The sequence below is a fragment of the Cyprinus carpio genome, chromosome A3, assembly GCF_018340385.1.
Source record: "Cyprinus carpio isolate SPL01 chromosome A3, ASM1834038v1, whole genome shotgun sequence".
Taxonomy (NCBI): Eukaryota; Metazoa; Chordata; class Actinopteri; order Cypriniformes; family Cyprinidae; genus Cyprinus; species Cyprinus carpio.
The window spans coordinates 30,851,973-30,974,472 of NC_056574.1; the positions used below are offsets into that span (position 1 = coordinate 30,851,973).

Genomic DNA, 122,500 nt, shown 5'->3' on the forward strand with positions numbered 1-122,500 from the left:
TGTAAATGCAGCTGTTACCATCTTGTGTCTCAAAATCTTATCGCTTTCTCCAAGTTCATTTTCAATACAGTCCATAAGCACTGTATTGAAAATGAACTTGGAGAAACCGATAAGATTTTAAAACGGCTACCGCTCAAATCAATGTTTCATGTCAATGTAGTTATTTATTTGGTGAAAACCTGTGTAATGATTGGTTTGACTGTGCATTACCACTTAAAAGATTCATCTTGTTTGAATCTATTTGCTGGGAACTTTTTTTTTTTTTTTTTGGCACAAGCATTGAGCTAATACAATCAATTTTTTTGTGTCCATTTAATTATCTATGTGGCAAGTCACCTAGTAATAAGTGAAATAATACACATTAAGCCAGTTGTTATTGCAGAATAAACCCCTGAAACGGTGATCAGGACCCTGACGCGAAGCCTTATATATTTATTTATACTGAAGGCACCTATTGCCCTAGCAATACACCAATATTCACCTTCTCCAATCATACAACTGCATTGAAATGTAGTTTTCTATTTTCTTTTGTTTATTATATTGTTTATGATTAATTTCCCTTTTTATTGCATTCAGTCCAGGGTAACCCAATGGCAACCCCAGCGTATGTGAGGGAGCTGCAGCAGACCTCCCAGCCTCAGGGAGGCGGTGTGACACCCACATCAGGCCAGGCTTCCACCGTGACGGCAGCTCCCCAACAATTCCTGGCTGAACTTCAGACTACAGGGGCCACGCCTTCAGCGGCCCCACCCACCGGCCAGACCACGCCCCCTCCCTCGCAAACACAGAAGAGCCAGGCAATTGCCCAGGCACCGCCCGCACAAGCCCCGCCCACTCAGACTCAATATGTCACAGCTGAGATTCAGAGCTCACCTACGCAGTCCAGCAGTCAGAATACTCCACAGTACATTGTTGTCACAGTTACAGGTAAGAGTCAATAAAGATCCTGCCTCATCATAAGAATGAATGACATGTTATAGTCTCTGCTCAGAAAAAAGTTACATATTATTCCTGTAGCTCAAACAGAAGAGCATGACGCTAGCATATGATCAAAGGTAAAAAAAAAAAAAAGCATAAACTTAATAAAATGTGTACCTTGAATGTAATGTAGATCACGTTGGATAAAACATCTGTCAAATTTTAATATACTTCTTTTTCTCCATTTTACGCCCTCTGCTCCTTCCTGTAGAGGGTTCTCTTCATTCCAGTGACTCTGTGTCAGATTCTAGTCCTCCTGCTGCTGTAGTCCAAACTGGAGTTCCCACACAGGTGGTGCAGCAGGTGCAGACCGCCCAACAGGTGACACTAACCCTAAACCCTAAAGCTGTGCGCCCAAACACACAGTAAAGCCACATGCACCACCACTCACCTAAACATCTTTGGAGTGCAGTGCAGTGCAACACCATCAAGGGTTAAATCAAGAAAGGATTGAACATTTAGACTTCTGTTGTATTCAGCATGGATGCAGTGAACTGATCAAAAGTGACTGCATAATTCAGCTTTGCTCTCATGTGTATAAATCTTTTTTTTCTTTAACATGGTCTTATTAAATTAGATTTCATCAGATCAGAAGAAGTGTTGTTGAAGCTTAGAAAACTGGGCGAGGATTTTTAAACACCTGGCCCTCAGTCAGTCCACAGATGGAGGAAATTCAGTTTTGCTTGTTGTTTGAGCTTGTTTGAATTTTGTAGAACAGCAGTTCTTAGAAAAAGGCTTGCCCGCAGTCCTCAAACGAATGAAACATGACGATTTAGGGATTTTGCTGTTGTCTACCATCACTAAAACCCTGAACAACACTAGAGTTAATTGGAGGTCACCACAGAGAAAACCACTGCTCTCAAAAAACATAGTACATTATAAATGTGTTAAAGGCAAATTGTTACTTTCACAGTTTTGCTGGAATGTCCCAAAGATTCTGGTAAATATACACAGAGCTAAATAACTAGTGTTCGACCGATATTGTTTTTTTGACAGCCGATGCCGATATCTTGGAAAGCAGTGTGGCCGATATAAAGCCGATATCATTTTATTTAATATTTAAGAATTTTGAAATCATTTCACAATGGATTAAAAAATAAATGTGTAAAATAAACATGCTTATACTTTAAATTTACAATGTATTTTTCACAAATAAATATTTAATACAAATATAATTAAAAAGGAAGTAAACACTGTAACCAACAGGGCAAAGTTTGTGTGCACTGAGAATCACATTTCTTTTCAAATAAAGCCAAGGTAACACTTATTTTACATACAGCACACAGTGAAAATGACATGAATATGACAGTGGGCAAAAGCATGAAGTGCAGCATAATTTGAAATCATGAGTTTAAAGTTTGTCGATCGTGCGTTTCAATGAAGCTGAACTCTCCTCCTGTCCATATATTCCATATATCCTCCGGTCACACGGACCAACCGTTACACAGAGCACACGCGATCGTGCAGAATACAAATGCAGACTTCATAAGATCTCACAGCTGGATTCGACTAAGTTTGCAAGGTTGTTAAAATGAGATGTTCATTAGTCATTCAAAGATTTGTTTAAATTATATAAATGCATATTTGCTGAATGCTGACGGCAAACGAGAAAGTATTATAATGCTTGCCTTTGTATTGCTAACAATATAAAAGCAATCGTTATAATACTCTCTGTATACAGTTTAATTCCTTTGTTTAACAGTTCAATCTGATTATTAGACAGACTTCTGTCCGTTGAGTGGACAGAACTGTTAACGATGACAGCGAACAAGAGGGAGCACTGTGTACTCAGACGCTGCCGCTCTCAGTGCTGTCTAAATAAAAGTCCTGCCACGACTGCATCGGCAAAACAGAAAAACTTATTGGCCGATGCCAATATTTGAAAAATGCCAAAAATCAGCCGATATAACGGCCTTGGCAATATATCGGCCGACCACTACTTATCGGCCGATGCAGATATTTGAAAAATGCCAAATATCGGCCGATATATCGGTCAACCACTATAGATAACCTTTTCTGCAGGTTAACAACTGTATATCCACAGGGAGCAACTCTATGTCCAAGTGTACTGATGCAGACCTTGTAATGATCCACATCACACAAAGCCATATAAGGTTTATTTTTCTTAGATTTAGAAGAAAAGAAATGAAAAGAAATGATTTTTTTCAGTAAGGATGCATTAAATTGATTAACAAAATAAAAAATATATAATATTATAAAAGATTTCTATTTCAAATAAATGCAGTTGTTTTGAACTTTCTATTCATCAAAGAATCTTGAAGAAAATTCATTACATTTTTCACAAAAATGGAACTGAAAAAGTAGTTTGTCATCACAGGAATAAATTACATTTTAATAAACAATAAAAGAGAAAAAAAAATATTGCAATTTTTACTGTATTTTTGCTCAAATAAATGCATTTTTGGTGAGCATAAGAGACTTAAAAACATAAAAACACTTATTAACTGTGATTTTATTTTAATTGTTAGTGCACCTAAAACATACTTCAAGGTTCATTTAGTATTATTGTGTTTGTGTCTTGGCAAGGAGGTTTATGCTTACCAGTAGCATTACAGAAATGCCCTATTCACAGTAAGGTGTGGTTTATTTATCCTTAAGGAGAAGGTTCTGAAAACAGGAGGGTTACTGAGATAAAGGGAGTAGTATTCGGTTTAACATGATCTCAACATCTCTGTCCCAAATAAGTTTTATTAGGCCACTGATATGACTGGAGTCTTTTATTTTAAACACAAGTGCTATTCATTTCTTCATACTAAGTTGAGTGTCTGAGAAGCTTCGTTCTGTAACTTCCTTAATTCTGTGAAAATATAGCTATAAACCATGGCCCAGTTTAGACAATTAGATTGTGGTTTGCCATTCTCAGTCGTTTGTGCAGCAAGCTAATGTTTTCCATTTTCCCCTGTGATCTATTAACAGAGGTCAGTAGTTCAAGCTACATCTCAGACAACGAAAACAGAGCCGGGCACCCAGCTGAATGTCACCAGCCTACAATCTGTACACCTGACACAGGAGGTGAGCTCTCTCACTTATATAAATGTGTGTTATTATGTCAGTAAAGACTGGCTTTGCAGTTAAATTGATGCCTATGATGTCCAAGTTCTTTCTCTCTAAAATGCATTTTATGTGACTCACGTTTTATTTCCTATTCTTCACAATCATGTCGTCATGACTGTATTACATTAAAGGAATAGTAAATGCAGAAATGTGGCTGAACTATTCCTTTAATGCCGAATTCATTAAGCAGACAGCTGTCTAACCCTCTGACGGTTGCTTTCAGAACCCTTTTCTCACACAGAGAGGAAGTGATGCACAGAGAGAGAGTGAAGTGAAGAGAAAGAGACAGATAGAAGACTGGTTGGAGCATAGGGCAGCAGTAGTTCTACTAGAAAAAAGCACTTACCCGTTTGGAGACAGTTTATCTTATGCATCTATTAATGGAGGTTTGCTGGATTGCTCATCCTGTTTCGCCCCATCTCTACCTGTCGCCTTTTCACCCGTCACCTTCTCAGTACCCGTCATGTCAGTGGGCTGGGAGAGAGACAGGGTCTCCTACACCTCTGCTCCTGTGCCAGATGTGCAGTCTTACCTCTATGAGATGCCCTCTGCCCATAGCGTAGGTGACTTTAGTTAAAACACAGTGTTGTAGGTAAAGCTTTGGTTAGTCAGTGAGAGTGAGTTGATTGTGTTAGATCATTTAATGCAGTGATTTCCAACCAAGGGTCTGTGGGGAGTCTATATTAAAAACAGTGAATATATAATATACACAAACTTGTTTTTTTAAAGTCTCTTTATGCTTATCAAGGCTGCATTTATTTGATTAAAAATCCAGTAAAACAGTAATATTGTGAAAAAATTATTTCAACTGAAAAATAACTGTTTTCTATTTTAATATATTTTAAAATATAAATGATTTCAGCATCATTACTCCATTAACCTCTTAATAAATTCTTAGCTGTTTTCATCCTATCAAAAATATCCCATCTCAACTGAACCTGTTGTTTTTAGTTAAAAGCTATTTTCCATTATATTAATAATAATGATAAATTCTATACAGTGTAATGTGAGTTAAAAGGATGTATTTTTTTTATAGTGTGCATAAGACTAAAAGGTTGGGAAACACTGATTTAGTGTACTGAATGTTGGCTGCAGTCATGTTTTTTTATAAAAAAAAAATAAATATATATATATATATATATATATATATATATATATATATATATATATATATATATATATATATATTGCAAATTACGTTTGTTGCAGAACTGTGATCATGTCAATTTTGCCTTCTTAATTTGTGTATGGGTGTATGTGCGCTACAGGTACAGCAGCAGCTCCAACAGGTGCCAGTCCAGCATGTGTATACTAACCAGGTGCAGTATGTGGAAGGAGCAGATGCTAACTACACCAGCACCATGTGAGTATTTACTGGAACCAACACTCAGCCCAGGCACTGTGCACATGTCCTGGATCTGCCACAAGGTTTTTCATGCTATACATACTTCCTGAATTAACAGGTAGCTCTTTTTTCTTTTTTTTTTTCTTAAACCACTGTTAACCATGGGTTAAACAAAGCTGCACACTTGTATTTTAAGAAAGGATTAGCACTGCTTTTTACTGTAGAATATGAATATCCACTGTGGTACCAAAGATACACAGTGTGAAACAATGTTTTGCTTGTTTAGAAACAGACAGCTAAACATAAACTGTGATTAAATAAATACATTTCAAATAAATTGAAATGAAATAAATTAATAAAACAAATAAATAAATGCATATTGTTAATTTAAAAAAATAAATACAAATAAAGTAAAATTCAAACAAATGCTCCTCTACATTTTCCTAATTTATTATTGCACACTACTGTTTAAAAGCCTGGGTCAGTATGATTCTTTAAAAGAAATTAATACTTTTCAGCAAGGGTGCATTAAACTGATTAAAAGTGAGAGTTGCAAATGATTTCAAATCTCAAATAAATGCTGTTCATTTGAAATTTCTATTTATCAAAGGATCCTGAAAAAAATGTATGACAGTTTCTACAAAAAACGTATCCAACACCCCATTTTTTCAACATTGATAATGATAAGAAATATTTATAGAGCAGCAAATCAGCATATTAATATGATTTGACACTGAAGACTGGAGTAATGATGCTGAACATTCAGCTTTGACATAAAAGGGATAAATTACGTTTTAATATATAACGAACAGGTATTATAAATTGTAAGAATATTTCTCAGTATTACTGTTTTACTGTATTTTTGGTCAAATATTATAAATCCAGCCTTGCTGAGCATGAGAGTCTTCTCACATTAACTAATCTTCCTGACGCCATACCTTTGAACATGTGTTTTTTGTTTTTGTAGTATGCTTCAGAAGACCTAAAACAATATAAAATATCAAGTTATTTATTATTAATTTAAAAAATATTAAGATATTCAATTTTATACTGGTTTTACCAATGTACAATTTGAAATCTCAGAACTTCTAATTACTAACCCAAGGTTAAATATCAACATGGAACAAGAGCAAAGTTTAAAATCCCAAGGTAGTAAAAGTTGTTATATTTGATAACAATTCAAATTCCTAACCCTTTTGATATTCTCCCAGTCGTTCCAGCAGTTTCCCGTACACAGAGGCCCCTCTGTATACCCAGACCACTGCAGGACAGTACTATGAGACCACCCCTGCCTCTGGTTCTGAGGCCACGTCCCCCGGCACCCCTCTCACCGTCTCCGTGACCACAGGATCCCCTGGGGTGTCCATGTTTGTGGCGGGGACGGGGCAGATCGTGGCCAATCCTACGACGGTGGCAGGGGGCGGAGTCACAGCTGTAGTGGCCACCACTGGGACGGCGGCGAATGGTTCTGGAGACTCCGGAGGCGAGGCCAACGGTAGCAGCGGGAGCTACGTGATTCAGGGCGGCTACATGCTGGCCGGTAGTGGGACCGGCAGCAGCGGAAACGGTCACGGTTATCCGCACCCCACCCGTGCCTCTCCAGCCACCGTGAGTATAAACGAAGGCGAGGACAATAGCGTGCCGTCGGCAGACAAAAAGGTATGAGGACAGCAGGGGCGGGGCTTAATCGTCACTCATCGCCACCCCTCTTCCCGCCCCCCAAATGAATATAAACGCATGGTGATCTCATTGCTCTGTTCCACATTTCAGAGAGCACAGTGATACTTCCAAGTCCAAATCATTTCCAGTTTTATTCTATGAAGAGAAAAAGGCGGCATTCCGTTTTGATGACGACACATGTCCAGTTGACATGTAGCTTGTCAGTGGTGCTTGCTAAAGCTTTCACTGTGCTGTCGTATTCATTGCTGAAGACATTAAAATTCAGTCATAACCATACTCATAATATCCATGAGAGACAGATGGCCTTGTGTTCAACATGGTCTTATGTGCAGCAGCCTTCAAGTTTTGCTGCACATTCTATTTCAAAATTCTTTTAGTTAAGGATTGAGGCATTTTGTTTAATATTTCATTGCATACTCGTCTTGTATGCCACGGCACGCAGGAACAGCTGTTGAGATGCATACAGAGCTGTGAAAAAGAGCTGATTTATCTGTATTTTTGCAGATTTATGACAAAAACGTCATGTAAAATTAAAATGTCTGTAAAATTAAAATGTATATGTTTATGTTATTTTATTTTGAACTTTCTAATGTAGCCTTGCTAAGATAATATACTTCTTTCAAAAACATGGTACATGGTTTTCTGCCAAAAAACTAAACAAACAGAAAAAACCCACTTTGTTTTCCCCGATGCCTACTGAGCAGTTCTGCTTTTGATTCATCTGTCGGCATACTTCTTCACACATTAATTATTGCATAACTGAAACCTTGAACTCCGAAGAACTGCAAGACTGCCAGAAACTTTTCATTTTACCACTAGAATATACGCTAACACAATCTACATACAATATTAAAAAAGACCTGTTCACAGCATTGTATGTTTTCTGAGCTGTCAGAATAACAATATTCATGTGTACACATTGCTTAATAATGACATTTTTTTGCAAATTTGAGTACACAATTTCACATTTAAAGTCAACGTGAATTTAAAATCCACTGCAAACACGCATTTCAGGTCCAAAACAACTACTACATATCCAATCAATTCATGATAATAAAATCAAGCCCGTCCAAAATTGTTTTCCACTTCAAAATGAACTAAAATGGATTAGTGAATGTAGTTTGCTGTTGACTTTAAATGATTTACACCATGCAAGAGTGTATAATAACAGTGTCTGCATGCAAAAGCATATGCATGGGTCTGCATTTGGGTGTTTGCGTGTTGTCTATCTTAGGGCATCTTTTAGCTTGGACTCTCTGTCTGAGTGTGTGTGTGTGGCTGTGTGTGTGTCTTATCCCGGCAGCTGTCCTCTGGCCCTCAGGTGCAGTGGTTGTTGGATAATTATGAGACAGCGGAAGGGGTGAGTTTGCCCCGATCTACACTCTACTGCCACTACCTGCTGCACTGTCAGGAGCAAAAGCTGGAGCCCGTCAACGCGGCATCCTTCGGAAAACTCATCCGTTCGGTGTTCATGGGGTTGAGGACCAGACGCCTGGGCACACGGTGAGAGAAATCAGGTCACATGACATGTTCTTTCTAACTGGGAGTGCCCAGTTTATTTTAATGAGTCAATTCATTCAGAAAAGAAATGTATTTAAGCACTATTTTTGTCCAAGTTAAATAGATTGTCAGATGTTTCATTGATTATATGTTCAAAACAGATCGACTGAATCATTTAAAAAGTGTTGGTTCATTAGAATAGTTCACTCACAAACATCAAGTGACAGTAAATTAAAATGGCATACATTACCATTCAAAAGTTTGGGTTCAGGAAGGCTTTTCCTTAAAAGAAATTGATACTTTTATTAAGCAAGGATGCATTAAATTGATCAAAAGTGACATTTATAAAACATTTCTGTCTTTTTTTTTTAAATAAACAAAAATCCTAAAAAGTATCATGGTTTCCACAAAAATATTAAACAACAATAATACCTTCCAAAATAATATTGTTTCTTGAGCAGCATATTACCATATTAAAATGATTTCTGTGTGACATGTGACTTTGTACTGGAGTAATGATGCTGAAAATTCAGCTTTACATCACAGGAACTGATAATATATTTTACTATATTACTGTATTTTAAGTGTAGTTTTTGATCAAATAAATGCAACCTTGGTGAGCATAAGAAACAAAAAACTAGTCCAAACTTTTGAATGGTAATGTGTTTGAGAGTCATATACATGCATATGTGGTTAGATGCCTCTATGATCCTCTGGTTCAGGTCACGCAGGTGCATTAAAGCTTTTGTGTGTTTGTTCCAGAGGGAATTCCAAATATCACTACTATGGACTGCGGATCAAAGCGAGCTCATCTCTGCTCCGTCTGATGGAGGACCAGCAACACCTGGCCATGAGGCAGCAGCCCTTCTCCCAGAAACAGAGGTGGACACAAACGCTCTCTTTCTTATCTTTCTCTGTCAGTCACTCTGGTTCCTGTGTTTCTCAGTCTGTCTGGTTCTGTCTCCCTGCAGGCTGAAGCCAGTACAGAAGGTGGAGGGAATCACTAACGGAATGTCGTCAGGATCTGGACAACAACAGCAGCAGCAGCAGAGCTCGGGTCTGTCGGACATCAGCACCCAGGTCCAGCAGTACCAGCAGTTTCTAGGTGAGTCGTGACATCAGTGTGAACCTTTAATGTCAGAAGTGTAACCTGAAATGCATGTTCTAAAGGAAACGCTGATGTGCTCCATTCAAGTGCGCTGAATGCATCTGATTGGTTGTTGGTTACTAAGCATCTAGCCATAACATTCTAACACCAAATCATTTCACACTGCGTAAGTTTGGCACCACAATGCGGGTTTAACATATATAGTTTCTGTTCATTGATCTTTAGATGCGTCCCGAGCTCTTCCGGAATTCCCTGATGTTGACCTGCAGGATAGAGCTTTACCAGAGGGCATTGAGCTTGAACATCTTAAAAGCTTTCAGTTGCTGTACAGAGAACACTGCGAAGTGAGTCTTCTCTCTTCTTCCTGTTAGAAACCAGAGATAGACTGTCAGCATCACAATGAATATCTGTGTAGAAGCTAAATATCTTTACAGGTTAATTTTTTAATGGTCTTGTGTTTTTCTGCAGGCCATTCTGGATGTGATGGTCAACCTTCAGTTCCCTTTGGTGGAGACTCTTTGGAAAACATTTTGGAGGTTCAGTGAAAGTCAGGCAGGAGACTCAACAACACTAGCTGTGTATGTTTGCTTCTCAGCGCAACAAACTCCTTTAGACCAGCACTACATATCAAGGTTTTCACAGTTTCGTGCTTTCAGGAGGATTTTATCAAGATGGTTCTCGGTTGTTTCTACTGAGCAAAGGCGGTATAGAGCATTACGTTAACCTGTAAAGCCTGACATATGAAATAACTGACCTATATATATATATATATATGAAAATTTAAGAAATCTAAAAAAGGTGTTTTTTGTTGAGCATCATAACTGATGCATATGGCTCATATAGTATGATTTAGGAGAATATGGAGCTCATATTCAAGAAGGGGGAAAAACATTTTGGTACAGTTGCTGATATTTATATGGCTGAGAGCTTTATAACAGTACAGCAGACTTTTTACATAAAATGCATATCAATATCAGTTGTCACTCTTGATCTCCCTTAGTAAGATGATATTTAAAGGGGCCATGACATGTTTTTTATTTTTTATTTTATTATGTTCCCTGAGGTGTAATTATAATATTACTGTTAAGTTTTTTGGATGAAAAATATTCAAATTTGAGAGATTTATGACCTTTTTCAACCCTGTTGCTCATCCTCTGACTGAAACAGTGGGTTTTGGGGTGTTTTCCCTTTAAGAGGTCAGTGATCTTTGAGCAAAAGTATTTTGACAAAGCCAGCATCATACATACTGCAATTTGTTCTCAAGACAGTCAATGGTGAAATGTACTGAACACACGTAAATTAGCACTGACGGGACTGGGACGGGGAATGAAAATAAACAGAATCCATTTTTCTCTGACGTCGGGATGCTTTGGCAGCATCTACAAACATGTTGTTTTTCCACATCCAGGAACGGCACATCGTCTGCGTGGCATCAGAATCTTATTGTAAACAACTACTCCTTCAGACCCACTCGCAGCACGTCGACTGAACACCTGTGGGCATGACAACGATGCGATGATTCTAAAATAGGCATAGTTGTCTTCCTGTGTAGTCATATGCAAATGACTGCTCCCGCGTGACATCACCCTGCACCTCGGATCCAAACGAGCTGTTTTCTGAGGGTTATTACATAAATGCTTTTTTATTGATGATGAGGACATTTTAAGTTATGAAACTTGCAGGATGTATAAGCATGCAAAGACCTCTTATATCACAAAATGAAAAACAAAAATTACTTATATAATTACAAAAAAACCATCCACAAAATCCAATACCAAATCACACTAACTTTTAAACAGGGGGCAAAACATATAATGCAATGGATTATATTCTCACACTGTAAAGGCCCGTTCACACCAAGGACAATAACTATAAAGATAACGATAAAGGTATAGTTCTAAAAATCGTTCTCAATATTAAAGAATAGCAGAGTCCACACCACAACTATAACGATAAAGGCACAGAGAAACGATATCGTTGGAATCTCTTTCAAAAAAAATTTCCAGCTGATGAACGATAAAAATATTGACAGCCAATCAGAATCCATCCTTGCCATCAAGAGCTCATTTTTATTTTCTAAAAATATCTATGATGACAGGCTTGTAAAAGATTGTGTACAACCGTTTTTTCATCAATGTTTTGATCATGTTGATAATTTAGAGGCCTTATAAATTTGGGGGTTAATGAAGCGTTAATGAATAATAAGACAACACTCTTGATCTGTTTTCTTTGGCTATCTTAGGCATGATGAATCGGAGAAGAGGCTGCCCAAGTCATGTTTGGTACTGCTCTGTAAATATGATCCAGTGCTTCGCTGGAGTCGTGACTGCGACAACACTCTGTACCAGGGCCTGGTGGAGATGCTCATCCCAGACGTTCTGAGACCTATTCCCAGTAAGTTCTCTCAGTACAGATTTATTACTATGCAGCAGTATGTGTCAGAGATCACTGGTGGTGATCCATCAGGTGAGTCACATTTTAGTGGCCTATTTTTACTCACGTTCACATTCTCCTTGCCAATATGAATGTGGGTCAACATTCAGGCTGCTGGGGTGAATCTTCCATATATTTTACTGAAGGATCTTAATTGTTTCTCCAGGTGCCTTAACACAAGCCATCCGAAACTTTGCGAAAAGTCTTGAGAGCTGGTTGACTAACGCCATGATGAACATTCCTGAAGAGATGGTTCGTGTGAAGGTCAGTGATCGCACAGATTATTAACGTTTAGTAACGAATAGTTCACCCAAAAATTTAAGTTTGCTGAAAATGTACTCACCTTCAGGCCATCCAAGATGTAGATGAGTTCCAGAAATGTAGCGTTACATCACTTGCCCACAAATGGATCCTCTGCAGTGAATGGGTGCCGTCAGAACAATAATTCACAACACAACAGCTTCCACAGAAATATTAAGCAGCTCAGCTGTTTCTTGAGCAGCAAATCGACGTATTAGAGGAAGGATCATGTGACACTAAACACCATCACAGGAATAAATTACAGTGTAAAAATAATAAAATTATTATTATTTTTATATATATATATATATATATATATATATATATATATATATATATATATAATCGTACTACTTTAAACTTTTCAATGGTAGTGTACGCCTCATTTGTTTTCATTAAATTTTTTTTTTTTTTGTACAATATATTACAGTATATCAGCCACCTTTCATTCTGGTTATCTGCATCAGCCATGGAATTTTTTTTTTACATTACTCAACCACTACAGTCAATACCACAAAACTTCTGTTTAATGAATGACTAATGAAAGCTAAAATAGTGTACTTGTGACATACAGTCAGGCGTGCAGTACTAAACTAGGGGAGTTAAAAAGTGTTTACAGACTTAAAAACTTTCCCTAAAAAATTTAGTTTGGGAAAATGCAAAGGTCACATCATCTGCATTAAGAAAGTTCCTTTTTACTCTTTTAAAATAATTTTTAATAGCAACACAAAATCCCTAGTTAAAAACATCTTAGAATATTAACGATTTAAATATTTCATCTGTTTCTAATTGCCTCCTTTCTCTGTGAACTGGTCTTTGTTTAGGTGACGTCTGCGAGTGCGTTTGCTCAGACCCTGCGCAGGTACACCTCTCTAAACCACCTGGCCCAGGCAGCTCGTGCTGTACTGCAGAACACGGCACAGATCAACCAGATGCTCAGCGACCTCAACAGAGTGGATTTTGCCAATGTGCAGGTGTGTGTGTGTGATTGGACAAATCCCTCACGTTCCAGTCAGATTTGAGGCTGAACACTGTATTTACGAGGGCTGATCTAGAGCTTTCATATGTCACCATCTGAGATGAACTCACTTTTTAGCATGCATGTAGGTGTTTGTGGTCTGGGTAACTGTCAGGGAAACGGAAAAACAAGTAAGTGTTTAGCATAACCTGCGATTTGTTTCCTTGAAAGTCATTTGAAAAGGGTTTATGCTGAGTGTGTCAGTAGTCATTTAGTAGACGATAAAGGGATAGTCCATCCAAAAATGAAAATTATTTTCATCATTTACTCACCCTCATGTTGTTCAGACTTTTTACAAATGCAATGAAAGTCAATGGGAACTGAAACTTTTCGGTTACCAGCATTCATTTACAATATATTTTTTCATGTTCCACACAAAAAAGTAAGTTATACACACGTTTGGAACAACATGGGGGTGAGTAAATAATGCAAAAAAAAAAAAAAAAACCTTTACCTTTTTATAAGGTAACAATCCTAAAAAAAATTCTGAGAGGGATATTGTTGTAAATGGTGGCCCTTGCTAAAGGGAAGTGAGCCATATCTACAGGCCAGAATATCATAAAGATATGGAAGTAATGTAAAAGTCTAGTTTATTTTACTGGTTATTAACCTTCATGTTGTCTTCCAGTCAGATGATTTTTTTTTTTCCAAAAAATTCTAGTTAATGTTATTGCATTGGTCTAAAACTTACTGACTTTGCTCACACAGGGTATAACAACTTCCCCCAAAAAATTGGATAAGTTTTGTACTTAGCAGATTTTTTTCCCAACTTGCTACACTTGTGGCTGGTCTACAAAAAATTTTGCTCATTGTGGTATATTAATACCTCATAGATCATAGATTATGCACCTCAGTTTTTTGAGTGAACATTGCCTCTTTTATGAGGTGCATAAGCTCAATGAGGCCTACGACCAATCATTTCCAAAAAGAAATACAAAACCTGTGCTAATTAAAAGATAACAAGTTAACAAAAGATTGAATCCAAGATTTGATAATAATGAAGCACAAGCGATTTTTAAAAGGCTAATTAGGTAAAGGATTCTAGCACAGCACACAGGTTAATGGATATTTCGTTTAGTGCTGGTTTTTGAATCCCCATGTGCTTTGACTTTAGGAACAGGCCTCCTGGGTGTGCCGGTGTGAGGATCGGGTGGTGCAGCGGCTGGAGCAGGACTTCAAACTGACCCTCCAGCAGCAGAACTCTCTGGAGCAGTGGGCAGCCTGGCTGGATGGTGTGGTCTCGCAGGTCTTAAAGCCGTACCAGTCTAGCACTGCCTTTCCTAAAGCAGCTAAACTCTTCCTGCTGAAATGGAGTTTTTACAGGTGAGCCTCGAAAGGTTGTACTAACATTAGGTTTGTGGACATCACAGGGGATTTGTTCTTTGGGAAGGACAAGAACATGATGTGACACAGCAGTTCTGTTCTGAATCCTATTCATCTACTATCTACAGCTGATTCCAGTAGAGTCTGAGCTTAGCATGTTGCTAAGCTAACAACATGATGCATTGCACAATGTTGAGTGTTCAGTTAATTACAATATAGTTAAAAATGTGAGGTTGGGCATTAATTTTTTTGCCTTATGTTGACAAGGCTGCAATTATTTGATGAAAAATACAGTTTAAAACTTTATTGTGAAATATTATTATAACTGTTTTCTAATTTAATATAGTTTAAAATGTGATTTATTCAAGAAACGTTTCTTGTTGAAAATAGCTGTGCTGCTTAATATTTTTGTGGAAATTGTGATTTTTTTTCTAGATACTTTGATGAATAGAAATTTCAAAAGAACAGCATTTATTTGAAATAGAAAGTCTTTACTCTCCCTTTTGAGCAACTGAATATATATATTTATAATAAGTTCTAGTTTAATAATTTTCATATGATTTTAAATGATATAAAAGTGGATGGGTTCTCTTTTTTTAAATCACAATTTCTTTAGAAAGATTTTTGTGCTGAATAAAATATACATCTACCTAATGTCCTCTGAGTCTGTTGGCCAAATAGAAAAAGTTGCAGTGTATTCTGGGATTATTGTATCAATGACAGCTCCTTAGATTTATCTAAAACAATGAATCATCTAAGGCAGCATCATTTTGCTGTTTGTAACAGTCTTCACATTGCGTGCGAGGTTTTAGAACAGTTGTAATGACTGTTGGAGCCAGGAACTGTAATGTCAAATATGTTTCCCTCTTTTAGTCATCCTTTTATGTGTCTTACCCGCCCCACTGCTCTCTTCGTTCTTACACTTCCTGTATCTTTTCTTTGTTCTCTCTTTAGCTCTATGGTGATCAGAGACCTGACTCTCCGCAGTGCTGCAAGCTTCGGCTCATTTCACCTAATCCGCCTGCTTTATGATGAGTACATGTACTATCTGATAGAGCACAGAGTTGCCCAGGCCAAGGGCGAAACTCCCATTGCCGTCATGGGAGAGGTACAAACACACTCAGACACAGAATTCTTTACCTAATCTCAGACGCACTTCTCCTTTTAGTGAATGATACAAACAAAAGTGCATCACTCTTCTTATAACAGGATGTTAAACTGAGGAACTGTGAAAGAAAGATTCTGACTGTAGTGTTTTAAATGTCATAATTCTCTCTTTTGCTCTTTGTTTGCAAGTCTTGGTCGAAGTTTGAACCCACTTGATCCTGATAAAGGTAAGACGGTTTACACACAAACACTAAACACATAATAAACAAGTCACAGACTTGTAATTGTTTCTTCTTCATTTACTAAATTCAGGTTTTAGTGAAAAAAATCCATCAACTTCCCAAGGCACCCTAGCAACCCACATAGCAATGCACTAAAAACAAAGAAAACCACATAGCAACAGACAAGCACAATAACCACAATTTAACCAACCAATTAAAAAATAAAAATATAAAACCTACATTGAATTTATAATAACAAAAATAATAATTACAGTATAATAATAATAATTTTAAATAACTTTAAAAGAAATAAAATTAGAAGATGGATTATCAAAATATAAAAACATTGATTTTTTTTAATAATAAAATGTACAAGTATTTAAAATTAAATAATACATTTTTATCAATATTTTTAAAGAAGATTAAAAAATATATAAAATACATTTAATTCATAATAAAAATTCTGTGTATTTAAAATTTAATAAATAATAAAGTTAATATTATTTACAGAAATTTATAATTAAAGTAAAATTTTGATGTAATAATAAAAAATATCAACTGTATTATCAATATTTAAAAAATATATATTACAAATAAAAATATAAAAATACATTGATTTGGTAATAATAAAAATGTATATGTATTAAACATGAAGTAATTATTATTTTCACTTATGTATAATGTGATTTAAAGTTTATTGTAATTTTAAAATAATCAAAAACTCTCACATGGATTATAAATGTTTTTTCACTACTAAAAAAAATCTGTATTTTTATAACCGGCAATCTCTGTGTGTCTTTGTGTCTCGGAAGACGAAGAGGAGGAGGAAGAAGACAGCGACGATGAGTGTCAGGAGTTGTCTCTGCAGTCTGATGGGGGCGCTATTGGGGACGAATCTCTAGAACCGCCCGCGAAGCTGGCTCGAACCGACCAGAGGGTGCTGTTCACCACAGGAAGCATGGATAACTAAGAACTTAAATACACACATGCACATAAACACACACAATTTGCAACTACAAGCACACACTCCACATAATACTCATCTATCATTCATGCACTTAAACCAACACATGCATCTAAAAAACAAATGCTGCAGCTTACATATTTACACAACATTTCAGATGTTCGTATGTACATTTCTAAGCCTGTCGACGTCTCAAATGCACATATACACAAGTGCTCACTGAAACCCAGAGACACAAATAGCGCCGCCCTCGCCCTCACACAATCATAACATGAACACAATCACCGATAAACGCATCATATCAAGATCTTAGACAGGGTGTAGAGGTCACTAAGAATAGCTCTCGGATCTAAACCTGATTCTGTCTCTAATAGCTGTTAAGATGCAGGAACACAAATGAAACCTGCTGCAACTGGATCCTAAGAGTCGTTCGCGATGGACTGAACTCTGATTGGCTACTGAAACAGGAATGAAACTATCAGTCAAGCTTTTATTTTTTAACCTGAAAGGGTTGTTAGTGAGAAAAGATGGACTGTAAGTGTGCGTGTTGTGTGTTGATGTATACTTTCTGCCTATCCGTGTGTTGTTCGTGTGATTGTGAGTGACCCGGGACCTTAGCGTTTTTATCGGCTAGCGTGAACGTGTGTGTTTTGTGCATGTGCGAATGACCGTCCGTGGTTCTCAATAAGTGTTGATAGTTGTTTTCGTCAGTGGTACCTTTTTTAGTTCTTGATGCCTTCAGTGACTGCCATGTCATTAATTGTTTTAAGCATATTACAGCCCGGCTCTTTAAAACTCAGTTTCCCATGAGTCTGAGTATTTATGATTTTTAGGGCCAGTCTATACATACCTCTGTGAATGACAGCAGTTTGCCAGATATGAGAGGAGTTTTTTTTCCCAGTATGTTTTTCCTCTCTCTCTTTTTTTAAATGGTTTTCTAACATTTTTTGTCTTATTTCGTTGCACTTTTTCTTCTTGCCAAACATCGTCCTGAGCTTGGTACCAGACATTAAATGTTTCTGTGTTTACATACTTTTTTCTATGGTCACAAAGTGACAATCTTGATGTGTACAGCGTTGTCTAACACTGTTTAGTGCATATTTGATGGTTTGCTGTGTATTTGAGATTTGGGTCAAGATGTTTTACTAGAACCCTTCAGACAAACTTGACACCACTGCCCATAGTAGCTAGCAAATGTAAAAGTAGAGAGCGAGACGAACTTTCAGCCAAGACTCTTTCGTTTAATTCATTTCTTGTGTTGTGACGTATTTAATGATCAATTTGAGAGACCTACAGTACATTAAAACTCTATTATATCATCTCATTCAACATATGTAAACTATGATTATATCTGACGGAGTACTGAGCAGCGCACAAGATGCTGACTGATCTCAAACCAGCATGATGATTTTCTTTCCCTCTGATTCTCTTGACAGAACCACAGGAAACATATCAGAAGATCTGGAGATCCTCTCTGTATGACAGCCATTTTCATAACAAAATGAATTTCCCTTTTCACTTTTTTGAAATGGTTTGCATTTCCTGCTCAAAAAAAAAAAAAAAAAAAGGAAAACAAAAAACAACAAAGTGTGGCAGTGTTTTGAGTAATCTGAACCATGAATGGTTGTGCCTTTGCAGTTATCAAATAAAATCCAGATGTTTTTAATTTAAAATATGAATAAATTAATAATTTCTAAAATTGTGAATTGTTTCAGATATGTAGTTGTATCTAGTTGCATTTGTGTGTGTGTGTGTGTGTGTGTGTGTCAACTAACTCTTGAAACCTGTGGTGTTTTACACCTACGTTGTGATGAGCTGTCGGTGCCATACTAACTGCAAGTTTCTTAACCTCGGTGTGCGACATCCTGTTGAAAAACAGCAAACGTGACAAGGAGACATCGTATGTGGTAATAAGTGGGGGTTTATGCATTAACTTGCCAAGGTACTTTCCTGTCAGACTGTCACATTCTGAGAAAAGCAGCTCATCGATATCGAGAAAAAGCAAGGCAAAGCCAGCCACCCTTGATGATACAAAGAATAGACAGAACACAAAGTGACTTACTTCCTTTCAGAAATGAATTAAATGTATGTTTATATATATTTATGACTTATGTATTGCATTTATACAACCGTATACTACTACTACTACTCCAAAAGCACAAGTCTCTTGTGCTCATCAAGGCTGCATTTATTTGATTAAAATTACAGTAAAACTGTAATATTAGGAAGTAGTATCACAATTTAAAATAACTTTTCTATTTTAATATTTTTTAAAATGTAATTTATTTCTGTGATGGCAAAACTGAATTTTCAGCACCATTAATCTTCAGTGTCATATGATCCATCAGAAATCATTCTGATATGCTGATGTGGAGCTCAAGAAACATCATATTTTCAGTATTGAAAACAGTTGTGCTGCTTAATGTATTTATGGATACAATTGTTTTTTTTCAGGATTCATTGATGAATGGAAAGAACAAAGATGAAAAGAACAGCATTTATTTGCAATAGAGATCTCATCATCTTTATGTTTATAGCACTTTATACAACAGAATATTTTTAAAGCAGCTTGATAGTATTAAACAGGAAAGTAACAAAGATGCAACTCAGTTGCAATGCAAAGGGATTTGTTCCCTCTAGGTACCTTTGCGGTTAGCACTGCAGTTATGTTTACAGTAGAGAGGAGTTCAGAAGGTCAGATGGAAATTTTCAGTCAGAGCACAAAGGGCTTACTTTGAAAATCTGTAGTCTTCCAAATAGTTCTCACTGGCATTAGTGATTTCCTTTGCTGTTTGCTCGCCTGTAGATTTCCCAGGCCAGTCAACTTGAGTTTCTTCAGTTGTTAGGAGGAAGGTGTTCTGTAATAACTCAAAGAACTTAAAACTAAAAACTCATTTTTCATCCATACACGTTTAGCACAGGTACTCAGGGGAGCTTCCATGTGCCATCAATAGGGGGCAGAATAATACTGCTTTTTTTTTCTTTTCTTTTTTTTTCTCAATGTTGTTGGCACACACATCACAGAGTGGCAGGACATTATAATTAAACATCAAACACCACAGTAAGCTGGTGTATTTTATTTGAATTGTACACTCAAAGGTTCTTTATTTGCATCAATGAAGAACCTTCAACTCTTTCATTGCACAAAACATTCTTTATAGTGGTCTAAATATTTTTTTGTAATAGTCTTCACACTAAAGTTCCCAAATGAAGCACTATACACTATGCACTTATTCTGTACACTATATGTAATCAACCGTCTAGTGTATGAATCAAGCTACGACAGGTGAATGACTGAAGTGTCCAACATTTCCACACATTTTTTTTTTTTTTTTTTTTTCTGTTAATTTGGTGCATTATCCATGGACTTGAAGTGCAATTTTTCTTTTTGTAATTGTGGAATAGGGGAAAAAATTATTTTGGCTTAACTTGGTGCAAAGTGCAACTTCTTTGCATGAGCTTGCGTTTCAGGTCTCCTGCATTCGCATGCATATGAATGCAAGTCCCTGGAATGAAAAGTGTAGTGTGGCCAGCCCTTAAGAGTGTACACCAAGTTTAAAGAAGTGCACAAATTAAGTATCATCTGGTCTGGTACCATCAAACAGCTCCCGTGCTTGGCTGCAGCTGTTCGCACAGATGTTTAATAACATAACTGATTTCTATTCCTCACAACACTATAAAAAAGTTTTAACAACATAAAAAACACAACAACCAACAACAGACTCTGTCACAACACCTGCAGATAGTAGACGTTAATCATCTTGAAGTGAACAAAAGACTGATCAGTACATCAGACAGCTTCTGAACCAAAGTGTCTTTAATTATAGCTGTACTTCAGGGTTATTATCATTCACTTAGTTTAAGCTGAAGTACTAAAATAACTAAAACTTTAAATTAAAATGGAAACAAAAGTTATATATCTCAGTATATCAATGATGCTAAAATAACACTGCTGTACTTCTGAGAGTAAATGTGTTTCTTGCTTCCTAAATTAAACACTGGTCACTGTGGTATTAATTTTTATGCACCTGTTAACCTGGACGAAAAGTGATACTGTAGATGCAGCTCAACTAATGTCAAGTGGTGAGGCAAAACACACTTAACTCTGCTGCTATGATGAGGAAATTCAGGAAGAACAAAGATCAGTAGCACAATAGAGCAAGAGGGCATCGGAGAGAGGGACGGGCAGGTTTGAGGACGTAAGCTGAGCTGCTGTTGTTCAATACTCTGAGACTTCTGGCTATATTTGGACGTCTCCCCTGAGATCTGGTCCGTGCCAAGATGGGCCCTTCCCCCCTCCTTTTCTAATTTTCCATCAATCCCTGACTAATAATACCAACTTTTCCACATGATGAGGAAGAATGCGTACTTTACGTGTGAGGATTTCAAACGCACGTGCCAGCGCTGCCTCTTCTGTATCTCTCTCCTGTTGTTCCTGTAGGCCGTGTGAAACGCCTCGGCCAAGTCGTGGAGAGAGAGAGCATATGGCCATCTCTGCCTCTCTCTCTTTCTCTCATCCCGACATGTGTGTCCTCCTCCGCCCAGCGGCCACCTGCAAGTCTTGAAAAAAAATTTGCTCATTAAAAAAAACTGGGTGGTTTCTAAGCGTTGCAGGGTCTTAACATAAACCACCATTGACAATTAACGGGGTAGTGATTTGAAATGGACATTTTTTTTTTGGATATGTCTGCAAAATGCTTACAAGTCCAATATTAGACTTTGCCAGGACTCTATAGTAACAATCCTATAATGGAAAATAAATTCAGATTAGCAAATATAGTATTCTCTGTGGCCAGGTTTTAGCTTGTATTATTAGGACAGCAGAGAGAGTCAGGAGCGGTAATGAGACAGAGGGAAAGATGAGGACATGAGCCAGGCCTCAAAACTGGAACCCATGAACCAACAGATTGTACTGTCCACACTAACAGATGTGATTTTTCACATCTTTTAAAGGTCTTTTTAAACCTATAAATATAGTGTGACAAACAATGTGTATTGGCCATTTAGCCAATACTATATCCACTATATTTTTGACTGTCATGTCCCACTAAATGGTGTGGATTAATTGTGCGTTTCAGAGTTTTGTGATTGGTTCAAACTCTTTGACAGAAGGCAATTTCTGTCAAAGCGCCTTAATTTTGTACATCATGATGTTTGTTTACGTGACATCCAAGAACCAATGAGATTTGACCTTAGCTGATGTTTAGAATTTTTTGGATCAATTTCATGCTATCCTTCTGTCCTTTTCGGAGCTTGATTGTTTTGTACAACATTGACTTTCACAATAAAGACAAAAGCAGCTGAAACATTCTTCAGAATAACTCCTTTTGTGTTCCACAGAAGAAAATAAGTCATACAGGTTTTAAATGACACGTGGGTGAGTAAATATTGACAGAATTTTCATTTCTAAGTGAATTCTCCATTTAAAGAACAAATATGCACTCTTTAAGTGTAAATAAGTTATAAAGATGTACTTCCGAGGGTATTACAGCTTCAGCGATTCAGTTCAACAACTCAACAAATAAATTTTTTTACATTTGGATCCCAGGATGGCTGAATTAACCAATCAGCATCCAGGACCAGAATAATGCATGGATGAATGATATTTGCTTGTACTTGTGTGTGTGTTCACTTGCATGATTTAAACATGTACGATCTCTTCTGCCTCTCAACTGTTTGTTTAATACACCTTTTTCACCATTAAAAAAGTGAGTCCAACAAGATAAATCCACCTCCAGAGCTTTAGCACTGAGAGAAACTTCTATTAGGCTACAGCATTTGAGCTATTGGTAGTAAAACCTAACCTAAATGCTGTACACACAAGTATACGGTCATAAACAAGATTAAAAAGTAAAATAGATGGCAATGCCGAAAGTATGCAGTTGCATTCTCAGAGTATGAAATTGCTATCAATATTATGTCTGGACTTCAAAGAATGGGAGTAGAAATGCCTCACAATCACGGAAGCCATCTGTTTAAGAAGAGTTATTTAAAGAGAGAGAGAGAAGATGGTCTACTCTAGAGGAAGGGAGAAGGGAGGGAGGAGGGTTAGAGAGAGAGGGAGAGTTAGAATAAATCCTTACCACATAATGATTACAGCTCACAAGTCCTGCCTCTGATATGGAGTGCAGAAGGAGCCGGGATTACAACTACAGTAATCTGAGAACCGCAACTGCACTCCACAGCCACAGACCAACACATCAACTCCAACAAAACATCAGGGGTCAGGGAAACAGAAATGAGGAACGGGATATCGCTTTACAACTACAGGAGTCAAGAAAATAACTACAAACTCCAGGGAATAAGAAGTTAAAATATCTGTTGGCTAGCACTCAACAGCTGGCTAAAACAAGAAGCTCCTCCTATCGGCCTGTGCCACCTGTGTGCCCTTCGAACTGCAAGTTTTTGGAGTAATCCATGGTGTCTTTTACTGGAATGAGGACTACACTTGAAGAACATGTTGGAAACATGTTAACAAGGTAAACGAAATTTGTTCTTTGGACTGAAAAGAACTCGGAATACACCGAAAACTCCATTTCCTATTTGTTTGTTTTGACATGGAACAGCAGAACATTCAAAATTCTATTCCATTTCTGGTCTGATTTGGACGCAGATAAGACACTGAGATTTTGACCTGTCCAATGAGAATTGAGACACATGTGGCTGCCTAACCAGTGACCATCCTGGACAAGGAGCTCTATGCGTGTCTGTACCAGGACACTTGTGGACAGCCGTCTCCTGCCTCTCATTTCTCCTCTGGCATCCACTCTTCCTCCATCTCTCCACCCCCCCCTCCCTCCATCCGTCCCCCCCTCCCCTCACGAAAGATGATGTGACCTTCTGCCAAACTGCTAGAGACCATGCCACTGTCACAGTGGGCTGTTCTGTCTACACTGAAATAGAATCAAACAAGAGCCACGAGAGAGAGAGAGAGAAAGAAGGAGGGGGGACGAGGGGAAAAAAATAAGAAGAAAAAAATCAGGACGAGTCACGAAGGAGAAAATGTGCTGTCGGGCGTCCGGGCTGGATGTGGTTTGCCAAAGCAGGTAACTGATCACCTTCACTTCTGGCAGGGATGTTGCTGGCGCACACATACACTCAGATGCACTCTAAACAGGATTTTTGAAGTTGCGCACCTGTTAATTTGTGCTTTTAGTGAACTGGCAATTCCATTTATGATTTTGTGCAGTGTGAAATGAATGCTAAGTGTGTTTGGGTTATGAATCATCCTGAAAGTGCCTTACTGTGTTCGGACAGCGCTGCGAACTGTGTCTTCACAAACCAGTGCACCCACAGGTTGGATGCTTGTTGAAATAGTAAAGTTTTCATTCATGTCAGATCGACACCAGAAAACAAACCTGTAGGTTAATGCGTGTTGTTGCTGTAGTATGTCACTCTGTGGTTCCTGACTTGCAGGTACAACAAACATCAATCACTTTTCACAGCAGAAGGAGCACGTTTCCTGTTAAAGTCGTTGTCCTGGAATGTTAAAGCGGCAGAAATTGAATTCTGTTGAGAGGTGAACTGAGAAATCTTGGATAGGGAGCAATGACAGCTTTCAGTAATTACTGTTGGGAGCAGTTATTATGGAGCACACACTGACGCATTTGGGATCCGTCCCGCTGAAGCTGTGATAATGTGCCACTTTCGTAGTGAGAAGAGGGTGCTTCATAACAACAAGGTGGATAATGGAAAGAAGTATTTGGGATGGCTAGAAAGAGACAACTGCTAGATCCAATCACAAGTAATCTTGTGCAAAATGTTCAGGGAAAGTTATTATGAAATCACAGTGGTGGGTGACAGTTTCAAAATTAGAAAGAGCCCGGCTAAATATATGCTCCAGGGCAAATGGAGAAACATCATTACAATTATAATTATAACTCTTCAGTTTTCAGTCATATCAAGATGATTTTTGGGAGAAAATGAATAATTAGTAAAACAGGAGATGATTAGTAAAAATCAACTGTTGTTTTCAAATATATGTGTGGAATATAGATAGAAATGTCATTTATTAGCATTTATGTGAAAAACTGAAAAATTTTGTAGAATGACCTGATTGCCCTTGCGTCCTTGTTCTCATTCAGAGCAGTGCTTTAAGAGTAATATATATATATTTTTTTTTTTTAGAACAGTGTTTTATCAGATATGGCCTGATATGATTTTACTTTTAATAATAAGAATGAATTTTGCCCTAACAGGAATAATGTCTATATTTAAGCTCATTCGATGATGAATGTTGTATGTTGTAGTTATAAGCAAGTAGACATGATTTAGATGTCCCTGTTAGCATATTTGCTGAGAAATGTAAGGAAGATCTGTGTAGGGTTGGCACTGCATGTGTAGTGTGTACTATGAAGGACACAGTGTACGTTGTAGGCGTGTAAGACAGTTACGTCAAGTGGCCGGCTGTTACGTCAAGACTATGAGGTGTTCTCTCTTCACTCAAGACTAAATCGCAGGCTTTGTGTCACATTCAGTATGAGCCTGTGTAGATCAGTTGAGAAATCATGTCTAATTTTTCAGTTTGTCCTTCAACCAATTAAGAAGCACTTATAGGTTACCAGATTTCTCAAGGTTGACCTGTAACCTGGAAGAGAATTTTCCCAGTAACAAGCTAAAGATACAATTGTTCACATTTTTTCACACAGATGAGACAGGTAGAGAGTTTGCAATTTGCTCTTGCCGCAACAATGCTAGAGAGGTTTTTTTTTTATTGCTAGCTGGTTGCCAGGGTGTTCTTGGTGGTTACTAGGTGGTTGTTTACTGGTGAAGGTAAAAAAAAAAAAATCTCTCCCAAGTCTCTATGATATTTTGGATCCTAGATGTGGCTCAGTTTTCTCCTTAAGGTTTGGTGTTTGTTCAGTTGTCCAGCTATTTTAACTCTTTAAAGCCTGACATTTAAAATTAATTAGTAGTCAGAATTTTTTGAACCTTTAGATAAAATATTTTTTTAAAATCCAAAAAATTCACATGTCACTGTCATTTTTTTGAGTGTCATGTTTGATAAATCTGGCTTTTATGGCTCATATAGTATGATATCAATGAGCTCTTTATAATAGTATACCAGACCACTTACATAGAATACATACTAATATCAGCTGTCACTCTATCTCCCAATAATATACCTGATGATATTAAAATGCTTAGTTTTATCATTTTATTTATTAGTTTTAGCTCTGTAGTTTTTATTGTGGGGCAAACCATATAATAATACAAGCATATTAATCTGAGAAACAAACAAATAAACATTTCTCAAAAGCATCACTTTTGAACATGATTTTTCTAAAAAATGACATATGGATCATTTCAACTGGTTTAAATCTAATAACTGTTCATCTTGAAATGACTAACAATATAAAAGAACCACAACCTGGATTTTTTTAGAATGATACTAAAAGGCATTTTATTTGCTAAAAAAGGATAAACTATCAGTCATAATACAGAAGACAACTATTAAATTTTAAAAAAAAATATTATAAACAACAGCCTTTATAGTATTAAAAATAAGAGGCCTTGGAAATCTGTGTATCATATATGATACAGTAGGCTTCATAAGGGTTAAGTATCAGCAATAGTCACAGATACACACAGATACAAAATTCAATAAAAAGATACAAAATTGTTCTTTCCAAATATGAGTGATGATGATCAGAAGAAGAGATTGGGAAAGTTGAGCCAAGTCATGGAGAGGGTGAGCGTGTGCTGGTTCTCAAATGCCTGTGTGCTCTAAGTGTGTGTGTGTGTGTGTGTGTGTGTGTGTGTGTGTGTGTCCACCCTGTTGTGTGGTGGACAAGTCAGTGCAGTGTGGAGCCAGCAAACCCTGGGATCAATGCATCTGTTCTCTGCTTACACAGAACACAACCAGCAGAGCTCGCCTTGCCTTATCTGTCAACACTCAATACTCGCAACCCAACAATAATCACATCAGATTCTGTACGCAAAACAAGACTTCATCTAAACATTGATTATACGCTTTCTTACCAAGCTGTTTAATGAAACATACAGTATGCATGTCTGAGATATGCATTAAATGCACTGACGTGATAATGTGCAGCGGCTTTCAATCAGGGTTATTAGCTAAAGCCATAAAAAACTTGCATTAAAATGGCTTTAACTGAAATAGGGAGGGAACATTTTTCATTTTAATTTAGTGTAACTATGTACTAAACTAACTAAAACTAAAATAAAAACTAAAAAACAGACATAAAAAAACTGTTTTTAATAAACCATTACTAAAATAACCCTGCTTACACACTAGCATCAAGGTGGCAACGTTTGCATGAACAAGCACCACTTTTTGTCTTCATAAACTTTGTATTTCGGATGTACGATTTGTTTTCTGTGCAGCAGGGTGTCGACCAGTGCAAATGGGTCAAACAGACATTTCTAAACAGATGCTGTCTTAATCCATACTACAGCCGAACATGCACCACATATCCACACCAAACACACACGATATATTCCTCACATTAGATGTGCACAAAAAAGTGTTTATGTAATACAAACATGCAAGTCACACACACAAAGCCGGTAGTGCTACACCACAGGTGAAAAAACACAGTTCAGTGGGACTAAAACATATCAATGTGAGGAATTAGATTACATTCATTATGTTGTCTGAGATCACCCAGTGCCACAGAACGACGTTCAATCTTTGCACAGAGACACATGGAGTAAATGAATTACAGCGGAGCAGCAGTGCTGTTCTTGCTGGCAGTTTAATGAATAGACGTGGTTTTATGAAGAAGACGACGCTGAAAGCCATAATGACAGTGCAGTAAATTCAGTGATCGTTTGAAGTATGACTGTTCACCCAAAATTAAAGGCCTGTCCTCATTTACTCACTCTCATTTAGTTTTAAACTTTCTTTTGTGTAACTCAACAGGAGATGTTTTACAGAATGTTCACGCTGCTCTTGAGTCTACAGGACTATATTCCACATATTCCACAATAGCTTTGTGTGAAGAACCAACCAAAACTTTCCATATGAAATAATGGTGTTTTCAAAGTGTGGACAAAAAGTCATACAGGTTTGGAACGACATGAGGGTGAGTAAATGGTAATGTTTTATTTTTAGGTGAGCCGTTACTTTAAGACTGTTCTGTTGTCCAGTATTTTAGATGAGTGACTGGCACTGCTCACACAGCTTGATGAGATCTATCTCCCAGAAACAACATCCAGCGCATCATTACACCATACAGGACAATGCATCGTCAGCAAGTTGTGACATTACACGTTGCCCAGAGCTGATCAGTGTAATGAAATGTGTGAATGACTTTAAACTGACTCCATCAGTGAGGAGAACCTGATAACAACAACACACACTGAACAGATAGATAGATAGATAGATAGATAGATAGATAGATAGATAGATAGATAGATAGATAGATAGATAGATAGATAGATAGATAGATAGATAGATAGATAGATAGATAGATAGATAGATAGATAGATAGATAGATAGAAGGGACATGTTTATCATATTTTGAGAACTGAAATGAAAGTGATTGTAATATCTTTTTTTATATGAACAAGAGTTAAAGGGTAGAGAGGTTAGTGATGCATATGAGTTCAACCTAACAATTTTACAAGACAAGCGTGACACAGCCACTGTGGGACTGATGAAAGAGCAGAACTTGCAGGATTGCTCCAAGGTCATGTAGGGGAAATTGTACATTTTGTAAGCAACAAGCTCCCATGGCCACATAATCTGTCAGTCAGTGTAATTCCTTTGAGAAACGGGCAGGAAATGAACATTTCTCTTTTGACTGCAGGTGGAAATGTGAATACGCACGTGTCTCTCTCTCTCACACACACAAAGCTTAGTTAGTGGGGAACCTCCGTTGGCACGCTCAGGTGTTACTGTCAACAAAACACGTGTTTGTATTTGTATTCAGAATGCAATCCAAGTGCACCTTGATCACTATAATGTCCTCTGGCAAAGAAGAAATTAAAACGCTGTAGGATGCAAATAAAGCTACAGCAAACACCAAAGCATGTCTCTGCTAGCCTGCACTGCAGCATAAGACTCTTAATAGTAATATTACATCTCTAATATAAAATATTTTTCATTTTTACAAATGCATGCCTTTGCAAATGTATTTTTTAATTTTTAAGTGGTTTGTTTATTGTTCATACTTGGACAGACCCTAAGACAGACATGAATTTTGTAGCTTGTTGAGAATAGGTGTGCTATTACTTTTTAAAGTGATCAAACTTACGATATTCACCTGAAAAAAATAAAAATAAAATCTAGACTTAAAGATACTTAATTAATTTAGTGTTACCATATGAAACATTATTAGGTGAAAAATGTTTTGTAAGCAGTCATCTACCAACCATTTTGAACACCTTGGCAACGTCACATCAATGCCCTGGTTACCACCGACATGTATATTTTGACTTTGATGATTATTATGATAACGAAACTCAGGAAGTTCAAGCAATTCAACAATGCTGCTTTTTTTAAACTTTTTATTTATTTAATAATTAATTAATTTTGATTACTTACTAAGTACTTAAAGTGATATTTTAAGAAATTTCTGTCATCATTTTCTCACTGTCTTGTTGTTCCAAACCTGTGTGTGTTTCTTTCTTCTGAATATATTTTTAAGATATTTTGGAGAATGTTTTTGTCTATACGATGAAAGTCAGTTTTTTTTTTTTTATTCATTAGCATACACTATTTTTAATAGTTTTAGTATTCATTTTATTTTTAGCAACAATCTCAACACTAGTCAATACCATTGGATCCCAACGACTTTCACTTTACGGCCAAAACAGAAAAAAAACAGACACAATTTTTTTTCTTGTTCCATATAAGAAAGTCCCACAGGGTTGCATTTCCCAAATGCAACTAAGTTCTGTCATTACCAATACAGTTCATTGAAACTTGTGACGATAGTTGGCTATCAGTGCTTTTGGGAAATGCACCTTTCGTTTGTAGTGACATGAGTGTGAGTAAATCATTGCAGATGTTTCGCTTTTAGGCAAGCTACCACATTACGTATAGTCGTATAGAAGTATTTTTGTAAAATCAAGTATTTTTCACACTACAGATGTGACTAACACAGCTGCATCCCTTCCCTGTGCGGAAGGTCACTGAAAGTTACTATGTTTTCAACACATGTCAATCCACAAGCCAGATTACAAAACAAAGTGGTATGTTTATACGCAGATTACTCCGTGTGAGTGGGTTGGTGGCAGTGCAAGTTGGAAAAAAGTGAGTGTTGTGCATGAGTGGAGGGAAGCAGATACTCTGCTGTTAAAGCAGTGTAGTGACATCTGGATAAGGGTAAATTCCGTCTTATAATCAACAACCAATGTTCCCTCTAATTTTTTTTTTCTTGCTGAGCAAAACTTTTCTCTATTGGGCGGACATTTCGGCCATCTGTGCAAAAACATTATTTATACCAGACATGTACAGCGCGCACAAAAAAAAGTGTGTAACTTTTAACTTTAATGTGCTATTTGTATTTAATTTGACCCGTGACTAAATGATGTACATTTTAGATTACCTGAGAAAACTTTATACTATATTATATATATATATATATATATATATATATATATATATATATATATATATATATATATACAGTATAATACACTGCCATTCAAAAGTTTGGGGATCAATAATGTTTATTAAATAAGTTTCTTATGCTCATCAAGGGTGTATCTATTTGATAAAAATATTGAATATTATTTCACAAAATAATATTGTGAAATATTATTGCAATTTAAAAAATAAAAGTTTTCTATTTTAATATACTTTAAAATATAATTTATTCCTATGAAGCAAAGCAATTTTCAGAATCATTTCTCCAGTCTTCGGTGTCACATGATCCTTCACAAATCATTCTAATATGCTGATTTATAATCAATGTTGGAAACAGTTGTGCTGCATAATATTTTTTTGGGACTTGTGGTATTTTTTCGGGATTCTTTGATAAATAAAAAGTTAAAAAGGACAGTGTTTATTCAAAATAGAAATTTTGTATTACAATATACACTACTAAAATGTTTGTGGTCAATATTTTTTTTTTTTTCTTTTTTTAAAGAAATTAATACTTTTATTCAGCAAGAATGTGTTAAATGGATAAAAAGTGATAATAAAGACATATTTTTAGAAAAGATTACTATTTTGAATAAATGCTGTTCTTTTTAACTTTTTTATTAATCTAAGAATCAAAGAAAAAAGTTAAACGTTCAAAAAAAAAAAAAAGTAAAAATATTAAGCAGCACAACATATTCATCACTGATAATAAATTAGCAGATTAGAATGATTTCTGAAGGATAATATGACACTGAAGGCTGGAGTAATGATGCTGAAAATTCAGCTTTGCTCCACGGGAATAAATGATATTTTAAAGTATATTAAAACAGGAAAACCAATATTAGAAATTGCAATAATGTTTCACAATATTACTGTTTTTTTCTTCTGTATTTTCGATAAAACAAATACATCCTTGATGAGCAGAGACCCCATTAAAAAACAAGGTCAATTATTTATTAGGTTAATAATATAGGCCTAACATAATATAATATCAAAACAAACTGAAGCATTTAAACTGATAGAATAGAATAGAATAGAATAGAATAGAATAGAATAGAATAGAATAGAATAGAATAGAAACTGAAGCATTTAAACTGAGATCTGTAAGTTAAATATAAAAAAAAAAAAAAAACGTGAACGTCAATTCTTCTATAGCTATCTAAACATCCCTATGATGTACAGTTTGCACACTAAACCTGTGTGACTGTAAATGTCTCTGAGTTTTGTTACCGTTCTGTGCCCATCATCCGCTGTTTCCAGCACTTAATCAAGCCACTCTTCTTTAATACATGATGACGTTTTATTTCACATGTCATTGCGTTTGCGTCGGCTCTCGAGTTGAGCTATTTCGTAGGCTACGCAACCATTAAAATATTCGGTTTCAACAGCGACTCATTTGGCGCACATCATTCCCTTTCTATGAAACTGTAAACCGCATTCACCGGTTCTAACTCTTAACGTGATATCAACTCTACAGCGGTTTACCCGAGCATTGCAATTCATTCGCTTTCGCAAATATCTTTCCCAACTCATTTATGCGTGTGCGCGGGCACATTATTTCTTCTGCGCGGCAGCGGTGGAAGAAGTGCGCGGCCGCGCGCGCGCGCTATCATGATCCCGCACACCAGCCACAACCTCAGCTTAAGGCCGTCTTATCATGATCCCGCACTCCAAATAGCCCCCCCCCACACACATATATACATATCTATCCATACATGAAAACCCAGTGGGTGCTTTTGCTGTGCACCATAACCCAACATGCACTGGAGTTTAGCGTTGACAGTGATGCCATATAAGATATATGGAGTCTACAGCTACATGTGTCAAGTAAAATGTATCATTGCCCCTGCAACACATGTTCAATTCCAACGTAATCTGCTGTCTTTCAGATGTTATTACAGTTAAACAGCCTGGAAAAAAATCCTCACTCTCACGCAAAAACATAAAAAAAAATTAAAATAAAAAAATCGGCTTGTTGTGCTAAGAAGGTTGAGAGTGAGAAATGTGTTCTGGGGGCAGCGGGGGGGGGGGGGGGGGGTATCTTGATGGATGGACTCTTTGCATCCTTCTAGGGCTCTGCGTTAATAGAGATCTTTACAGAATGTCCCAGGTGCTGGTCCAGGACCAGATCCATGTCAAAATTAATGCTGATGAGAGAGAAGCCGTGTGAAGAAGGTTATTACCTTTGTTTCCTATATTGAGAGTTTAGGATAAAACATATGTATAAGGGGCAAGTGTTAATACAGAGACCTTGTTTTTTTTAAAGTTTTTTTAATATTCAAGATGACAACTTGATGTACTTTGATATATTAAACATATGTGATGAGGTAATTTAATTTAATTTAATTTAACAACGAATCATACTATTGGAAATATGCCTAATGTTTGAGTTACTGCTATATTTGAATATAAAATTATCAGCCAATATTAAAAAACAGCCAATAATTAATGTGCATCTCGTCAGTAAACCCGGTTCTCTAATCAGTGGTAACTAATGGAATTTACCGCTGATTAGAGAACTGGGTTTACTGACGAGATGTGCATTAATTATCGGCCGATATTTATCATGCACCCCTAATTTTAAATATATATACAGGCATCGTGTGCACATTTGAACCTTGACCTCTTACACCTTTTTGTAGGGATGCACCAATTTATCGGCCAATAATTGGTATCAGCCGATAAAAATAATTATTTGCACTGTTAGCCATCGGCTGATTGTTTTAAAACAGCTGATGATCAGGGCCAATTATTTCCTGTCAATCAAAAGGCAGCGAAAAAACATGTCAGACAGACATGCGTGAAAAAAACGCTTCTTGTGTTGAATTTAGGGGTGCCAGGTTAAAGCAATAATAATGCATTAACACAGCACCATTAACACGGGTTCTATTTGACCCTATGTACCACCCATAGCTCAAGTCAGGGTTGCCAGGTTCGAGATTTTCCCTTCACAAAACATTATTTGTAATGAAACTCCAATCCGATTACTTCAAAGAGCTTTGTGGTTTGGTCTGGTTTGGTTTGGTTTGGTTTGGTTCGGTCTGGAAAGGACATGTGGCCAAGTATGGTGTCCCATACTCATAATTTGAGAACTATAAAAATCTATGCATAATAATTAGAAAATGTTGTTCAGATGGAGTGTAGCATGTTAGACTGCTGGACACGTCTGTGTACCCATGTTTGAATGAACCAATGATTTATTATTTATTAGTGAATATCATGAATGTAATTAAAGGGAAATTGATAGCCTCTGTGTTTTTAGACATAAATGCCAAACTAAATGCTTAAGGTCGCTATTATGTCAGTGAATTTAAGTTAGTCAGACTGTAGCATTTAGAGATCTGAGCTAGTAACACCTTAAACTGAAGCACGTCCTGCCTGTTGTCATGTTTATGAGCCATCAAAATATGGATTTATATGATTTATGCTTTGCTTGCAATAAAACATATTAAACCATTCTGTTGAGTTACACTAAAGGAGGAACCAGAATGTCATAGAGACTTTTATGTGGGTCTCACCTTAGCAACCGCATAGCAACACCCTGGCAACTACCCACAACACATTGTGTCATCATGCACATGCAAACACCATTAAAATTTTGTTAAGATGATGTAAAAATGTAGTTGCAGTTACATTTGGTATCCGCCGATACAGATCCAGGTCAAACTTCTATTTTAAACTCATCAGGTTTCTATAAAATGAGAAAGATTGAAAGACTTTAATTTTTATGGATTCAAATGCAGTAAGATTTGGACATGGGGAAGTTCTAGAAGGCTGTATAATGTTAGAGCAGTCACCTTGTGAGGCGTTTATACCTGCAGCAGAATCAGTCAGTGTCATGTTAAGCCAGCACGACTGCTGCATGACTGTGCTTTAATGAGTCTTAATGGCCCTTTAATGGCTCGTTAAGCCACAGTCATGCAGCAGCTTTAATGAGCGCCTTATGAGCACGTGCACATGCTAAAATACACTGTCAAACACAATACCACAGAGAGAATCAGCACAACTCTCCAGGCCAGTCATGTGTCTTGAACAGGTTACCTTGCTCTGTGTTTCATTGTTTGTAATTTACCTTGGGTTATTAATTCACACATGGATCCTTGGGCACTACAATTTAGGTTTAGCACAGAAAAAGCTTCATATCCCAGGGTTTAAAGTAGCCTTAACCTTGTGTTAAGCATAGTGTGATAAGCTTATAAGAAGATGTAGGGCAACTAGAGAAACCCTTGATATTGAGAGCAAGGGTTGTTTGCTTTGATATTGTGGTTAATGGTTTTTGGATCTATCTATCTATCTATCTATCTATCTATCTATCTATCTATCTATCTATCTATCTATCTATCTATCTATCTATCTATCTATCTATCTATCTATCTATCTATCTATCTATCTATCTATCTATCTATCTATCTATCTGTCTGTCTACACACACACACACACACACATATAATATATATATATATATATATATATATATATATATATATATATACAGACAGTAGAGAGAGAGAGAGAGAGAAAGAAATAGAGAGAGAGAGAGAGAGAGAGAGAGAGAGAGAGAGAGAGAGAGAAAGAGATTCAACCCAAATGTGGGAAGAAAGGTCCTTCATTTTGATAAGCAGTGGTCATTAGAGATAACATTTTTTGTGGTTATAGCATGATATTTAACAAACATTTTAAAGTAAATTATTATTTTTAATATTTTTTTTACATTTTATTTTTATTATTGTCATCATCATCATCATCATCATCATCACCTAATTCCTTGCACAACACTTTATATTTTAAAATATTATGCTTCTTATTTTTGTCACAGCTGTTATTTAGTTCATATTTATTGCATTATTTTAGTGTGTTATGCTGATATATCTGTTGATACAGTACAGTACAGTCAGCTGCCTGTAGCCTGGAAGCACAATGTGGAGCGTGAGAATCATGATGAACGGCTGCAGGCGGAACAGAGAGAAAGTATATCTGCGTATTAATGTGACAGCTTGTTACTGATGTTTATCACGAGGCCATAATGACAGGCATCATGACAGACAACATGAGTAAAACTGAACCTGGAGCTTGTCAGGGCCGATGACAGACAGCCAGATGCTGAGTCACGATAGCTAAGAGGTGAAATCTGATGGCAGGCTGAATGAATGCTGCAGGTTAAACATCCGTCAGCGCCACAGTCATGAAGATTCAGATTAAAATGGAGCACTGACCTTGATCTGATGTGACAATAAACGCGCCTGTTTATTGACTCGACTGTTTGTCCAAAAATGAGATCAGTGAAGATGCGTCTGATTTAATACCTTTTCACATCCCCTACAAGTCCATGGGCATTTTATGGAATCAGTTTGCTAAGTTGTGCTGTTTAACCTTATTTTACACAAACACTTAAACAGTTTATTTTTTTTTTAGCTTATTCAAAGGATTTTTAATGTTTAAATATGGTAAAGCACCGTATTATTATTTATTTATTTATTTATTTATTTATTAATACTGTATGAATAATAAAAGAAATACATAATTTTTTGCATCACAGTAATGGCAATGAGGAAGTCTAGTGGAAGTCATTTATATTTACTTTATTCAAAGCATTTTAAATAAATTATAAATATTATATATATTTATATATAATATTATATATATTATAAATATTATAAAGTGTTTATTGTTATATTAAACTTATTTTTTTATGTATAAACTTTTTTACCATATTCAAAGCATTTTAAATAAGCCTTAACATGGTAGAGCACCATATTATTATTATGCTTATATTTTCTATGTATAAGTACTGTATAGATAATGTAAACAATATATACTTTTTTTGCATTACAGTAATGGCAGTGAGGAAGTAGAGTGGTTATTTGACATAAAAAAAATTATTGTCCCATATTATATTTACTATAATATATTATTTTAATATTATATATTATATTTACTTTTTAAATTTAAAGTAATCTACACTGTATATATAGAGATTATTACATGTACAGAAATACAGAGTCTTTTGGCTCTTGCATGTATTTTTGCCAGTATGCTGTAATTCGTGTGCAATATTTAATTTGATCTCATCTGATAGGTCAAGCACTGGAGGAGGAGCTTTTTTATTATGTTGGCCTAGTATTTCACTTTTTTTCTCTTGATATTACAATCAACTCCTGGTTATGTGCCTTTTAAGCAAGGGGTTATGGGAAGGATTGCATCTTTAAATGCCACTGTATCATTATGAGGAATTTGCCAGGGTCAGGGTGTGATGGAACTGGAGTTGGAATGTGATTCCCTTGACATATCAAAGGTTTGTAATGTTGTGAGTGAATGGGAAAATGAGCTCAGGGATGGATGGAAATACTTTCCAAAGAACTATACTAGGACTTTAATGGGGATTTTTAATGGGATTATTTTTAAATGTTTAACTTTCAGCGACAGTGACCTTGAGGTTTCCAGTTAGAACAATTTCCGAAAGTCTCCAGACTTATAAAACCAGACTTCGGCTCAGAAACGGGTTGAGTTTACAGTTATATTTTGGTACTCTTGTTAAAACTGATGTATGGTATCAATTGCAATCAATAAGTGCTTTGTGATTGTTGCTTTTTCTTCTCTCTTTCGTCCACTAGAGGGTGTTGAACACTTCTTTGAGGTTTGAAGCACTGTATTAAGTTCCTGCTGCTAGAGATTTGATCAGGCCTGCAGAATGCACCCTTAATCGCCAGATATTTTTTACTTAAGACATTGTACAATCAATAAAAATGTCCAAAAAAGAATGTTGGCAGATAAGGAGTGGAATATGGGAGGGAGACGGTGGGGTGCTTCATGCCAGGCTGGATCTGCAAGCGTTACTTTGATCTAATCTGGTCTGTGTTCTCAGAGGCAGCACTGATTTACACGGAGCCAAATTAGAGAGGTCACTAATCTGAGCAGACACACAAACTTTCTACTGATAGCAGCTCGGGACAGTCAAGGACAGTGACACATTTTATACCCACGCAGGGAGTGAGAGAATAAATAGCATGTGGGAGAGAGGAGGGGAAATGAAGTTTAAATTATAGACTTGTAGACTGGATTACAACTCTTAAAGATGAAGTGTTTTATTCCTGTGCCTCTAGAGTCACCAAAGGGAATTAGAAAAATAATGATGCTTGTTTATGGATTGGTTCCCCGGTGTGCCATTGGTTGGACAAACAGATTGTCCCGCCCACAAATTCATGTCATTGGTTGAGCAATGACTTCTTTTGGGATAGTTGGGTTACTCAAAGGAACAGTGTTTACATCTCTCAGGGAAAACAACCTACAGATTGCTTGTTTCTAGCTGAGCCTGGATATTAAGCTTAAAAAATGTTTTGCATTTTTAGCACCAAACTGCAGATTATAGGGATGCAGATGGCTCTCAAACATTTCAAGATTTACACTTATCCCACACATTTCACTTAAAAAAAATAAAATAAAAAAAAGAATAATAATAATAATAATAATAATAATAATAATAATAATATATATGCTATAATAAAAAAGAATATTTATTGGATTTCTAAAATTTTAATTAGTAATTGCTTTCTTATAAAAACAATTATCTATTTATTTCTACAAATCATTTAAATATGATATGATTTTATAAATATTATATAATTTAAACAAAAGATAATTTTTTGCATCACATTAAAGACATGAGAAAGTCGAGCAGTTATTTGTCATCAAAAAATAATCACTTATATTTACCTTATTCAAATCATTTTAAATAATCTTAAACATTATAAAGTACCATATTGTTATATAAATTTTTTTAATATAAGCTATTTCTACATTACTCAAAGCATTATAAATAAGTTTAGACATGCAAAAGCACTGTATTATTATTATTATAAACTTATTTTCTATTTATTTAATCATTTACTGTATAAATAGTGTATAAATAATATAAACTATATATTACCTTTTACATTAAAGGCACTTTTATTATATTATATTATATTATATTATATTATATTATATTATATTATATTATATTATATTATATTATATTATATTATATTATATTATATTATAATACATTTTTAAATAAATGTTTTTTTTTTTTTTTTGGTTATGGTGAAATGTGACATTCTTAAAAGGTTTCGTGAGAGTCAACCCAGATGTGGGAAAGACACTCCTTAATTTCGCATAAACATTAGTCAAGACGTGATTAAAAAACCGTTTGATTCTACAACCCTATTAACTCATGTACTTCACAATTCGCTGTTCGTATGGACTTATGAATTATGCACCACACCGTCTGCATTCACATCAGTTACAGTAGCAATTTATATTAATAAATTGCTGAACATTTCTCACAGCTGTTATAGCGAACAAGCAAACGTAATCAATCAACCGAACAGACAAGCTTATGCATGAATCGAAATGAGTGTGTAGCCAGTGTATTCCAGAGCTATTGGGAAAAATTAGATTTTGCCTGTTTACTTTTTGGTCCTCTTGATGGATATTTGTGTAAGGGTAACAAGGCCGTGCGGACTGTGTGTCGCACGTCTCTTTCCTCTGAGTAAGCATGCATGTGCAATCTGCCAACTGCTGTGTTGAAATCTGTCAGTGTCACTGTATAAAATGCTCCACGTTGCTTTAGCTCGCATTTACCAGTAATGTGCTTTAATCAAATTCCCCACATGTTTTAATATGGTTCATTTATCTGTTTGACATATACCTGAATTAAATGGCATTATCGACAAAAGAAATGCATTTGATTAGGTCACTGATGAGCCATTTGGCCAGTCTGTGGCATTTTGCACTTTGCCGTATAATTGTTCGTGCAGCAGAACTTGATTTATATCCCTCACATTTGGTACAGCAAATGGCTTTAAAGGGATAGTTTACCTAAAAACCTGAACGTTCTGTCATCATTCACAGAAGAAAGAAATTCATACAGGTTTGAAACAACATGACGGCGAGTAAATGATGACAGAATATTTGTTTTTGTGTCACTTTTAGATTAACACATAGTAAGAGGCCAATTTCAAGGTGATAACATCTGTGATCTGATTAACAGTTAACAGCTGTTCAGTTTTAGAATTACCTCTGTTCCTATGTCTAATGAATGATTCCTAAGTATATTTATAAAGCGGTTAGAGAAATATACACTACTGCTCAAAAGAGACTTCTTTTAAAAAAACATTTTTTGTTTGTTTTTTGAATGATAGTGTATATGTGAAACATGTAACATGTGAACCTGCCATACAAGGTCGGTTCAGGAATAGAGTCTTCTCTGCCACACGAGACCGTCAGATGAGGTGATACCATCAGGCCATGAAGCATGACATGCTAGGGGGGATTACGGAGGATTACATGGTGTCTGGCTCATGAGACACAGTAAATTTGTTCAGCATGTTAAAAGTGGCATCTCCTCAGCACTCGCCTGCATGCGGCCGGACAGCTAAAGCCATTCAAAGACCTGAATCCCTTTAAAAACAGTGCTGAGTCTGACGGATAACCCCACGTGTCGATACGGATCACCACTTTGATATTACTGGATCTGAGTTTCAAAGCGTGAAGGAAGATTGGGCGAGTTATAAATGGAAGATGATAAATTAAAGCTGAAATTAATCTTGTTTTATATTTTAGGTTTTTATATCCATACTGGCGGCTTACACCAACCTTTAAAAGCCAATAATATAACTTTAAGGTCAGAGTTTGCCTATTGACTTTTCATTTCAGGGATTATGTTAAACACCCTGCAAAAATAATTTAGGGGTCATAAATCCCCATGTTCTATATTTGTTGAGAAAAGGAGATTTTTTTAAATTTTATTTTTAATTTTATTTTTTTTACGGTGGCCACCATCTGTTGGATGTGGTTTGAGAGTGGCGGCGCTTAGGACAGCAGCTGGACAACCCACTGACTCCCGAGCTCTAACTCTAAACGTGCAATCTCTGCATGCAACTCTAATGGCCTTTAGGAATCAATACAAGAATAGCTCTAAATGGTTTGCTGTTAATGCTGACTGACAACAGAACGAGTCTGAAGTCTGGATTATGAAGTATTATGGCAATGTTGTGTCATGGATGAAACTGATCCGTTTACAATACCACACCTTTTTCTCTGTGTGCACAACAGCTAAATTCCATGTGTGTGAATTATACACTGTAAAAATCTAAAAATGAGTTATATCCATTGGAAATTTATTAGATCATGAAATGTATTAAAAGGTAGAATGAAGAGTAGAGACCGGATTCAGTCTAGGAAGTGTTCTTGTTTTAATAAATTATTTACAAAGACAAGCGTTTTGTCTTTGGAATTATGTGTAACAATGAATCATTCACAATTTTGATTTTCTTTTTTTATTTTTATTAAATAATATATTTTTAATATTTAACCAAAATGTTAATGTGTTATCTTTTGGCAACTGCAATAGCTGATTTTTAATTCCTCCATATTTTATCACAGTTTATAGAGGTAAATTTATGTACTGATTAACAAAGTTGCTATGGATCAATTCTATTATAAACATTGCCAGAGAAATCATTTTGAAGTCAAATCTCCCACATTTGAAACATTGTTTAAAAATGTTGATGAAACTCACAGTAGCTATGTTTACCTGCACACATTTTCAGCAATACGAATAAATCTAATCCAAATTCAGATTCAGAAATTTCTGTTTAAATGAACCCTAAACTTTGCAGTCCAATTCACATTTTCATTTATATGACCAGTTTGTAAGACATAAATAAACATGAATGTCTGTAAAACTAAAACATACTATATGTAAACAGATATCTTAATATAAAAGGTCTCAGGTAAACCTATGCATTACGGCACTGTGCATGGGTGTAAATATTTTTACATCCAATAAAAATAGCCATATCTTAGTGTTTACATGCTAAGATTTATCTTATTGAGCAGATTAAGTTAAAACGAATCAACATGAAGACTTTTCAATTTGACTGAACCACAATCCGATTGCTAATGGATTATTCCGGTGCATGTAAACGTAGTTAATGTTTACTACTTTAACTATTGTTTTGACTTCTTTTTGAGGCGTTAATTATGTGGGTCATCCACCCTTAAACTCCACCATCCCCTCTTATTGACCCCCCTTTGTGTTTCCTTTCATCCAGGCAGTAGGTGACTGAGATGGGCGTTCATCTAGGCTGTCTCAGCGACACACTGTGGCTGCCGTTGCTGCTGCTGCTGTCTGTCCTCTGTGCCCCTCGCTGCCAGTGCCGCCCGTTCGGGATGGTTGAGCCCACTGTGAACGTGGCAGTGGTGTTCAGTGGCTCCGCCTACCAGATGGAGATCAAGGGGCGACTGAGCCGGGAGAACTTCCTGGACCTACCGCTGGAGGTGAACCCCATCACTGTGCTGGTGAACAACACCAATCCGCGCTCTCTACTGACACGCATCTGCGACACGCTGGCTGCTAACAGGGTGCACGGGGTGGTCTTTGAAGATAACATTGGGTCCGAGGCCGTGGCGCAGATCCTAGACTTCATCTCCACGCAGACGGCCGTGCCCATAGTGGGCATCAGTGGGGGATCTGCCGTCGTCCTGCCTCACAAGGTCAGACTCAAACGCTGTGCCAGTTTCAAAAGTTGCTTGACCTGGATAGTTAAACTCTGATTTCTGGGTGTTCATGCTGAGATGAGATTCCTTCAGAGTTCTTTCACGGTTTGCATCAAAGATTTGTAAGGGATAATGTACACTCAGCAGCACAAATAAACCCTGGCAGGGTCATCCAGACCCTGATGTGAAGTGGAGAGGTCCTGAATCGCCCTGATGGGGTTTATTTTCGGTTGACTGTACATTATCTGGCTAATTATGCAGATGCCTACCAAATAAATAAATAAATGGACATGAAATATTGATTTGATATGAAATTATGTTTTTATTTGGAAATAAATAGAGTGCAAGGTGCTGTGAGAAACATGGAACTATTAAAGATATAGGAAACTAGTGACAGCGGTCTGATTTATGTTTGTAATTGATCTGATATACAACTGTAATTATACTAAAATATTTGAACCCGGAATGGAGACCCCCGGACCCCAACTAACCAAGCATTCACACTAGTATTCATTGTGGCATACACTTTAAAAAACACATCTGTAAAATAACAGAAGAGGTACTGGCAGCTCATTACACAGGACATTATCCATTCATTTTACAGACATTTCTGTAAACTCTAAAACACAGCTTAATCTAGTGAAAAATTCAAAATACTGGTGAAACACTTCAAATTAAAGGGTCATGCATTGAGAAATCAAAATTTCCTTGAAGTTTTGTAATGTAAGAGGTCATTGTACTATAAAAACATCCTTTGAGAGAGTTCAAAACCTCCCTGTTAGTCCAAAAACAGCTTTTATAATATAATACAGGATCACTAGACTAAAAATAACATTACCTTCCAAAGGATCCTAGATGCTGGATCCTATCCTAGGAAAGTGAATATTTATTTTTAACTGTGTGGATGTCTAAGTATAGCATTATTGTTTGTTCAGTAGTACATTTCACTGTGGATTCTTTGGTAAATCAGGCACAGTTTTGGTGCAGGCATTGCATACAGGCTTTTGTATCATTTATTTATTTATTTATTTTTTTGTATCTTACTTTTTACATTCCAGTAGTTCAAAACAGTAGAGCATGGTGCTAGCAACAGCAATGTCATGGGTTTAATTCCCACGGAACTTATAAAATTAAAACCCTGAATAATGTATGTTGCTAAAAAAGTTCATAAAATGCATAAATTGTACCTTTAGGCCCAAAAGTAGCTGTTGTGGACTAATGTATAGCTTGACTGCAATGTAAGTCACTTTGGAAAAACTATCTATCAGATGCATAAATGTAAAAGTTATTTATGGAAAAGTTATTTAATGAATATTACTGTGAACCTGGTTGTTTACATCTGTTGCTAGGTAACAACTTAATAAACCAAATTTACTGTTATTGAAATGTTGTTGCACACGACAAAAAACACTTTTGTGTCAACCTAACAAACCTTTCTCTTGATGTCAAACAGATTTGTGTCCACACCAAAAGCTCTAGTCTGACAGCAGTATTAATTGGGGAATCTGGTTGATTTAATTGGCCATTATGAATTTTCCTATTCCATAAAGTGACGTGACATACAGCCAAGTATGGTGACCCATACTCAGAATTCGTGCTCTGCATTTTACCCATCCAAAGTGCACACACACATCAGTGAACACACACACACCGTGAACACACACCCGGAGCAGTGAAAAAAAAGCTTTTTAAGTGGGGCTTTGTTAATACAATACTCATATGACTGAGCAGTATGAGTCCCCGATGAAAAGTAATGAAAAAGTCACATTAGGCACAAGCAGCAGTCTCTCAATGCTGAAATATCTTGGGACACAGCATTGAGTTCAGTGTTCATTTCCAGAAACCCTTGTATTTCGGCACAGCACTGGGGAAATAATGGCTAATTAAAGAATCATCATTCATCATTATTTACAAGCCTGAATATAGTTTACCATTGGGTTAGTTTTCCAAAGTTTTGATGTGCAGTAAACATCATTAAGCATTAGTTTGCATTATCTTTTGTGATGTTTAGGGGTGGATAAATAAGAAATTGGTAATACCGCAATGATTTTTTTCTGGCATGGACCTAACACATTTTAGACGAGGCAGATTGGAAATATAATTTTTTTAGTCAGCTTTTGCCATTTTTGTGTGTTTAAGAAGCATCATGCAGGCAGTCCATAATAGAAAATTGCTGTGTACATGTACTAAGTAAACTTTTGTACATACTACTTTACTGTATTGTAACCTTAAAGTAATTTTCTAGCAGAAAGTCTCAAATTGGTGGTATTACCTGAGTTATTTGTGAAAGAGCCTGGAAATGGATGGGTCATTAGAAAACTATTATACATGGACAGTTTTAACGAAGGCCAGGCTTTCTCTAGATGTGCGTCACTGTGTTGGTCAGGCCGCTGAAGTGAAGCAGAGATCAGATGACCTTTGCTTCAGCTCCAAATGGAGATGCGAGGAACAATAGATCCCTGTCTGTTTTATTGCTTCTATGCAAATCACTACGAACAATTACATACAGCACAATTCCACAAATAAATATATAAAATTTAATGTTTATTTAGAGCACAATATATGAAGCTATAAAATGGACTGCTGACATCTAGAGAGCTGAAACAGTTGCTTTGTGATTCTGTAGCAGTATTTCAGCATCTGACTGTATTTATATTCAAAACACTCACTGCACTAGAGCAGAATACTCCTTTTTCTAATGCTAAATCCATATATCTGGCTATAAAAATCTTTATTGCTAAAATGCTGCAGTATGGGAGGATATTGCAGGTTCAACTTTCAATAAATGTGTTATTGCATTTTACAGATCTTCTTTACATTAGATAGATAGATAGATAGATAGATAGATAGATAGATAGATAGATAGATAGATAGATAGATAGATAGATAGATAGATAGATAGATAGATAGATAGATAGATGATAGAGTTCATACATGATCACAGTTTATTCACTATAGTTTAGAAAATGGTAATAAAATATGACAGGAACTCAGAGTTAAACTGTGTCAGAACAAATTCATCTTGATAATGTCAGATAACACTTAAAGGGACACTCCACCCCAAAATGAAAATTTTGTTATCAATCACTTAACCCCATGTCGTTCCAAACTCGTAAAAGCTCCGTTCGTCTTCGGAACACAATTTAAGATATTTTGGATGAAAACTGGGAGGCTTGAGACTGTCCCATAGACTCCCAAGTACTAGTTTCTAGTAGTTTCTAAAGACATATTGCCCTAGTACGTATAATATGAATCCCAGGATGAGAGTTTAAAGAAACATTTCACACCAAAAAATGAACATTTGCTGAAAATGTACTCACCCTCAGGCCATCCAGAATATAGATGAGTTTGTTTCTTCATCAGAATGGATTTGGAGAAATTTGCATTACAGTATATCACTTGTTCACCAATGGATCCAGAGAGTCCAGACTCATACTGACGGCACCCATTCACTGCAGAGGGTCCATTGGTGAACAAGTGATGTAATGCTAAATTTCTCCAAATATTTTCTGAACTATTATTTCAGTTTTATTTTAAGTTTTAGGCTCTCATTGGCAGGCTGGCACAGCTGTACCCAGTGGACTTTTGACAGGCATCTCAAGTTCTGACTGATGAATGCCACCGTTACGCCAGATGGCCACCCTGCTGCCCACCTTTCCTGCATATACAGTAGTACGACAGAGAAATTAAATCAATTTCCCTTTTGATGTTATTTTACTCTCAACTTTATTCTCAAAATATTAAAATTTTAATCTCATAATAGTACAACTTTATTCTTGCAATTTTAACTTAATAATTTATCTTAAAGTAAGACTTCTGTATTAAGATGATTTATTTCATATTTAATAGTCTATAATGAATAAGTTGCAGGGTGTCCACTAAAATAAAGTTCCAAAACAAAAGAATCACATTTAAAACAATAAAACCCAGGATCCAATCAAACAAAACCATTGGCTGAAAGCTGAAAGCACTCAAAACTGCAGGACAAGGTCACAATGACTTTAAGACACTTTTTTTAGAGTGCTTATAATCAGTGGCTGATTAACAGAAATGAGCTGGTGTATGTAACCATAGTAACCTAAAATACTGCTGTGATAGTGTGGCCACCTTAGGCACAGATACATGGAAATGTACCACTTTCCCTATAAGGCTTTTTTTTATTGTTATGACTCCGGTATTGATTAACTCATAGGCATCGTTGCAGGCAAGTCAGATGAGTTCTTTCACATTCATCCATTTGCTGTTTATTAGACATCTACTCCAGCAATAAGACATGGAGGGATATTAATCTGGAAACTAAATTTGCTCTGAGAGTTTTATGCAACACTCTTAAAAATAAAGGTTTAAAAGGGTTTTTTCCGCAGCGGTGCCATAGAATAACCATTTCAGAGTTCTTAAAAGAACCATTTTTTTCTTACTGTGAATAACATTTAAATCATCTAAAGAAACTTTTCCACTATAAAGAACCCTTTGTGCAATGGAAAGTTTCTTCTTGGAACCATCAATACCAATAAAAAACCTTTATTTTTAAAAGTGTTCATGACTATTGCTGCATGTTAAATTATTCTGTATTTCCCCAAACATGGTCGTATGGCTATTTCGGTCATCTGTTACTTTAAAAAACAAAGGCAAAAAACTTAAGACATTCATGGCCATGCCCTTGATCCTACACAATAACAAGAATCCAATTTAGTCAACAAAAATTCATTTATATGGTCTGTGTTGTTCTTGCGGCCCACGTGCAGAATCTAATCTTGTAGGAAGCGAGCGTCCATACGTCAACCGTATGATGAGAATGAAATCATTGTGTGTTTCCTCTCAGCAGTCAATCATGGATCAATGTGGCGTTCATGCTGCTTTCGGGCTGTGTGAGCGGCACAGACACCGGGAGATCCAGCAGACGCCGTTAACTGTTTTCAGGCATAAGGAAATAGAACAGCAAATGAACACATCCTTTGCCAATATACCTTTATGATTTCTTCATAAGTTGTATTGGATTTCATTGATATTTGCTCTGCCTAGAAGCTCCTCGGAGACACCGGGTGAGAGATTTGCTTTATCTGGCCGTGCACAGAGCCACAGGTCTTTGTGAGTTGAACACATTGGACTCTCTATCTATCACACACATGGAGAGACACACAAAGAGAAGTTTCCTGTGGAGATAAAGTGTATATAAGCAGCTAAACCATTATATTTATCTTTTTACTGGACACCTTTGTAATAAGCAATGTCAAGAGAAAACCAAAGAGAAAGGGTGAAATGTGTGCATGTATGTGTGATTCCTGTTTAAAAACATCAGTTGGTCACTTTTTGCCTTGGGGATTTTGAGAAATTAAACTTCCCTAAAACACAATCACTAAAAACCACAAACTTTTCACATTCTAACTAGTTTAATTCGTCCACTAGTGCAGTGGTTCCCAATCCTGGTCCTGGAGAACCCCCAACACTGCACATTTTAGATGTCTCCCTATTCAAACACACCTGATTCAACTCATCAGCTCATGAGTGAAGAGTCCAAGACCTCATATGTGTGTGTCAGATAAGAGAGACACCAAAAACGTGCAGTGTCGGGGGTTCTCCAGGACCAGTATTGGGAACCACTGCACTAGTGGATAGTCCAGCATGTCATTTTTTATATATATACATGTATATATACATGTCCTTTTTTTTAACCATCATTAACAAATCTCAATTCCACCAATCAGCTTCTGGAAGAATGTCTGAATTTAACACTTTACAATAAGATCTCATTTGTTAACATTGGTTAATGCATTAGTTAACGTGAACTAACTAGGAGCAATATAATATCACAGCATTACTAACTTTACATTCGTTCATTGTTTGTTCATGTTAGTTCACAGTAAACTTGATGAACTGCCTTTGCTTTTTATTTTTATACTGTTCTCTGAGGTCCACAGAATGTTATCAAGATTTTCACATCAAAAAACAACATAATTAGAAGTAATAGGCTATTTTCTGTCCTGTTTTGACCCCCACATTAGAACGCTCTGTTTGAATAGACGTGGCGGATTGTAGACTCAGAAGTAAATGCCCACTGCTATGATTGGCTAACAGGTTTTTTTTGTTGTTGTTTTGAAGTTTTTATAGATGTACGCTGCTGTGATTTAGGTTGAAAACGCATAAATACTCACTATATATCAAATGATCTGTAATAAAGGACAAAGCAATGGTAACCACGTAATAAAAACAGTTACTCACACTTGTGTGGTGCAACATTACTGTTGGATCCAATATAGTCAGCACAGAATCGTAAAATGAAGTGAACAAAGACCAAATTCTTACTGACGAAGTCTGGATCTTCATTAATAATAAAGTTCATCCACTCTTTCCCAATGCTGGGATCAGAAGGAAAGCGTCGCAAAGACTGTGTTTCTCCACATCTTGGCACTGCACAGCGTCTTGTTGGTTTCTGAGCATCTTTATCGTTTGGTTTCTGCATAGACCAGCGTTTACCTCTCTCATTATTTACACTACGTGTGTGAATTGGTGGGCGGGGCTAAACAGGCAGTGATGTAGAAGCAGACGTAGATCTACTGCGGAGCCGGGGTTTGGCCACACTATTACATCATAAAGTGGCACATTCCACAGCCTGTCGTTTTGGCAGATTTGCTTCAATAGAAGCTGTTTTAGACTAGCGAGAAAGTTTTGAGTTCTGAAACTTACAGGATGTTTTTATAGTACAATGACCTCTAATATGTGAAAAGATCAAGTGGATTTTGATTTCTCAGTTCATGGCCCTTTAAATAAAAATGTATTAGTAAATGTAGAAATTACCATAAACTAAGCTAATATACTTTATGTATCATAAATATGTACAGTAAATACTTGCCATTTAAATGATCTTATAAATAATAATTAAATAACAATATTATTTAATAATTAAATATGACAAAATATGATTAGATTACACACAATACATTTATTTTGTTGTGTTTTTTACTTTTCTTTGTTTTCCAAACATTACATATCTAATTTTTTTTTTTTTTTTTTTTTAACTGACATTGCTGTCTCCTTGTAAGTAAGTACAGGAATCTTTAGTAAAAATTTATTTGGGACAAAATTGCTGTAAAGTGGTGAATTACCTGTGGGACGGACAGAAATCATTTTCACACACAAATATTGTTTGTATATTTCTTTATTTTTAGATTATCATAGTATTTTTTAATGAATTTTCATAGTTTTACATTGAATGTCTGGGTCTAGAACAAGAGTAAAATGCTTAAAATAAAATTAAATAAATGAAGGCACTGTAAAAAAAACAAACAAACAAAAAAAAAACATTCCAGATAAACAGCAATGCTGAAACCATAAGGATTTTCAGTTTGGACATTTTCCAGAATGACATCACAAGAAAGATCAAAGCAATGAGTTTCTGAAGTAGTGTGAGTGCTGTTGCATGCAAAAGATGGCTCTAGGATGTTGTGGGTGCTTGCCAGGGTATTACTGTCTGGTTGCTAACATCGCTGTAGCTCATTATTATGTGTATTTGGTTAGCTGATCAACGTCTCTTTAGTATTCTGGTCTGTAGATATAACTTAGGTACCTCCTTCAGTATAAGTCTATTTTTTGCCCCTTTTAAAATCCAACAGATGGAAATTGTAGATCTGAAGACTTAGAAAAGTAATAGCACACCTCGTCTCAACAATCCACGTGCTGCAAACTACAAGTTACCTCCATTGCATGTAGAAGTAGTATTTATCCTCATTCAGACCGACATTGTCATGTTCACAGATAATGAGGATAACATAACATTTAGGGTTTGCTGGGTAACAACATGCACAAAATATATGAACACATTAACCCTCTGGAGTCTAAGGGTATTTTTGGGGCCTGGAGAAGTTTTGTCATGCCCTGACATTTGTGCTTTTTTCAGTTTCTTATAAATATCTAAATGGCTAAAGTCTAATCTCACTGTAATCAGCACAAACTAGGCTATAATAATATGTGAGCAGCATGTATGTACATGATTGTGGTTTTGAGAAAAAAAATGTTATGCGTGGTTAGTGAAAAACTAAAAATGTTAAATCACTTGAAAAAGGCAATAAAACACATACAGAAAATTGGTTCCCAGGAATTTTGAGAACTGGAGCTTGTAGCCTAGAATATTTTTTTTTTATAAATGATGTGAAAATCATCTTGTTTACTCACTTACAGAAAAAAATATATTGATTTAAATTTTCTAAGACACTTTTTGTTGGTAAAAGTCATATGCGAGTAGGCGTCAAAACTATCATGAATTCACACCTGAGAAGACAATGGCCTGCATAATGAGCTGCATAATGAGCCATTCAGTCAGCTGTGTCACTGAGAGGGATGAGTTACAAGCAAGAATGTGAGGACAAAATAAATCTATATAATTTTATGTCTGTAGTTTATTTAGAATATATTTAATTATCCCACAACATAATTTAATATTCACTTGTGAGTGCAGTTAAACAGTTTATTAGGAAAAATCAAAGCTGACTTTCAAACTGAATTTTTTGCATCATTACTCCTGTCACACAATCCTTCAAAAATCCTTTTAACAATCTTATTTTCTACAAATATAAAACATTTATTGTTATTATTATCATTATTATTATTATTATTATTATTATTATTATTATTATTATTATTATTATTGTTAATGTTGAAAAGAGCTGATAATATTTTTTTTAGGTTTTTTTAGGGGGGATAAATTGAAAGAACAGCAATGATTGTTACATTTGTTACAGTTACATTTATTGTTACATTTATATTATTTACATCAAGCTTTTGAATGGTATAGTAGTGTATATTGTTATTGAAACTTCATAATATTTCACTTGATTATACATTTAGTCAGGAATTATAGTTTGGAAAAAGTCTTTGGAAAAAAGTCTAACTAGTAAAATGTTTACACGTTATGTGAAAACTAGTACAAGTATATAAATAAATAAAAAGAGACTTACTCATGTTTATGATCTCTGCTGAATAAAGTGCTTCATTCTTTTTTTCTGAGGAAATCCAAAATCTCAAATCCTCAACCACATCACATCTTTTTGGGGTGAATTATGTCTTATTCCTTCATCGCGAAGCAAACAGTAAAATAATAAAAACTTGAAGAACAGTCTCGCTGCGTTGTCATCTGTTGTGTGGGCGTATTCAAAAGCCGCGCGCTTCAGTGAAACATTTGAATCTCAAAAGCGCGCTCTCGGCGCGGGGGGCGTGGTCGCATTAGAAGATAATGAAGGTAGACGTGAAAAACGGACATCGCGTTGTTTTCATATGGATTATTTTATCACAGAATATTTGTTTTCAGCAGCACTTGTTTAGTTTAAAAGTAGACATGTCAGGCTTTCTATAGATATCTCTCTCATGTCTCTTCGTTGAGTATTCACTGAGTTACAGTTCATTTTAATGACGCATTTGTATCTGAAGATCAGCGCAGACAAAGGCTGCAGACAGCACTCCTTGTTTGTTATCTTTTTTTATAAGTGCACAAAGTTTTGTTGTTATTATGTCTGTATACAAAAAAAAGTAGACCCTTTACAGATTCGATTGATGTATTGCACTTATCTGTACGATCAAAACTGAAAGTGTAATTTAAGTTCTTTTCGGGGTTATCAGGAGAAAATACCCCAAAACGCGTATACGCGTTAATCGACTCCAGAGGGTTAATATGATGCAGGATCTGTTGGTGAATTCATCAGTGATTCTCTACAGTGTCTGTAATCTTTGAGGGCGGTAATCCTTTCCAAAGCCTTGCGTTTAGATACGGCTTCTGACGTCAGCAAAACGAAGCAGAGACAGAGTGCTCACCAAGTTTTTGAGTCATCAGCGGTATTTTCAACAAAATGCATGCTCACGCTCATAGCCAATTACACTGCATATGGGTGAGAGCAGAGATACAGAAAGATTACTTTTAAGATGACATAAACTTGACATAATCTCCACTGACAATGCATTATCATCACTACGCAATACAATGTTCCATTGCAGTCTGTTCTCCACTCAGAGGAGAACAGACTCCATTCAGTCACATAAGAGTGATTTGGAGTGTTTGGCACGTTAGTTCTTTTCTCATTTGGTAAATAGTCTTTTGGTAAAAGTAAATTAGCATTTATGCTTTTTTAACATAAAATGATCTACTGTATCTATCATTCTATTATTCTATCGTTCTGTCAAACAATGTTTTCTTTGCTTTTTTGTTTTTTTCTCACACAAGTGGTTCTTGATACATTAAAATATATAACCTTTATATATATAAAAATATATGACCTGCCTTTATGACCTGCCACTTGGCCAAAAATCAGGCAGCTTAATGCAAAAAGATACAAATAATTAATTTTGTAAGTTGCATATAAAATACAATTTGTATAAAAATCTGTCAGAATCAGTAACCTTAAACAATCTACTGACAGCTTTGGATGTTTGCTGTAGTCATTCTGTCAGGTTTCTTCTTTAATTGAAATGAGCCATTATTGATAAGGAGCTTAATTAAGGCGATTTAAAAGTCTTTAAAACAGTATTCAAGGTGAACGCTCAAAAAATTGAAGGACGCAGTGGTTTAACGCAGATTGTTATATGATAAATATATATTGAGGTTGGTCCTGTCAAAATTCTCTGAACCCCTACAGCACCACTGCTGACTTGAAGATTCAGATGTGCTGTCTGAGCTCCAGAGATCTAGTAATATAAAAATAAGCTTGTCATTTTGTAACAGGTCCAGTTTATAAATACCTAACCCATTATATTGCTCTAACCGTTCTTGGTCTCACACCTTGTACTTCTTTAAATGCAATACACACGTTCAATGACACATGCATTCAAGCACTGTGATTTTTAGAGCAGTTAAAGGGGTCAGCGAACAGGTGGAATAAACGGAAACGTCTCCCGTTCCCAGCCTAATGAACAGGCTTACCCTACTTTCCCAGTGCTTTTGTCTGAAGGACATCACTGTAACGCTGAAAGTCTCTCTCAGGAAGTGGTTCAATATGAAATCCTCTCATAGTAGCAGTTGGCCTTCATCTACAAAATAAAAAACTAGGGAGCAGACACACAAACAGTAATATTTTGTAATACAATAATGATTAAATTACACACAATTGATGTTTTTGGATTTAACAGCTAGAAGCAATATGGAGAAATGATGTCAAGTTCTCACTTTGCTGTCTTTCTCGCAGGGTGACGGTTCTACCTTCCTTCAGCTGGGCTCTTCCATCGAGCAGCAGATCAATGGGATGTTCAAGATGATGGAGGAGTACAACTGGGACAGTTTTGTGGTTGTGACCAGCCTGTACCCGGGCCATGACACCTATGTGGACAAAATCCGCTCCTTTATCGATACGTCTTACTTCCTCTGGGAGTTGCAGGACATCTTGACGTTTGACATGTCAGCCGACGGCATGAACGACCTCCGTGCCCGCCGGTTACTTCAGCAGATCGACGCGCAGGTGCTGCTGGTGTACTGCTCACACGACGAGGCCCAGTACCTCTTCACCATGGCCAGGGAAGTGGGTTTGGTGGGTCCGGGGTATATCTGGTTTATCACCAGCCTTGCAGTGGGAAACCCCAATATGCCTCCTCCAGACAGCTTCCCTGTTGGATTGATCAGCATTATCACAGATCGCTGGAAGATGAGCTTGAGAAACAGGGTCAGGGATGGTGTAGCCATCGTGGTGAAAGGAGTGGAGGGCTTCCGCAAACAGAGAGGGTTTATTCCTGACGGACACATGGACTGTCAGAGTCTGGTGCGGCCATCCACCAATGACACTCTCTACAGGTGGGTTTTTTTTTTTTGGTGCCACAAGTGGTTGAAACATTACTGTTAAAGTGATAAAGTTCACCCAAAAATAAAAATTCTGTCATCATGAACTCTATCTCATGTCATTCCAAACCTGCATGCCTTTATTTCTTCCATGGAATGTGAAAGACGATATTCTGAAGAACCAAACATTTTCCATTCCAGTGTATTTTTTGCCCATACATTGTTTGGTTACCAACATTATTTAAAATATATTCATATAGGTTTGGAATGACATGAGGGAGAGTACATTATGACAATTTTTTTTTTTTTTGGATGAACTATCCTTTTAACCCTAAAGTTTATACATTCAAAAACTAGGGATGCAATGATATTAAAATTCTGGCTGATAATGCTAATTATTGTCATGTTATGGCTGATGATTGATAGATGGCTTATATAAAAATTCTATACTATTTTGTCTGAATAAAATATAAATAACAATATCTAATAAAATAATTATGTGTATGGATAATATATACAGTATTTGGTAAAGATTACATTTAACAGTATTATTAAACGGTAATTGTTTTTAAAGATTAGCTTTTAAGTGAGCTTTGGAAGATGGCTGAGGTTATCTTAATGTAAATAGGATAAATTAACAGAAATGATGGATACCAATACATTAAAAATATTTGATATTGGCAGATAATCAATATGGTAAAGATATATTGTGCATCCCTATTAAAAACAACTGTAGGGGCTTTGTCCTCACATTCGTTGGTATTTTTGGCATAATAAAATAATTTACTGTAATGCAAGGGGTTGTGGGCAATATACTTAAAATCTATTAGAAATAGGTAATAGAAATTAAGTAATAATACTTCATCAGAAATAAAATGAAATGACATTTCAACGGACTTTGATTTGGGATGCGCTAATCCTAATACCGCTTACTATATAGTTGGGAAATTTGGATGCAGCCATGGCCTGGGAGAGATTTCGGACAACAGATGGAGGATATTTGGGAAATCCAATGTACAAATGTGCAATGGTATGAAATCTATGATAAGGTTACAAAAACTCCCAAGAACCTTGAAGTTACCTGACCCAACAGGATCACCTAAGCAAAATTAAGGTGGATGGATATAAAGTGACAGGAAAGTTTGAACTACTGCCAGTAGTTTTCTGTAGCAGGGCCAAAAACCAGGGTGCTCACTTTGCTGCACATTGCCCAGTCTGTGCCATCCAGATTTAGATACAGGGATCAGAGCAAAGATATAACATGTGATGTGGCCTTTCTTGCCAGGGCTGCCCAAAAGAGCAATCTGGTGCCATCTGTGCCAGGGAGCACAACAAATCCTATTTCGTCAGAAAATGTTTTAATCATCCAAAGGGGGCCACAGTATGAGCGGCAGAGGCAGAGAGAGGTGCTCTGTTTTTGGTGCAGCCCAAGGTCACTGGGTTGTAAATCATGTGGGAAATCTGTAAATGTGTGTGTGTGTGCATTGCTCTAAAATACCACAAGTGGTTTTTATACCATTATCAAAAGAAGAGTTTATACATTTATACATACACTGCTAAAATCCAATTTGTTCCAGCCTGGTCATAGCTGGTTTTAGAGGAGTTTTGATGACTTCTTTAGCTGGTCAGGCTGGGAGATCAGCTGACTAACTAGCTAAAACCAGCAGAACACCAGCCTTGCAATGCTGGGAGGCCAGCTTAACTCTCTTAAACCAGCACTGTCTATCTAAAACCATGCAGCTGAGACCAGCCAGCTATAGGTTGATTTTAGTTGTTTGCATAATGCAAAATTTGAAATAAATTTTTACTCAAAGTGCTGTTAGAGTTGTTGTTGCTGCTTATGTAGAACCTGTGTAGATCATTTTAAATCATATACATATGCTGCTACGTGATGGTTAGCATACAGTCTAAGAAAGCTGTTGCCTTTATAGGCAGCTCACTAAGTTTTGGAACAGAGCTGAACAGGTTCTGACATTCACATTCCCTTAGTAGCATGACTTTTTGACAGTATAATCTTGCCTTTGAGGGGATTTATTTTCTCGTTACTCATTCAGTTTTGAGATAAAATGCAACTGAAATGATCTTGATCCAGAAGAACCACCCTCATTATTGAAGGGCCGTTTTTAATTAAGTCTGATTTTAATGCTCTTGCGATTAAATCATTTTACCTGTTAATGAGATTACAACAGATTATCAGTTTATGCTGGCTTTTCACACAGATGACACTCAAGTGTGCCCATAATACTCAGGGGGCTTTCATCACCTCCGCTGGGACGCTGTGTGTGTGTGAGGTGTATAGATGAGACAAGGCTGTCCAATATCCCACCCACAACGAGACTGAATTATGCTGCATGATGGCTGCAATTATCTGATTTATTAATGCTTTGAGCATAAGATTATAAGTTTTCAATAAAATTAGCCATGATGCAATGTTCAGTATCAAAAGTGTATCAGACTATCAAAGCACTAATTGAGTTTGTTCTGATGATGTATTCCGCTTGATCTGAGGTACTGGTAAACTTGAGCTAATCAACTAAAAATAGTATGAGGTTTTTAGTTTGTATTATGAAGAGAACTTTTGCACTTTTAAGGTCTCTAATGGAGATAATTCAGAAGATGTACCATTCACAGTTTATGACCAAATATAAAGCTAAAATCATCAATCCAATTTCCACTGTGACAGACAAAACATAATACAAACCACAAAATATGTCTGGAGAACAAATAGAGGAACAAGAAATGAGCTGAAGAATTATACAGGTAACAATGTTTAGAAATGGATTTTAACAGTTTGCCTTTACAAAACTCACTGCCAAGGTGCTAGGATGTTGTCAGAGTGTTGCTATGTGGTTGCTAAGTCTTTGCGCATTGGCCCAGATCAAAAGAATAGGTTCTTAGTTGCTATAGGGTTGTTTTTTTGTTTTTTGTTTTTTGCATTGTAATTAGGTTTCTTGGGTGTTCTGAGAGGTTTTTAGTGCAGTGGTACAGGTATGTCGTTGCTAGGTTGTTCTAGGTAATTTTTAGTGCATTACTAGGGTGTTCTGGGAAGTTGATCAGTGTATTACTGTGAAGTTGCTCTGAGGTGTTATAAGTGTTGCTATGAATTTGCTAGGTTGTTTGTTGTTTATTATGTGGTTGCTAGGGTGATTTGGGAGGTTTTTAGTGTGTTGCTGGGGTGTCCTGGGAAAGTGTTTAGTGCATTACTGTGTGTTAATATGCAGTTACTAAGTTGTTCGAGGTTGTAGTTTGTTGCTATGCAGTTGCTAGAGTGTTCTGTGTGGTTTTTAGTATGTTGCTGTTTGGTTGCTAGGGTGTTATGTGTGGTTTTAAGTGTGCTGCTATTCAGTTGTTTGGATTCAAGGTTGTTTTTAGTGTGTTGCTAGGGTGTTCTGGGGGGTTTTTAGTATGCTGCTATGCGGTTGAGAAGGTGGGTGTTCTGGGTTGGTTTTAGTATGCTGCTATGCGGTTGCTAGGGTGTTTCGGTTGGTTTTAAGTGTGTTGCTATTCAGTTGCTAGGCTGGGTGTTCTGTTTTTTTTTTAGTATGTTTCTATGCAGTTGCTAAGGTGTTCTTGGTGGTTTTAAATATCTTACTATGCAGTTGCTAGGGTGTTACGGGTGGTTTTTAGTATGTTGCTATGTGGTTGCTAGGGTGTTCCGAGTAGTTTTAAGTGTGTTTCTATGCAGTTGCCAGGGTGGGTGTTCTGGTTGTTATTTAATATGTTGCTATGTGGTTGCTAGGGTGTTCTGGGTGAAATTAAATGTGTTGCTATGCAGTCTCTAGGCTGTATTTTTAGTATGTTGCTATTCAGTTGCTAAGGTGTTCAGAGTGTTTTTTTAGTATTTTGCTATGCGGCTGCTAGGGTGTTCTGGGTGGTTTTAAGTGTTTTACTATGCAGTTGCTAGGGTGTTTATTCTGTGTGGTGTTAGTATGTTGCTGTGCAGTAGCTAGGGTGTTCTGGGTGGTTTTAAGTGTGTTGCTTTGCAGTTGTTAAAATGTTTGTTCTGGGTGGTTTTTAGTATGTTGCTATGTGGTTGCTAGGGTGTTTTGGGGGGTTCTCGGTTGCTTGGGTGCTTTGGGTGGTTACTTAATGACCACCAACAATATGTTTGAAAGTAAAACCTGACATATCTTGTTTCCACAGGCACATGCTGAATGTATCCTGGGAGAACACTGACTTTTCCTTCAACAGTGATGGATATCTGGTCAACCCTTCCATGATCATAATCACTCTGGACCGTGGGAGACTGTGGGATAAGGTACAAATGGTTTTTTTTTTTTGCATGTAAAACTTCGAAACATTTCATTTTATTCTGACATATTCTATTCAAAATGTTGCACCTCCAATAGCATCATCAACTTGAATGCACCTCCACAGATTTCATTGCCTTCAGGCTAGTTGTGAGTCAAAATGCCATAGATAAATAGCACGTACACCTTAGCATTATTAGTTTGAAAAGCGTCAACTTTCACTTTTATGTTCAGAGAATGGAAATAGGAAACGTCCTATTAAACATTATGTTTTTACCAGAGCTAGATGACATCATCTGTGTACTGTCTGGTTTTATGAGCAAACCATTCTCAGAAGCACTACATTTTTATAGTGGTCACCATGAATGATAGCACATCCACAGGGTCCGTCTTCACACATCAGTGATAGCAGATGATACAAATTGAAACAGTCTGCCTCAATTCATTCATGGAAATGTGCACAAAAAAACATTTCAGTGACTACTTTCATGCAACCCCAACACTGTTTACACGGTCAGTGGGAAAGGTGCCAATAAAGACTGTTTTGGTTCAGGGCCTCAAAAAACTGCGTCCAGCAGTCTTTAAGCAATTACTCGCTATTGATATTTTCTTCAGGTTGGACTCGGTTCATATTGGGTGTGGAATCTTGCCCAAAGCATCCTGGCAGAGGCCACGCTTTTCTTTCCCCTCCAGGTGGAGTGAAGTTATATCAGGAACTGAGAGTGATGCAATGCTGGTCTGGATCACCACTGAGAGAGAAAGCCATAAAAAATAGAAACAAGCTCAAATGAGATGTCGGCCATTCTGATTTGGCGTCAGACTCGACATAGTCACCACTCTCTGCTGAACACACACAGACTGTAATCAGATGTCTTCTACTATTTAAAACAAGGTGGAATCTCATGACAATAGGATTCTATCACTTTTTACACTGATAAGATGTTGATACAGAGCTAGCAAGAGCATGTTTTCCACAACAACAAAAATATATTTTTTGGTTTATTTGGCATACATGCACCAATAAATAACATGCTCCCAGTGGAAAATTGGAAAGAGTGCTCTTTCATAACTCGGGAGACTTAGTGAACCTAGTTTAAATATCAACTTTATATCGAGCATAAGGTCTCACAATTGTGTGATATAAATCACAATTGCAAGAAAAAAGTCAGAATTGTGAGTTAATATCATGCAACTGTGAGAAAAAGTCATAATTGTGCAATTACAGTACCTTTTTATTTTTATTCAGTGGCAGTCACAAGCTTCCAGACAGAGGTTTCTCAACAGAGATGAAATATTATCTCAGAACAGAGCCGAGATATTACAAGAATTTGATGAGGAATATTAGATGTTGCTCTCCATTTAATCTCACCCCAAATCAGTTCACCCCAAAATAAAAACTGTCTTTGTTTACTCTCCTTCATGTCATTCCAAACTTATATTACTTCATGCTAACACTTTATTTAAAGGACCAATTATTAGCATGCCTATTACTACCATATTAGCTTTTTATTATTACTTATAAAGCACATAAATAATAATATTGTTTCAAAGCAGCTTTACAGAAAACGCATGTGTCTACATTACAATTTAGAGTGATCTGTTATTTTAGGACTTTAAATTAGGACTGAAATTAGGACTTTATTGAGGCAAAAGTTGTAGAATTGGTCTCCAAACTAAACTGTGACAGACTTTTGTTTGTGGAACACAAAACGAAAAATGTTGAAGAGCCATTCGCTCATTTCTATTGGGGACCGATGGTTTCAAGCTTCAAAAAAGGAACATAATCCAGCATGAGGTATCATTAAAGTAGACCATATGATCTGTGCGCTATTTTCTGAAGAATGGTAGTTTTGTGTGAAAAATAGACTGGATTTTAAGTTGTTATTCACTAATAATTTTCACTCCAGTGAGATGTTAACAGCAGATCGTTGAATCAGTGAGCTGTACTCAAAAACCAGAAGCTTACAGATGATTCTAATCCTTTTAGAATGGTTTTATGACACTGATCAACTGATTCTTTGAAAAAAAGAAAAAAACTTGATGTGAATGATTCATTCAGCTACCCCTCTCATTTCTTAAACCAGGGTGGATGCTAATGCTTTTCAGTAAGTGATGCCTTAGATTTTTCACACAAAGCTATCCTGTGGTTTTAGAAGATATTATAAGTTTTGTGGACTACTTTAATGATAATTTAATGAAGCATTTTCATCCTTTTGGAAGATTTAAAACTCTGGTTCGCTACTGCAAGTGCAAGGGCATGAGTCTTTCCCCTTTTGTGTCCCATGGAAGAAAGAAAGTCATATGGGTCAGAACGACATGAAGGTGAGTAAATGATGACAGAGTTTTCATTTTTCTGTGAACTCTTCCTTTAACAGATATTTCTCCCTTTGTGTTGAAGTCACTCCGGCTTTGTTATCTACTTTCTTTGAGCCTGATAAACAAAGAGTGAGATTTTTTTTACTTTCTTCAAAGAATGAGGCCTCTTTTATCCTGCTCACGTATTCACAAGGAGTCTCGGTGCATGATGACAGCAGGCATGATGAACTTCTTTTGATGAAATGGATCGTCTCTCTGTGTTGTGCACATGACTCTCTCTGCTCTCACTGACTATCTGTCTCTCACCATTGTCCCTTGCCTCAGGTGGGAGATATACCACTCTTATATATGGCTGTTTTGCACATCTATTTCAGTGCCAGGCTGAAAGAGTGCTTTTCCATTCCAGGCCTCTTTGCTTTGCTGATGTAATGTACTGTGCAGGTAATTTATTAGGCAGAAGATTGTTCTTTTCAAACACAGTGAGGCTGAAAGCCCGTGATAACTCTTTCCTTATGACTTCACTAGTGTCATCTTCCAATGACATCTTTTTGTCAGAAGCTGCTAAGGTGCCCTCAGGTGCGAGAGGAGAACATTAAAGGTGCTGTTTGTAAGATTTTGACTCTACTAAAGCATAAAAATACCATAATATGTTTGCAGATATTTAAGAAACATGCTAAGTTAACATACTTATTAACATACTTAATATGAAAGGCAGAGAGTTCATGAATGGCCTCTGTGGCCGCAGCATGACAGGCAGAGAGTTCGTGACCAGCCTCAATAGCCATGACATGACAGGCAGAGTGTTCAGAGACAGCCTCCATGGCCATGACAGAACAGGCAGTGGGTTCAGGGATGGCCTCCTTGGCCATGGCAGGACAGGCAGAGAGTTCAGAGATGACCTCCTTGGCCGTGATATGGAAGACTGTGAGTTGAGAGACAGTCTCTTTAGCCATGACAGGATTGGCAGAGGGTTTACTTGTGACCACTTTGGTCAAAACAGGAAAGGCTAGAAACTCAGAGGTTGGTGCCAACACAGGACTGTGTTCTAGGGCTTGAGTGGGCTCTGCAGTGGATTCATGGACTTGAGCAGGCTCTGGAGCAGACTCATGGACTGGAGAAGAGTGTGCAACCCATACACATAAGATGGCAACCGCCATCATGGGCAGTACAGCTGACGGAGGGAGGACCTCCAGGCTGGACAGCACTGAGGCCACATGGTTTGAGAACATTGAGGCCACCGGGATGCCAGCCACTTGCACGGACATCATTGGTCTATAACACTGGCCATTAGTCTTATCTGTCTAGGCCCAAGCTGTCTAGGCCTCAAGCATGGTGGCCATGACATGAAAAGGAAGGGCTTGGCAGTGACGGTTGTGGCATTAATAAATCCTGACATGATGTTTGGGGTGTGGGAACACTCTGGTGTGGCGTCTACTGTAGGATTGCATGGTTCCTGTAGGATTGCAGGGGTTAGGGGCAGCTGTGGCCTAATGGTTAGAGAGTTGGACTTGTAACCCGAAGTTGTAGGTGGGGGGAGTGAATGAACAGCACTCTCTTCCACCCTCAATACCCATGGCTGAAGTGCCCTTGAGCAAGGCACTGAACCCCCAGTTGCTCCCCGGGTGCTGGATATAGCTGCCCACTGCTCCGGGTGTGTGTTCATGGTTGTTCACGTCTCACTGCTGTGTGTGTGCACTTGGATGGGTTAAATGCAGAGCACCAATTCCGAGTATGGGTTACCATACTTGGCAAAATGTCACAACTTTCTTCTTCTTCTTCTTTCTTCCTCATCCGCAACTCCTACAGTAAAAGTTGAACCACTCAACAAAAGTGCTAAGTCAATATATTGAGCCAAAGTCCAGTTGGGAGTATGGAGAGGCATTAAACAAGAAATATTTTCATATAAACTGAAAGGAAAAATGGCTTTAAATGCTACATCATTAAAATCCACTTGATCACAAAGTCCACAGAAGTCCTCCACAAAATGTTCAATGGCCCGATCGCCTTGACAAAAGTGAAGAAGATTAAAGTGCCCCTATTATTCTATTTGAAATGTTTATAATTTGGTTTTGGGAGTCCCCAACAACAGGTTTACATGCATGCAAGGTCAAAAAACACTTTAATTTTCTTATAATATGGATTTAAATTCTCAACGACTCTCAGATGATTCGTTCAAAGATTCATCCCTCCTTTGCATAATGTTACTCTGCTCTGATTGGTCCGATGACCCGGTCTGTTGTGATAAAACTAGCAGTATAAACAACTTCATAATTACTAGCATGATAACCAGCACTATATTAATTGACACTATCATAACTAGCACTGTGATAATTTATACTATGATAACTATCAGTATAAAAACCTTTATGATTACCAGCACAATAATAATTTACACTCTTATCATAACTATTACTATTATAATCAGTACTATGATACCTAGCAGTATAAACAACCTTATAGTTACTATAAGTATGATAATCAGCATAAATGACATCATAACTACAGTAGGATAATCAATCCTATAACTAGCATTATAGGAAACTTTGTTATTACTATGATTATCGTAACCAGTAACTCTGATTTTACACTGTGATAACCAATGTTATGATACCCAGCAGTATGATAACCAACACAATTATTATTAGCACTATAACCAGAACTGAAATAGTTGACATACTGCCATAACCAACGCTATGATAGCTAGCACTACAACCTGCTCTATTATCACCGATAGCAATGATCGTGCTGGTTGTTGCGTTTGCGTTTCATGTGTTTAGACGGTTGTGAAGTGACTCACTGAAGCAGGCTGCATTTATTATTGTAATTAAGTAATGCATTGTTGACCAAATATATGTTTGGATATAAGGACGATCATTTTTCAAAGAATCCCAAAGAGCTGTACATTACTTAACTGCTTTTATAAGTTATTTTATGAGTTAGCGCGAAGTAAGAAAAGAATCCACACGTGGGATTCCAGTCAGGGACCGATTTCACACACTGTCTCTTGCTTAATAAAAACAGTAATTAGTTTCACCCTGTGGTTTTGTGTTTTCCCTGATGAAAGGAGCTAGCTGATAAATTACAATTTGTCTATATTGCTAAGCACCATAAAATCTAATGAATATAATTATCACACAAAGATTACTTGCATCTGAACTAATAAAGCATGACCGGCAGAAAGTGCTTACTCAGAGATTTGCATCGGCTTGAAGTCATTTAAATACAGCCTTGCTTTCATTTCCTTGATTAGGTTGAAACAGAAGTCCTCATATTGTATATGGCATTTTTCTCATGGGTCTTGTCTTTGCTCTAACAGGACTAATAATGATGTATGTTAAACCCGTTCAAGAGGAAATTGACAAAAGCCTCTAATTCTGCACAATGAATAACAACCCAAGTGTAAACACAGCAAACAGAAAAAAATGAAGATAAATAACAGTCCCTCAAGTCCTTTATTTTTGCACATATGGATACTTAGAATGCATAAAATAGAGAAGGGGAAAAACATTTTTTATGACAAAGTTATGGATTTCTGCCTGAGTTTTATGAGTGTAAGCTATTTTATTGTAAATCCCCAGGACTAAATTCAACAGCTTTAAGCTTTAAGCACATTAACATCTTTCTCTCTCTCTTTTTAACAGGTGGGGAATTACGAGTCCGGTATCCTGCAGACGAGGTACCCTGTCTGGCCACGTTATGGGACCTTCCTGGAGACTGTGTCTGATAACCGTCACTTGACAGTGGCCACACTGGAGGAAAGGCCTTTTGTGATTGTAGAAGCTGTGGATCCTGTTACTGGCACCTGCCTCAGTAACACCGTCCCCTGCAGACGGCAGTCAAACAAGACTGAAACGTAAGTAATCATGTTTTGGTCTGCTTAAAAATTCAGGTAAAAAGAAAATTCTGTCATCATTTACTCACCCTCATGTTGTACCAAACCTGTATGACTTTCTTTTGTGGAACATATTTTGAATAATGTTGTGGTCCAAACAATATGAAATGAAAACATCAATTAAAAGTGAGAATTTGCAGAATTACATTTCGATCACGCACACATTGCACGCATACATTTTTTTTTTGCAGTGTAGAGCATTATAACCAATCGCCTATATTTCTGTTAAGCTTATGAATGCAATGTCCAATCAGAAGTGTATGTGCGTATGTGCACCTTGCCAGTGCTAAGCTGCAGCGGTCATTATCAGCCAACCACACAGCACAGTAAACTCCTGACAGCACTTTAACAATGGATAATTAAGGAGACCTGGGCTCGTCTTAAGGGATAGAGTCTTTATCATATTACTGCACAGAATGAGAAAAGGTGGCTGTCTTAACTGTTTTGTTGCTCTTTTGTTGGATATAATTCTGGCTGCAGATGGTCAGGTGTTGCTATTAATTTGAGATGCCAGATTTTTGCAATAATGAATTAGATAAAACAATGTGAGACAGATGTCAACATGGAAAAAAGAAACATCGAGTGCAGTTAGGGAGTAATTAAAAGTACAGATGCCACTAACTTTATGTTTTTCAGTATGTAGCATTGGGAAGTCTGATTAATTTGAGTAATTAAATTAAATTATTAAATTATTCATTTGACTTAAAATCTATCATGCTATCGGAGCAATTTGAGAATTATATTATATTATATTATATTATATTATATTATATTATATTATATTATATTATATTATATTATATTATATTATTATACTGTATTATATCATTGACTTCTAACACCTCTTTTAGTTATGCTTTATTCATCTGCCACAAAAATGTGTTTTTGCTACATTATATTTTCTGCCCTTTTTTATTAGCAAATATTGATATTGTAAATAATTGTGCATATACAGTTCTGTGCAAAAGTCTTAGCTATTTTCACTAAAAAAATATATTTTTTTAAAGTCAGTATTTTTTATTTTTTGCTGTAGTGTCAGTAGGAAATATCAGTTTACATTTCCAAACATTTTGCCATTAACTGTAATAATCAAGTGAGATTTTTGTATGCAGAAGGAGTTAGTGCTCCACACAGAGATCTGATCTCACCATCATCTGAATGTCTGTCTGAAATGAAGAATCAGAAAAAACTGAGACAGTCTAAATCCAGAGGAACTGTGGCAACACGCTTGAAGAAACCTTCCTAAAGCTTCAGTACCTGAAAAACTATGCGCAAGTGCACCTACAGTAGGACAAAAGTTAATATATTTATGACATTATTTTTGAAAGCATCCTCACTTTACAGCAATTTTACATGTAAGTGCCTAAAAGTTTTTACAGCACTGTAGCTTTGCTGGTAGGTTTCTTCAAGTGACTTGTAGACGTTGCCACAGTTCTTCTGGATTTAGTGTCAGTTTTTTTCTGAATTATTTTTTATTCGTCGACAGATCTTGTTGTAAAGCATTAGGATCAGTTGTCTGTTTTTGGTCCTTCACAAGCTGGGAACTGCTAGCGTTCAGCTCTGGATGAGGATAACTGGATACTCACAGGACTGTGTCTCACCTCATGAGAACTGATTGCTAATTAGCAGAGCTTATTAAAGCTGCGCTGGACTCAGCGGAGGGTCTCAAACCCCTCACGCTCTGCCTCCCCTCTCCAAACACACACACAGAGTTTTGTGGTAGGTCCATTAACATGTTATTTAAGAGTCATTCCCTCGGGATTTTCTACTCATTACTTTGAGGCCAAGCCTCAAGAGCTCCCGGAAACAGCTGAACAAAGCAAATTAGCATGGATGGGAAATACTTACAAGATAATTTAACAGTGGCTGCAAAAAGTATTTGGACATCTACGATATACTTACACTGTCTGAATGTCATTGCATTGCAATCCAAATCTGTCTTAAAGGGGCTGGGCTGATTGTATTGTACCGTATGTCTGCTGATGCTGTGACTGATGTCAAACAAATAGTTGTCATGGTTTATGGTGATGATTGCATGTGCTATCGTTTGGGTGTGAGTTTAGAGTGACTGATTGCCTCTAATCTCCTTTATGCTACACACCATTAGTCAAGAGGCTACAGGGAAGGTTAGAGAGCGTAGAGTGTCATTAGAGTGCTCTGTATTTTGCATCTCTCTTCCTCTCTCTCCTTTATTCATGGTTTTTCCAATCTTTATTAGTACTGCTTTCTAAGGCATGTGTTTGAACAAAGTCATAAACTTTGGTTTGCACTACAGAAATGAATGTTACCTCAAACCATCTAGTTTGTTGAGGAAAGCTGTGCTTAGACCAGAATATCACAGAGACTTAAGGTGGAACTCTTGATTTGGGCCAGTAAGTCCTACCAGTCACCTAGCTGCAGCCTGGCAACCATTCAGAACACCCTAGTAACCACCCAGCAATCTGTTACAACCACCTGCACCCAGAAAACCTCCTGCCAACACCTTAGCAACCATTCAGAGACACTAACAATTACCCAGAACACCTAGCAACCACCTAGCAATGCTCTAGCAACCATTCAGAACACCCTAGAGACCACCCAGAAAACCATTGCAACCTCCTGCCAGCACTGAAGGAACCATCCAGAACCTACTGGAAACCACTTAAGATTACACAAAGCAGGTAAGATTAATTATTTATATCATGTAAAACTAATATATTTAATATCAAAACTATATTTATACTGTAATTTTTCTCTATAATGTTTCCTCTCCTCTACAGTGTCCTACACAGAAGACTGGGTCAACTCACCTTCAGAGATTATAAATGGTAACAAAAGTTCAGAAGGTTGTTGCAATGTTTTACTATCAGTTTTTGTATTGATTAACCTATCCAATTAAACAATTTCATTTACTAAACATATTTTATGTCTTTTAGGTATCCTGCAAGACTTATGATGAGGCTATAAGGAAAAAAAGTTTTAATAGTTTCACTCCAGAAAGGCTTAAAACAATTAAGGTTCAGAAATGGACATTATGTAACTTATTAAATAGGCTATTAGCCTGATTGTTATACAGACTATTTAAAATTGACTAGTGTTACTTTTTATATGTTTGGGTGACTGTATTTTATTTTGATAATGAACAGGCTGCGCTGTTTGCAATTAATATATAGTGTGAGCCGACATGATCAAACAGCTGAAACATAAATCCTAGCAACCACCCATAAAACCCTAGCAACCACCACGAACACCCTAGCAACCACCATTAACACCCTAGCACTCTAGAAACCACCTAGCAATGCCTTTGCAATCACTCACATTTTCTTCAAGAAATGTTTTAATCCAGCTCTATACTGCTTATTTTACAAACACACACACACACACACACAAACACACACAGGATCATGCTTTCATGCTCACCATTTTGATCACCATGTAGTGATCGAGGCATTCATGCTTTCTTTATTGCCTGCAGTTCATGTTAAACCAATATGGAGGCCTGCTGTTGTTTTCCAGGGTTGTAATTCTCGTTATGAATCCAGACTGAAGATCTGGTTGAAAGCTGTACTGTTTATTTTTCCTCAGGCATTGTGAAATGAGCTGGAGCTCTGAAAACAAATAATGCTCAAGTGTAGAAAGCTGAACCAAAATAATGCTCCTAAAAGCTCACATTTAAGCTCAAATCACAAGTGCTCGGGAAACATTTTAAGCGTATTGATTGCATTTCTCTGAGTAAGTGAACCTATTGATGTAGCAGTGAAAGTGTTTTGGATTGGATGTTCTGCCACACGTCTCACTAATGTGAACTGGATGGACATTTCTACTACTTCGGTAATGCATTAACCCACTCCCTGAAACTGATGCTCTTCTTTACTACAACAGCAAGAATCTGCACTTAATATTGATTTCTGTAATTACTTTCTGCTTTTTAGAGAGGGAGGACAGGAAGTGGGAGGGATTGGGAAATGTAGGTGTCCGACTCAAACTATGCATTGCTCTCATGAGCACCATAGATCAGAGCACCTGCACATAGTGACTGTGAATTTGTTCTAGTATCAACATCAGGTTAATCCTGTAATAACAGTACTGTCAACCAATAATATTTTACTGAAAAAAAGAGGTAGGGTTAGTTAGTTTTTTTTCCCCATGAAACACAATGTTTTCTAAAAACAATTCTGCTGTTGCTTGTAATAGCGAGAAAAATCATTTCTGATTTGTAAATACATTTAGCTGCCATCTTGCAGATATGTGCATACAGTAGACTTGCACACGCCCCTTTAAATAATGAAATAATCATTGGAATACAGCATTATTTATACAGCACAGTGTTTGTAGACTGTGGTTGATATGTTTTGATAAAGTATCTTTGATTAACTGTACATCGATAAATGACAACAGTCCTGTGCTATGAACACTGTCATTGATTTTTGAACGCGGAAATGTGATGAAGGTACTGATCTATATAAATTCTATATTATGTTGTTTACACGACATAACCTCATTATAACGACATCCCTTACGGAAATTTAGAAAGTTTTACTTTATCTCAGAGAGGAGCTGAATGTCTTCAGAAATGTTTTGAAGGCATTTTCTTTTCCTCTTACCTCCATATAATGCATATTAAAGTAAGCTGCGACCCAGATGATGCACTATACACTATGCATTCATACACTATGTACTTATGCACTATGTACTATGCACTATGTAACCATGTAGTGCATGAATTATATAAGGTTATTGTGACATTCATAATCGGAGTCTGATAGCCCCTCCCCCTTCACTACGTAATTAAAGCTGCGACAGTTGGGTGCACGAAGTGTCCAACATTCCACACTTGGGTTTTTTTTTTTTTTGGTTATTTAAGTGCATCATATGGGTGTTTAAAGTGCACTTTTTCTTTTTGGAATTTTTAAGTGTGAACGCACTACTCGCACTGTTTATACTAATAAACGTCATAGAATAGTGCATAACGTGATTTGGGAGCCACCTTCACAGTAGTGTTTAAGTCCGTCTGCTGTATTTGTTTTGTGCAGGTGTCTTACATGGCATAATTTCCCAAATCTAAAGTCAGACCATTCTGTTTTTGCTTTAAATCTTGAAATTATACAATCTACACTGTAAAAAAAATCTGTGACATTTACGGTAAAATACCAGCAGCTGTGATTGCCAGAAGTTCACAGCTAAAAATATGATAGCAACATTTTAGGTTTTACGGATTTAACTTCAATTTACAATAAAATACCATATTTCATTAACTGGTGTAATGTTAATAAACCAACATATTGAAGTATTAATATCTGTTTTGAACCATTGTAATGCACTGATAACCACCAAAAACTGGTGGAGAAGAGAAAGTCACATGATGAACCGAAGCTCATCACAAACAGCTTTTCTCACAAACAGCTTTTCTACGAGCTGAGGAGGGCAATACTGATATATAGAAGGTGCACACAGTGTCATTCACACAAACACTAAACCAATCATGGTGACACATAATGAAATAATGCAATAAACATTAATTTAACAACTTCAGATGTAAGAATAAACTCTAATGTACACAACTGATAAGAAGAAAAAACTAAGAAGAAACATGTTATTTCAACAAAAAAAACCATCAAATATGAAGTGTCATGCAGGGAATTCTGGGAGTGTCAATTTACGTTTTTTCAATGTAAATTATACAATGACTTTTTCTTTTTCACTTCCAAAAAACATATTTCTAACAGTATCTTACTGTAAAATGACATTAAATGTAATTACATTTATTCACCGAATATAGTATGGAAACTTACTGTTAACCAGTTAACAGGTTTTTACTGTAGCATTTTTATAGTATTTTACTGTTAAAATCACAATAATTTTTTACAGTGTAATTCAAATCGAAAACAACTGTTCATGCTACATGTATGTAGCATACTGTCTGTTCAACATAAATGAAAAAATACATTTCCTGTTGTTCCGAACTCATATCGATTCATGACCCCAAAACCGAGGTACAGTATGTGACTATTAGTGTGTACAACACTCATTTGTCTATTTGTAATTTTACATACTTAATTTTATTCTTATTTATTTACTTTATTGTATTATTTTTTATTTGCATTGTATGTCCCTGTTATGCCTGCAGGTAAATGTTTTAATGAAGTCCTCTTGTTGCAGCACCTGATCTTACCTGATCTCAATTGCATCAACAAATGATGTAAATACTATGTGAAATCTGATTTGATCATTTGTACTGAGAAAAATGTACATAAATCTTAATTGGATTTCAAGTCATCCACCTACTAAGGTAGTTTGGCTCATGTTTGTAAAAAATTCACGTGTCAGATTTCATGTATGTGTTTTATTTCCTGTTTAGACTTTCTGTGCCAGTCTAAACACAGACTAAAATAACATGACTGTTCAGTTTGTATGTAAATAACTGAGTAAATACCACAAGAAGAACAAAGTTTATCCTGACGGCATTATGTACAGTCTCTGTACAGTAACAGCTCTTATCCGATAAGAGCTGAGCCTAGTGATCCCACACGCCGTTTCTCTTCCATGTTTATTTGTTTGTGATTAATTTGAGTTGGATTTGTGATCTTCCATCTGTCACAGCTGCGACGAAACACAAGGACCTGTCGTGATGGCCACTGCCCATCCACCCACTCATTGCTGACGTCACACGTCCTCTCACCACGTCTCATTATCAATGCTCCTGTAATCTTCCCTTTTGTAGTTACTTGCCGTTTTTAGGTTCTCCCAGAGGACATTTTCTTGCATTTTCTTGTGTGCATTAATGCTATTTAGAGACTATAACCATAAAGGCTCCTTGTTATACATTCAGAATGCAGTGTTATTCCCTGTCTGGCCGTAGAAAAGCACAAACAGCCTCCGTCACTGCCATGAAACAGTGTGAATGGATTTATCGGAGCTGTCGTTAATCACTCATGATTGGATGTAAGTTTCGACTCGACATTCATAATCAAGGAACCAGGAAACTGGCCAAGACTGAGGAAGCAATGTAATGTTAATGAGGCACAGCCACCACTGAAAGGTTTTTCATTTCAGATATCTGCACAGAAATGGCCTTTTTTGTATTTTTTTGTTGACGGTGGCAAATGGATTGGCACTGAACATAATTACAAAACTAGTCTGAGTAACTAATGACAGAAGCAAATAGATTATATACAAGACCTTGTTCTTGTATTATGTCTGACCTATTTAAAACCTCTCGCGTACCACAAGCTGCACCTAAAGACTAAACATGCATGTCTAGGGTTGGTCTTAACATTCAGAGATATTTTAAAAGCATTCAGACTGAACCATGTTCACTTACATTATGTAATTGCCTGTTACAGCTCATGTTCTTGTTTAAAAAGTATGTAAATATTTGCAGGGCTCAGCAATAAGGATTACATGTTCAGTCTCCCTAGAGTAACTTGAATGATGGTTCTTGGCCCATAAAACACCTCTTGTTGAATTGAAACCCTCAAACATTTGGATATTTAACCACTAGGCCACACCAGCCCAAAAAGAAACACTTGCAGTTCTCCATTTATCCATTATTGGTGGTGCTTGTTTCATTGATTCATTGTGTGGTAGGGAGATGGCGTTTTACTTTTCTAAGAAATCAGACTTACAATTTTGTGGAGATTCGTTGAGATTTGTTAGGCATTGCTTGGTGTGCTTGTGCTTCTTGAGATTTCGATTCAGATTTGGGATTTGCGAAATGGATCAATAACATCTGTAAACCAGCTTGACAAATTTAAAGGAACCAAACTGATAAAAAAATTATAATTTGCAAACTGAATACTGCTATGACTGATCAGGAGAGATTGTGTCAGATTTTTTTGGACTTTGCAGTCGCAAATATAACAAAAGGCTATGGAGAAATGTATCAGAGTAAAAGAATCAAATTTCTCTATAATCTAGACTCAAAACTCATCTGTTTAGCTGTGCATTTATTGAATGAGCACTGTGCGATGTCCGAACTGATTGCACTGTATCTTACGTATTCACTGTATTTTATGTAAAATCATTTTCTATTCTAACTTAAATAAATTCAAAATAAAACTCAAAAATCAAATCAAAATCAAAAAAATAAAATTTCTTTATTATTAATTATATCCATCATCATCATAATACCTTCTACTTATGTTAAGCACTTTGAATTACCATTGTGTACGAAATGTGCTATATAAATAAACTTGCCTTGCCTTGCCTTGCCTATAATATGCAGTACAGTAAAAGTAGAAGTCGACAGAAGTATATATACTCGAGTAAAGTACAAATATCTTACGCATTTGTACTTTTTTTTACCATACATCGCTGGTACTTGTAGGTTTGGATTTCAAATTCTTGTGAATACTGCCATTGAAAATTACAGTTCTATATTAAAGACGTCTTAATGCCAAGAGAAAACATCCAACTGATTTTTTCTTTTTGTACAGTTTCGGTATTGTTGTCAAACTTGATAAAGTTCCTGTTGTGTTCCCACAGGATAGTCGGACACACTGAGCCTTACACCAAACTGTGCTGCAAAGGCTTCTGCATAGACATCCTGAAAAAGCTCTCTCGCAACATCAAGTTCTCCTACGACCTCTACCTGGTCACCAACGGCAAACATGGCAAGCTGGTACGAGGGATCTGGAACGGTATGATCGGAGAGGTGAGAAAACACTTCACAAAACAAAAAATTCACCCAATTTACTTTCTTTATACACATGGCTGGTCTTATTTTAAAGGATTCAATGGTCTTCTGCATAATCTTACTTCAATGTCAGCATTCCCACGCCCTCTCATTTTTCAACTCCTCTCCTCCAACAACCAGTTATTTCAATACCATTTTTCATCATCCAATCAATTCTTGATGGATAAAATCAAGTGCCATTACATTTTGTTAGTTAAAATACTTCATTGTACATATAGTAAGTAAAATGGTTCGCAAATGCTTTAAATGTTTTTAATATCAAGTTATTATTATGAAATGGCAGATTCTAATGCAAACTAGTTCTACAACTTTTTTAGCATCTCTGATGTCAAGCTAAACAAGAAAACAAAACCTAAATCTATATGAGAGAGACATGTTTGACTCCAGAATGGCTCTAAACGCTTGTTCTTTCCGGCGGACGTGACTGGCATTGAAATGATACAAAAAACCTTGTAAATAAACATCTCCATCAAGTAAGTCGACGTCTGATGCACAGCGGCATCTAAAGAGTTTCAGACTGTGACTAGTGCTGCTGCTTTGTCCTGCATTTTTTAATTTTCTGGGATGCTGAAAAACTATTGTGCTCATTCGGGCATCGTGCGTGATGTGGGTTAACCAGAGAGAGAGAGAGAGAGAGAGAGCCTGGATTGTAAATCTGCAAAAACACACACACACACTCACTCCCATAGTGATTACTGGACTAGCACAGCAACAAAAAACATGCTTACGGATATTAAAGCCACAATTCACCCAAAAATTTAAATTCTGTCATCATTCCAAACCCATAGGACTGACTTTCTGCTGTAGATGTTTAGACAGTTTTTAATTAACCTCTTTTGCATATACAAAAATATATATATACATGGTAAAAAAGACAAATTTTCATTTAGAAACTGCAATTTTACAATTGGTTAAAAACAGCAAGTGACACATTCGATTAAACATAAATGCAGAACTGAAACACACACACACATATATATATATGTATTTGCATTTATCTTCTCAGGTGTTTTATAAGCGAGCGGACATGGCCATTGGCTCTCTGACCATAAATGAGGAGCGCTCTGAAATCATTGACTTCTCTGTGCCGTTTGTGGAGACTGGCATCAGTGTGATGGTGGCCAGGAGCAATGGAACCGTGTCTCCGTCAGCGTTCCTGGGTAAGAAATATAAAACCCAGCACAACTGATCATGTTTTTACAGCTAAATCATACAGCAGTGGAGTTTGTACAGTATAACTGAAATGCATTTTTATCCACCATTTTCTGTATAGAAATTATTAAGAAATCACACAACAATGTGATTAAAAATGAGATCAACAGCTGAAGAATTGTGCTTAACTGTGTGTTATTTTAATATTATTAATACACTATTATATTATTTATTTATATTTTATTTTTATATTTTGAGTTTTTTTAATTTTAGTGTAAATTTAGAATTTAAGGTTTTTTTTTTTTTTTTTCTCGAATTTAGTAATTTTTGTACTTCAACAAACTTACATTATTTAAGTTGCTTGCCAAGGCAACATTAACATTACTTATTTTCTTTCAAGTTTTTAATCTGATATTTATATTTGATCAGTTTTAGTTAATAACAATAAACCTTGCAGTGGTACAACAGTGTTGGTTTCCTATGTTGACACTATTTCATTTTCACTGATGTGGTCGGTTAGTCATCCCATAAATCCTTCTGCACATTTTTCCATTATACTTCATACAATAAACTTTCCCAGAACCCAGAATTCATAGAAAATACAATAGCATACTGTCATTTCATAAAACAAGATGTAGTTATAAATATTTACAGTGCAGTCTTGTGTGTGTTCCTCTTGTTTAATGGCATATGAATCGTGTTGACTTTAATTTGCACCTCATTTTGCATGCATCATATACAAATTTAAATTTCACAGTCCTACTAGAAGAATCGTTTGGGAATAACGTCATTTGCTTCAACTATGTTTGTCTCTCCCTCTTTCAGAGCCCTACAGCCCAGCGGTGTGGGTGATGATGTTTGTCATGTGTCTTACAGTCGTGGCAGTGACTGTGTTCGTGTTCGAATACTTTAGTCCTGTGGGCTACAACCGCAGCCTGGTCAGTGCCAAAGGTCAGTGTTCACTGCCTCTGCTAACACTTGAACTGTGACAGATGTCAGGAACAGTGGCAACCTGAAACTCTGTTCATCAAACATGACAGGTTTGACAGAATATAAGCTAGGGAAAAAGATCATTCATGCATTAGAGGAACAGTTTATTGCTCAGAGGTTGTGCTTTCATAGCTCAGGTAAATTAATTGAGCTCTAATTTATGTTTACTTAAATTAATCTTATGGTTTTTTTTCATGAATTCCTTGAGTCAATATAAATGAGATAACAAACATTTCAGTATAGATAAGTGTAAGAGATCATTTGGTTTTGGAAGAGCTTGATGAGAAAAGTTTAAGTTTATATTGAGAAATCTGACTTTTGATTGCAGACTTCGGAATATAAGCACAGTTTTTGATTCTGTTGAGGTCTCTTCTGAAACTCTAGAGGTGATGCACCTGTTTTTCTCAGAAGAATCATCTGAGGAGCATTTGCTTTCTATTTAATCTCACTACTGTGTAGGAGAAGCAACTGAGATATTAAGGAGATCTCATTTGTGATTTTTCTTTCCTATGAATTGAATAACCAAATACATATCTCACAGATACAAGATCTCTCAAAATATGACATCTCATTTATGTCAATGACCTCGGAAATATTAAAAATAATGTTCTATTATTATATGAATAAATAGTTATTATTATTCACCTGAGTAATTTTACTAAAATTCTAAAAAATAAATGTATGCATTAATAAAAAATACATTTTATTTAAGTGTTGATTATTTTATCTAAAAATAAATACCAATTAAATTTAATAGTTTGGACTTTTTAATAGTTTGATGTTAATTATAACCTTTAGTAATGTATAGTAATGTGCAGTAATAGGGCTCCCTGTATAATTTACAGTATTAGCTGAGATTTAAAAAAACTTTTTTATTCTTAATTTTTTTTTTAATTATAATTGAATTTATTTAAAGACAGAGCAAAAATGTTAAGTAAACTACTGTTTAATAAAAAATAAAATAAAAAAAGTTTAGTTTTCCCCGTTGCCGTACCAAAAATGTACTGAACTGTGACTTCAAAACCTATTATTCATATAAATAAATTAACAAAATAGAGTGTTGGCAACCAACTTAAATATTCTCCATTTCAGATCCAGGTGGGCCTACGTTCACCATTGGGAAGTCTGTCTGGCTGCTGTGGGGGATCGTCTTCAACAACTCAGTGCCCATTGAAAACCCCAAAGGCACCACCAGTAAGATCATGGTGCTGGTGTGGGCTTTCTTTGCCGTGATCTTCCTGGCCAGCTACACAGCCAACCTGGCAGCCTTCATGATCCAGGAGCAGTACATTGACACTGTCTCTGGACTGAGTGACAAGAAGGTAAGAGCTGCCAGTGTCTCTTAGCCAAATGGCCATTCCAGGGCACGAGTTTTAATTAAAGCCGTCACTCTGTGGAACTACAAGAGGGTTTTGTGCTGACAGTATACATAAATAATGAATATGTACACTTTCAAGATGAAATACTGTAATAAGAGTACTAATCGCTAATTTGTGTTATTTTAATAAGACATTTATGGACAATTTGAAGCATTAAAACGGTTTTAAATGCTGGCAACATGATAAAGTACTTTTTTTTCTTTCTGTATGCTGGTGTTGTTAATCATGGAATGTAAACTGGATATTGTTTCAGCCATACTGATGGCTGGTAAAAATAATCAAGGATTTCATTGCTTTGGCATAAAATGTGTCTACTAATAAATTGCATGTTAGCCTAAGCTGCCTAGTTAACTAATTATCCTATTTAGACAACTCTGTGACACTGTTTTATCAGTTGTGTAGGGACACATCAAGGTGAAGTGATTTACAATGATACTGAAAGCTGTTACAACTGGCGAGCTTCAGAGGGAAACTGTTAAAGAGCAATTTTGAAGACAAAGTGAGACTTCACGCCACAAGACTGTGATTAAAGAGCCACACAGGTTGACTACCAGGGAATTAGACGCTGACAGCAAGATGTTTTTGTATGCGTTTGGATTCAGGAGTGTGCCTGGGAGGCATTACACGAAACGCCTGAAGGGCAAAATAGCCAGAGGGCAAGAATATCATGTAGAGATGACTGATGATAAAATAAAAAAAGAAAAAAAGAAAATGTACCAGGAAAATAAAAACCAAAGTACAACAAAGAAATGTTTTTGAAAGTTAAGTAACAAAACAGAATCTGTAAAATAATGTAATGTAATGAAAAATAATAATTTATATATATATATATATATATATATATATATATATATATATATATATATATATATATATATATGCAATTTTCTGTTCTACAAAACTTTTTCCTTAGTTAGCAGTAAACTTTTGGTGTGGTCAGGGCCACAGGACAGATGAAAGACAACACTTATGCTGTCTTCTTCCATCATACGACAGCAAACACACTTAGGGTGACGCATTCACTGGCACTGGAGTCCGTCACATGCGCTCAGCCAGAATACAATCACATCCACTCGTTCCTTAGAGACTGTTCTCCTTCATTCACACTAGCAAGGTTACCTACATTACAGCACAATTATTCATGGATGGAGTTCTGAAGTGCTGTCTTAGTGGCTATATTACATTTATTTGATATAACATTAACGGCAGTTAATGAACATGGCCGGAATCACGTAAAAACTAAATGAGGGGAAATTTAGCAAGGGAAGAGTAATATTGAAATTCCTCGGATGTTTGGTCAGGCGGCTGAGATAATTTCTCATCTTTCTGAGGACAATCTGAGGTTCAAATGTAAGAATTTAAACGGAGCTGAGAATGAAATGACTGAGAAGCACCTAGGGCTTGAGACAGAAAAGAGCATTGATGACCCAGTGGCTTCGGTCCAGGTTTTATCACTGCAGCCCTTTCTTCATGAGGATTAATTTCAGTCATATTCTCACTTGGAATTAGATTGTATTTAACGTGGCATTTGCAGATACAGAATCGTGAGAATCCTTGGATGAGGGCGAAGATGAAGGCTGAACCTAGAATAAATTCCCATACAGAAATCCAGCTTAAAGAAAAATCAATCACACTTTCCAGCGCCGTAGCTTTCCCAGCCAAAAGCCACTACTGGCATATCTAGTGGTCCTGGAATCTATTAAAATGCATTAATCCTTAACCAAGGAACTCATCAAGGGATCTATTTTTACCACTTGGACTGTACATTGTTCACAAAGTTACATTTAAACATGCTAACTTGTTAAAATGTTACTTTTCAGTTCCAGAAACCACAAGACCAATATCCTCCATTCCGGTTTGGGACCGTGCCCAATGGCAGCACAGAACGAAACATAAGGAGCAATTATCCCGAAATGCATTCCCACATGGTTAAGTACAACCAGAAAGGTGTGGAGGATGCGCTCAACAGCCTCAAAACTGGGTGTGTTTACTTTAATTGTCTCTTGAATCTATGAAACAAATCTGTCCCCAGTGTAATATCTTTTCCACTAACATGTATCATTTCTTTACTGCTAACAGGAAGCTGGATGCCTTTATATATGATGCAGCTGTGCTTAACTACATGGCCGGTAAAGATGAAGGGTGTAAATTGGTGACAATCGGTAGTGGGAAGGTATTTGCAACAACAGGCTACGGTATCGCCCTTCAGAAAGAATCTCGCTGGAAGCGCCCCATAGACCTCGCTCTTCTCCAGTTCCTTGCTGATGGTAACTTAAACTTACTTTTGCTAGAAGAGCTCTGATTCACAAGTCTGACGGAAATGTATTATGTGTTACAGGTGATACTCAGAAGCTCCAGACAGTGTGGCTCACTGGTATCTGTCGTAACGAGAAGAAGGAGGTGATGAGCTCTAAGCTTGACATTGACAACATGGCCGGAGTGTTTTACATGCTTCTAGTGGCTATGGGTCTCAGTCTGCTGGTCTTTGCCTGGGAACATCTTCTTTACTGGAAGCTACGGCATTCTGTCCGCAAGTCTGAGCGCTTGGACTTCCTGCTGGCCATTAGCAGGGTAAATTTTATTTAATAAATATTCTGAAATTCATTTCACTTTTACAACGTTACAAATCCATAATGTAAAGTAACTCATTCCAAATTATGCCTTTTCTATTCAGCTATTTGCCATTTTTTATTTTCCCTTTTTTACCAAAGCAGCTTGTAAGAACAAGCAGGTAGAAAAATGTATCACCAAGAACACAGTGCAAATTAGAAATTTACAAAGAAGATTCAAATGTATCTTATCAGAGACTTTAGAAACATAAACATGTGGTGAAATTGATGTTCATGGGAACTCCAGGCTGTGAATGAGCACCAAAAGTCAAGAGAAAAGCTGTTAAAATTAAATTAGGGTCTTAGGGTTATGGGCATAGCTGCCAAAGTCCCTTTTAAGCACATTCTTAAGCTTAACAAACTTAAAAACCTCATTTAAAGGTGGAATATTATGAATGCATAGGCAGCCGCTTTTCTATTGACTTATTAAAGCCACTTTCAGAGAGAACTATGATTGCTGATAAACAGAGAATCTTATCAGTCACTTACAGTTCTTGAGGTAATTAACCACCCGCAAAATCAACTAATAGAATTTTGATGTAGTTCAAGTGGGTGTGACTTTAATTCATCTAGGTCACCACAGCAAAATTATAGCAAATCAAGACCTTTGCCATTCATTACTGTACTTTGTTTTCCAGTGTTTTAAGACATCTCACAGTCAAAACAATAGATACAGTAGCTTTTAAGTAAACCGTAGCTTTTATGCTTCAAAATGCCAGCCTCACTTTTCCTTTTTTTTTCCCTGAAGGGAATCTACAGCTGCTTCAACGGTGTGGAGGACATGGACCGTAAAGGGAACATGCAGAGCCCAGATGTCACCACCAGTTACACCCAGGCCAACATGCTGAAGATGCTCCAAACCGCAAAGGACATTGTCTCATCTGCGAGAGTTGAAAACTCTCTGGACAATGCTACAAAGACCATTGAGAACTGGAGTCGACGTGATCCAGAGTCAGCCAGACCTAGCCTTCCTACCTGCCTCATAGGGACGGACTTCAGCCATAGCCGTCTGCCTTGCATTGCCAGCGTTACGGACAACCACTTACCATACCCTCAAAACATGGACAGCACCACTCAGCACTTGCTGGAGAAGCCTCACGTGGGAACACGGCCTACCTCACTGCGCTACACTCTTCCCGCACGTACCACCCACCACCACATCTATGAACGAACGCTACCCATATCTAGCCTCAGCAGTCCCCATATTGCCATGAGAGACCCACCACCTCCTACAGCCCCGAAACCCCACGTGTATGTGGACCAGTCCTGTCACCACCCTACCTCTCGCTACGTCTCTTACCGTGACTTTCAGGTACCAGACATCTTTGTGGAACACCAGGAACCTTTGGGAAGCCATAAACAATACATGGCAGGTCTGGGTCGCAAAAAGAGGTCCCACAGCTACGTAGCAGCATCTCCGGAAACTAGACGAAGGGACGACTATGATGTTCCCCAATCTTGTCTGGCTGAGCTAAAGAGCAATCACCTTGTGGAAAATCATTCCCATACCACACCCTGCATGAGAAGCCACTTCCAGAGACCCGGCTCTAGCTGCAACTCCTGCACAAAGCTGTATCTAGAACCGGAGATGGATGACGTTCCTCTTCTGGGGAAAGATAAAATGAACCGCCGCGCCTCTTTTCTCAGGGCCACGTGGGGTGGTGACAGGATCCGGCAGCTAGATGAGAAGCCCTCGACCTCTGCATCCTCTACCAGTTGCATCAACATGCCCGATCTGTTCCCTCGAGTGGTGGTGACCAATCCCAAGCCTTCGAAGATGTATGGCAACACTGGTAACAACCTACGCTACAATATGGCTGTGGAGCCAGCCTATCTGGACCCAGCCCACATGGGCTCCTACCCGTACAAGCCACAGAAGTTCAAGTACTCAAAGTCCATCCGCCTTCCTTCATACCGGGAGGCGATTCTAAAGAATACGGCAGCCCTTCGGCGCTCCTCTTCCACACTAGTGCAGGGACACTACTCAACATACCTGAACTCTTATACAGACCTTCCAGTGTATTTAGGTCCTCTACCACAAGGACCCACTCACTTCCACGAGCATTCCAAAGACACGTGCCACCTGTTTCCATGCGCCAACCCAGAAAATGCCACCTTGGTTCCCCGGTTAGGCAGCAGCCATGTAGTGTATCAGAGCACTGCTATTGGAGGCTATGAGGGGCCCAGGCGCTCAAACGGGGAGTTGTTGCACACTGTACCAGTTGCTTCCGTGCGCAGGGACCGCAGGCAGGTTCTAGTGGCACGGAACGTACACAGTCCCTATGCCCCACGACCCTGGGGTAGGGTATCTAGTCTGGAGTCAGAGGTTTGAAAACCTTTTAAGAGATCTCCAAAGACAGTTCCCCCAAACAGTGAGGGAGAAACGCTGGGAACTGCTAAATGAAGTCAAGCAAAAAAGATGAAGGTGGACTAGAGGTGGTTATCTCAGTGCAATAATACCCTCAGACAGCAGGGATGGGACGGGGGAATGTACAAGTGATTACTGTGGAGACTTGTTTCAGTATACTTAAAAAAAAATAAAAATAAAATAAGAGTTAAAAATAATGAACTGTTCTTAATCTATAATCTATTGATTGTTATTTAAACTGTTTTTAAATGCCATTACACCAGTTACACTCATCCTCTGCAAACATTTGGATGTAGCATGTTTTAAGGCAGCTTTAAAACCAAAAGGGTTTGAATTGAAAATCTGGTGTTTATTTATGCCAGGGCATTCAACCATTTTAAATCTGGAGAACCACTGGAGAATTTTATAACATAGCTACACAAAAATGTCTTCCAATAATTTTCTAAATCTAGGTTTGAGAAAGCCATTAATTGTCCAATTATTTCACTCCACCAACGTAATTCAGATCTGATTTCAAGAATGGTGAAGAATTGATTTGCCATCTGTTGTTCCACAGCAATTTCACTGTTTAATAAATGATGGGATGGCCTTGAGGCCAACTGAAAAGGACTACTGTCTTTGTGTCCTCTGCAAAAGAAAAAAAAATAGAGTGAAAACGATTCATTAAACAACTGCATGGTAACATAATTTCTTATATTTTAATGCACTGAACCAAATAAGTCAAATGTAAATTCAGACATCTTCTTGCACAAACAATCTCCCAAAAGGCCTTGTGTTACAGACTTAAGGTGCTAATCAACTGTGAAGTAATAAGGAATTGGAAATATTAAAATGATTTCTAGTAAAACAAAGAAAGATTAATGTCCTCAGTGCTGAATGGGCCTGTGACATGCTTTTACAAATCCTCCCTAAGAATGAACCTTTTAAAATAACAGCTAGCCTTCAAAATGTACAACTTTCTTGAAATCTCAAGCATTTTGCACTGTAATTAATTGTTGCTTACTGGTAAGCAATGCTATAGACACTCTCCTTTAATTCTCTTGCTCCTTTAAAGTTCTTGGGAATATAGAGTCTAGACAACTGTTGTCTACAAAATTTTATTTTTTATTTTATTTATCTTTTATTTGCTGACATCCTGTTTTGAAGCAGCCTGTTGTGAAGTCAACGCATGGTGAGTAGGTCAAATGCTGACTCAGCATGGAGGTTGCGTGCTCTATGAGAGGCAGTTTAATCCCTCTCACCTTCCTATGTCTTTAAGATGTGACGTGGGATGCTAACATTCATCTTTCCTGTTGAGCACCGTTGTGGTCTTAGCCCTTCCTTAGGACCCCAGGGGACTGGAAGGGCTCCAGCACTCCACCTGTAAAGTGCAAAGGTCAGTACAATAATGGTTGGATGAATGTGCTGATTGACCCTGGGGAATAGTATGTTTAATCACACCAGTTTAGGATGATGAACATCTGGGCATTGAGCCAATCAGCAGAGACATGATATTGACCTATAGTGTCCAGCCACCTTCATTTAATACCCTTTAGATGGAACAAGTTGAAAAAGTGACCACGAGGACCAGGCTCTTGAATGAAGAATGAAACCTTGAAATCACCTTTAAGCAGTCCCAGGAGTTGGTGGGTTAGTTGAGAGAGAGATAGCACATGTAACAGTGTCATTCAAAGCTGCTGACAGAAGAAGCTCTTCATTAAGAGAGATTTGGTCTGTGAATGTGTGCAATTCATTTTGCCGCTCATTATTATCAGAGCAACTTTATCCGCCAACTTTCCAATCACAAGATTTATTGTCTCATCTCAAAAAGAGAATGCAGTTGGCACACAGAAACAATCTGAGGCTTATCCTCTCATCTCCACACTCTGATCTACGATGGTGTTTGTCTGAGCCACAACATGAATAATTGGACATTGGCAGACACTAGTCAGATGACTTTGGGGCTCATGAATGTACATGAGTGGGAGAGAAAGGCATGATGATAACTGGGACGTGATGGATGAATCTATTTCATCAGGTCTTGCGCAGCACCTCTTATGGGTGGGGTTTCAGGGAAGAAAGGGCGTGGCTGAAGATCAGGAGGTTAAGGTTTTAATGATGACCTCTGAATGAAACAAACAACATCAATATTGAAAGTCCTTCCCTGCTGAGATTTATCAAAGCTTGATGACAGATCTGTTCTTCGGGCGATCAAGTTTTAAGCCTATATGAGCTATCATTTTTCATAACTGCACTGAGGTGAATAATGATTTCAAGAGGCCTTATTTAATTGTATCTAATGAGAAAGGTGGGATTGTTGACATGACAGATCATACAATTTCATTAAAGCTGTGATTAATGAAAGCTGAATTCTGTTAAACAAAGTGAAACAAAAGAAAGTGTTTAAAATTGTATGCGGGCAACAAACTGCAAAAATAAAATAAATAAAAGACAAGTTAAAAACTGCGGTTTTAAAAAATAATGTTGAGAAATATATATATATATATATATATATATATATATATATATATATATATATATATATATATATATATATATATATATATATATATAAAATCTGAAAAGTCTCTTTTTTAAAAGATTAAAGATGAAGTATGTAATGAATTCCCAAAAAAAAAAAAAACCCTGCCCCCCGCACTGTGGACACACCCACCTCTCATCATGTTGCCCCAAATCACTTTCATTGAAAATAAATTACTTGTGGTTGATTTATCGCTGCATATCGCTGTCAGCGTAAACACACTTTGCTGTACTATACATGTTTCTAAACCAAACCAAACTTCATTCTCCTTATTCTAGACTATAACACACAAGCAGAGCGTATGAGCCAGACACTACTGCATTAATGCATCAGCAATCTGCTTGGCATCCACCCAGGTTCCAACAGACCCCGGCTGCAGACTATAAGCACTGCCCTTTCTGTGTGCACTGGAATGAGCCTCGATTTTGTGGGCAGATGCCATGACATCTTGGGGAGCTCATCAGTGTGCACCATGAGTGAGGTGGCACATGGGCAGTAAAGCTGGTGTCAATGCTGCGAGCGGGGCAGCGGCAGATTGTGAACCATGATGGCATCTGATCTTCATCATCCATTACGTTATGGGCGTGCAGATGGGTCTGGCTCCCATTGGGAGGTCCCTCACTGCTGGTCACTCAAATGGACTCTCATGGGTGGTTAGAGATGAGCTGCTCAGATAATAGATAAAATGGCTCAACAGATTACAGCATGGTAACTAAATTCATGCATTTTCTGAAGTAAATCTGAATGGTGCATGCATGTGAAAAAGTCGGCATAATGCCAGGGTGTTGCTATGCAGTTGATTAATTCTGAGCAGTGTTAAATTAAAAGTTTATGTTTTAATCACAGTCATTGTCTAGCTTTGAAATTTTAGTAATGGCATCATGTCATATTTAGTCATTTTAGTTGACGAAATGTTTTAAAGGGACAGTTCACCCAAAAGTGTAAATTCTGTCGTTAATTACTCACCCTCATGTCCTTCCAAACCTATTAGACTTTCGTTCATCTTTGGAACAGAAATTAAGATATTTTTGATGAAATATGAGAACTTTCTGAACCTGCATAGATAGCAAAGAAGCTACCACGTTCAAGGCCGAAAGGTACAGTAGTAAGGACATTGTTACAATAGTCCATGTAACATCAGTGGTTCAACCTTAATTTTATGAACGTGGAATGTTCCTGTCTATGCAGGGTCAGAATGCTCTCGGATTTCATAAAAAAAAAAAAAAATTTAATTTTTGGGTGAATTATCCCTTTAACTGCGTGCAAAATTAAACCAAATTTAAAGACCATATATATTATTTTAAACATGCATTTTAAACATAATATATTTTATTTGGGACAATTCTTTGCTTCTATGAATAGGCAAATTGGTAAACTGCTGTCCAATGAAGCAACACGCTGTCAGATAACCAACAGTTCCACCAATTAAGCACTTGAAGCATTCGTTCTGATGTACTGGATTTGAGAGGCCCCCTAGTACTCTTCTGTCATCTAATCACATGTTAATTTTATGATACTCCTATATGCCAAGAGTCACACACACACAGTAATTGATATTCTTCATACAGAGAGCAGCTATGAAACAGCATTCCCTGCACATCCTCGCCTTGAATAAATTACCTCACACTCCATAAATTTTCCCAGATGTTAAGAGTCACCTTGAGAATAGCTCTCCGGATCCTATCAGTAGAGGAGGAGTGTGCGAGGAAAGAGAGAGAAATGGCTTGAGGCTTGAGAGAGGCAGGACAAGTCCAGCAGACAACACCAAATGAACAAAACAAAGATTAGAACTGCATGCTAATGAAAAACATGTGTACACATATATTCATAAGCAAGCTGCCAATCTGATGATTTTTTTTTTTTTTAATTGCATTAAATATATGAAAATAAATGCAGATGCTTAAACAAAAAAAAAAAAATACAGATCTTAATCTTTGGAAGAATATAACAGTAATAGAAAAAAGTATTTAAAAAGTAACACCTAAATTATAGAAAAAGATCTAAATGCACAGTGTATTCTTATGAAATCTGCAGTCAGGGTGGAAACTTCCATTATAATGAAATCTCTTTGAATTGCATTAATTTTTTTTTTCTCAGCAAATAGTGATGTGATTCATTTAGATTAATTTGATTATTCTGCATATCATGTAAATAAATTGATTACATTATCAATTGGCCGCCCTACTTCACAATACATCAGTGGAGTCAGTGAGGTCAGAGCAAAGGAGCTTTTCTAATACATCCAAAAATGTCCTCTTCATTTCTCATGCAAATAGAGCATGAACATTTCTTGGCAACACACTGGTACTAATTTATATCATGTCTTCCAGCGTTTGAACTTTCGGCTTATCAGCCCAGACCTTTAGCCAGTGAATCACCACTACACCTCTATGCAGGCTAAAGCAATATGGACTACAGAGGGTAAATTTATAGGCAATAGTCATATTATTTAAAGGAACATTTCACAAAAAAAGGGGGTGTGGGAATTCTGTCATCATTTACTCACCCTCAAGTCGTTCCAAACCGGGATGACTTGTTATACAGTATACAATGAAAGCATAGTGACCAGGGCTGTACTAAAAACACAAGAAGTGCCATAAAAACACCATAAAAGAAGTTTATACACCTCATGCACTGTATGTCAAAGTCAATACAATAAAAAAACTGAGATCCAAGTCATTCATACATGTGGCCATTAAAACTCAGCACATCAAGGTTGGCATCAATGTACTGATTTTTGTACTAAAGTTTGTAATGTCCTAGATCTCCAAATTTTAAATGGTCTCAGTGACGATAATAGGATACACAACAGTACGACATATTAAACAGGTTGTAGCCGTATCCCTCACAGCTTCGTTTTTAACCATGACAAATTAAACATGGTATCTATCTGGTAAAGTCTATATGGAGCTTCTTTTGAAGATTCCCGCTCATGTCAGCATTGATTGATTTCCATTTGCATAGCATAAGCATGAAATCTAATTACTGCCTGCTGTTATCATCTCTGAAGTCCATGCTCTTGGAGCTGAAAGCATCATAGGGTGGGTTCCTGGAAACCATTAGCAGAGTGTTACAGGAAACCCTAATGTCCTTATGTGGCACTGGTGCGAATGCTGAAGCCACCAACTGTTTCAGGTCATGTGACGGAGCCTAAAGCCAGGCGGACGTCCAGCTGCTTCGGGCCATTGGTTTAATCCCTTGAGCATGGCAGACCATGGACACATACATACTGTACATACATACATGTGGGTGGACATGTGTATCTTCTGTTGGACTGGGGTGGACCGTAGAGAACAAATGACAGAAATCCTCCTCTCTTCAGCATTCTGTTCCCTTTCTTCCGAGGTGACACGCACATGCCCCCATTGTGATCATCTATCATTAACTGTTTCCAAGGTTGCCACCGAGAAGAATATCATGACTTTATATCGCTTCTGTTTCCTGATTAATTTTTCATTCCATGTCAACATTTGTTTTGTCATTGTGGATTTCATTAGGGTTATTCCTGTTATGCAGTGCTTTTTGAAATTAGTAATACTAATATGATAAACAAAAATTGTAGGTTTAATATTTTATATATTTTTAGACATGATCAGAACAAGATAACGTAATGCACAATGAAAAGGACGTGTTCAAATTCAGATCTTATAAGTTTCTGGTTGGATGCAATTATTTAAGGATTCACCTCATTCCAACAAATCCCTTGCGACCGCTAACCGTGTATGAAACATTTAAGCAGTCAGTGATGAAGTGAGTAACAAACAGCCATTCATACACGCTTCATGCATTATGGCTCCCACTAATTATTACAGCAGAGAGAAAATGAGGCCAGATTGTTTAAATACTCAATCATTAATTACCCAGAGCTGTTAGGTAAGTTTTGCTTAATTTACGACCTTTGAATTATTCAAGTGTAACGAATTTAATAAACGGAAAGACAAATACCTGAAGTGGCGCCTGCTACTCAATGCCCACTAAAACTGACCTGAGAAACGTTTTTGTTGTGAATATTTCAGTACACATGTCTATTTAGTTTTTTAGAGAAGCCAATGAATCTTTCTTTTGAGTTGGTTCTTTTTAGTGATTTGGCAAAATGGCTTTGCACAGTGGCCGAAATCAATTCGCCATTCGATTCATTTGAACAACTCTCTCACTGAATCATTTGAAGCCGTTTCTCAGTCAAGTCAGTATGACAGTACCAGGATACGTCAGAACACAGAACAAATAGAGCACAATCAGTTTAAACAAAAGACTTCTTTTTGAAAAGGTAGCTTTGAGAAACTTAGTGTTGTGTCATAATATGGGCGCTGAAAGTTTTCCTATGTAAACATGCATGTGATGCATTTTGTAGACGCTGTACGTGTCAAGTTAAAAAGTTAAAAATGCATCTTGCGATGGCTTTGTTCTGCGACACCTGCACATTAACCTTACAGAAAATTCAAAATAATTCTCTAAAAGTTGAACTGATCGCTTTGGTGGGTTTTTGCAAACAATTTCTCCAGAGAAGCACACCCTTAGGCCTTTACTGTATCAGGTTTCAGTGCATATCTTTAGACGAAAACCTGCAGTGGTCCAACACACTCTTACTGACTCCCATCAGTTTCACTTAATGAATCTCTGCATGTCTTTATTTCACTCACCTTCATCAAAACTGAGCACACACGCATAGCTGATCCTATTAGTCATTGATTTCTCTCGCAAGGCCAAACACAGCTGATGATACTCGCAGGAGAAACTGCAACATTAATCTATTGTAATACACAGTCTCATAGTTCCACTTCACAAAGTTTACAAGCAGCAGTGGCTGGCCTAGGGGTCATAAAGTGTTTTGGTAATTTAGGGGGGATGAAACAATTCAGTGGCAAAGGGGTTCAGCAAATCCATGTTTAAACCATTATTACTTTTCAGTAATATTTCTGGATATATTTATTGTTAGTCAGGGAAACAAACCCTTCAACAATGCATTGAATGTTTATTCAAAGCTACCTGGTTGTTAATAACGCTCTCAAAACATTTACTCAAAAAGTATTTTACACATTATTTATGGAACGTTTTTCTGAAACATTTTAGGTGGACATTCAGCAAAATGTTCTTAGAACATATTTTTGTTAGCTGGGATCATACCTCAAATTATGCAAACTTATAGGTTTTTTTTTTTAAATAGGCACCACGTCTCAATATAGTTCATATCCAACAACATATAACATATCCAAACAGGCCACATCTCTGCCCTGACATAAACCATATAACTATTTATTCTATTTAAGATTCAGTTTCAGCCTCCTGTGGACACAGTGGCATCGTAATAAAGAGGCGCTGACCTGAAGGAAGTGACCTGTACTAAAAAGGACAAACATTAATTGTCTTGCCTTCTGACATGATGTGAGATGAGAAGAGAGAAATCCCACTGTTTGTACTCTGAGATCAACGTGACTCCCTCTTATTGGTGTTCAACCTTTCTGCCAGGATCTGAAATGGACTAATAAAAGGCCTCAATGCACAGAGAGAGAGAGAGAGAAGAGGAGAGAGAGGTAAGGATGGTAGAAGTGTGATTGGAATGAAAGGAGGGAAGGTAAGGAAGGAGCTAAAACAGGGCAAAAAGTGATTACTGAACATTTAACAGGTCTGGGGTTTTATGTGAGTGAAAACTGCTGTTCTCCCTCAGAGAAATCATTTTGAGGGAAAGCTCCATTACGGCATTCATTCCTCCCCATCACTGCTAAATGATCAGACACAAATCTCCAATCCTTCCCTCATACCAGTCATTGCCACGTTTGACCTTCATCAGAGGAAGCACATTTTTCCTCCTTTCACACCATAGTGCATGGTGTGAAACTTTCCAATACATTTTTTTTTTTGAAGCATTAGAGACACAAATCCATCTACATTTTTGTTGCAGATATGGTTTAAAAAGTAACATAACAAATTCACATAAAATTAAGGCATGCATAAAAAGTAGCTACAGTAGTGTTAATAACACCTGCCTTTACAGCTCAGATACATCTGTTTGGTTTTGATTATTATGTGTTTTCTGAGCAAACACATCCAAAGCACACACACAGAAAGTTACATGGTATGTGAGCACTGAAGTTCTCTTTCATGTCTTACTGTGCTTAAACTGTCAAATGCACACATGATTATGTCAAAAACACAAATAATATGCATAAATACAGTCAGTTATGTCTGTGAAAGTAAACAAATGGGAAAGAAATTGCATTAGATCTATGTATTAAGTTACAGCAGCGTAGTATACAGTACCTATACTGCTGTCTACTTTATTAGTCTGAGCCAAACAATTAAATAAAAACAGAAAATCACTCACTGCTCTCGACCGAATAACTTCTGTAGATTTAGAAGACATTTCTAACTAGAATGCTGCTTTTAATGCTGTAACGCAGGGGTTCTCAACTATGGCCCTCGAGGACTACTTTCCACTAAAATAGCTCATATAATATTCGGCTATTGACATCTTTCAGTAAGCCTTAAGCACCTCCTTTCACTGACTTAAGGTTTATTTGAAGACGAGTGATTAATTCCAAATCTGACAATAAAGTTTTTGACCGACAGCACAGATATGAGACATCATGTATTCTCAGATTGTTTGACATAAACATCATATTTGGTTAAAAATGGATTGGTGTCTGTCCTCTAGGCATGTCATTTTTTTTCTATCGTCAGACTCAGTGACAGATTTGTCATGATGATTTTCCTAGAAAGTGACTGTTACTATTATTACCAGCTCTGTGAACTCTAAGAGACTAGGGTTTTGGCCAATGTTTGGTTGCATTCTTTACATTAAGTTTACAAAATAAAGTTAATAAATCCTGTATCATGGTTTCAATAAAAATAATATACAGCAAGACCTTTTTTTCTTAAAGCCCAGACTTAAACCACACTAAAAATCTGTGGAATGACTTAAAGACTGCAGTCCACAAACAATCACCAAATTTATCTGAACTTGAGCAGTTCTGTGAAGAAGAGCGGACAAATATTGCAAAGTCTAGATGTGCAAAGTTAGTAGAGACATTAGTAGACATTTCCCAACAGAGTAAAGGCTGTATAAAAAAAAAAAAATGGTCTGTCTTCATTTCAGGCTGCAAAGCAACTAAATGTAATTATTTTAAAGGTGGGGGTGATTATTTTCTATACCCACTGTATTACAAATGCAAATACCAGTCGTCCCAGCTCCATGAGGTTTCAGCTGTAATAGTGAGGCACTCTGTCCCACAGTCCTGCCTGGAGACATTGTTCCTGGGCAGCGGTTTTGTGCCACTCCAGTCTTCTCACGAGCCCAATGCTTTAATTAAAATGGATGAACATTGCTTCAAATGGCCTGCTATCATTTGTCAAACTCTTGCCGTGCTTTGACAAGCAAAGTAGAAATAATTGCCTTTTAGTGTAATGCTACAAATTCCAGTTAGCCAAGGTGTGCTGCGCTGGTGGCTCGAGTAGCCAGACTGTGTGCAACTAAATGTTGGCTGGCGTTTCTTTTCCAATCGGCAGCTGCTCGAAAGGCAAAGCCCATGCCCGCACCTCCTTTCTGTCCATCATAATCACGTTTAACTATTAAGATTTAATTCCTTATCATCATTTTCTCTTAATTTATCCATCAATCTGTTGCTGTTTTTATTGCCATCGCCATTCAGTGCAACATTTTTAGTCCGGGAAAAGTTTTACTGCGCAGGCGCCAAAACAGCACCATCTGTCTCCTCTCCAACACTGTTGGTGGCACAGAAAGCAATATCCATCCATGCCACGTCAGAAGTGAGTCAGGACCACAGAGGAGAGGAAAACATATGGAGGAGAACATGGGTCGGGGTTTTTTACAGTTACACAGTATCCATAATCAATGTACAGTAATCTCTGAATTTAGCTTTAATTGCAGCAATGAGATATGAAATGGATTGTTCACCCAAAAATGAAAATTTGCTGTTAATTTACTCACCCTCAGGCCATCCAAGATGTACAGTAGGGGGCTTTTTTTCTTCAGTAAAACAACAAAGAAGATTTTTAACTAAGTACTAAATTTGAAAAAGAATATCCCGTAAGAAATGCGTCTGATCAGACCTGACTTTCAATCAGACTAAATATACAGGGGCATCTAGTTGTTTAATCAAATCCTTCAGAACTTCCCACTATTTACGTTCAACTACAAATAATAACAGACTGTTGACCCCAGTTAAAAGCAAGACTGAGGGGTGAATACAGGGATACTTTATACTTACTGGCGAACAGCTGTTGGGCAGCAGGCAAGTTTCTTCCCCGTGAGCATCTGCCATTGCAAATTGATTACCCAGGGGTAGAGCAGCCTGTGCCACCCACTCCAGACTAATCGCATCTGTTGCTTTGATTAAGAGGAGAACAAGCCCTCAGCCTGGTCCTGGACCACAGAGGGACTCAAGACTCATGTGGTTAAGAGAGAGTGAGGAAAGAAAAGATGGACGGAGGGAGAGAGGGAGAAATGCGTCTGTGAATGCCAGCTGGAAAAGACTGGAAAGAGAATGGTTTAAAAATGGAAAGGATGAGGAATACATTACTAACACAAGTGTCCTAACAATCTGTGAGTTAATATAGTTACAAGCAATTCAGCTGAGTTTAACCAGCTTAAAAAAATAAAAAAATAAAAAATGTTGCTAGAAGGTCTCTTTACTGGACTACAGCAAGTTACTATAATTGTGACCTTAATTGCCTGCCATCTGGCATCACAGGTTTCATTTTTACAGCGTATTACAATGTTTTTTTTTTGTTTTTTTCAACGAGGACAGAAAATAACTTGAAGTGTGAAATGTCAAGTTGTCCTACATGCTACTTGTCCAGGACTACTGCAATCAAACCTTTGCAAAAGATTCAAGTGATCTCCCTCTGTCTCACTTCAATGGTCACCAGTTCCTGCTCACATCCAAATCAGAACCGCCAATAAAAATAACATACTTTAAAATGCACAGAAAATGACAATCAATACCCAACCTCTGAGCTCTTATTAATTGCGACGAGATTGAATGTTACCTGTTAAGGATCCACAAATTAGATGCAGCTGTTCCCCCAAGAGCACTTAGCAATTCACCCAATTAAACCATGGAAAAGAAATAGCTGCTAACACAATCAGTCTCTAATATAAACTGAAAATCTTCCCCAGTTTCCCTGAAGACCAAATCAACTCAAAAAAACAAAAAAAACCCCAAAATGAAACATTCAAAAGAACCATCATAAAGATAACAAATACATCAAAATGAAAGAAATTGGTCTTGTATGTGTTCTGACATGAGCCGCTCTCATCCTCACTCCCTGATCAAAAGGATTATTTAGTTAATCACTACATTAACTTGGTAGTAACGTGGTCCGGGACTGCATTTATAGATCGTCTTTAGCTCAATGTCACTTCATGTACTGTTATTCATTTCTTCAGTCGCACCAAACACGTTCTTTATGAAGGCTGTTTCCTGATGCACACAGATGCTTCACATACTGTCATTACTCTATGCTCATGTGTAAATATTGATTTTAAATGGATTTTCTGTAAACACAATGGTTTGCATGTGAAGAGCAAACAAACACATGATGATTAATTAGCCCATTAGTGTTGTGTTTGTTTCATTAGCTAAAACGGCTCATGTCTGAGGGGAAAAGGAGAAAGATGTACAGACATTTGCGCACAATTATTTTTCTAATTTAAATATTTTATGCGTGAAATGAAACAAGGTGATTATTTCACACATACACACACACACACACATACAGTACACACATACTGTACATAAGAATGTTTTTCAATCTTTTCAAATCTGGAAAAAAGTACCGTCAAGGCCAATATCACACATATCAACATACTGTACACTTTAACATAAAAATATACTTCTTCAGTTAAAATGAGTGGAGGAATAGAATTATTTTCATTTCAAAGCTAATTTTATGCATTAAAAGTCATACTCGCTTAAAATTGCTTAAAAATACATGATCAATAAGTCATGCCAACACGTTTTTACATGAACCAATTTTAACTTTATTTTTTTAGCCATACAAGACTCAACTTGATTTTTTTTTAAAAGTTTAATAAGTTAAGTTGAAATGACTTGTACAGCCAATCTGATTATACTTTAGAAAAAAATAAAAAATTTAAGCAGCAACTGAGCTTAATTTTTAAGATTTTTTTAATGTCAGAATTGATAAAATATTACTATCAAATATATCAGTACTTCTAAATGGATTCAGCCATCCCTAAAAGATAGCAGCATCAGAGAAACATCATAATCAATCTGAAGTAATTTCATGAATGACAAAGAGTTAGTGAAACAGAAAAAGATAGGTGGAAATATTACTGGAGAAAGAAATTACTGCATCAGGGAAATTACATAATGGCCTATAAAAGTGACTTTCACTCTAATAGCTGAAAGACCTTTTCTCAGGCATTTATCTGACACCATAAATCCCACTTTTACGTCAGTAAAGTAGAAATGGATACTTCATTTTTTGGGGGAAAAAGTAGCCGTTCACAGTTTCCTGGGTGAGTTACTGACAACTTGATTTAGGTCTATAACACACTTCTTTTTTTTCATTTAACATCATAATATGTATTTTAAGTCGGTAAGAACTAGGACAGAAGAGAGCATGAACATGTTTGCATATGTGCCTTGCATATTTCATCTGTCCTTGACACACACAATAACAACCTCTGGTCTCAAATCTAATTTAATTTTATCATCAGGGGTGCTGTTTTCATTCTGTTTTTCAACTCTCTGTTTAGAGACTAAAGCTAAATGAACTCACATGCTGAACTATTTCAAATAATACAGATAATTCTTGAATAATTAAATACACATTTTCATATTTTCACATCACAATTACAATGGGAATGTTGACAGGGGAATGTCATCAAGTTTATTTCCATTCATTCTTTCCATTCAGTCGAGCCATAATCTACTGGAGTCCTAATGAACTCTCCTCTGCTCTTCCTATTACAAGAGGGAAGCGTGTTGTTTATTGATCCGTGTGTGTGAGTGACAGCGGCACTGAAAAGACTTGATATGCCTTGACATTTCCTTGAGGAGAGGTAAAGGATGGAAGAAAGAAGAGAGTGGCCTCAGAAAGTGTTTAGACACTTAGGTCACACTTAAAAATGTCTGAATGCCATTGCATTATGTAACAAAATATGAAACCAAGAGGGATTTATACTACTGTTTAAAGTTTTGGGGGCAGAATTTTTTTAATAAGCAGCTGCGCAACTGTTTTAAATACTAATCAGCATATTAGAATGATTTCTGAAGGATCATGTGACACTGAAGCCTGGAGTAATGATGCTGAAAATTCAGCTTTGATCACAGGAATAAATTACATTTTAAAATATATTCAAATAGAAAATAGTTATTTTAAATTGCAATAATATTTCACAATATTACTGTTTTTACTGTATTTTTAATCAAATAAATGCAGCATTGGTGAGCCTAAGAGACTTCTTTAAGCAGCATTTATAAAATCATGCCAACCGAAAACATTTGAACAGTAGTGTAGCCTATATTAAAGAAAGATATCACACACACACACACACACACACACAAAACTTCACAAAAATAAGTTTGATTGTTTTTCAAATAATAAAACAATAGATCAATAAAAAATGTATAAAACGAGTCACTGAGCAAAACTGAAAAGAACAAAAAGAGAAGAGTTCCTGCAGTGTTTGATGCAACTCGGTTTGATATTTAGTAATTTATGCAGAGAAATATATACATTTTAAAGTCCAAAAATTTTTAAGGCTTTAGAGGACAAGCTTTAATTTCTCACTATGTTGGATTAAAAACTAAATGAAAAAGTCTTTGATGTGACCAAGGAAACACACTTCTTGGTACTCCAGCCTTTATGCAACTTGTTGACGTCACATCACCACAATTCCTGTTCTCGCTACCGCTGACCAATCAGAATGAACCTGAGGCTAAATTTAACATGCTTGTGAGAAAATGAAGTGAGGAAATGAAGCACCAAACATTCAGACAGGAATGGCAACTGGAACATTTTCTGTGTCCATTGATGTTGGGAAGTGTGTATGCCTTTTGCATTTTAATAACTGGATTTAAGGAAAGAGGTGTGCTCATACTAACTGATCAGACTTCAAATTAAGACTATAAAACAGGGGAAACATCAATTTATAATGAAAGAGAGACATGAACCATATATAGACCAGAACATCAGACTCTGGCGTTTTTGCACAGACTTCCTTGAAAAAGTAAAAATCTCAATCTAAGAAATGAAAGCTGACACCCAACGTGCAGTGTGTACTCAGAGGGACATTTTAAAATGTAGCTCTTGTGAACAAATTAAATTAGTCAGCTTGGCTCGTGCACTAGTTCAGGTTGAGTACCTCTGCCCTACAACCTTCTTGATCAGCTTTCCTTCTGACTTGGCAACAAAACAAAGGTGACAAGAAGGTTAAAGCAAAAGCCCTGCATCAGAACTTTTCAAGAGTTTTTTCTGAGGCAGTCAGTTTTGCTGAATCAAAGTTGTTTCCTCATCCACAGTGTCCCTATGCAACTAGAGGGTAATCTATGTGATGCCAGGCTGTATTAGAAATGATTTAACCTGCAAGTCCTCCATTGGCCCTGGGCACCAACACAGAGTATCGGTTTCCAAAATGAGCGCGGGGCGGAGGAGAAGGGTGGCATAAATCCACACTCTCCATTAAGGATGAAGTAGCAGACAAAGAAATAGAAGTAATGGATTTTCAGACAGGCAAACATTTAGCAATACAGCCATAAATAATGACTATAAAACAAGGCCTTGGCTCAGACTTTCAGAAGGTTCTCAACAAATCAGCTTTGCATATTATTGGTGTTGCAAGGGCACAGTTTGTCCACACACATAAACCTGTGTGACAAAAGTGTATTTCTAAGAAGAGGCCACAAGCAATCAGTTATGGGCTGAAGAAAAGATGCTCAACGCCCATGGGGGGTGGAAATATTTAGGCACCTCACAATTAAATGGATTTCAAGGTCCGATCTGACTGCAAACTGATTGTTGATGCATCTCTGTTTCAAGAATTTTGGGCTGGTACATTTTTTTTTTATGTTTATGAAATAGATTTAAATTTGATACAAAAATAAATATAGAAAATATATTTAAAATATTGTAAAATGAATATTATACTATAAATAGTACATTAAAAAACTTAAATACTACTTAAAAAAAACTGAAATAATTCTTCTGCCAAGTAATGTTGTTCATTATCCTGCCTGTAGCATATATAACATTTCCCAAAAGAATCAGACATGTAAACAAACAAATCACTAAAAAAAAAGAAAAGAAAAGTAAAATAATAATCAGTGGTGGACGAAGTACACAAATCAAGTACTTGAGTAAAAGTACAGATACGTATAATAAAATAATACTCCAGTAAAAGTAAAAGTACTCCTTTTTCAATTTTACTTGAGTGAAAGTACAAAAGTACTCGGTTTTTTATGTACTTAAGTAAAAAAAGTACTGATAGATAGATTTATTTTGCAATTTTATATAGGCTGGCTACTTAATTTTTTATTAGCACATTTTTTTTTTTTTTTTATAATCCTACTGCTCAAAATACCTGGAATTTTCTCAAAATAACCACTACATGGAGTCAAGATATATTTTTGTTGTTGATATGGACTACGCTGACAAGAGTGATGTAGTAATGTTCACTGTGAAGCTTACACTGCGATGTACCTGACAGAAAACAGATTTGTGACCCTGGACCACAAAACCATAAGGGTCAATTTTTTTAAATTGAGATTTAGGCATCACCTGAAAGCTGATTAAATAAGCTTTCCATTGATGTTTTGTTTGTTAGGAAAGGATGATATCTATTGGAAAATCTGGAATCTGAGGGTGCAAAAAAATCAAAACACTGAGAAAATCACCTTTAAACTTGTCTAAATGAATTCTTAGCAATGCATATTACTAATCAAAAAATAAGTTTTTATATATTTACAAGGATGATGAATACCAGTTAGCATCAGTTAGCTAGACAGTTAGCATCAGCTACCAATATTTACTTATTTTCAGTATGGTTATGAATAAACATTCATATCTGTCTACTTGGGTGGTTAATTCAAACAATATAAACGTTTATAGTGTTGATAAACAATATAAAAAAAAGAACGTCACATAGGGATAAATGCGTAACATTTTAATAGAACTGTTAATGCTATGGCAGCGGGAATTTGAACGTGCTTTACTTATTTTATTTAATCAGTGTTAATTTAATGTTTTGTTTTTTTTTGACCTAAGAGGCACAGATGCTGATGTGTTTGCATTCAAGCATTTCAGTGGGCTTAAATAGATCACCCTTTACAGAAGATTTAGTTCACAAACAACTGACAATTTTGACCTAAATATGATTTTCAGTTACAATAATTAATCTCAAAATTCGACATTAGTAACTTACTTTTAGCAGCATCAGTCGCGCACGCGCTCACAAGATCTCCCGGTTGTGAATTCAGTTCACTGGAGACTCGCACTAAACGGTTCATTTGAATCAGTGAGTTGTAGACTCGAGAACAGCTGCAATCAGATCATTCTTATTCGTGAATGAATCGTTTAGTGCGATTTGCGACTCGATTTAAAAGGTTAATTGAAAAGAATCAGTTCGTTCTTGAATCAGACACCGCTTCTGCGTCTTAGAGCACGTGATATATTATAAGGAGTAACGATATGTTTTATGAAATGTAGTGAAGTAAAAAGTACGATCTTATGCTTTGGAATGTAGTGAAGTAAAAGTAAAAGTTAATTAAAATAAAACTACTCCAGTAAAGTACAGATACTACAAAAAACAACATAAATACAGTAACGAAGTAAAGCTACTCCGTTACTGTCCACCACTGGTATTCATCATCCAGGAGCAAAATTATACATTTTACAACATATATTGAACATTAATGTATATATTCCTAGCTTTATATGGCCCCATGCGGGTCTTTATTAAAGTGTGGATATTGAAAGGAGAAGAGAGGCCAGCAGAATGCAGGATGAATTCTCTTCTCTTTTTGTTTATTGATCATTTAATCAAGTGTCTGTTAAAGGTTATATAGCTGAAGGTCACGTGATGCACCTGCACTGACCCGTCTACAGTCTCTGCTCCATGTGAGACAGACAGAAAGAAAGGACCTTTTCATCCTGCACAATGAATCACTGTAACGACTGCCGCTGTTCATCTTCCAGCACTCCGAACTTCACATTTCCTGTTAATTACTTCGGTCAATCAACACCTTTCCAGGCCACTTCCTCCTACAGAAAATAGACTGGTGGAGATTGCAAATACTAAGATAAATCCAAACCAGTCTGTTTCTCTCATGCCCATTACTACTTTTTTATTGTTTAACTTTTCTTAGCTTTAGAAAGCACATCTACAGTCTGAGGCATACTGCTCACTGTACAATTTCATTAGAGTGAGTATAAATCAATTTGGGTGCCTTGCCGTTGTAACTCAAAGGAATTGATTATCAGGTGGGTATTTGCAGACAGGTTACGAAAAAATCACTGTGGAGTGGTAGCCAGCAGTGATCAAGTGCTGGAGGATGATGATCCTATTGATGTCCATGACCTTATGATAATGTCAGGTAAAGCTAAACAACTGGCTGAGGGAGAAGCAGACAAACAAACCAGAGAGGCTACTTCACAACAGACCAGCTAAACAAACTGATGAGGACAGCCAGACAGTCATTGGACTGTTTTCTGTCTGTCAATATGACTTGGAAGACCTTTATGTACTGGCTCTGAGAAACATTATTGGACATCCGTTCTCATGGTTACTATTAAACAGAACACCGTTTCCTCATATGTTGCACTAGATAGCACATGTACATCTGGAAGATGTCTGTTAAAGACTGTTTCATCTGATAAGCATCTGCTGTGTACAAACATCTGAATTTTACATACATTCTAAATCATAAACTCTTAACATCTTCTAAACGTTTACTTGACATCTGATAGGAAACATCCTACAGACGTATTGCAGATGAGCAAACCCTCTTAAAAATACAGTACGTCTTGCAAATTTAAATGAACACATCAAATAGACATCTCCGTGATGCTATCGGGGATATGTATTTTGTCTCATAAAACATTTACTTTACTACATTCCAAAAAACATAATATATGACTTTTACTAATCTCTCTTCTACATTTCAGAAAAACATACCGGTCCTTGTTGTTTTGAAGTGAAGAAATTGCGAACTGCTGCAAGACGCGATAGTGATGTCCGATTCAGGGACAAAAAGATTCTTTTGAGTAGATTCTTTTTCAGTGCACCCATTCACAAGTCATTCACAATTGTGAATTCGACTGATTCAATTGCAGCAGTTACTGATTCAGTGAACTCACTGAACTGGTCTTGTCCGACTCAAATTGAGCCAAGAACCGGGAGAATACAATCATCAGAGCCTGAATGTGAACTCGTAATAATTGTATAATAATATAAATAATGTAATATTTATTCATGATGTATAATAAATAATTATAAATAAAGACCATTTAAGATTGTATGACTGGGGCATTACACTAGACTAAACAAAAAAAAAGAAAAAAAAAGATTACTTTTAACTTCTAATACTTAAGGACATTTAAAAAAAGGTTTAAATTTCTATATCCATTTGTTAAAGAATGATTAATGTCAATGTGTACCTTGCATTTGGGAAATATCAGTAAGACCTATACTGTAGGGGAAACAGAAAGAAAAAGTACAAGTATGTGGAGATGGGCTGCAGGAAGGAAAGGCCATCATTCACAGTTGATAACCAAACTCTACCATGAACATTGACCTTAAAATGCAGCTTTTCTCCATAAGAAATGGATCTCAGAATAGATGCTAGGAAATTGCATTCATTGAGTGTGTAAATTTTGCAGAAGGAGCACTCAAGGTGAGGGCAGGTCAACATGACTTCAACTTAGAGCAGCCTGCTGATGATCTCAAGGCCATGCAATTAAAGGTAGAGCAGTGAATATCGAACAGAAACGTGATACTATAGAGGAGCTGACATATTTATGAATGTCAATGTAACCAGTGTTCTTCCACACAATCTGAATGTGGTGAAGAAGCCCTTTGGGACCATTAGTCAACTCCATGTCAATGAGAAAAGTCTGCCGTGTGGCCATCTTGTCCGTACTGTTAGCATAATTTTCATATTCTTCTTTAGCAAGAGGGTAATATCTCTAAAGAAAGCTAGTTAGCCTTTCCTGCCCTTTCTTCTTCTCAATGGCCTCGTAAAGACACACACACACACACACACACACACACACACACACACACACACACACACACACACACACACACACACACACACACACACACACACACACACAACATGGTGCACAGCCTGAATTATTCCCTTGAAATACTTACTGTACAATAGTCTCACTATTAAAATCAGTTAAGTTTTTAGAGTTAAGTTTGATGTTAGCTTATTAACTAAAGTTAAATGTTGTGGGTAACTAGCATAAGGTTCATTCTGATGTTAGCATGTATGACATTCAGAAATGAATGGTTTTTCTGTCAGTTTAAAGAAGTTACAAAGGTCTTTGAGTTTGAAGGTTCTCTTTCAGTGGTTGACTCAACGCTGTGTATCTATGATGCAAGGGAATGCCCATTGGGTGTGCCGATTGTCTAAAGCCCATATGGAATCACACCAATTCATTGGCTGATGGCGCGGGCACCACCTCTGCATCACCCACTCTAATACTAGTGAGCACGCCATCCACTCCTCAGATTTCCTTCCTTCAGAAGCAGTCGTTTAGTGTGAGTAATTCACAAGCAATTCATCTGGCCTGTATTGAAGCTTATTTCTTCAAGTTTCTCTTTTGCGACCGCATTCAGTGGAACCTTGTTTCTCCTCGCAGTGAAGTGTTATGGAGTTTTGGGGTGCAGTAATAGGTCAGCCTCGCTCACAGCTTTCTCCCCATGTTAGCCACCCCTACTTATTCACCATACTGAGCCTCTAACTTAATGCCATACCCATCTACACCCATGCATGACTGTCTCGGGGACCTGACGCTAACATATCCTCCGGACTGCACCTGTCTGCAGCCTCTATTATGCTACCTGCACGCATGGAGGCATTTGCCAGGAGTGTCGCCTTGGATTCTTAGCACAATCCAACTTTAATTGCAGCTTCTTCAGACACTATTTCCTCGTTCCGAAAAAGGACAGAGGTCTGCGACCTATTTTAGACCTGCGCAGGCAAAATTTCTCTCTTTACAAAGGTAAATTCAAAATGCTATTCTGGCTCAGGTTTGCGTGGGGGATTGGTTCATTACTGTAGACCTGAAGGATGCTAACTTTCATATTCAAGTTTTTCAGCGGCACAGGAAGTTCCTCAGGTTGGCCTTTTTGGGGGAAAGGCTTATCTTCCCTTTGGTCTGGCTTTGGGTCCACAGACATTCACAAAGTGCATGGAGGCAACAGGGCATTCATGTGCTCAACTACCTGGACCATTGGCTCATCTTAGCCCATTCAAGGGAGTTGGTTATATGTCACAGAGACATTCTTCTTCACCACCTTCAATCTCTTGGCTTCCAGTTAAGTGCTCAGAAGAGTGTTCTCACCATTCTCAGCAGACCGTTTTCTTGGTGATCCAGCTTGATTATGTTCTGATGCAGGCCTGTTTGGCTCCTGTTCAGATTTCAGGTATCAAAATGTGTGTGGCCCGTTCAGGGCTCCAAACTGCGACTAAAACAGTCGCATTTGCGACCATAAATATTAATTTGCGAGTGATGTTTTTGCTGAGGTCGCCACTGGCGGCTACCCACCGAAAGCTCCTCAGGATTTAACCGCTAAAAAAGTTTCCTCAGGCGGATGATTTGCTTCATTCTAGCAACGCCCCGTCTGTGATGAAACGAACTCGGGCCGAAGGTTAATACACACAACTACACCGAGTGTGGAACAGCTTTCAGCCGAGATCGGCCCATAGAGAAAAAGCCGTCTGTCAGCCAGAAGTGTTTTGTAGAGTCGGCGCGGCTCTGGTCCATTATCTTCTCACCGATGCCGAGACTGAACCGACAGAGACGCATTTCAGCCAAAATCAGCCCGAGTGTTATTGCTATCTGGGTATATATTTACATGTTATAACTTAAAAATTTGAATGTAATGCCTTTTTCCTAATTGTTTTGCGATCAAATCTTTTGTTATGTTCACGTATTAAACTGAGACGATGCGCATCAAAGCTTTAGTGGAAAAAGAGAGTTTCAGACAGTCCTCATCTCTGACATCAGAGCTGACGCACACAGTCTGATAAACGCAGCTCCGCTCAGTCCGCTGTGCAGCGAGAGAGAAATGACGGAGACGGAAGAAGGGAAAGTGCAGAAAATACAGCGTCTATTTCGTGCACAACTTGAACAAACTAGAACAGGTAAAGCTGTCAGCTGTGTGAGTATTGGCAATATCGTTAACAATTCTCATTTATAATAATTACTAATATCGCTTCTTCTAAACAAGATCTTGGTCTGTGTTCTTTTAATGCGTGAACTTCATTATTTGAAGTGCATATGCCGTCCAGTAATCGCAAAAAGCTCTGTGCTTTGTAACTTTTTAATAAGAAGTACCAGCTTTAAAATTATTCCCAATTCATAACGAAATTCAAACACATACAGTTTTGGCGCTCCTTAATGGGGCAGGCGCGGTCGCTTTAGCGCCACAGTTCAAGGGCAAGTGAACCCATTTAATCTTTCTCTTTACTAATATAGTACATAGTGAACATGAATTAACATGTAAAAAAGGTAGGCTATTTTATAAGAGAGCCTACAGTACAACTTACTGAAATGTCTCATGTAGGAGGAGCCCAAGCTACACTCAGTGGCAAGTGATGCTTATGCTCCATGATACTGGTACAGACTCTGTGTAATGAACAATTCTTTGTGACTGTAGATTTTAAGCTGGAAAAGACATTTAGTTCCCACTTTAAGTGAACCTTAGTTCCCAGGTCATCTACAAGATGGATTAAAATGCTGATAAAGTCAAGAAAAGATGAGACATAAACACATGACAGTATGATTAAAATGTTGAAATGTAAATAAATAAATAATAATAATCGTAAAATAAATAAAACACGTTTATTCTGTGGCATCTAAAAAAATTATTTGGCTACTAAGTTTTTTTCTTATAGGAGCCAATGGCTCCTTACTCGATTTTTTTGTTTGGAGCCCTGGGCCCGTTTCAAGATAGGCCATCACATTTCGGTGAGAACATGTTGCAGACTCCTGGGTCTCATGGCAGTGGCCTTTCCTGTGCTGCCACTGAGGCTGCTTCATATGAGGCCATTTCTGTGGTGGAAGAAGTTCGTCCCTCGTGGCCGGCCCTCTGCCAACTAAGTGTGATGCGCAGTTGTTTTCGCGCCCTCTTGACATGGCAGGACCCTCTCTTTCTTTAGTAAAAGATGGGTATTGTTTGCTATTGCCAGACGATTACAATGGATGCTTCCCTAACTGGTTAGGGTGTGGTCTTCGAAAGCAGACCTCTGGTGTCTGGACGGGAGAGTTCCTTTTGTGGCACATAAACAGTCTAGAGCTGCGAGCCATCTTCCTGGCCTTGGTGCATTTCCTCCCAATTCTGGCGAGTTGTCATGTGATCGTCAGAACGGACAATATAACAGTGTCTCACATAAACCACCAGGGAGGCTCATGGTTGCGCACCCTGGACAGGCATGTGCACCACCTCTTTCTCTGGTCTCAGGACAAGTTTCTTTGTTCTGAACCTCGCAGCGGACTTCCTATCGGGGCAGAAATTCAGGTCAGGGAACTGGATGCTGAACCAGTTTCTCAGTGTGGCTCAGATATGGAATCTATTCGGCAGGGCAGAGGAAGATCTCTTTGAGTCACAAGAATAGACCCAAGGCCCCTTTGGTTCTCCCTATGTCATCTGGCACCTCTGGGGATAGATGCTTTTGCTCATCCATGGCTGGGTCTGAGGTTGTAGGCATTTCCACCAATCAAGTTGGTTCCGGCGATCTTGTGAAGGGTGAAGGAATGTGGAGTCTGCCTCCTGTTGATAGCACATCTAGAGCACACCCCCATGAAAGATTCCAATCAGTAAAGACCTGCTGTCTCAACTCCAGGGAAGGTTCTGGCACCCTCTGCCTGAGAATTGGAAGCTATGGGTGTGGCCGATTAAGGGCGACTGGCTGGACCTCTGGTCTTCCTGTCGATGTTCAGAAAACCATTGATAATGCTAGGGTTCCTTCTACTAGGAGGCTTTAAACACTGACTCATGCTCTTTAGCACTCTTCTTCATGAGCATTTCAGTGTGCGGATAAAAAAAACTAGATTACAGCGCCATCTACTGTTAAAATCTAAGCTCAGAATCAATTCCAGAGGAATCACAATGCATTCTGAAAATCTAAGAATCGATCCACGAATCGATTCTGCATCGATTTAGCGTCCCAGCCCTAGACTGTGGAGGAACAGAAAATTCTCAGAATTTCTTTCCAGTTAATTCCATTTCCTGTCATTCAATTTCAATTCCTGGAATGCTTTGATACAGCATTCCAGGAAATTTCTCATCTTCATTAGAAAACCGTTACTGACCCAACACGTAGGCTACATCTCAGTGAGCAGAAACATATTTGACACAGGAGCTATTGGGAGAGGTTGCCATGAATGTTTAATTGAACCCAAGAATTACTTTTTTAATGGACATATAAGAGCTTCTAACCAATCTCACATAAAGCTGGAAAAATTATTTTTTTTTTAAATCATATGGTGTTCCCAGGACCAGTTAACAATGTTTTTCTGTCTTTATTTTGACAACCAATATACCAAATGGCAGCTTTAACACTTTAACAGAACTGAAAATTGTTCAGACTTAAATTGTTATAAGCCACAGAAATAGTCCACATTACACCATAAGTATCAGGCCATATGTATTCGGGTCACTGACTACACTTTTTGCATAATCTTTCCTCAGTGATAGCAGGAGGTCACATAACACAACCTCAGCAAAAGATATAATCAAACTGATTAATAAGATCAGCACAAACAGAGGTTAAACAGAAAGGTTAAATGCTCTTTTAGAGGTGTGAACTTCACAATCAATAGACGCCCTGTCAGCATGTTGAAAACTCCAATGGACACTGTCCTGTACATAAGATTAGAGAAGTTTGTGAAAAGCCAGTAGAAAGTCCATCTGCAAAAAAAAAATAAAAAATTCATTTTCAATTTCCATTTCAGTGGAAACTCTCAAAGCAAAATTCAGCATGACCTTAAAACGGCATATACTGTACAGTATAGTGACAACCGAGAAACTGTATGAACAGAGAGTGAACTATTCACCATCAATACAGAGCAACCTGTCTTGTTTGCGTATTTGGGTCAAAACGCTCTCGGTTACTGACGTAACCTCGGTTCCCTGAGATGAGGGAACGAGACATTGCTATGGGAATTACCCTTTTCTCCAAATACTACTGAAGCCTTATTGAATCACACCAGTGAAAGCAGCGCATGTACGTCATCCATTCAGAATCTTGACTGACGCACTTGGCATTCTAAGATCCTGAGCTAGGTGACACGGCAATAAGAGCAATGTCTCGTTCCCTCATCTCAGGGAACCGAGGTTACGTTAGTAACCGAGAGCGTTCCCTTTCAATTTGGTCACTCTACATTGCTATAGGAACGTATAAAATCCCACCGTGTCACAGCGATGGAGCCTGGCTCGACCAAGTGTCAAGTTTCACTACCCAATACCAAGAGGGGCGGAGAACAGCGGTCTATTAAGCTCCCTGGAAGGGGACCTGCAGCAGGGGGGTGAGGAGCATGTGGGCACTGAGCCGGCGCGGGGTCGTCACCTGACCCTGACAGATCCGCATTAGAAGCTCGCGGCACTTTCCTCCTTGGCTCTAAGAGGCTGCAGAGGAAGAGCGCGGCAGGGCTTGTTGGGCGAGTTCATTGCCTTGGATGATGGGCACACAGAGCTTGAGAGTCCGGAGCCTCATATCTCCACAGTGGGGGCAGTCCGACCCCCCTAAGTGCCGCTTTTGCATGGGCGCAACCCATCAGAGAGTCATCCTTGTTTATGATACTCACTGGAACACAGCAGGGGAAGAGAAGGCGTGTCCGCTGCAGCGTGTAGATCATGGTGAGTAGTCTTGTTGATAGGCTTCTTACTTCTCGTAGAAGGTTGGCTAAAGAAAAAGATTCTGAATGGATGACGTACAAGCGCTGCTTTATATACTGTAGAGTGGGGGGCCCCCTCATATTTTGCGCTTGAACGCCACTGGCCAGTTTCACTGGCATGATTCAATAAGGCTTCAGTAGTATTTGGAGAAGAGGGTAATTCCCATAGCAATGTAGAGTGACCGAATCAAAAGGGAACTATTAATATCCGACATGAGCTTGAGGCTGTCAGTTTGACCCTTCTGTCAGACAACATCAATCCAAATGTTTTTTTCTGAAGCTGCACCAGCCCAGATGGAGGCCCTCGAGAGGATGGGGAATCCAGGGATGAGGTGCACACAGACACCCTCTAAACTGCACACAGGTTTCATCTTGTAATTATAGTTTTCTCTTGCGATTAAAGGTGAAGACTTGACCCTTTATAACCTTGCTCCAAAACGATTTGCAGTGGTCAAATATGTGTTTACTTTGTTTTTTTTTTTGTTTTTTTTTTTTTTTTTTTTTTCATTCCACTGCACAAGTCTCAGGTTTTACAATCTTTTGCTTTAAATAATGTCAGACGTGGGAAGTGGAATATGGAAAGCCTTTTTTTGTGTGCATACAGTATTTAAACCATCTTAAGTTTTACTACATTGTTTTCTAATTGCTGCTAGGCATTAAATAAATGCCAGGTTTTAATTTATAATCGCACACCAACTAGGATGGTAAAAAAAAAGTGGAAAGGGTAAAAAAAAAGGTCTTAAGACGCGTTTCAAGACTGCAAAAGACATGACTTGAGCACAATAGTCAAAATTGCCCTTCTTGCATGTATTTACACAGAAAAACAATGGAAAAGTAGTGCATTTCAGCTGAAAATGTTTAAGCTTCAAAAGAAGTGTATTAAATAATGCAAATACTAAAAATGTATCTGCTGTAAAATGTATGTATTAAAGGGATAGTTCACCCAAAAATGGAAATGTAGTCATCAATTGCTCACCCTCATGTTGTTTTAAACCTGTATGAGTTTCTTTCTTTTGCTGAACACAAAAGAAAACATTGTGAAGAATGTTAGGAACCGAACAGTTGTTGGTCCCCACTGACTTCCATAGTATGAGGGGGTAAAAGACATGTGTCTCATCATCCATGCAGGGCACACACATGCAGCTGTGCTCCATCAAACAACACAGCGGCGCTGACAGCGAGCTTTATCACTGAGATCAAATGCAACTCTCTATTCCTCTCTCTCTCCACACTTCCACTGATGCTTTTAGTACCTGATCCTTCTTTATTTCAGCTGCTGTGTGTAAGAACAAACACTAATGGACTACAGTACATACAGTAGAATCAGTCTGCACATCTTCATAAGACACACACAAGATTAGACCATGTACACACATGGAAACTTCCTTTCCTTCCCCTCCACATCAATCAGTTTCTTTGTTCTAACCACTTACAACAGCCAGAAGTGAAATGTTGTTCACTGTGCACAGAAAATGTTGTGACTGTGTGGTTTTTACACGCCTTTACTGTAGCATCATGACATCTCATTGGTCCAAAATGTTGCAAAATTTTTAAATAATCCAAACTGAAGGTTTCAACAAAAGCATGTAGACTTGATTAACAACCTTGGAGCTCATAGGTCTGTCTTTAAAGGTTTATAATTAAAATCGGTTTCTCTATAGAAAACAGTATAGAAACTTCCAGAACCAGACTGTTGTGCACATGGCCGTACCTACCATTGGAAGCCCATTTCTGCCACAGGATAAAAAATAAAAATATATATTTTTTCTTCACAATTTGCAATTACTTTTTTTTTTTTTTAAGAGAAATGCTCTAGATGCTAGAATGCTAGAATGCTAGATGAACTAGTTGCTAGATGAACTCAAAATTTGGAGAGAAAAAATGACAATTACTTTTTTTCTTCTGTATTACACACAACATAATCTCCCGCATAAGTTACGTACTAGTCAGAAAATATTAAGTGATGTTGAGCTCTTTCCATAACACACTATTTCCATCCACCAACATGCCACTGTAGTCAGTAAAATGGTATACAATTAATAATTATGATAAAATGTTGACTAAAGTCAAAGGGCATTTTGGTGAAAAATACAAAAATCAAAAAAATGTCACTTCCCATAACTAAAAAATTCATGACTCAGAAGAAATCATCCTGATCATTCTGACATAAGGCAGCAGTACTGTGTTACAGACATGGTTCATATGTGCCTGTATCCCGCCTGATAGCACAAGGCTGGTTATAAACGCAACCAGTCCCATTACATCCATCAATGTTAAGAGCAAGAAGTTCATTCTAGCCAATACAATACATTTGTATATAAGACACTCAATATTAATCAATAAAAACTATGGAGCGGCCATATTAAATAATACAATATAAATCTGCTGATTAATTCACTTTGTTGGGAAGCAGTAAATCAATAGTTCAGTGTAGTTTTTATTCATCAAAATAAACAGTTGACTAATGCCACAATAAACAGGAACCTAAGCATCAATCATTAGATTTACAGTGCTTTCCCTTAAGAATAATAGTATTTATTGGAAAAGTCATATAAAACCATTGACTTGATTAACAGTTGAACACAGATATAAGCCTTTCATGTGAGTACACATCACAAAAATACAGAAAAATGTACTTATCATGTAAGTACATATACTTATTCCATTCTTTCTATTCTAAAGACGGTTCATGGTGGCCTAATGAAAGTGAAGAGCATCCATGACTGTCAAAAAAAAAAAAAAAAGTAGTTCATACAGTCATACTGTAGCGTTGTGTCAGTTTTAGCTGTTATTCATTTTCTTTTTGGGTTGTACTCATACAGTTGCCATACTGGGGCCTAAAAGCCAATCTCACAGGTTAGTTCATCAGCACTGGTGTTTATCAACACTTTCTGATAAAAAGCAGTTTTAAAACCACTATGCAGAATATGATTAAGATGGTTTTAATACAGTGTAATGTAGAGAAGCACAGTCATAAATCAAACAGTGACATGTTGTCCAGGCTCTCGCTTTGCAATACTCAAGCGGCAGCTGTCTCACAGTTGATCAATAGACATTGAGATGGTCTGCATTAAAAACGGTCTGTTTACAATACTGTCTGTACCTCAATATGCAGTTCATGGAGTACCGCAGTCCTCGTAAATCTGTATTAAAGGGGATATTGGATGCAATATTAACTTTTACATAGTGTTTGCATATAAATGTGTCTTAGTAGTGTGTGTACACTACGGAAGTCCTAAGAGGCTGTGGATTATTAATAATTTTCTTGATTGTTTTCTTGAGATCACGACTTAATTACATAGTAAACAACAAAACAAAAATTGTTTCACAGCTTTTTTATACCTCGTGATCTCGATGTATCCAAAAATTGTTGTCTTATCTTGTGATCTTGACAAAATTTTTCTCGTTATCATGTCTTTATTATCTTGTGATCTCGTTGTAACAAAAATAGTTTTCTCGTTATCACAACTTAATTATCCCATGATCTCGATGTAACTAAAATTTTCTCATTATCATGACTTTACTATCTCGTGATTTCGATGTAACAAAAATAGTTTTCTGGTTATCACAACTTAATTATTAAAAACAGTTAAAATTAAAAAATTATTTCATGATCTCGACATAAAAGTGTTCTCATTGGTGGCTGATAAAATATTAAAAATATTTTTCTCTTTTATCACGACTTTATAAGTATTTAGTAAGTATTTAGTATTGTCCTCTAGATTATTCAGTTTTCATTTACAGAACCATAATGTATCATTTTTTAAAAAACACACATCATTATTTAACAATCTTGTGGCAATGCAAATATTAAAAGGCAAAATGTGATTTTTTTCCCCTACATTTTTATATGACAAACAATCCTTTACATACACTTTGAGAAATTTTTTTTGTGGTCACACAACAAGCCATAGAATAAAAAACAAAACAAAAAAAAAATGCACAAGGTAATCTCAATGATCAAAAAGAGCATTTCCATTTTTATTTTAACGAGACGTCGGTGGATGTGATTGTCAAGTATTTGAAGTGACTTACATGCAAGTGATAAGCTGCACAGATCATACACTCAAGAAAAATAATGACATTTGAGAGCGAGAAAGAGAGAGAGAGAGATCGTTATTAATGTGAAAGTAGGAAGATTCCTTGAAAGAAGGCACATTTGTTTAGCTTAAAACAGACATGGACATATTACATGAGCATTTGGTAACAATATAACATTTCACCCATGTGAAATGACTTGCTTTTGTGCTTCAGGGAGACATGAATGCTAATACCTATACTTCAGTTCTTACACTTTGTTTGTGGAGCACATCAGAGAAAGAACTGAATAAGAAGACGTCCATTCTGTCCACAAACAAGATCCTACAGATACATTTCCCTTTAAATCAACAGCAGTTTGAACCCAAACCTACAGAAGAAACCGTGTAAACTCAAGCGCAGGTTCAGATAAGGTTCTCTTAGATCAGGAGACAGCGCTCTCACAGAGAGCAGCGATCACTTTACAGTATCAAACACATCACAGATTAAATCAGTAAACCGCTGGCAAACCACACAGGGGAAAAAAAGAGAAACGTGTCAAACTAATATGTCTGGGACAGATTCATGTTGTCATTCAAAACCTGAGGAGAACATGAGGTGGACGGAGCAAAAACACACCAAATAGAAAATCACTAGAGACATTATAGGAATAGTTCAACTAAAATGTAACTGTCATCATTTACTCACACTCCAGTGTTATTTTGGACCTCACTGACTTTAATTTCACTCTTTGTAGCACTGTAATGAAAGTCAATGGGGTCCAAAAGAACACTGGACCCCACTGCCTTTCATTCCAAAAAGAGTTTAAAATGTGAGAACTAAGTCCTAACTATTTGGAATCACAAGAGGGTGAATAAATGATGAGTCTGTGTAAATGATCCCTTTCAGGAGCAAAAAACGTGCAAAATGAAAGGCAGGGTGAGAATCAGCTGCCATAGATTTGGTTTGAATTAAAGCCAAACTCAAGACAACTTCGTCAGAACTAAAGTGACATTAACATTAATAACCGTGAATGTGCACACACTGATCATGATAGATATCAGTCTCTGTAGATCATGAGGCAGACGTGTCCATTTAATATCTGGTTTGTCTTCCCTTCCTGCCTCCCTGGGGGCCCGTTTGAGAACCGAGAGCTTCAGCTAAGATGTCACTACATGGAGAACATATGGAAGCTTTCAATGCCTCTATCAATCTGCTGATGAACTGAGATTGAACTCCAGGTCTGGGCACATTATTCAGACAAGCGCTGTGCTGGTGTCACCATCCGTCAGCGCAGGAGACACAGTGAGGTGCCAGCTGCCGGTTAGGAACGCCGAAAATGCCAGCCGTGAAGTGCTAACAATCTTGGAAAACGAAAACAAGGAACGTTTATTGTCAGTCTGTTTGTCTGACTTGATGAATATTATGAATATTTTTGGTGTAATTTTTTGGGGGCCTGAATTTTTCAGTCCAAAAGAACAAACTTGTGGTTTCGTCTGAAGATCAACAAAATCAGAGGGTGACACGAAATCTGTCAAGAACATGTAAAGGCCACATTTCACCCCAATATCTAAAAGATTTTAAATATGGAATTTAATTTAATTTAAACACTTAAGAGCGTAGCAATTTAAAAAGATTATTTCAAAATATTAAAATGCAAAAAAGAGGTATAAATACATATAATAATAAAAAAATTGAGAACAATTCATTATATAACAATATAATATATGGGAATATTATTTAGATTTTATATATTAAAATCCTTAAGTATTTATACATCAATGTAGTATTTCTTTTGCATTTAATTTAAGAAGCTAATTACATTTTTTAAATCCCTATCACTGAGTAGTTTTTTTTTTTTATTACAGAGGTTTTTTTTCTCTATTACAAAAATGAGAATCATTATTCAGAACAGAATTTGGGGTAAATGTTTTGTAAACAATATCATATATGCAAAGACATTTTCATTCTTATGTATATGATTATTTATTTCGATTATTTTTGCTTTTGAAGTGAAACGTGATCCAGTCATGTTTTAATGAGATTCACCTGACTGAAGAGGAAAATCAAAAATAACTCAAGAACAAATAAATGAAGTGATGTTTTGAATGTGCACCTCATATGTGACCCGTGCTGGCAACATGAGTCAGAATGCGCACAGCTAATTACAAGCTACAGGCAAAACAAGTGAAAAAAAGTTAATTTTTTGGTCAAATTTGTATTTTTCACAAAAACGGGTTCATTAAACCCTCGTCTAATGATCCCAATGCTCCAAATAGTAATTAAACATATGAAATTATCTTTATTTGTACGTTTTCTGACAGGTCTACCTTCTAAGTTTTAAAAAGTTCAGTTTGTCTATCAGAAGCAAAGCACTTGCGTCTGACATTTGAGAGGAACATGCAGGGATGAGAATATAAAGTGTGGGACTTGATGAATGTTAAAAGAGTTATTAAGAGTGATAAACCACGAAAAGGGTTTAATATATAGGCCGCGTCAGTCTTATTAATGTTAATCAAACAATTCAAGAAAAGAGGGAATCACTCGCTGCTCTTGACTGAACTACTTTATTTGTAATAAATACACTAAAGACTGTGTAGTGATTTTTACATTTGTTTTAGTTGATTCTAAAGTTTATTTGCATGTTGGTTTTTATTTTTAATAAAGATAAAATAATAACTATACTATGATTAATATAGTAATTATTATTAATAAAAGAATTTGAGGAAAGGATGCACCGAAAATCGTTTTATAATTGAATCGTTAAAAAAAAAAAACGAATCGTAAGGCAAGTGAAGATTCACAACTATAGTCGCTAATTAACTAACGTCTTCTGTGATTGGTCAAAACACCCCACGCACTGCATTGTGGAATCATGGAAAAAAGCTGAACATATATTTTTCCCATAGATTTGTTTGTGCCAAATTTGGTGATATTACCAGAGATTTTTAATCTATGGTTGCTAGGCGATTTTGTTTTGGAACCTTCAGAAAACTAGATTTCTCTCAAAATTGACTTTGCTGACTCTACTGACTTCAAACAGGTGTAGCTCAGACATTTTTTGTCCGATTCCATGATCATTTTGAAGATTTAAAAAAAAAATTTAATAGAGAATGTGAAAACTAACTCTTTTTTGAAAATTTGCTCATTGTGATTCATTTTGCCAACATGGGTCACATATATGGATTTTATTTTGTATCCTGCCTTACGGAACATTCACTAAAGGATTGTGGATTTCTGAAAGAAAAGTCTCACATTACTCCTACTGAAGTAATGCCAAAACTACTTCTGGTTCCTTTTAGATGCTGAATTCAACTTCAGCTGATGCCATTCTTTTAACATTTAACCTAACAAACACCCCTCAAAAATTAAAAGCAAAACACATCTCCATTTATACTCAGTTCTTAGCTTCGGTAAGGACAATATTAGCGGTCACAAACATTAGACAGAACGTTGCCCACAATATCACAAACCAAACCCAGAATGTGTGATGGAAAGGTGACCGGTGCTTATTTACAGCATCCCTTCCCAACACAGGCTCTAGGTGACGACGACTAAAATATACTAGGAAGGCCGGGATGATATACTGAATGCCCGTTCCAGCATACGCCCCTGTAATACCCACAAGCGCCTCCAGATCGTGAGTACAGAAGGCCACGATAATGGGCGGCACTAGGGTAATGAGCGGGAAGACGATACGGTCCACCACCCAAGGGTACGTGCCGCCATCCCGATGGAAGAGAGTCTTCCAGTTGTTGCGTAGCGTGACGGCTATTATGGGAAAGTTGGTGCTAATGGTGAAAACGGGAAAGAGGCCCAGGAAGTAGCGCAACACTGGAATGCTCAGGACGTCGCAGTTATCAGTGAAGTTTAAAGTGTACATGTCCCGCAGCAGAGAACTGTCGAAGCAGAATATAGCCGTGAGGGACAGCAGGCTGTAGAAACACAAGATGAGGATGTAGTCGGCCATGACCAGGGAGCTCATGCGCTTCTTGTTGGAGATGGGCGTCACGAGCGAGGGCAGCGAGTGCTGGCACATGAACGAGTAGACGCAGACCCCGAAGAGGTTAGGCACACCTGAGATCTGAGCCACAGATGGGCGGCCCTCACTGTGGCCCTTGCCAATACGAATCAAAGCCAGGATGATCATCATGGTGAACGCTGAAAGAGACAGAGGAATTCAATTATATAAAATCATGCAACATCATAAACTGTAATTATATGATGATCAAGTCTATTTTGTTATATGTAGGGCAACACACTATAGTCAAAAACATTGCTTTTTCATGCACTTGTCAATTTTAAGATTTTGGTATATTTGGTTTTCATAACATGCTGTTTCAGAGTAGTGGAAAGAAAATGCATGCAAATTAGTGCATATTTCATTAAATAATGCCTCATTTTAACAACATTATAAAAAAGACAAAAAATGAACTGGGAATCGACTGGGGAAGTATGGGGTTATCTGTAAGATAAACGTTTTACCCTATCCACCTGCAATTCTTGCTTTAATACTGGACATTCGTCTCATGTGTTTGAGATTATAAAGATTATTATTTGTAAACACTGTCTGGCCTAAAGACGCCCTAAATTTTTATGCATACCCATTTTTGTAGTCTGAATAGCAAAAAATGCACGAAATCTGATTTTAACTAAATCAATCCAAGTCTCATGGGGATGTGACTTGAAATCCAGTTCAATTGGATTTGACTAGATTAGTTTCAGCATGAACTGTACGAACAGATATCATTTGGGACACAACTGGGAAATCCAAGGTCTCTGTCGTGTATGTTATGTGCTTGATGGACTTGAGCAGAGGACACATTCCCAGTTCTGGTCTGTCCACACAGACAGCTTGCTGCTCATATACCGTGTCTACATTGGAAGCCACTGACGCAACAACTCGAGTCTGTCAACACTGTGGCATGACGCACAGCTCTAATGCATCCAATGTTCACAAACCACAGGCCAATCAGCTTTTGAAATCAAACCAAAACTTCACCAGTTCATTCAACCAGAAATCCATAGTGTAAAAAATTGACTTTGGGTCATTTTAAAATAGTGAAACTTTAGTTTAGTACTAGAACCTACCTGCAAAAACTACCTTAAAAACTGTGTATGCAGGGGAAAAGCTGTTTTATAATAAATATTGATTTGATTTTGCCAATAGAAAGTACTATGGTCCATAAGATTTATTTAATGTTTCTGAAAGAAGTCTCTTATTCGCCAATGCACATACATTATTAACACTGAACCCTGGGTTAGGTTTGACTAATTGGTTTGCACACAGAAACAGCCAAAGGTCAAACTCACAGTAAAACCTCATTATTAATCCTCTTTACTATCATGTCTCCTAATTCTAACCTATTTATCTTATTTAAGCTTTTCATTATTTCTATAATATTTCTATAATTCGACAGACATTTCAGCTAAGAAAGGTTGGTCAAAAACAGAGCACAAAGGCAAAGGCAAACAACTGCATTAACAGGTAACCTTCATTGTGCAATATGCTTAATACAGCAAAACAGATACGCAAGAGCTCAACTAGAGGACAAACATAGACATACATAATGATGGAACTGCAAATCACTGGGGGAAACGTCAGAGACAGATAATGCAACCGAAGTACCAACCGGAGAGGATACAAGCATGGATGGGATGTAGTCAGATTCATTACTCCTTTTCATAAAAATAGCAGAGTACAAAAGAGTTGCACCGAAAGAATAGGAGGGTAGAGGAGAAAAAAAGAAAAGAGAATCAAGGGCACACTTAATCCAAATACTCCTGACACAAGTCAAGTCATTGTATAGACGCTTAACCTTCAGCACAGAGGCCTTTTGTTGTTTAGGGATGAGATGTGATTGCATCCCGCCAAATGCAGCACAGCGATTCATCACATGCTATAAATTCCCTCAGTGTACATGCTGATGGCCATGGAAAATGTGTCTTCAAGTCTTATTCATCATGATATGTTTGTATCTGACAGCAGTGCTAGCAGAGCCTGCTCGGCAGACACCACACAGGTGGACAAGGAGGATATAAAAAAGCGGACTAAATAAATTCATGCAGCAAAGTCAAACTTGTCACGGCATTACAATCAAAATGACACTGATTGCTAACGTTTCCCCAAAGGACGGCGTGTTGGGTTTTGAAGGACACTCTTCATTAACAAATCACCCGTGAGATGTTGAGTCACATGACCAGCTGTGACCATCAAGTGTGAATGGGGAACGATGGCTTGCGAGCACATTAGGCAGATGTCAAAAACATCCCATCTGTGAAAGTATCATCAATCATCATCCATAAACACTGTTATTTAGCTATCCAAAGCAATTTACAGTAATTGTGCTTTTTGCCAAGTAGGACACATTCCTGGATCAACAACCTTGCCTGCTTGTTTTAGAACATAAATGATCAGGCTTCAGGGAGATATTTATTTATATTAGAGATCTGTTAAAAAGCTTGGGGTCAGCAGCAAGATTTCCATTTCAAATAAGTGCTGTTCTTTTGAACTTTCCATTTCCACAGACAAAATGGATCATGGTTTACATAAGAGTATTAAGCAGCACGTCTGTTTTCAGCATTGATGATAATAATAATCGTTTCTTGTGCAGCAAATCAGTATATCAGAATGATTTCTGAAGGATCATGTGACACTGAAGACTGGAGTAATGATGTTAAAAATGCAGCTTTACATCACAGGAATAAATTACATTTTAATATATATTCAAATAGAACAGAGTTATTTTAAATTATAATAATATTTCACAAAATTAGCATTTTTACTGTACTTTTTATCAAAGTCTTGGTGAGCATAAGAGACTTCTTTACAAAAACATTAAAAAAGTCATAAAGACCTCAAAGTTTTGTATGGTATGTTAAATATAGTTGTATAGTTAATATATCTGATACAGTATTAGTATGATAGTATTTAGTATAAAAACAACTAATTTACAAATTATTTATAAAGATTTTTTTGCAACACCACAGATCCCCTTCTAACAGTCTATTATGTACTGACAAAAAGTCATTTGGAATGACCATGAATTGATTTTTGGATATAGTCTTTGTGATATAGTTCTGTTAATTATTGAATGAAAATGCTCATGTGACAGAGGGTGAATATACAGGGCACATCTCCCTAATTGCCTTTAAACTTTGTTTTGCACCTAACAGTTAAAGAAATGAAAGTTTTAACAGAACCTCATTAAGGAAGCAAATGTGGACATCAATACATAGCAATGGCTTAAGAGGGTGCAAAATTTAAGACATCTATTTTACCACAGTTTATAAAAAAAAAACAAAAAAAAAACAGAGTAGAGGGCATCCACACTATGGACAGCCCACACCAGTTCAGACAAACTGACGATCCTCTGAAATTTTCAAGCAAATGAGTGAGTGGTTTTACGGTCTGTTGAGGAAAGCAGGGTTTGGTAGTTTGTAGCTTGTCCATATTGCAGGCCCTGCTAAATGAGAGGTGCCAAAGCATTTTCCTTGAGAGCAATTTTCAGGCTCTATGAGCTGAACCATTGCCTGGGGTATTCATTAAGGCACAGCTATATTTCAGATCACCTTGAGACTACACTGCTGCACAATACCCCACACTGATGTTGTTCCAGATCCAGTATATCTGACCTATAAAAGCACTATAAAGTCTGGTTCTCAACGGATGCCTATTAATATAGGGAAAACCCTTTACATTTAAATAGTACTGGAGCTATATCCTTATATATAGTGGTGCTGCTGTTCACTGTTTAAATGGTCTATTTGAAGTAGGGCTGCAACTAATTCAATCAATTCAATCAATATGCCTCTCCATATTTAATGTGTGCTCACAATTACTCATGAAGGCTGCACATATACACTTGATTCTTTGCACCTTGCATCTATTGCGAATCACCTTTATACATGCACGTGTCCTTACATTACATTTTATTTATTTGGCAAACTCTTTTATCCAAAGTGACTTAGTTTCCATTCAAGCTATACATTTTTTTTAGTTCATGCATTCCCTGGGAGTTGAACCCGTTTGAGCAATAGACCCATGACCTTGTTAGCATTCTACTGTTTGAGCTGCAGGAACATAAAAAAAATGACACAAATTATGTCTTCAACCTGAACAACAACTTTTTTTTGAGTCCTGAGCACCTTGTTCTAGCAGCATTAACAGTAATACAGTCTCTGAGAAGCATTTGGAAGCCCACCACAGCAATGCAACTTGAAGTTATTAATCTCCAGGGAGTAATCACACGCTCGTTGTCCATTTCTCAACGTTCACACCAAATATGAATTAAAGCGGCAACCTCACTGACTCATTTCGCTCTCCATGTCAAAAGCTGATAAATGTTCTCTACTTCAGTGCTGAGAGGAGGTGATCCTTCCCATTTAAATTACCCCCGCAATAAAACTGCCTTTAAATAATGCATTTGAAGATGCACAGCTTTGCATACAAGAAGCCGTATCTGTGTTCCTGGTAAACAAGCTGCTTCATGAATTTCATACAAGTGGCGATTGCGAGTCTATGGCTTCTGAGACTGCTGAGGTTTTATATCTGCGCACAGACGAGAAACAATACACAACAAGCAGTATTAACTCAAGTATGAGGCTGCCGTTGTCGTTGAGCTAATAACTGAGCTCTGCTTTCTGGTTTGTAAGGCTGAGCAGAGTGACGGTGCTGGTAGTAGATGGCATCGAGGCTAAAGCACAAAGTGGCTCCTCTGACGCCAACTGAACCGAACCCTACTTACCACATCTCGTTTGACACAGGAGCAGGCACGGTCTCTCCCTCTGTGCATTATGGGTGAATGGAAGCACGCAAGGGACGTGCCTGCTTGTCCTGCTGTCTGCTGCGAGTAATGACTGAGAGCATAGAGGATCGTGGGAAAAATAACAAGACTGGAAAAGGCGAATAGAAAGAGGACAAGAGATGATGGGTGACTGGTCAACCTATTGGGAAACCAGCATGAGAAGATGTCTGGTTCAAATTCAAAAACAGAAGAACGGCTGGACTAATGTATAGGTATGCCATTATTAATCAATAAAGAGGAAAACTGTGGAAGTATGTTGAGGGAATTTTGACCACTTGGGCTTTGGTGTGAAATAACAGCACTGTATGGTTACTTGGTTTGTAAGCACACTACATTATGGATGAAAGTGGAGTCAGCCGGTCAAAATAAACCCTAAAAGGACGGCAAGGGCTTGAAAGAGTCTTGTATCACTCAGAAGGGGTTTATTTTGGGATGACTGCTTGAGTACATTCTCCTTGTTATTACTACACCACTTACCAAAAATTAAATTAAATGGACATGAAATATTGAGTTGAGATCAAATTATTGTATTATGTGGGATGAAAAGAAGCCGTGGAGTGATGCGAGAGACATGAAACTACCACTGATATGTAGGAAATTAGTTGCCAGTGCCAAGTCAAATATAAAGTTTAGCATCATTATACAAAAATATCTGTCCACTTTATATTCAATGCAAATGTTAGTCATAATAGTCTATGGTAAAGTAGTCATTTTAACTTATAAGTTCCATTAACATAGACAAGGCTTTTTCATACTAAATAAAAACTGAGATTGTTCACAGATCACTCGGTGTATTAAAATGTCCAAATGTTAAATGATAGCTATACAAAAAGAAATAAAAACCTTGGCTCTTGCTGGATCACATTAAAAATTCAATCCAATCTAAAACTTTTACACAAATTTTTTTCTTTTCTTTTTTTTTTTTTTTTTTTGCCTGTGAATCAAATTTGGTCCTGCCTGGCAGAATGATTAATAAGTACAGCTGGAAAACAATTTGTAAAAACTAAGTACCATGCAGAATATCTGAATAACTACGTAAAAATCAACTGATTCTTTTAAAAGTTTAAAATGTAATAAAAGTTTAACAGCATTTCATACTTGAATTATGACCACATTTGCAACAAAGATGAAAAAAATAGTAATATTGATATTAATATTTGAATGTTAATTAATATAAATAATATAGCAACATTAATAGTGGCGCTTTCAAAGTAACAATTTAGGTCAGGATTGGTGATTAGCCCTGTGTAACAGATTGTGTAACAGACTGTGTAACTTTTTTTTTAAAAAATAAAACATGAAAAAATACAACAATTTTGAGGACAATTAAAGTTGCAAATTGATTATGTTGCAGAATGATAAAGATTTTTTACACATCCCTACAGTTTGAAAAGTGAATTCAATTTGAATACTTTAAGGACTTGCAGAAGTTCTAGTTCTAGATCTGAACGGCTCTAAATAATACTGTAGACTAATAATGAAAAGAATGCTTTATCAAATAATTACTTCAGCTCTCTAGAGATTCAGAATAGAGGAAGGAAAAAACAGCAACAGAGAAAGAGAAGGGCAGCACACATACAAAAAGATGGCCTCTTTGCTGCAGAGCACCCATGATTTCCAGTATATGCTGCTGAAGCAAGCAGGATGAGCTACTTCACCCCTTACGTTATAGTGCCCCTTAAACGGGAAGTACATTAAAACACAGATGGCAGAAATATGGGCGCATAAGCTAATCAGCAGATTTCTGTACAAAGTTCTATACATTTCTTGATACATAAATTTTGAGTAATTGCTGCACAATGCTGCATAGCATCACTTTCCACCATTCAGAATTAGCGAAACCTACACAGCTAGAACAACTGCCGACATTTTTTTGCCTTCTTAGTGCCCCTGGAGCTGTTAGGAAATGTATCCACCAGCCAATGACTCTCATTCACATTTAATTTTAAATCAATGAGACGAAGAGCAGAGAAAGGTGAGCAAAAGGGCATATGGTTGTTTCTTTAAAGGTCTATGAGCACTGCGAATGTGCGTGCAAGAATACATGTTCTTTGTCCGTTGTACACATTCATTCACCACTGCGTTCACATGGGAGCAGAAGCCATGATTCAGTGCAGCTGTGATTTGAGCGGTGGCTGAGGATGGGCGGTTTTATTTTGGGCCTGTCGTCTGGTAAATGGCTGCCCAATCACGCCTGAGACGGCTTGTCTAGCATGTCAGGCTGAAGTATGAGGGAGACAGAAGGCGGAGACATGGAGCGGGACGCATTTATGATTGACAGACCCTTGCTACACTGCAGAGGAGGGGAACAATGTATTAATCATGATGGTGTACCTTTAAGAGGTGTACTTCTAAAGCGATCATAAAACCAAGTTACTTACAGACATATTTACAAACCAGCATTATGCAAGTTATTTTGCTCCTAAGGTAAATTTTGAATACAACAGCAGATTTTTTAGGCTGTGTTTTTTGCATATTACAATAAAATATATTAAGACAATAAAAGTATATACACA

At 37.1% G+C, this 122,500-nt stretch overlaps 3 protein-coding genes and 1 long non-coding RNA gene across 10 annotated transcripts in view; 2 read left to right on the forward strand and 2 right to left on the reverse strand.

The window, feature by feature from the left end:
• LOC109055346 (MHC class II regulatory factor RFX1-like) overlaps nt 1-18,758 on the forward strand; it is a 20,637-nt gene extending 1,879 nt beyond the window's left edge. The window contains exons 2-19 of one of the 7 annotated variants that reach the window (XM_042729752.1): nt 577-927; nt 1,190-1,299; nt 3,916-4,011; nt 4,277-4,612; nt 5,322-5,416; nt 6,610-7,057; nt 8,382-8,581; nt 9,341-9,460; nt 9,550-9,683; nt 9,912-10,030; nt 10,155-10,264; nt 11,929-12,080; nt 12,286-12,383; nt 13,244-13,393; nt 14,552-14,760; nt 15,715-15,868; nt 16,049-16,094; nt 16,898-18,758. In XM_042729752.1, coding sequence (XP_042585686.1) covers nt 591-927; nt 1,190-1,299; nt 3,916-4,011; nt 4,277-4,612; nt 5,322-5,416; nt 6,610-7,057; nt 8,382-8,581; nt 9,341-9,460; nt 9,550-9,683; nt 9,912-10,030; nt 10,155-10,264; nt 11,929-12,080; nt 12,286-12,383; nt 13,244-13,393; nt 14,552-14,760; nt 15,715-15,868; nt 16,049-16,094; nt 16,898-17,058 — 3,075 coding nt within the window. In that variant the 5' untranslated portion in view covers nt 577-590 and the 3' untranslated portion in view covers nt 17,059-18,758. The remainder of the gene's footprint in view (nt 1-576; nt 928-1,189; nt 1,300-3,915; nt 4,012-4,276; nt 4,613-5,321; nt 5,417-6,609; nt 7,058-8,381; nt 8,582-9,340; nt 9,461-9,549; nt 9,684-9,911; nt 10,031-10,154; nt 10,265-11,928; nt 12,081-12,285; nt 12,384-13,243; nt 13,394-14,551; nt 14,761-15,714; nt 15,869-16,048; nt 16,095-16,897) is intronic. The other 6 variants (XM_042729763.1, XM_042729768.1, XM_042729776.1 and 3 more) reach the window with 6 other exon arrangements.
• A 4,383-nt stretch (nt 18,759-23,141) lies between these two features.
• LOC109059977 (glutamate receptor ionotropic, NMDA 2C-like) lies at nt 23,142-82,002 on the forward strand. The gene is made up of 13 exons (XM_042729803.1): nt 23,142-24,098; nt 41,701-42,142; nt 53,311-53,909; nt 58,038-58,152; nt 64,102-64,313; nt 72,816-72,984; nt 74,033-74,186; nt 75,004-75,129; nt 76,261-76,490; nt 78,368-78,528; nt 78,627-78,814; nt 78,886-79,118; nt 79,905-82,002. The coding sequence occupies exons 2-13, from the start codon at nt 41,717-41,719 to the stop codon at nt 81,486-81,488; spliced, it is 4,197 nt and encodes a 1,398-aa protein (XP_042585737.1). The 5' UTR covers nt 23,142-24,098; nt 41,701-41,716; the 3' UTR covers nt 81,489-82,002.
• An 8,154-nt stretch (nt 82,003-90,156) lies between these two features.
• On the reverse strand, nt 90,157-93,110 carry LOC122138240. Its single transcript, XR_006155433.1, has 4 exons — nt 92,880-93,110; nt 92,271-92,535; nt 91,991-92,029; nt 90,157-91,764 (listed from the first exon to the last, which is right to left on the reverse strand). It is a non-coding gene; the product is annotated as an uncharacterized LOC122138240 (long non-coding RNA).
• Nucleotides 93,111-111,117: 18,007 nt separating this feature from the next.
• The window catches only part of tmem104 (transmembrane protein 104), a 35,329-nt gene continuing 23,946 nt past the window's right edge, over nt 111,118-122,500 (reverse strand). The window contains exon 10 of the mRNA XM_042729817.1: nt 111,118-115,338. Coding sequence (XP_042585751.1) covers nt 114,575-115,338 — 764 coding nt within the window. The 3' untranslated portion in view covers nt 111,118-114,574. The remainder of the gene's footprint in view (nt 115,339-122,500) is intronic.

Bases quoted from the DNA above. Each gene is read 5' to 3' on its own strand.
- LOC109059977 (XM_042729803.1), top strand. From the start codon at position 41,717: ATGGGCGTTCATCTAGGCTGTCTCAGCGACACACTGTGGCTGCCGTTG. The intron at 53,910-58,037 runs GTGGGTTTTTTT...TTGTTTCCACAG, and splicing joins ACCAATGACACTCTCTACAG to GCACATGCTGAATGTATCCT. The intron at 78,815-78,885 runs GTAACTTAAACT...TATGTGTTACAG, and splicing joins TCTCCAGTTCCTTGCTGATG to GTGATACTCAGAAGCTCCAG.